This window comes from Idiotropiscis lumnitzeri, chromosome 1 (assembly GCF_059441095.1).
Source record: "Idiotropiscis lumnitzeri isolate Australia: NSW breed Sydney's pygmy pipehorse chromosome 1, RoL_Ilum_1.0, whole genome shotgun sequence".
Lineage (NCBI taxonomy): Eukaryota > Metazoa > Chordata > Actinopteri > Syngnathiformes > Syngnathidae > Idiotropiscis > Idiotropiscis lumnitzeri.
Window position 1 is genome coordinate 6,101,742 of NC_142391.1, and position 110,377 is coordinate 6,212,118.

General features: G+C 39.9%; 7 protein-coding genes across 8 annotated transcripts; all 7 read left to right on the top strand.

Annotated features, from left to right (window-relative positions):
• The first annotated feature begins 2,976 nt into the window (after positions 1 to 2,976).
• myo10l1 (myosin X, like 1) lies at positions 2,977 to 56,478 on the top strand. Its single transcript, XM_088313352.1, has 44 exons — positions 2,977 to 3,239; positions 16,231 to 16,329; positions 22,870 to 23,028; positions 24,072 to 24,259; positions 24,907 to 25,041; positions 33,146 to 33,270; positions 33,993 to 34,006; positions 34,083 to 34,167; positions 34,260 to 34,366; positions 34,616 to 34,745; positions 35,179 to 35,297; positions 35,372 to 35,518; positions 35,628 to 35,728; positions 35,942 to 36,008; positions 36,764 to 36,856; positions 36,930 to 36,998; positions 37,072 to 37,154; positions 38,088 to 38,190; positions 38,422 to 38,502; positions 38,749 to 38,873; positions 39,054 to 39,171; positions 40,208 to 40,314; positions 40,401 to 40,695; positions 41,516 to 41,791; positions 42,920 to 43,375; positions 44,553 to 44,676; positions 44,746 to 44,884; positions 45,720 to 45,824; positions 46,033 to 46,128; positions 46,812 to 46,905; positions 47,062 to 47,117; positions 47,926 to 48,062; positions 48,188 to 48,382; positions 48,683 to 48,840; positions 48,920 to 49,040; positions 49,128 to 49,276; positions 49,923 to 50,071; positions 50,148 to 50,355; positions 50,440 to 50,576; positions 51,025 to 51,148; positions 51,272 to 51,616; positions 52,335 to 52,511; positions 52,588 to 52,779; positions 52,849 to 56,478. The coding sequence occupies exons 1-44, from the start codon at positions 3,219 to 3,221 to the stop codon at positions 52,951 to 52,953; spliced, it is 6,114 nt and encodes a 2,037-aa protein (XP_088169478.1). The 5' UTR covers positions 2,977 to 3,218; the 3' UTR covers positions 52,954 to 56,478.
• Positions 56,479 to 57,663: 1,185 nt separating this feature from the next.
• Positions 57,664 to 63,927, top strand: pttg1ipa (PTTG1 interacting protein a). The gene is made up of 7 exons (XM_088313364.1): positions 57,664 to 57,951; positions 59,153 to 59,205; positions 59,437 to 59,545; positions 60,386 to 60,488; positions 62,315 to 62,380; positions 63,014 to 63,060; positions 63,162 to 63,927. Exons 1-7 carry the CDS (start codon positions 57,864 to 57,866, stop codon positions 63,197 to 63,199), a joined length of 504 nt encoding a protein of 167 aa, XP_088169490.1. The 5' UTR covers positions 57,664 to 57,863; the 3' UTR covers positions 63,200 to 63,927.
• Positions 63,928 to 65,217: 1,290 nt separating this feature from the next.
• On the top strand, positions 65,218 to 69,644 carry sumo3a (small ubiquitin like modifier 3a). The gene is made up of 4 exons (XM_088313376.1): positions 65,218 to 65,470; positions 67,424 to 67,552; positions 67,937 to 68,008; positions 68,467 to 69,644. The coding sequence occupies exons 1-4, from the start codon at positions 65,450 to 65,452 to the stop codon at positions 68,527 to 68,529; spliced, it is 285 nt and encodes a 94-aa protein (XP_088169502.1). The 5' UTR covers positions 65,218 to 65,449; the 3' UTR covers positions 68,530 to 69,644.
• Positions 69,645 to 70,297: 653 nt separating this feature from the next.
• Positions 70,298 to 88,563, top strand: tspeara (thrombospondin-type laminin G domain and EAR repeats a). Its single transcript, XM_088313402.1, has 14 exons — positions 70,298 to 70,529; positions 74,457 to 74,634; positions 76,122 to 76,327; positions 76,396 to 76,733; positions 78,498 to 78,588; positions 78,800 to 78,959; positions 79,253 to 79,384; positions 79,455 to 79,525; positions 80,929 to 81,093; positions 81,257 to 81,452; positions 82,578 to 82,810; positions 85,698 to 85,876; positions 87,467 to 87,568; positions 88,026 to 88,563. The coding sequence occupies exons 2-14, from the start codon at positions 74,547 to 74,549 to the stop codon at positions 88,177 to 88,179; spliced, it is 2,115 nt and encodes a 704-aa protein (XP_088169528.1). The 5' UTR covers positions 70,298 to 70,529; positions 74,457 to 74,546; the 3' UTR covers positions 88,180 to 88,563.
• LOC148342980 (U3 small nucleolar RNA-associated protein 14 homolog A) lies at positions 70,510 to 73,049 on the top strand. Its single transcript, XM_088313389.1, has one exon. The coding sequence runs from the start codon at positions 70,595 to 70,597 to the stop codon at positions 72,752 to 72,754; it is 2,160 nt and encodes a 719-aa protein (XP_088169515.1). The 5' UTR covers positions 70,510 to 70,594; the 3' UTR covers positions 72,755 to 73,049.
• A 539-nt stretch (positions 88,564 to 89,102) lies between the features above and the next one.
• usp40 (ubiquitin specific peptidase 40) lies at positions 89,103 to 106,066 on the top strand. 2 transcript variants are annotated; one of them, XM_088313413.1, is made up of 30 exons: positions 89,103 to 89,743; positions 89,808 to 89,875; positions 90,142 to 90,255; positions 91,798 to 91,962; positions 92,047 to 92,193; positions 92,266 to 92,409; positions 93,053 to 93,181; positions 93,253 to 93,372; positions 93,450 to 93,557; positions 94,560 to 94,727; positions 94,809 to 94,944; positions 95,009 to 95,090; positions 95,221 to 95,392; positions 95,465 to 95,549; positions 95,631 to 95,701; positions 97,324 to 97,718; positions 98,096 to 98,364; positions 99,068 to 99,121; positions 99,314 to 99,402; positions 99,529 to 99,612; positions 99,949 to 99,985; positions 100,057 to 100,121; positions 100,858 to 100,932; positions 101,013 to 101,216; positions 101,296 to 101,411; positions 101,505 to 101,570; positions 102,443 to 102,653; positions 103,210 to 103,305; positions 103,407 to 103,498; positions 104,454 to 106,066. In XM_088313413.1, exons 1-30 carry the CDS (start codon positions 89,530 to 89,532, stop codon positions 104,560 to 104,562), a joined length of 3,885 nt encoding a protein of 1,294 aa, XP_088169539.1. In that variant the 5' UTR covers positions 89,103 to 89,529; the 3' UTR covers positions 104,563 to 106,066. The 2 variants fall into 2 exon arrangements, with proteins under 2 accessions (XP_088169539.1, XP_088169544.1); XM_088313418.1 differs by lacking the exons at positions 89,103 to 89,743; positions 89,808 to 89,875; positions 90,142 to 90,255 and adding an exon at positions 90,290 to 91,233.
• Positions 106,067 to 107,350: 1,284 nt separating this feature from the next.
• fabp7a (fatty acid binding protein 7, brain, a) lies at positions 107,351 to 109,154 on the top strand. Its single transcript, XM_088313425.1, has 4 exons — positions 107,351 to 107,517; positions 108,362 to 108,534; positions 108,606 to 108,707; positions 108,975 to 109,154. Exons 1-4 carry the CDS (start codon positions 107,445 to 107,447, stop codon positions 109,023 to 109,025), a joined length of 399 nt encoding a protein of 132 aa, XP_088169551.1. The 5' UTR covers positions 107,351 to 107,444; the 3' UTR covers positions 109,026 to 109,154.
• The last annotated feature ends 1,223 nt before the right edge of the window (positions 109,155 to 110,377 follow it).

Genomic DNA, 110,377 nt, shown 5'->3' on the forward strand with positions numbered 1-110,377 from the left:
ACCCCCACCATCTTTTTGCACTGCAGGGATTTTCCCGGGAAAATCTCCCGAGCTGTGGCATTTAGAGAATCGACTTCCATGCAGACCTCCAGCGGAATATGTTGATTGCGTTTGATTTACACATCCGGGAGAACCAGTCGGAAGGGGCTTTCAAGGCTTGGTTAGATAGCAGGTCAGTGTAAGAGGAGATTTTTTTCACAGCTTTTCTCATTCAAATGCATTTTTGCCTCAAGTTTTCATGAACAAAAACGTTGTCACCTTTTTAAAATAATCAACTACTGTACGATGGGTTACTTGAATCCTGGAGGGGGCCAAAATTATTTCACCGGTGCCACTGGGAGGACCATGCACTTCCTGACCAAATGTATGACAAAAAAGCCATTTTCTTGGTACTGAGGGAATCTCTAAATACAAAACAAATAAAGTATTAAAAAACAAAAACAAGACTGAAAGGAACAAAGAAACACCAGGAAATAAAACACCAACAGAAACAACGACAAGACACGACAGCGACAACTTTCTGACAAATACTGAAAGAAATCAGGGAACTGATAAAGCGAGACAACAAGAAACACCTGGACAAGATAAAAATGGTTGGCGGGAGCTGATTGGTAAACACAAGGCAGCAGAATGACGAGAACAGGTTGATACAAAACCTAACAAGGAAAAAAAAGAACACATGAAGAAACAAGACTATGAGACATAACGAAATGTAACCGAAAACAGAATCATGACAACATTTCTCAATGAGCGAAGAAAGAAAATAATCACATATTGTTTTGTTTTGTTTTCTCCCTGTGCAAAGGGCTCCAATGCATTCAAGGATGGCACAAAACTGCTGTGCAGCAACCCAACATTAAGTGCGAGCAATCATTTTGTGCATTTTTTAAATAAAGATCAATCCACGAAAAGTATTACGGTACTATTTTTGTCCTGCATGTCAAATGTTCAACATTTTTACTACACGGCTGGAGCGCAACTAAGCCATGGATACCATCTAGTGGTAAATGATAATATTACAACTTAATACTACTGTTTGCAGATAGTAAAAATGAATGTGAAGTTGATGCCTATTGAAATGGATTGGGGAAAAAAAACATTGCCCCCCCCCCAAAAAAAAAAAAAAATCTGGGAAAAAAACTGAATTCATGGATGCTGAGCCGGATGTATTTGGGAGTCCGCTGCAGGAGAGGCAACATATTTATGGACCACCAGTTGCTCTGACCTGAAGTCACATTTTAATTTTTTTTTTGTGTCATAAAATCACTTAATAATGCTGACTATCTCTGCTAAAATCAGTAAATTTTGTGCTTGAAATGAAATGATCAATAAATATAAGTATTTGGTTCTTTTTTTTTTTTGTTTTCTGAAATAAGTTACTTCGGTCATTAGTTTCACAAGTTGATTATATTTTCAACAATGGAGTTATCATTTTGGGAAACAACGAGAAACTTGTTTGATATAGAGCAGGTGTGGGCAAACTACGGCCCGGGGGCCACATTTGGCCCATTAAATGTTTTAATCCGGCCCTCTAAACTTGAAAAAAAATGTAATGAATAAACCTTATTAATTTTTTATTTTCTAAATACTGTGGTCTGTCAAGACAGATATTTTGTTGTAATGCTTTTTTCATTTTCATTTAAATTGAAATAATTTTTTTTTCTCCGATGAGGTGAGATGACCAAAACACGCCATCCATCTGCTCCTGGTGCGGCTCCTCCGTCAAATTTTACCCCTAAAATAGAGGCATAATGTGTATCTCTGAGGAAAAAAACATCAGAAATTTATGAAGAACAAAAAAGCCCTAGTTGAGTATTTGAATCTTTCTAGCCTCCGGTTGACTTTCAATCGGTATACCTTCATATCCTGAGTTTATCTTCTCCACTGTGAAGACTGCGGGCTCATAATAAGCGTCGCAGGAGGGCCCCACTTTTACCTCCGGGGATCCAGAGGGGAGGAGGCTGAGCTCTCACAAAGCCGCACCCCGATGAGGCCTCACGTGGCTGGGCTGACTTAGGCCACTGCACCTGGCCCCCGCAGCCTCGGAGTTGGGGGGGGGGGGCGTGGAATCAAAAGCACACATTAACATTGTGCACATTAACCATCTGTCTGCTCCAAAACTGACAAAGTGATGTCTTTGGGGAACTAGCATGTTTTCCTTTTTGGCTGTTTTTACCCAGTCATTTTTGTCATATTCACCCTACGGGGTTGGGGGGGGGGCGTTGATTGTGTGGTCACCACTTGGATTTGGTGTAAAGTGGGCGGGGGGTGTTTTTCCTGAGAGAGCTTACAAAATGATTCACTGCTGACAGCTCACTCCATATGGCTAATTGAGAATTGAGACATCATTTCATGGTTGAAGCCGGTGCACATGCTAATGTTAGCTTGCCCTGTGGCAGCACTATTACGCTCCACAGTGTTCATTTGGCTGAAAAGTTCCATTTTCCATTCAAAGAGTGACAGCTCACTCTTCTCCTCTCAGGAAAAATGTATCTTTACCACTAATGTTTTTTTTTTTAATTAATGTAAACTTAGCTTTGTAACTGCAATATTATGCACCACAGTCTCCACTTGGCTGTTGGCCTCCGTTTTCTGGCTGCCCTCAATTTTGTCTTATGTGTCTCATTACCAGAAAAGGTGTTTTTGTAACCATCATTAGTTTATGCTCAAACTTAAGATTAATCTTATGCAACTTTATTAGATGGGCTCTTAAAATGTTGACTTTTTTGTTTAAACTCAAGACTCCCTTTTTTTTGCTTACCTCTTTTGCAATTGCCTAAATATGTACTTGATGTAAAAAGTTCGAAAACCACCAATCGTCAATTTAACATTTTTTTTTAACATTTTTATTTTTGACACGCGCGCGCGCAGACACACACACGCACGCGCCCGCACACGCGCACACAAGCCAACACACACGCACCCACAAACACGGGACCACAGAAAAAAATCTTAGTCAGTCGTGGACATTTTCCCCCCACATTCCCCCCTCCTGCCCCTCAACCTCCATCCGTGGATTTGTCACAGGAAGAAGAAGATGATGAAGATGAAGATGATGATGGTGGTGGTGATGATGTGAATGGGACACGGAGACATCGGTCCCCCCCCACCCTCATTTTGGAGCGAACACGCGGAGATTTGCGCACCGGCGAGCGGGGCCAGCGTGTGCGCGCTGCCCGGGCCCGGCACGCGTCGTCTGGGCGGACTGACGAAGCAGGATGGAGGCGTTTTTCACGGAGGTAAGAAAAATATCAGCGTTAGTCACACGTCAGGCGTCGTTTAGCCTGGATTTTGCTTTTTGACGCCAGGATGCTTGTGCACGCTTCCCCGCCTCACCCCGCGATGATAGCAGGTGTCGCGAGCTTGGAGATATGCTAAGAAAAAAGGGCCGCCGCCTTGCATCGCAAGAAAGCCGTACATGATGGTCAGTTTACGGCCACTGCAGAGCCGTCTTGGATGAAAGACAAATTGGCCCAAACGAGAGCTGACACTCTTTCGCCTCCATAAGGCGCAAGCCTGGATTAAAAGGCAAATCTGTTAACGTGTGCTCCGCTTTGCAAAAATAGCTTGGAAACCCTCCCATTTCTGTGTATATTAATGTTTTGTCCTCTACGTTTTTTTTTGGGGTGCACTTTGGGGTATAGGCGCATGCATCGGGGTGGTGCACAATTGAAGGAGGAAGGGGGGAGGTGGTGGATGAATGGAATAGGTGAGATTCTCCATACAAGTCGTTCTGGGATTTAATGTATTTTGCAAACTATTGATGCATTCTTGTTGAGTGTGCAGTGAACCCTCACTGAATAGCAACGATTTGCAAATAATTGATGCCGACCCACACCACCAAAATGTTTGTGGGTCACCTAAATTTTAAAAAAAAAATAATTTTGGGGTTGTCTTTTCCCCCCCAAAAATAGATCCAAGCCATCGCAGCTCAACCAACTAAGTTTTGCCTCAATACTACATGCTAGCTGTGCTAGCCGCTAACTGCGTAGAACAAGTTTAGCTTTAAAATAAATATAAAAACTTTGGTATTTTTTTTTCTGATAAAATGAATAACAGGTTCATGATGTTTGACACGCTGTGACAACTGAAAAAAAATTCATAATTATATTGCTCTGTCCATGATCAGAACAATTAGCTTAATGTCATTTTTGCTGAATCATGTTAAATGATCACTTTTTGTTTTATCCTTCTCTAGATTGTTAAAATGTTTTAGTGACATGGATGTTGACAAAATTTCATAGCATAATCACAACTTTTGAAAGGATGTCCGTTTAAAAAATTGCCCGGAAAACATCTCGACAAAGTGCGACCAATAAAAGTTGACTTGCAACTCATTTTAGCTGATTTTTTATATGTAAGTTGGTCGTCAAGAGGGAGGGATGAGAGAAATAAAAGATTTTTGGGGTTGCTCACGAGGTGTTGATAATATTTAGGAATCACTTTTAAAGCAGTTAATTTTTTTCTCAGGGAAATCTTAATTTTTCACAGCAAGTGAATATTTGTGGATATCAATTATTTTTTTTTTTTTTTTTTTTTTGCAACTTATTCCCCGATCTGTCCCTCCATACAATCATGTCTTGGAGGTCTATCAGTCTGCACAGACCTTGCTCTGACATGGACAGGCAGCCGTCGGACGTAATCTAAACAGGTGTGTGTGTTTCCAAATCACATCTAATCAACTGAACTCAACACAGGTGCACTCCAATTAATGTCCAGAAATGGAGGACGAGTGGATGTACCTGAGCTCTAACATGAAATGCACTGACCAAAAAGGCTTTGAACATGTGATTTTTTTAAATATATACTTTTTACAAATTCGCAAAAATCTTCCTAAACGTTTTTACATTGACATTATGGCATGTTGGGGCAAAAAAAATGAATTGGATCCATTTTTGAGTGAGGCTGTCACGCAGCAATATCTAAAAAAAATTTCTAGTTTGGGGGCAAATACGGAAAAATGGGAGGAGTAGGAATATTTCTCAAAACTGGATGACCAATTAAAATTGGATCTAAGTGATACCTGAAGACTAACCTGACTTTGGGCGTGAGGCTAGGTACACAAAGGACTGGTTTAGCTGATATAATTTTCTTTTAACAGTTTTCGTTTAACGTCAGGCGAACAAACTGAACTTTGTCACTGGATCATGCACATCCCACTGACTTTGTTCTTCATGCTTTGATATTGAAACAAAAGCAGTAGTTTGGCCAGGAGGCGGGTGACACCCTGAACTGGTTGCCAGCCAATCGCAGGGCACACATAGACGAACAAATATCCGCGTTCACACTCACACTATGTTTTTTTTGGAATGTGGGAGGAAACCGGAGTACCCGGAGAAAACCCACGCAGGCACGGAAAGAACATGCAAACACCACACAGGAGGGCCGGAGCTGGAATCGAACCCATGACCTCTGAACTCTGAGGCCATCCTGTTATCCAGTCTTCCACCGTGCCTCCAGTTTATAACATACAATACAAAAAAATAAATCCCTAAAAGTACCACGTCAACATTTGAGATTTGAACCTCCAGGCCAAATTTGACATCAATCTGAATGCTCCAACTTCCTGCGGATTATTTGACCTGTGGAATATTCCACATTTTTCAGTGCACGGGTCAATGTAACACAGCTGAAAACTCAGGAACACAATCAAAGTGTAAATCTAACGGTAACTTGTTCGTTGGAGTGACCCTTTTACAAAAGAGAACTCTGCGGAGAGCTTTCACACTGCACGTCTGGTTGTTTCATGCAAAGAAATTCAGAACGGCATTAAAATATTCATCAGATGGTTGAATTATGTGCAGGGAGGTGTAAAACCGCAATAGAAAGTACCAACAAACTATAAAAGCAGCTTGTTTGCACGCTGAACAGAACAGAACGTACGTGTGATACATATTTCAGCATCGCTTTTGCCCGTATAGATTGTGCTTGAAATTATGCAGGATTTCAGGCAGCACAGGCAAGAGGGGAGGGAAGAGTCGCTGGAGATGTGTGACCTATATTCCAACGCTCCCAACACATTTGTTCTGCTCAGGAAGCCGCTTCACTTTACTTTCCCTCTTTTCTTTTTTTTTTCCCTCTTCGGCTCGTCTCCGTCCTCCCTGAAGCTACAGCTCGGTGCTATGAGTCCTTCGCTGTAGCCTACTTTCATGCACTGGCGTGTAGGTGGGACACCACGACTGCCGTCAAATGGTATCAAGTCTGTGCTACTGTAAGGAAATTGCAACTAAATTAGTGCAGAATGTTTCCTTCCTGCTAAAAGGGGGCAAAGCTGACGTATGGCCAAATCGTGGCATTTTTCAATTGGTGCATGGATAATGGATTTAACATTTTAATATGCTCTCTTTAAAACGTAAAAAAAAACAGTGCTTTCTGTTTTTTTATGTTTTCTTATTATTTTGGGTCGTCTTTTTGAGTGCAACACTCTAGAAATAACATTTTAAATTATTCCATTAAGAGGTGCAAATCCCTCCAAAATAATAATGAAAGTAAATAAATAAATAATAATTAAAAAAAAAAATGAAACTGTGTTTTTTCATCTTTCGTGGGGGTTGTGGTTGCATTAGCTGCGATAAATGAGGGACTACTGTGTTCAATTATACTAGTAGACTGTTCTTGAGGCAACGGACTTTGGTTGTTTTAAATATATGACGTGTAATTCTCTTTATTTTATGTTTAATTTGACAGTAAACGTCAACTGGGAGTGGCGTGAAACAGCTGAAAGCCTCTTTCTTGATAAAATGTTCAGTATTTGCTAGACTGCTGCTTGAAACGAGTTGAATTCAGTTAGCTACCACCAAGCAGAACTTGTATCTCGTCAAAAAGTCAAAGCAATAAATCGGTCCAATGACAGCTCGTATCATAAAAAACGTATGAATCGGGTCACTTGTATCTCAAGGCACCACTGGACTTGTCGTTGTGTATTGGATGATTTAGTTTTCTTTGATATTTTGTTTTTAATCATTTTTATTGACCTTAATTTTTTCATTCTTTTGTTTATCATAATTATAATTATAATAATAATAATAAAAACAAAATTCAAGTTGAATAATAATAATAATTATAATAATAATAATAAATATTATTATTATTATTATTATATAATAATAATAATTATTATTATTATATATATTATACAATTATAATTATAATTATAATTAATAATTATATATAATAACAATAATATAATAATATATATAATTATAATTATAATTATATAATTATAATTATATAATTATATAATAATAAAATTATATAATTATATAATTATATAATTATATAATTATAATTATAATTATAATTATAATTATAATTATAATTATAATTATAATTATAATTATAATTATAATTATAATTATAATTATTATTATTATTCAACTTGAATTTTGTTTTTATTATTTTCTTGACAGGTCATTCAAATCTCTCATTGCATACAAAATGTTATTTTAAAAATACATTTTTAAACACAGATTAAATATTTTTTGAAAGTTTTTTTAAGTTTAAAATGCAATTTGATCATGATATTGCTTTTTTGTTTTTTTCCCATAACAACTAAAATCAGCCCAAATACCACATGCCTCACGCACTTTAAAATGGCAAACTCCATCTCCCAGCATCCATTTGACCCCAAAAGGAGGAGGCAGTTACCATGGCGCCCTGTTGCCGAGGATTCCTGTTGCCATGGTGTGTGCATGTGTGTGACAGAGTGAGAGACTGTCGTATAATCCAAGATGAGAGAGAATGGGATAATTAGCAGGCTGTTCATAACTGGCCTCTCAAAGAGGATTTAGTTCAACATTGCCTTGCCCATCCACATGATCTTATAAAAGCCCCAGCAGATGTTTTTGTTGTGTTTTCATACCTTCAGTGTTGAGTTTCAACTGTAATCCTGTTAAATGTGACTCCCACAGGACAGGTGACACCCGTATGCCCGCTCACACTCAAACTCACCCACACGAATATAAACGCAAACGTCCCAACCTCTTTGCCGCCGCTATAATCTGCTGAAAGCCCGTCTGTCCCGATTGCGTTATCACCTTTAATGGAATATTACTGACACACTTTTATGCCCGGGATGCTGCTCAGGGAGGGAACAGAGTGCTTTATGACAGCTCGGGATGACCCTTTTACACTAAATCGATACATACACAAATGTATTTCTTTTTTTGCTCTGCGGTACAGTGCTGTTAACTTTATTATATGTCTTTTTCTATTTTAATGTATTTTTTTGAATTTTTTGTATTTTTATTGTGATAGACACACAGGAGTGCAGCCACAATGTCGTGAGTTTCAAACAAGATTTTTTTTTAAAATCAACAATAAAGCGATCACCTTTAATACAAATCAATGTCAACCATGTAATGACACTGTACCACTTTAAATAATATAACATGGAATATGAGCATATCAACTTTGAGAAGGTTGAGTACTGAGCCCTGAGGAACTCCACTCAATGTACAATCTTTAAAAAAAAATAATTTTAATGCAAAAAAAAATGATCACCTTTAAGATAAAACAATGTACCACTTAAAAACAATTTCAACATAGGATAGGATATTGTCTAGAACAACAGAAAACTCGAGGGGCTGCACTCTCTGTACAAGCACATTTTTAATTCACTAAATTTATTACATTTAACATCACTCAATGTTGAAAAAAATAATTCCATGGTAGTACCTGAAAATAATATTGAAATAAGGGATGCAATCTTATCAACAATAACCGATAATGGTCAGAGTTATGAGCCTTGAGGTACTCCATTCCCTGTCATGCAAAAATGCCAATTTTTAAGCCTCTTTTACTCAGACAGGACCCCAAAATTGTTTTCATAGCTGTAACAGACCCAAGATAGCATTTTACACATAAGACATACAATATAAATCACTTGTTGGTTGGAAGTCTCAAATTGCTGTGGCAAAAGTCCAGTTGAGTCACCACTAAATTTCTAGAAAGCCTTTTCTCGGGATAAGCAAGTCATGACTGATTTCATACAATCTTACCCGATCACATTTTCAATGTGCACATTAGCCAGTAGTAGTTCGCACCTTAAAAGCTGGAAAACTAAACATGGTCCTTCCCCTATTCTGTGAAATGTTCTCACCAAACCTGCTCACAATTTGCGAGCATCCTTCCTCGTTTTGGGATCAGAAGTCCGACATGTCAGGGCGCTGTGATTTAACAATGAGCTTTAATGGAGCGTTTTGACAAGATAGAGGGTTTGTTTAGGTTTGGTTTACCGGGATTATATTTCACAGGAGAGGTCCTTCGAATAGAAACGAGTATATGGACGGAGAAACTATGCTTTGGTGTTTTTTTTTTCTCCTGCTAAAGGTTCGTTGTCATGCATGGCCATCCCTTCCTGTCTGGACCAGTCAGTCGTTCCCAAGAGGAGAGGGAAGAATGGGGGGGGGATGGGAGGAGGACATCAGAGTGATGTGCTCGGTCTTCAATTAAAAGGATCAATATGCGCACATGAGTTCATGTTGAATGTACGCATGGGATGAGGAGAGCCATCAAGAGACTGAGGTCACGTCATCGTCACGTCATGCTTTATGTGCCGGAATACAATAGACAGGAAGACGAGCAAGTCAAGTCAAGTCAAGTCAATTTTATTTGTATAGCCCTTAATCACAGACAGTCTCAAAGGGCTTTACATAGCCACAATCGACATCCCCGATCTTAACCCCCAGGAGGGCAAGGAAAAACTCACAAAACCTCATTAGGGGAAAAGTGAGAAACCTTGAGAAGGGACCACAGATGGGGGAATCCCCCTTCCAGGATGACCAGGCTGCAATGGATGCCAACTGGGCAACATTTGGCACATACAATGATGCTATGCAATAATAGATGAGATAATATAAGAGTCAATTGAATGAAGTGCTGCAGGAAGATGACTTCAGTGGAGTGGGTCCTCATCCAGGGCCGTAATATCCATGGCAGCATATCCGAAGATGAGCCTTCGATCTTGTACCGGTCAGTTGGTGTAAATTCAGTACAGCCACTTCCAAGTGAATCGCCATCACCTAATTCGGGGAATTGGGAACAGAAAAGAAAGAACAGAAATAGCAAACAGGCCAACAAGTAGTTCAATGAAGTGCTGAAATATAAGGAAATCAGAAAAGGCGCTGCATGAAGACGACTTCGGCAGAGCAGGTCCCTTCCCGGTTCGTCAGTGCCGTAATCTTCAAAGCATGTCCCCATCACCTAATTCCCAAGCAGGGGAAGGAGGGGGCAGAAAAGAGAAGAAGCGGCAGTAAACAGGCCAACAAATAATTAAATTAGATGCTAAAGTATATAAATAAATTGATCAAATGTCGCGCTGCAGGAAGACGACATCACTGGAACAGGTGCATGCCCAGTTGGTCAATGCCTTAAACTTCCTAGTGGGTCACCGTCACCTAATCCCCCAGCCGGGGGAAAAGGGGGCAGAAAAGAAAACAAAAGAAAAAAAAAAAAAAAAAAAAAGCGGCAGTAAACAGGCCAACAAATATTTCAGCTAAATGCACAAGAGTATAAATGCGTCTTTAATAGTGTTTTGAACATTTCTACTGAGGTGGCGCCTCTAATATCTGAGGGAAGTGCATTCCAAAGCATTGGTGCCCGAATAGAGAACGCTCTAGAACCTGCGGACTTCTTTTTGGCTCGCGGGATCACTAAAAGACCAGCATTTTGTGAGCGAAGGTTTCGGGACGGAACATATGGTACCACGAGGTCAACGAGATAAGAAGGTGCTAAGCCGTGCAATATTTTAAAAGTAAGTAGCAGAACTTTAAAATCACATCTCAAGTGGACCGGAAGCCAATGCAAATTGGCTAATATCGGGGTAATATGATCAAACTTTCTCGTCTTAGTTAAGAGTCTAGCTGCTGCATTTTGAACTAACTGCAGACTTTTAATACTCGACATGGGGAGACCCGAGAGCAAAGCGTTACAATAGTCGAGGCGAGATGTAACAAACGCATGGATTAAGATTTCCGCGTCACACGTTGATAGAATTGGGCGAATTTTAGCAATGTTACGCAGATGAAAAAACGCAGTTCGAGTAATATTTTTAATGTGCATTTGAAAAGACATAGTTGCGTCAAATATAACACCGAGATTTTTTGTTGAATCCTTTTGGATAATATTACATTTATCGATATTCAGAGTGGTGTCTTTGAAAAGGTACCGATGACGCGCTGGTCCAATGATGAGCATCTCGGTTTTATCTGAGTTAAGACGCAAAAAATTGAAAGACATCCATTGTTTAATTTCGGCAAGGCACGCCTCTAATTTATAGCAGTCGCGGGGATTCGTTATATCCAACGGCATGTATAATTGCGTATCATCAGCGTAACAGTGAAAACTAATGTTATATTTCCGTATAATATCACCAAGCGGTAGCATATAGATGCTAAACAATAGAGGTCCAAGTACCGATCCCTGCGGAACTCCACATATGATCTTACAAAGATCCGAAGTCGTATTGCCATGAATTACACGGTGCGTCCTCTCCGACAGATACGAATTAAACCAAGAAAGCGCTGAACCTGAAATGCCAACACACGTTTCAAGGCGTTTTAATAATATGTTATGATCAACGGTATCAAAAGCGGCACTAAGATCGAGTAAGAGTAATATTGATGAGGTGTCGGCGTCCATAGCTATGAGAAGATCATTAGTAACTTTAGCAAGGGCCGTCTCAGTAGAGTGGTCGGCTCTAAAACCCGATTGGAAAGGTTCAAATTGATTATTAACAGTCATATATTCATTAAGTTGTTGCGCTACGACTTTTTCAAGAATTTTTGCAATAAACGGAAGATTTGAAACCGGCCTATAGTTGATGAGACTCTCTGGGTCAAGGTTTGGTTGCTTAAGTAACGGTCGGATAACGGCGGTCCTAAAAGCTGCTGGTACTACACCCGTGGTAAGTGATAGATTAATTATATTTAAAACAGACGGTCCTAGGGTCGTAAACAGTTCTTTAATTAGTTTGCCAGGAAGCGGATCGAGCACACAAGTTGTCGGTTTTGCCGCACTAACCAATTTTGTTAGGCTCTCAAGAGATATTTTTTTTTAAATTGACATAAGGTTATCGGACAGTTATCAGCCCTAATGTCCCTATTAACACAATTTATCGCGGAATTCGACGGAATTTTAAGAACAGTGTCTTTAATCTCATCACGAATACATTCTATCTTCTGAGTAAAAAATTGCATAAAATCGTGAGCTGAATAGGAAGAGCTATCCGAGGTTGGTCGCTGTTGCGTTAGCATTGCTACGGTATCAAATAAATATTTAGGATTGTTTTTATGTAAGACAATTAATCTAGAATAATAATTAGTTTTGGCTAAATTAAGCGCTTCTTTGTATATTAGTAAACTATCGCACCATGCCTGACGGAAGACCTCAAGTTTGGTCGCACGCCATTTGCGCTCAAGCTTCCTACAAGATCGTTTCAGTACGCGCGTTTCCTCTGTAAACCACGGAGTAAGCCTCTTTGGACGAGTTTTAGTTTTTAAAGGCGCGACGGAGTCAAGCGCATTTAACAAAGCGACATTAAAGTTGTTTGTGAGATCATCAATCGTACCAATATAATTAGGAAACGAAGCAGTTGCTAAAGGGAGTAGCTCAGAGAGCGCAACGATGGTTGAGGAGCTAATGTTACGGCTGCTATAATTTTGATTATGGTCAGAACGATGACAGTGAGCCAAGACTTCAAATTTGATAAAGTAATGGTCAGATATAGCACTGGTATATGGTAATACAATTATTTTTGAAGATGCTAAGCCTCGGGTTAATACCAAATCTAGCGTATTGCCATTTATATGCGTTGCTTCATTTATTATTTGCGTGAAACCAAACATATCAATGATTGTCCGAAACGCTACCGTAAGTGGTTCCGACGGGAGATTCATATGAATGTTGAAGTCGCCCATGATAAGTATATTATCCGCATGAGTTACTAAATCAGCTACGAATTCAGAAAATTCATCTAAAAAGCCGGAGTAAGAGCCAGGTGGACGATAAAGAACGGCAAGATAAAACGGCAGCTCGGCTGAGGATCGCATAATGAGAACTTCAAATGTTTTAAAGGAATTGCTAAAACGAGGACTAAGTTTTAGGTTAGATTCGGAAATGAGGGCTACACCCCCGCCTTTCTTTTGAGGGCGCGCAACATGCGAGCTCACGAAGTTTGGAGGCGAAGCCTCATTTAGCGGTAAAAACTGATTTGGTTTTAACCAGGTCTCGCAAAGACCAATCATGTTAAGATTATGGTCTCTAATAAGGTCATTAACTAACAAGGCTTTCGATGAAAGCGATCTAATATTTAAAAAACCGAGTTTCAGTAAAATAGGTCTATCTAAGTTATTCCGCGCAACAGGACTCCTGGTCATAATATTAAGGAGATTGCCTTGCCTAGGTCCCGGATTGTACCTCGAGCGACTATAAACGCGGCGAGAAATTCTGACGGTCGGAATCCGATAGTTATTTACCAGCTTTCGAGTGCTATTATTTTGAGAGAACGGCTCGTCGTCAATAAAACCGACCGAGGAGGAATGCTTAAACCCATCATGTATTGCCACCTCAGTAGAAATTATATCAGTATGAGATCTACCAGCGTATGGTGTGTAGCGCTCAAATCTAGAAGAAAAGCTATGTGTGTTGTCTAAGTCTAGCATAGCGCTAGTTAGCTCTAGCCTTACAGACTCCATACCCTTCCTTACAGGCTCACTATTCGCCTGCAGCCCGACCTGCTCTAATATGAATAGTCATGGAAGGCTCAAACAATAATCTATGTTTCTAGAAAGAGTGATGGCGCCTTCCCAGTTAGGGTGAAGGCCGTCCATCCTCAGCAGGTCGGGTCGGCCCCAGAAAGAAGGCCAGTTATCTATAAACTGCAGTCCGTGCTCACTACAAAAACTAGCCAGCCACTTATTTAGCGAGAATAATCTACTAAACCTCTCATCATTGCCTCTCGCAGGCAAGGGGCCAGAGACAATTACTCGATGCCGACTCATCTTTCTGGCGAGATCACAAGTCCTTGCTATGTTTTTCTTTGTGATCTCTGATTGCTTCATCCTAGTGTCATTGGAGCCAACGTGTATCACTATATCTGAATAGCTAGCGTTGTTTGCACAGCGCTGGTGTATAGGTGTCTTGCGCGCTAGCTCCATAAGATTAGCTTCTATGTCGGGTGCTCTGGCCCCAGGAATACACATTACTGTGGCTGGATTTTCAAGCTTAATGTTGCGGGTAATGGAGTCACCTATCACTAAGGTGCGGGAGCCATGAGACCGAGGTGGAATGGAACTGCTATGTGTCTTAACAGGCTCACCGCGATTAGCAAGCCGTTTACGGCCAATGCTAAACAGACTAGCAGGTTGGCTACAACCCGTGCTAACAGTCGTGTCCGCCACGTTTACGCTTACCACATTACTCTGCTCTAGCTGGCGGACACGTCCCTCTAGCAGGGAGAGTCTTTCCATGAGAAAGGTGCAAGTGTTGCATGTGGTGGTGCACGAAACCATAGTTGCGTTTACTCGCCCGGTGGATAAAAGCGGAGGAAAAGATGTCGCGCCGAAAGTGACGTCCTGTCGCGCCGAAAGTGACGTCCTCTCCCTTTGTGGCCGCTGGATTCAGTCGCTCAGCTCGATCTCCAAATCAAGTGAACCGCGGGGCGCTTTTCCTGCCGGCGTGGACACAGACTGGCTTTGGTTTTCTCTTCAGTCCTTCCTTACGGCGGGAGAGAGTTCAGACGATTAATTTTATAACTGATCATTTTACCACATGGACTATGTTAATGTTACCATGTTTTAGCTTTAGTTGTTCTGTTTTTAAGTGAAATACGGGCATAAGAAGTATAGAGGTAGGTAAAATAACTAGTGCTGTCAAGCGATTAAATTTTTTAACTATTTAATCGCAAAAAAATAAGTAATTAATTGCGATTAATCGCATTTTTCCGACTACTATTTTTGTGAGGCTTTTAACATATATTTACTTGAATAATATATTGTAATTAATGTAAAATCACCAAATATGAAGTGTGTGATCCTTCAATACAATCTAAACTGAGTCATCTTTAGAGGAATTTTTTTTAGAAACAATTCTCAAAAATTATACAGTACATTTAGTTGTTAGCGCCACACTCGAGCAGTGTTGGTTTGCAAGTCCCAGTGGGAACTCAAGAGAGGTTTTTTGTTCCGAGATCATGTGCAAAATATGAACAGCTGATTTGGAATTTGGCTTTCCATGTTGTGCAAATTCATGTTTGAAAAAAGAATAAAACAGCGTTAACTGTGTTCAAATATTTAATCGCGTTAATTTAAAAAAAAATGTATCTTGAGTTTACGCTTTCATTTTGACAGCCCTAAAAATAACCCTCGCCTTGTTGATTCTTTTCCATCCTTTCCTATTTTGGTGCCTCCTGTCTCACTTCGCTGTAACCTTGCGGCCTCTTTGGGGGGATTTCTGGCTTAGATGTCCAAGACCGAGGTGAAAGAGACATTTGTTTCTGTAAAAAGATGGGTTACTAAAAGCATATTTCCCTTGACCACTCAATCAACCACACACACACGCACAGATTCCAAGTGCTTGTTGCATTTCAGACGTGGAAAGTCCAGATGTTGCAATCTTTATCTCTCATTAAACACATCTGTCTGTGCGCTCGGGCATGCCCGACTGGAATAATGCGTGACATGTTGAATCTCATTGTCTCTTTAAGAAAAAACAGCTGTTGTTATTTGCCAACACCGAATGCAAAGTTGTGCTGCCGACGGTGTCAGATTAGTTAACTGAGCAAAGGGCAAACGCACTTCAAACGAACTGTCATCGGTTCTTGTTGTTTGTGTACTTTTGAGATCCATGTTGCGGTGGTGACTTGAGTTGAAATCTTTCTGGTGGATACCATTTTCTTGACTTGGTTTTGTCTTGACTTTGCTTTTCACTCAATATATTCTCATCCAAGTCTAAGAGAGCATGCTAGTAAATGATGTCTGCCATCTAGTGGTGAACACTGTTATTACAAACCTGAAGAGATCTGCTACAGGAAACATTTGTATAATTTTAAAAAATGAATCAAGGGCCACTCCCTGCCTTGTCCTAAACAGAAGGGCGACGATGTCTCCTGCGGATTGTAGCAGGGCGTCAAAAATTCCTGATCATTTCTTGGATTCTCCTTTAAAAAAAAAGGAGGTACGAGGGCCCCGTTCATCTCCGCTCTCAGCTTTAACGAACCGTTATGTGTTCCAGGGGGCCCGCGTTTGGGTCAGGGAGAAGGAGCAGCTGGTTCCGGCCACCGTCAACTCCTGCGGAGATGGAACCCTAGTTGTCACGACTGACTATGGAGCGGTAAGAACACAGACTCGCACAAACATGGCATGACCCAAACATGTTGAACGGACAGATGTTAACCTTGGAACTCAGCATGGAGCGTTAGCGCCTCTGGCAATATGTTCTGCATTTAAGCTTAAGCATTGCCACGAAAGGCAGCTAAAGGCAGCTTCAACTACATTTCCATTCATTCTAAGAACAGCCATTAATCCCAAAGCAGAGCGCCAGTGAGGTCTGAGACTCATTTTAAAGCATCAGGAGCGCAATGCTGAGTCATGTTCCGTTTGAAGGTGACTCGGCGCTATATTAGAGTTTTGTACTGTCCTGTCCAGCTCCAAGCTGAGCATCAGCAATGTTCCGAAGCTGTCAGATTGATGTCTCAACCTTTGTCTTTGCCGCAGTGCTGCTAAATACAGTTGCAAGAAAAAATATGGGAATGACCTGGTCTTATAAATGCAATCTGATTTTCAGTTTTGAAAAATCAAAACAAGTGTGTGTGTGTGTGTGTGTGTGTGTGGTGATGAAGAGCGGGCATTTTAACCAATACCTCCACTCTCTTCATATTGATTAGATAAGACTCAAATTAACTCTGGCAGAAGATTATTATTAGAGGCCAGTGTGGGGTATTTGAATTTGGAAATGTGTCCGCTGCATGCGCCAACTGCATTGATCTGCACGCTAATTGACAAGGCGCGATTCGGTGGTTTAGTGATGAAGATGAAGTTCTCCCTCCATAAAGGAAAATTTAATCCATGCTCTCCGTGTGGAGCAACTGCCATTTTTTTCGTGATTTTTTTTTTAATATTAAATAAAGGTGCACATAATTTTTAAAAATATTTTCGCTATTCCCTATGGGGGTGTCCACTGTACCATTAGATCCGTTATTATTAAAAGATCTAAACTTACTTTTACACTTCTAACATAAGATTGATATTTTTATGACAATTAGAATGTCGAAATGCTACCTTTACAGTCCCACTTTGTTAAAAATAAACAAAGTATATTGACGGACAATTATTATAATTTTTACAAAGATAAAGTTGTAGTTTTACGATAAACATTTCTAATTTATGAAAAATTAAAGAACAAAAGGTGGAATATTCCAAATATGAAGTTGCAATATTAAAACCAAAAATTATGGTATATATATATATATATATATATATATATATATATATATATATATGTAAATATTTAAAAAATAACTTTGTAATATAGTAATGTGAATAAAAGTCATAATTTTTTGGAAGCTAAAGTTGCAATATTACAAAAACAAAAAGGAAAAAAAAAAACATAATTTTACAAAATTAAAATTTAAACATTCGGAGAAAAATAAAAAAAAATCATACAAAATAAAAATGAAATATTGCGACTAAAATCCAACTGACAAAAAAAACCCCTGCCTTTTGTATTACGAGAAAACTAGTTGAAACTATTCAAATAATGTTGCAGTATAACAAAGATTTAGTCGAATTGTCTCAATAATCTTCTGGCACACAATAATTGTGTGCTACGGTACGATTGCATGGTTTTAACCATCTTAAGCTCTCCATCGTGCAGATTCTCTATCAAATATTCAGCACCTCTAGCAAGGGTTGATGTTTAAAAGCGAACAGTGGGAGGAAGGACGGCATGGAGCTTCAATATGTGTGGGGGGGGGAATGTGGGGGTTGGGCAAATTAAGTACATTCATAATCCAGAAGAGTAATGAGGATGGCTGGTGCAATAAAAACACTTCTTGTTCCGGTCAGTCCCACCAGCGGTACAATCGGCTGCACAAAGAGGATGTTTTTGCACCAGTGGACGAACAGGAATTTATTGTTCAATTTGTTCACATGAGAGACAAAATATATGTGTTATGAGTGGATTGAGACTCTTGGCCACGGTCTATTATTAGCTGCCAACTGGAGCACATATGTGTGTGCTTGAATGTATGTGCGTGTGTTGGGTTCCAAAAAAACCTTAAATCCAAAGTGCAATGTGTGTGTGCGCCCTCGCTGGGATGTTCAGATTAAATAAACACGCGCACCTTCTTAATGAGATTCCAAACCTTCAATTACATTATTTTGGCAGAGGCCACGGCATTAAAAGGTTGCGGATACGGAACGAGGGGCCGATGGCAATATTTTGCGGGCATCCAATCATGGTCGAATTTAACGCTGCTTTGATTTTCTAGCGCTGGACTTTCTGAATAAAAATTGAAATTGAAATAACGAGTGGTGTTCCACAAGGCTCACTACTTGAACCAGTGTACTTTATTATTTGTATTTTTTTTTTAAGTAGTTTGGTAATTTGTTATTTTGACAGATGTTGCTCCATCAACGGAACAGTAAAATTCTTAGTTTCATCCTTTTGTGAGTCGTGTGTACTCTTAATGTAGCACTTGTCTGCGTCTTTCAGGAACAAATGAAAGTAAAAATCAGCGTTTCAAATGTTGAAGAATGAACACATTTTTTTGTCATTGTGATTTTTTTATATGATTTGAATGAATGAGTCATAGATGGACCGTATGCAAAATAGCTTGGACCGTCTGTGACAACTGATAACGTGATTAGCAGTTAGCTAGCAAATTATCAGTAAATTTAGCTCAGCAAACTGTTGCTTTTTATTTACATTTGTTCTTGTTTTTATTACGATTTTTGGACAATATTTTATCCAGCCCCTGGCATCTTTTCGTCTCTTAAAAACAAGACAAAATTTTCACTTTCTTAAAAGGAAAATGATTTAAGACGAAACATTATCAAGATGCGGGTGCTTCCTTGTACTTTTGAAAAAAACTTCCTCTTGATAGCAACTCTAAATTTGGCTCATCGGCATTTCTCATGAGGGGTTTCTCTCCTCGAGCAGCGGTATCGTGCAGAGGCGGTCGCCACGGTTACCATCACAGAATCGGCATCCTTTTTTAAGTATGCGTTTATTGTGACACAAGAAGAAGAGCGGCAAGAAACCACAGACAAAACGCACACCAGCACCTGTATGTCTATTTTTATTCCATACGCACACATCCGGACAGACGCGCAAACCCGGATTCAAACGCAGGTTATGTTAGCAATGATGCGTATGTTACGTGACCTGGATTTTTGGAGCGGAGGCGAGAGCTCACTCGAACATGCTGCGGGGATGCTTTACGAGCACACACACTCACATGCACATGGAAGAAATTGAAATGTGACTGTGCAAAAAAAAAAATACATAAAAAAATAAAATAAATGAAATAGTACACTTTTTTGGGGGGGGATGGGGGTTGGATAGTGCAAGTAAAATGACCCATATTCCTCCTCCCCATCAGTTTAATGTCACCAGGCCACAGAGGACACTCATGCATGTGCTTACTCCTGCTCTCTTCATTAATTTGACACAAAAACATACTTATGCAAATGCCACGCATTGCATGCTTAAAAAAGAAAAAAAAAGTGAGAGCAACCTGGCAGCAACCCCCGCCTTGGTAAGGGAATGTGGGCTGTTGCTACTCAAGGAGGCAACTGGATTACCCGGAGAAAAACCACGCAGGCCGGGGGAGGATATGCAAACTCCATAGAAGATGGCCACAGCGGGAATCGAACCCAGTACCTCTGTACTGCGAGTCACATGCTCTTACCAGTCGTCCACATTCTATCAGAATTCATGAAGAAATTATTTAAAAACCTAACAATTATCTTTCATTTTATTTACAATATTCAACGAGAGAGATAATTAAATGAAAATGAATTATACACAGTTTAATAAACGAACTTTTGCTTAGAAAAACTGCAAAGCAGCAACAAATATGCTACAAATATTACAGAACAGTTGCTAATATAAATGCTATGTGGGCCGGATTACAGAGCGGAGCATTTTCCCAATGGTGAAAGTGATTTAATAATCATAAAGCAGCTCCTGTACAGCAGCCAGGATGAGATTAAATGGTGAGCCGTGAAGGTCGTACATATCCGATGTGAGGTCAGTGCAGCCAGCTTGCAAGTATCTGACATTTCATCCTGAGTTAGTAGACAAAAAAAAACAAAAACAAAATGTATGATTATATTGGTCACTGTGCCAAGGGCTCTCCTCTCTCTCTCTCTCTCTCACTCTCTCTCTCACTCTCTGTCTCTCTCTCTCTCACTCTCTGTCTCTCTCTCTTTCTCTCTCTCTCTCTCTCTCTCACTCTCTGTCTCTCTCACTCTCTGTCTCTCTCTCTTTCTCTCTCTCTCTCACTCTCTGTCTCTCTCTCTTTCTCTCTCTCTCTCTCTCACTCTCTGTCTCTCTCTCTCTCTCTCGCTCTCTCCCTCACTCGCTAGCTCTCTCCGCGTCTGTCTTGGGCTATAATACGTCAAGTCGCATGAGGCGCTTCGCCTACTATCATGCAAAGCACATTCACACATCAGAGAGCTTCAGAAGGGAAAAAAACGGCACACACAAAAAAGGAGGCTTTCATTTTACATTACAGACACTCCGTCGTTCGGAGTTTTTGTGAACGTGAAAATATTCAAACAGACACAGCATTAGGTACACCTTAATTTGAATACAATGCAAAAATCATACCGTACAGAAACTAATAAAACACAATTTGATACGTTGTTCTGCCAAAATGTCCTACCCGTCCGAATCGTCCTCCTGGAGGCTGATTTGTCAGCAAAGTACTACCGTGTGCTTTCAGATTGTTTCGTTTACTTGCATATTATGTATTTGCCAGGATGGCCGAGTGGTCTAAGGCGCCGCGTTCCGGACCCAGTCTCCCCAGGAGGCCTGGGTTCGAATCTCGTGGCTGCCAGGATGGCCGAGTGGTCTAAGGTGCCGCGTTCAGGACCCAGTCTCCCCAGGAGGCCTGGGTTTGAATCTCGAATTTCCCCATTGTGGGACTAATAAAGGCATTATTATGGCTGCCAGGATGGCCGAGTGGTCTAAGGCGCCGCGTTCAGGACCCAGTCTACCCAGGAGGCCTGGGTTCGAATCTCGAATTTCCCCATTGTGGGACTAATAAAGGCATTATTATTATTATATTAGTAGATTTAAAAAATATATATTTTAGTCAAATGCACGTAGACGCAAGGAGGTAGGACCTCCTGACAGTTTAATTTATTTACGTATATGCATAGATATGTTTACAAACTTTTACTGGCGATATCAAACGAGTGTGGCATACATACCGCGTGAGAAATGTGTTCGACAGAAACACCCGTCAGTGTATTTTCAGGCAATGAAAATTTTAAATAATAATCAATGAAAATAAAAATAATAAGTACCTCCACTTTTAATCGAACAAACGACAGGTACAACAAAAAGCTCCAAAATTTCCACAAAATCACTATCGGCGTTGTGCGCATGCGCACTACTCATAGGTTGGACGTCTCGATGGGTATTCAGAGGAATTTCAAAACGACGTATGATAAGGTTTGAGGGCGGCAAATTTAAAAACGTAAACATTTTGATTTTGTTCGTTTAAATTAAAACTGATTTTCCGATTGTTTTTTTTGTTACAGCTCTAAGAATATGTACGTGTATATTGTGTATTTAAAATAACTACATACCTTTGCCATAGAAAAGTGCGCTTACCTTGATGCTAACAAGGCGAAATTGGCATGCTAACGTTTAGCATCGGTCTGCTTGTCTGTATCAGGAGTAGCACAAGTTGTATTGTTAAATCATGAAGCACAAACTGTTTATTTCTTTACTAGATGATTTTACACAATGTTTTTAGAAAATGCAATATAATACATGTATTTAATATTTTTCATTATTAAGAAGACAAATACAAAACATAAATATTTTTTTGGGGGGGGTGGTGGCTGAAATGGCTGATTAATGGCATTTTTCCATTAATTTCAAGCTTTCACATCTTAAATTAAAATGTAATTCTTCTCCATGGTCATCAGATGTTCTGTCCACTTCTTACACCCAATGTTGTCATTCTTTTACCATATTAGTGTGCAGTCATTCATTAAAACGCAACTCCCGGAAACTAAGAATATTGCATAAATACTGCAATAAACTGTTAAATGGAGTAATCAGGTCGATTTTTTTTTGAATGTATGCTATGTATGTATGTTTCTCCATGATAGTGATGGCAAAAACATAGCGTTTGATATAAACTGTATATTATTGATGAATTTGGAAATGACAAAATCCCCACTTTTGCGACGTTTCATTATATTTGCATTGACCCGGCTAAAATTGTTTAAAAAATTTTGAGGCGTACAAAAATGGCCAACAAATAGAGTACAGAGGGGGTCAACAACTTTTATCGCAACACGCACACACACAGCACGTAACACAAACACACGCCCACATGAGCTGTGACATTAAATGGACCCTTTTAAAAGGCCGTACTTTCTATTCTTGGACATTTGAAGCAATGAATGGATGACCTTAACGGCCATTATGTCCTATCAGGGAGTGTGCGCGTGTGTGCGTTTGAGCTCATTACACATTGTGCCACTCCTAGTAAAGAAGAGGCCTTCCATTTTAAAAAAAAAAAGTCTTCCACTTGCCTATACTCTTGATGTACATACACAAAGTAAAAGTATGTGTCAGGCTGTCAGTTATGATTTGACACGTTTGTCATGTTCTTTCGTGTGTCAGGTGTTGTACCTGCAGCAAGCGGAGGTCACCAGGGAGCGTGTATACGCCATGCACCAGTCCAGCGTGGACGGCGTGGAGGACATGTCGGCGCTGGCTGAGCTGCACGAGGCAGCCATCATGCACAACTTGTACCAGCGCTACCAGAAGGACAACATCTATGTGAGAACTTTTCCGTAACCCAGACTCCATCGTGGATTCCGGTTTACAGTCCAGCTGTTGAGCAATTTTTTTGGGGACAGTATATAATTTTGCAAAGTTGCTTTTGACGTATTTGTAATTGCTTCTCATTGCCACAAGATGGCAGTAGTTGATATGGATTATTTTTATTTACTATGATTTGTACACAAAGAATAATAGTGAAGCGTCAACACTATGCATCTAACGTGTACACAATCAGGAACTCGTGTTACTTGCATGACAGTATTCAGTAGTTCATTAATTCAACACAAACGTATCACCATCTTACCTGTATGAATTACTCGCTAGCACAAGCTGGATGCCTATTACCTTGAAAAAAAGCCAAACAAAAATATCATTTATCGTCATTGGCTCACTACACGTTCATAATAGTTTGGGATTTTTCACGATACTTATAGTTAGTTTTTTAATTTAAAAAAATTCAAGTATCCAATTTAGTTTCATTTTTATTCGTTTTACTATTAGTTTTAGTTTTTTTTTTTTTTTTTAATATTTCGATTTTTTTTGTTGAGTGGAAGCTAAAAAAAAAAAACAAATCAGGAAGTAATAAAGTGAAGTAAGCTATAATTCCAAAATGACTGTTCAGCCTTCCCGCTTGCGTACGGGCGCATACAGTAATACTAGATAATACTAAAAATTAAATGACTAATGTGAAAACGAAGGACATTGGAACAATAATTAAAGTGAATTTTAGTTTGTTGTAAAAATGTAAAATATCATTTTAGTTCATCTTTTTTCTCTTTTTTTTAAAATTTCATAACCAAAAATTCTTTCCATTTCAGTTTGAGCTATTTCGTTCATTTTCGTAAACTATAATAACTCACTTGAATGGTTCAAGTCATTTTTTTGACGCCGATTGTTTCTTTCAATCACTTTTAAGGTTAACACCGTCACCATGACGACTTCACATTAATGCCAGACATGAAATCCTCTCAGTTGCCATTGCGCTAATTCGCTAAATAGGCGAAAATGCAACCAGGTGAAATGGGGATGGCTGTTTTCAGACAAACATCGGCAGCATCCTGGCGGCCGTCAACCCGTACAAGCAGATCCCAGGTCTGTACGACCCGGAGCGGGTGGACGTGTACTCCAAGCACCAGCTGGGCGAGTTGCCGCCGCACATCTTTGCCGTGGCCAACGAATGCTACCGCTGCATCTGGAAGAGACACGACAGCCAGTGTGTGCTCATCAGGTCAGCTCTCGTGACACAGCTAGTGTTATTTGTTGTTCAGGTCGTTTCATTTTAACGTGCGCATCTTTTAGGAGGTTTACAGTAATCTTGAATTAAGGGACCACTGCGACATCTGGAACATTTGCACTGGTTTTGTTTCAACCTGTACTTTTCTTATTTTGACTTGCCCAACTTTTGTAGGATTTATGGTAGTCTAATTTCATCCTGCACAACCTTTCGTGGGTTTAGGTACCCTTATTTTAATCAATTCAATTTTTGGTCTTTTATCATAATCTATTTTTATTGTGCTCAATTTATGGGAGATTTAAAGAAGGCTTTCTTTTATCAAATTTTATCCTGGACAATTTATGGGGTTTGCACAGTTATAGTTTTATTTATGGTCGTCTTTATTTAATCTGCTTAATTTTGTTTTAGTTATTTTGCACAATTTTGGGGGAAATGATGGTTGTTTATTTACTTTCCCAAGTTTTGGGAGTTTTATTTTGTTATTTTTATTTTAGGAGTGCAATTTTTCAGGGAATTACGGTAATCTCATTTTCTCACCTGCGCAATTTAGAAATTAGAATTAGAAATCCCTTTATTGTCATTGTACTCAATTTCTTGGGCACTCAAAGTTTCAATATCAATTTGTGTGCGTGTCGTGTCAGTGGCGAGTCGGGAGCAGGCAAGACGGAAAGCACCAAGCTGTTGCTGCAGTTCCTGTCGGTGATGAGCCAAAACTCAGCTGGGACGCCGCCGTCGGAGAGAAGCACCCGCGTGGAGCAGGCCATTGTACAGAGCAGGTATGTTTAATGAATTCAAAGCCGTATGATCACATGAGAGAGTCGACTGTAAAGACTAATTTTTATTAAGAGTCGACAAAAACATTTGCACATGCTTTGCAAAGACGTTTTAATGGGTGTATAGGTTATACGCTGCTTTAGTGGTTTAGTAGGTGCTGCTGTTTTGGTTAGCAACATGGTTCAAATTACAATTGTGGATCAGACTCAGCTGGAAAGGGCAATCGTCTTTAAAGACGCCATCTCCACATACCATAAGATTGTCTTCAATGCTGCTTAAGTGGATCAGTTGGTGCTGCTGTTTTGGTTAGCCACATAGCTCAACTTACAATTATGGACGATTCACACAACATTGTGGAGTAATCACAAGTCCGAACATACTGGAACACAAATCACCTTTAAAGGCAAAATCTTCTCATAAATTAAGATTGTCGGTGACACTGTATTGATGTTTTAGTGGTGCTGCTGTTTTGGTCAGCAACACAGTCCACAAATTGACCTAAATGGTCAACTTCCACAACATTGTGGAGTCGACCAAAACACTAGTCGTCCTTAGAGAGGTTTTCGCCACATGAGATTAGCTATGATCCAGTTTTGTTGCTTTTTCTTGGTGCTTCTGTTTGTGTTAGTGTGAGAGTATGTAAATAGTTTGTGTATTTTTAATCATGTTTTTTATACACTATTTGTATCAATGATAATTACACACACACTCACAGACACGCACATCATTGCTTCAGCACACATGCGCACACCCACACGCTTGTTTTAAGTTTCACTTTCCATAGGTTTCGTTTTTCTTTGAATAAAGTCCAGAGGGATGGGCGAAGGAGCCAGTGAGAGTGCGGGAGAGTGAACTGGCAAGACGTCTACTTCACTTCCTGGCTTCTCCTCCCATCGCGATGGAGAAAAGACAAAACCTTCCCTGGTTATTCCTCTGGTTCTCTGCATTTAATTCAGTCTAATGAAGGCGTCAGGACCTTTTAAACCTGACATTTATTGGTGCCGGTCAACCCGGGAGCCACACCCGGACGGGCGAACGTCGCTGGATATTTCGGGGGCCAACGAATCTGACGTCAGCGCTTCACCATTTGAAAGCGGGTCCCTGAGCTGCGGCGCGGCCGTCCGCCCGGGTGTCGGTTCCCTGTCGGACCAGGCGGATCCGGAGGAAGCCAGGTATTGTTTTTCAAATTATTTTGTGCCACCATTTTAAAATTTAAAATATTAACACAATTCGTAAGGGGTGATTTATGTGAGTAAGGAAGCGCGCGCCGGCCGTTTTGCAGTAGTTCGGTCGAAAAGAAAAGAAACTGGATCGTGCTCGTCTAAGGAGTTATAGAAAAATTATTAGGTCATAACTCATTGCGCTGAAGAGAAACTGGGTTTCTCGGGAGACTAGATCTCCCCTACGGAGGGTACGGTAGCATAAAAGAACGTCCTGAGGTACGTCTAAACCACGATCGTGTTGTTTAGGGAGTTACAAAAAGAAGAAATTAGGTCGTAACTCGTTCAAACCGACAGCACGGTAGAGTCTATTAAAAGTTCCTCGGTGTCGATAAATAGAAATTATCGACGACTTAGAGGTCTACTCACAATTTCACATTGAAATTTAGGGAATAATAAGGCATTATTTTTGGTGGTTTTTATTATTTTTATTTGAATATTGTTTGTAGCTGCGCAGCTGTGTGTGTGTGTATGAGGACAAAGAGAAAAAAAAAAAGGTGGGGGTTTGCGTGCGTGAGGGGGCGTGCGTGCGTGTGTGTGTGTGTGTGTGTGTGGGTTTGGAGAAGTAGCTGACCAGACAACAGCAAAAGAGAAGAATTTGCAGAGAAGCTGAAGAAAAAAAAAAAAAAAAAAACCCGCACACACAACACCAGATGTGGAATGATCATTTTGCTGTATGCAAAGTGAGTGAATGGTGTGATTGGGGATTACAAATACCATTTGGTATTTTATCCCGTATAATGCAATAAGGGTTATAAACAGAAATAGTATTTGAGGATGACAGAGAGGGTTGTTGAAGAAGGTAAAGAAGGGGCGGGGTTGCAACTGCCCCCTGCATCCTGAATTACCCCCCCACCACCCACATTATCAGGTAACGCCACATAGAATGAGAACTAGATCAGACAGAACTGCATCGATAAGACAAAAAACCCCAATAAAAGATAGATAAACCAAAAAAGCGCTCACCTCAATGTGTTGCGTGTATAAGTGGCAGTGTGCATTTGTGGCAGAGGCTGCATTGGCCCTATAGGGCTGCACACACATAATTATGAGCGATATTAGTTGAATTAAAGGACTTATTATGGGCAAAAGATAAAGATGGATTGTGTTGCTGTTATTACTAACATGTTATTTTTGTTTGAAGTTGTTCAGTGTTGAGAACTGTGTGTGTCGTTTTGTGGGCCCGTGTATATGTCTGTGTGTCTGTCTGAGTGTCTGTCTGTGTGTCTAAATGTCAGGGAGAGTGATCAAAGTGGTTGGAATTATGCTAAAAGGATTGATGAAGTAGAGATAAAATGGAATCAAGGATTAGTAACCAACAAAAGGCTACTTATGAGTGACGAGATCTTATTGAGAAAAATAATTCCCAAATTTACAAAAGAAATTAATAAAGATGATTTGAGGAGATAAATTCATTTAAATTTGAAATTAAATAAAATAACTTATACAACGGGATAGGCTTAAAAGAAAAGAGAGAAATAGCCTGATGTGCGTTTTCTGAAAAATAAAGAAATTGAACCCAGACGCCTAGGCTGGTTTAAAAAGATGAGTGAAGATAAGGAAGTTCATCAAAAAACAGGATCTTGATAAAATTCAGTATTTAGACTCATGGAAAGCTGAACATGGTTTTAATGGTCAGTTAAAAACACGAAAAATAGCCGCATTGCAGAAATCAATCATAGCAAAGACAAAGAAAGACCACAAAAAGATGAAGAAAAATGGCTTTGAGGAAACAGAATATTGGATGAGGGTAGCCTTAAAAAGAGAAGAGGGTGACAAGAAACAGAAAAGATGAGACATTTGGGCAATACAAAGTGAGAATGACAGCTGTGTTTCAAAACCACAGCGGGCTGCAGGAAGATGGTGATGTGGATGGGGCATTTCAACAGCAGTTGAAGAATGCTTTACATGCAGGATCAAGAGAGGAAATTCATAAGTGGGTAAATAAACATTACATTTGCCTGCCAACAGGTACCCTGGAGGAGTATGTAAATCACGCCCTCCATGCTGAGAAGATAGAAAATAAAAAGAAACAGAGGTCTATAGACACTTTTTATCAGAATAAAGGTCAGAATGTCTTTTATCAAGGTGGAAGAGGCTGAGACAAGGACGCCTTCCCACCGGAGATGATATTTTTTACAGTTGTGGCAGATCAGGACACTTTGCCAGAAACTGCCGTCAACCACACAGGAAGACCACACTAAAAGAAGGCCAGATAGCAAGAAATTGCCTTGAGAAGAAGCAGCCTTCAGCATGACTAAGATAGAAAGATTAAAGAACAGATGAGTTTTTAAATGAAGAGGTTTTCCTAAATTTACAAAAGATATTGGCTTTTGATTAAATGATTGAGCTGAAATAACCGTATTGGTAATGGGACACCAATTACCCTTTTTATGTGACATTGGTGCAGATAGGATTGCTTATAATAAATCAATTTCAAATGATAGGGCAAGTGAGAAAGGGGCCATAGTCAGATTTGCAAGGGGAAAAATGGAACAGAGTAACAGAATTAGAACCTGTGTGGTTGAGGGACCCAGAAGGCCACTGAGTTGGTTGCATGAATTGAAATTAGTTTTATTTTTACAGAATAATGAGAGCCCAAGTTGTGGGGATGTGATTAATTTACAGAAAAAGTTTAGTGATGAGATAATTTATATTTACATGATTCAATTGACAAGATATATCATTTTGATGATGGTTTTTACTTAATTGTATACTTGCGTCACCTTCAGAAAGGGAGAAGTAGGTGTTATGAAATTTTAACAATTGGATGAAGCTTCTGAAAGTGAACATGAGGAATTTTTGCAAAAACATAGGTGTTTCTTGATTTTTTAAATTTTGATTCGAGACATTGGTAGGTTTGAGTGGTTGTGGAAAAACTACAGTGAATTTGGAAATTAGGAGCAGACTGTGGAGAGGCTCCTGTGAGGAGGAGGATAGAAATTAGATTTTGCTTTTTGGTGAATTGAAGAAATAAATATTTTAGATTTCATATTCCAGTTGATGATGTTTATATTAAAGTAGGCCAGAGATGCAATGAAATGCAGAAATATAAATGATACAGGAAAAATTTGGCAAGGGCTATAATTTTCATTAAAGCAGAGAAGAAATTAGAAATTGCAAATAACATTGATGTGTACTTGTCCACTTCGAAGTAGAATTAACATGTTCATTTTGTGATAAGAAATTTGTGATTATGTGAAAAGGGAAAAAGAGAATTACAGGCTTTTCAAATAAAACAACCTAATTTAAATTGGCCAACTTGTAAAATGGAAAAGAAGATTCTAAATTATGCACAAAAAGCTTGAACGTGTTGAGCAGAAGGAAGAAAAAGAGAAAACATTTGAAAAAAAGAAGGAAGCAGAGAGTCTTGTGATAAACAATAACTTTTCAGGACGAAGAGAGAAGCAACAGAGGATCACATGGCGAAAGGAAAAAAAACTAACATAAAAAGTGTGTGTAGAAGGACTTCTACATCAACATGCGTTTTGCTTATTAGGCCGTGATACACTGACAATTGGACTTTAATATCAGAATCAATAGGCAAGGGCGAATTTAAACAAGAGTCAAAACTTTAAAAGGACGCATTGTCAGTGATAAGCGGGAAGAAAAATAGTAATAAAACTTTGCCAGACCACTTTTGTGTAGACACCTTCCTTGGGACTTTCATGACCTCCATTAAGTCCCTGACCTTTCATAGATAAAGTTGGAGCCCAAAGTCTCTCAGGGCTGTAATTTATGCGGCAGAGAAAGAGCCCAACAGGCTTAGGGTGAGTTTAAAACAATAGTATCATGGCCATAAAATGGGTTGTGTATGTTGGAACTTGTGGAGATACACTGCAAGATTGTATTTACAAAGCATCTTAATGCACTACCAAATTATTATTATAAGCCATTTGGGCAAACAGTGACTGCAAAAAATGGCTTCATGGACTTGTGTTGCTGCAGAAACATAGGAAAGTGAATCCATTTGCATATTAGTCACAACAATTTGGATTTCGTGGCAGAGAACCACTTAAGAGTGTGATCAAGAGCTTTCACTGCTGCTTTAAGGAATGAAAAAAAAAAAAGACATTCCATCACACGACATTCACATTGCACGGCGATTTAATTGTAACATTACATTAATAAGGTGCGATGCATTTAAGCCCAGCGCCATTCTTTTTCCACGCACCATTTAGAAGGCGCCACACGACTGTGGAGCCGTCCAAATTTTCACCAAACCCATGACTTGACTTTTTGACATATTTTCCTCCCGACTGGAGGAGTTAAGACGTGTAGGACTTGAAGACCAGGTGCACCTTCCAGACTGATAAGAAAGTGTCTGAGAACCAAGGTTGTAGGAAGAAATCACGCTGACTTTTATGCGATGGGAGTATTAGTAGTGCGATACCAACAGATAACTTGTAAAAGAGAGAAATTGTTAGGATAAGCAGGAAGAGCGTAGGCGGTTGTGAGCTAATTAAAATTTGGAGTTTCCCATCTTGTATGAGCTGTATGGTTACAATGTGAACTCACAGTCAAGATAAAATGTTCTTGTGTTCTGTTGATTTTGGGCGAACGGGTGCTTTAAAAATCACAAAAGATAAAAGAAAAGTTGCACATAAAACACATCTAAGTAAGTATTTGTAAATAAAAAAAAATTTCTGAACAGAAAATGACACGATTATGATTGAATAAAGGCTGGAGCCAAGCCATAACCCCAGAGTCAACAAAGCACAAGAGGTTTCATGAAAGCACACACACACACACACACACACACACACCCCCACACACACACACACACACAGTAAATCAACTTGACAAGTTGATTTCAGGCCAGGAAAAAAGGCACCACTAATTGAACATGCACATTGGGTGGACAATGATGCAAACATTGAGTGAGACACGAGCAGACGTCGTGCCTCAACAGGGAGGAGATATCATATGGAATTGTTCCCACATACAGACTTTTCAACAAAAATTTTTTTTTGGACACTGTTATTTGTTTGGGTTGCAATATTGTTTGACTATGATTGATATGTTTTCAAAATGGATCAAGCTGTTTCCAACAACACATGCTGATGCTAAAAACGATTGGGAAAAGTGTTGTGTAATCAAATTATCCTGACATTTGGAATTTCAAGAAGTGATTTGAAGTGAAAATGATGCATTTTGTGAATGATGTTGTAACAAGTGGGACAGTTGTTAAAAATGGACTCAAAGCGTCACTGTGCATACAGTCTGCAGGACTTGTGGAACGCACTAATGAAAAAAAAAAAAAAAAAAAAAGGAGACAATGGCCAGACTGTGTTTCAATCACAGCAATGAGGACAATGCCAGCCGAAGGAAGGACACTATCCCCTATAGACTCTCAGGTTCATCAGAACCACCAACGAAAAACATGTTTGACCGAAAAAGATCCAAAAGACGCCAATACTGGTCAAGTGTTGTTCTGATTTACAGAAATTACGTCCGTGTGGAAGACCAACTCTTCTTCAAGGTGTTGAAACGACTCCGTTGGGGGGAAGTGAATGCTGAGATGGCCCTCGCCACATGATGGCGGTGACCCCGACGCTGCAAAGGTCGCGGGGCGTGGCAGCTGGATCCACCAGTTGCAGTACAAGCTTCACCGGTTTCCAGCTAAAGGCCTAGCAACGCGAATCCCTCCCCGAGTCACAATCTCGGACCACACGCACATCAGAACCACACCACCAGCCACAGATACGAATGTTGAAGCCACAGAATAAAAAGATTAGATATGGTTTGGAAATTAATGACGTACATAAAGAAATTTGAACCTTGATTGAAGAACATAATTGCATTTAAAGTTTTAAAAATGAAACAATTATTGATGTTATGACCACTATGAAGAATTTGAAAGACACAATATATATCGGGATAATTATGGTTTTCATTTTTTGTTATGTGTAGTCTGTTTTTGTTGCATTATTTTTATGACAAAAATGATGATTAATTGCATGTTTGTTGCCCAAAAGTAACATTACAATCTGATTGATGTTGAGTATGACAAACTCGAACTGGACAATGACGAACTCGAACTGGACACTGAAACGTAAAATGAATATGGACTTGTCGCCCAAGCCCCACACACGAAGATCCGGGAGGTAAAGACGGCTGTCTCCTCCTACAGCGAGGCAAGGGGCCTGCATCGAGTCCCCCAGAGACAAGCTCTGCGTGGAGACAGTTTTGTTATTTTTCACTAGGCACATTGAAATGTATTTTTATATGTTTTATTCCCTGATGACTCATCTTAAAGCCGTATGGACATGATTTAAATCCGACAAACAGGGGGGAAATGTGAGAGTATGTAAATAGTTTGTGTATTTTTAATCATGTTTTTTATACACTATTTGTATCAATGATAATTACACACACACTCACAGACACGCACATCATTGCTTCAGCACACATGCGCACACCCACACGCTTGTTTTAAGTTTCACTTTCCATAGGTTTCGTTTTTCTTTGAATAAAGTCCAGAGGGATGGGCGAAGGAGCCAGTGAGAGTGCGGGAGAGTGAACTGGCAAGACGTCTACTTCACTTCCTGGCTTCTCCTCCCATCGCGATGGAGAAAAGACAAAACCTTCCCTGGTTATTCCTCTGGTTCTCTGCATTTAATTCAGTCTAATGAAGGCGTCAGGACCTTTTAAACCTGACAGTTAGCAACTGCATTTATGAATGAATGTTAGGGACACTGCACAAAATATTGTGGCATGCCCACACCAATCTGCTTGAATACTAATTGTGATTAAAAACAGTCTCCTTTTAAGATCATATTTAGTGCTTAATTAACAAATCCAACACTTAAATTCTTTTTCAAATTACATTATCCTTGGAGATTTGTCCAGAGAGTTTTGAGCACCCCCCCACTTCTCTCCGCAGTCCTATCATGGAAGCGTTCGGGAACGCTAAAACTGTTTACAACAACAACTCCAGCCGCTTCGGAAAGTTCATCCAGCTTCACTTCTCGGAGAGTGGCAACATCCAGGGAGGCTGCGTCATCGATTGTATCCTTTTCTGCCCCCCCGAAAAATAACTAAGCTCTCAAACATGGATGAATATCACGAAGGTATGAAGTGTGTTTGGTGTCCTCATCAGAATCAGTCAGTCATGATGAAAATGGAGCATAGCAATGAAACTCTGGGGTCCTTTTTGAGGTTGATTCCGATTATGATTTGGCAGAATAAAATTCAGATAACCGATTAATTAAAAAAAAAAAAATTTAAACGATGAACAATGATTAGAATAACTTATTTTCGTGATCCTTTATTTTTTTCAATGATAAGGATACAACAGCAGGATATTTGCCTGTCTAACAATACTTTGTCCTATTGTCTTTGTTTTACTTTTTGTATTTTTATGTGCAACACACATAAAACAAAAATCTGCCATTTTATGGCTGATTTTTGGGGGGGGGCTTTTTTTAGGTTATTACCTTTGTCTTGTGTTATAATGTGTTCAAAACACAGTATGAAACAAACAATAATGTCTCAAAACAAACAATAAATGGCAAAAATCAGCCGATTTTTCGCCGATTTTAAAATAGCTAATATTGGTAAATTAAATCGACCGGGCTCTAGGTCTTATTATCAACATGCTTAACTAATCATGTATCTAAATGAAGAGCCAGTATTTTTTTAATTAAATGCGAACTTTAGCCAAAATTGTCCACCCTTTCTGCAAACTCGTATATTTTGCTGCTGCATTTCCTTGACTCGCATTCTGTCAGATTTACTGGAAAAGGTAACCAGCTTTGAATTATTCGAGACAAGTTTGTTCTGTTAGCGGGAATGTTGATGATTGGGTTGATTGGTGGCAGAACCGAGTGGTGCGACAGAATCCCGGAGAACGCAATTACCACATCTTCTACGCGCTGCTGGCGGGTGCCAACAAAGACCATAAAAGTAAGTTTGCTAGCGTGTCAAATATAATTGATCAACCCCCTGCCCCTGCCCCTGTCCTTCTTTCAAATTCATTTTAATTTTTATTTGGTCAGCTCTCTACTACCTGGAGGATCCAGCGGAATCTTTCCACTACCTCAGCCAGTCGGGTTGCTTGAAGGACAAGAGTCTGAATGACAAAGAGCTGTTCAACAGTGTTATGGTGAGTTTATAATATATAATCAAGTTGAATCAATACTGGCAGGCATATATTCTTTATCTTCTGGAAAAAAAACACTAATAATACTTACTGAGTCATTTTTCGTTTATTTATTTTTTAATATCTATTTATTATTTTTAATATTAATATTTTTGGGGGTTTATTATTTTATTTATTAACATTACTATTTTTTCCTGATTGGCTCGCAGAACTGTTGACACCTCAATTTTTCCTTCTCATTGTTGCGAGCAGGAGGCGTTGAAGGTGCTGGAGTTCTCCGAGGAGGAAATCAGGGACATGTTCAAGCTGCTCTCGGGCGTCCTGCAGCTCGGCAACGTGGAGTTCATGACGGCGGGAGGAGCTCAGATCACCACCAAGCAAGGTCGGTGGCAAGAGCTCAAAACAGAAAAAAGAAGAAAACAAAAGCGCTACTTAGTTTCTTTGTGTGTTCTCTTTTGCATCCAACTCCACAGTCTCTCGTTTGCTGTTGCAGCCTGTTTTTGTCTCTGCCCTGAGTCTCCTCTTGCTGCTCCTAACATTTTTAAATTTCCTGTTGGTTATTCTATTGTTGCAGTATTATACTGTCCTCCACAGTCTCAACTCTACTGCAGTACCTCAACTACTTGCTGCCCTCAATCTCCTATTTGATAACATTTGTCTCTTTACCACGTATGATGTCTTTAAAAAAAATATGATTAAATCAAAAGTAACTTCCTCTGTTGCTTTGACTTATCTGTGGATGCTGCAGTATTATTTTGCATTCATTTGTGCCCTCAGTCTCCTCTTGGATAAAGTGCGTTGTTGTTTTTTTCCAGTGGTGACCAACGCCAGCGAGCTGCTTGGCCTCGACGCCTTCCAGCTGTCCGAAGTGTTAACTCAGCGCTCCATCATCCTCCGAGGGGAAGAGATATGCTCGCCGCTCACCATCGAGCAGGTTGTGAAACGCTTGCCGATTCATTTTTCCCGGAGATTTATTTCCTCACAATACTAACCGCGGCATTGTCACAGGCCGTGGATTCCCGGGACTCTGTTGCCATGGCACTGTATTCCCAATGTTTCTCCTGGATTATCCTCAAGATCAATCAGAAGATCAAAGGGAAGGAAAATTTTAAATCAATCGGCATCCTGGACATCTTTGGCTTTGAGAACTTTGAGGTTTGTTTCAGCACAGCACACCCATATTGCACATTAAAATAAAAAAAAAAGTAGACGAATGCTCCGGCATCAAATATATGCAAATGAGGCCGTGTGTGTCTGCCTTTAGGTGAATCGCTTCGAGCAGTTTAATATCAACTATGCCAACGAGAAACTCCAGGAGTACTTCAACAAGCACATCTTCTCCCTGGAGCAGCTCGAGTACAACAGGTGCGCCACGCCGATTTTTATTTGACTCAATTCATTTGACTCTTTTGCTTGTTTTTTTTATTTATTTATTTTTTTTAATTCATTATTTATTTTTTCATGTTTCAATTCAATCTGTTTTAATTTTTATTGCTATTTTTTTATTTGCATTTTCAAAGGTTTTTATTTTTCAAATTTGTAATACTGGTCTTGTTGGTTATGTTGTCGTCCTCGCAGGGAAGGCGTCCAGTGGGACGCCATCGACTGGATGGACAATGCCGAGTGTCTTGACCTCATAGAGAAGGTATAGCGCATGAAGTCGCAAATTTATATTTAATGCAGAGAAGTTACTCAAGAGCAAAACTGGCGTGTACAAAGTTTGTCATTCAAACAGCCTAGTGGGTGTGATGCCCATATGTCATCGTTATTGAGCCCCTTGAAATCTGCCTAGCAACAAACATGATCAGGAAAAATAAGTTGTTTGCTCACCAGTCGAACAGAATCGTCATTTAAATTTTTGAAGATACATGGGTAGAAATGACAAAAACAAACAACCGTTAATGCAAGCCTACTCACTTACTGTAATTATACTCCACAATCTCCATTTTGCTGCAGCGCTCCATTTTCTTCACATTCTTCAGTCTCCTCTTCAGTCTGCTTCTGACGCTTTTCTTTAATCATTTTAGCTTACACTCTTGCTGCAGTAATATACGTAAGCCGCAGTCTCCACTTTGCTGCAGCGCTCCAGTTACGTACAGCCCTCAGTCTCTTTTTGTATCAAATGTGTCTCCATACGGCTACAGATGTTTTTTAAAATGATTGTCAACTTGCCCTGTTGCCGCAGTATTCTACATACTCCATAGTCTCCTCTTGGATTTTTTTTTTTTTTATGCTTACCCTGTTGCAGCAATATAATCCGCAGTCTCCACTTTGCTGCATGCGACTATTGTTCTTCGATATTTTTAACGTGGATTTCGTGGGATTCTTTTGTCTGAATTTTTATGTTTGTATTATTTTTCCTGGTATCTAACTAGCCAATGACTGTGCTTGGCCTTTCAGAAATTGGGCTTGTTAGCTCTGGTGAATGAAGAGAGTCGCTTCCCCAAAGGCACAGACTTCACACTTCTGGAGAAGCTTCATAGCAGACACTCTGTGAGTCTTTTTGTGGGTGGAGCGAACGCGCCATACAATCCAGGCGAAACTGACGTTGTCATTTTGTGTTCAGACCAACCCTTACTATGTGAAGCCCAGACTGGCCGACCACCAGTTTGGTATTAAACATTACGCCGGGGAGGTGAGTAGCACAAATGTTTGCCCCTTTATGCCATACTGCCGATGTGATGTCTTTTGTGTTTGGGCGGCGTCAGGTCCTGTATGACGTCAAAGGCATCCTGGAGAAAAACCGGGACACTTTCAGGGATGACATCCTCAACATGCTCAAAGACAGCAGGTAGGAAGTACAGTGCAGAGCCCATCCAAAAATATCCTATTGCATTAAACCCCGCAGCAGGATTATTTATTTTTTTATTGAAATTAAAAAAATATTATTATTGTTTTTTAATTTTCTTTATATGAAAATTATTGAAAAAAGATCAAATTTAAAACTCAAAAAATCATGTTCATTATTATTTAGTCATTAGTTTTATGTATAAATGTAAACAAATATTATACAGAATGCCCCCCCCCGTTTATCTTGTCGAAATCCATTTAAATTATAATGAGGAAAAAATATATTGAAACCTGCTAGGATGTTTTTTAGTTTTCATTTTAGCAGGATTTTGTGCTCAAATTTGCATTGTGGAAACTGACTACAATATGTTTTATTTTGAATATCATATATCCGCATTTCTAGGGATATTTATTTAGTATTTTATTTATTGAAATAAAAATACATAAGTTAGAAAAATATTCAATGCATGTATCTGTTATTATTTAATCATTTGCATTAACATAAACAATAAAAAAAACAATTTTAAGAGAGTTCACAAATATTTTACTTTCTTACTCGCAAAATGGAAATCCATATATTTGTTATTATTATGTTAATTGATCAAGCCAAACAAATACATTTAAATGAAAACTTTATATCATATCATGAATTTTCATTTCAGTTAGATTTTATATGGGGAACATGTACTATGGGGAATATGTTCAGAAATACTGTTTCAAAAAAACAAATGACAAAAATGACTTATGTGTTAATTGGAAACAGCAAAATGATGAATATGTAACTAGCTATAGAGATAACAAGATAGAAGAATATAATATATCATTCTTAGCATCTATTTAAAGTGACAGGGTTACATGATGCTTCCCCGTCCTATGTCCTTAAATAATGTTTATGTCTGCACATATTCATCCATAAACACAATTTTGTCTTTAGGTTGGACTTCATCTACGACCTTTTTGAGAAGGTGGGCAGCAGGAACAACGAGGAGAAAATGGGAACGGCCAGACGCAAGCCCACCGTCAGCTCCCAATTCAGGGTGTGCACACAAAACACTGAAAACACATAACCAAACCATAACGAGCAGCAGCAAATTTGAAAAAAAAATTGTTTTATTGGGAGTCTGGGTTGTATTATTTGCATTTCAATTCATTTCAACGGGGAAAGATGATTTGAGATATGAGTGTTTTGAGTTAAAAGCGCCGTCCCGGGAATGAAACTCATATCTCAAGGCATTACTTGACGCTGTAATTATTTTTCTCCCCTGCAGGACTCTCTGCATGCTCTCATGGCCACCCTGAGTGCATCCAATCCTTTCTTCATCCGCTGCATTAAGCCCAACATGGAAAAGGTCAGGCTGCTTCGACCTCATACCCATTTGATGAAATTAGTATATATTTTTTTAGCTCTTTAAATTAATTCAACATTCATTTTTCGAGCTCTGTCAATGAAATTAAAGTGCATTTTTAGTACTTCAAATTCAATCAATTATTGTTAAGTTTTTAATGCTTTTACTAATGAGCACTAGCATTCCTTTTTAGTGCTTGAAACAAAATTAGTGTTTATTTTCCACTCTTCACATTTTTTTTGTTGGCAGAATCCCAACGTTTTTGACCCTGAGGTGGTCCTCAACCAGCTGAGGTACTCGGGGATGCTGGAGACCGTCAAGATCCGACGCGCCGGGTTTCCTGTCCGAAGAACTTTCAAAGACTTCTTCTTACGGTGAATTATTCTAAATCCGAATTTGAATAGCTCCACCCACAAACAGCAAAAATGTTAGTAGTTAGCTACTAGTACATTATTTCCGCACAGACATACAGCTGATTTATTTGATTTTTGACAGATTCAAAAGACTACGCGGATGAGCGCGTAGCTTTATTGTGCTTTCATTATTCTTGCCAGATATAAGATCATTTCCAAGGAGAAAGCGCCTACAGCCGGTGATGACAAGAAGAGGAGCACGGATCTTCTGACTAAATATGACAAGACCAAGAAGGAGTGGCAGCTCGGAAAGACCAAGGTTAGATTTATTTCCGGTTAAACCAGGGGTGACCAAAGTACGGCCCGGGAGCAGCATTTGGCCCGCTCCATTCTTTAGTCGGGCCCGTATTTTAGGAGTATATCAGAATATCAGGAGTCCTGGACAATTTGTTGCATTCATTTTGCCATTTGATTAAATGGGTATTGAAAATGTATTTATATAAATGTATTATTTATTTTGCATTAATTAATTATTATAACATTAAAACTAAATAAAAATAGCAAAAACAATTATTTATGAAATTTTTTCATGAATGTTCTTCTATGGTTGGTTAATATTTCGATTGACTATTAATAATATATGAAAATTATAATTATTTTCTTTTATCAATATAATTAAACATATGTAATTCAACTAACTAACAATATTAGTATTATTAAAGAATTTATTAAAAAAAAGGAATTTTCTTCCATTTTCTGAATTTATAATGAATAACATTTTTGAGTCTCCACTAAAATGTGACGGCATGTTCGTTGTCTACATTATATGGCAAGGATTACTTCGTCTGGATACTACATTTTCAAATTGTGTTTTTTTTCCTATGATTTGGGGATTTTGCCAAATAAAAAAAATTTAATTCATGTAGTAAAATGTCTTTAATAAGTATTAATTTCATATTTACAATAAACAATATATGTAATTATGAACTATTATTTAAAAAAAAAAGTTTTGTGCAATAGTGGTCTAAGTCCATGGCGTCAAAGTCGAGGCTGCCTAACTCACTTATCACTTTGACTTTCTCGGATGTTTCGCAAGTGGAGAAGCCTGATTTCATGGAGTTGGCCATCTTGGGAAATGGAGTTGGCCCAGTGTTGCACTGTTCAATCAAAAAACGTGCTGAGTGCAAAAATGGACTTCCTGCATATCGGGCTGAACGATTTCGCTAACTTCCAACTTGCTAATTTTTTTCCCCTGCAGTATTTAATATGCAATCATTTTTAAAGGTCTTCCTCCTGTATATTTTGAAACAGAAATAAATTAATCAGCATGAGGCCTTTTGCTGTTTCCTGGCCAGGTGTTTATGAAAGAGTCTCTGGAGCAACGCTTGGAGAAAGACCGCGACGAAGTGCGACGCCAAGCGGCCATGATCATAAGAGCTCACCTTCTCACTTTCTCGGCCAAGTAATACCCCCGAATCACTTTATTGTTTTAATTCAAAATTTTTTAACCTGTGACAGACAACTGGACTAAAAAGGTGTGTCATTTAGGAAACACTTCAAGCGAGTGCGCGCCAGCACCGTCACCCTGCAGAAGCACCTGCGAAGGCACATCCAGCGAGGTCGCTTTGTCCGCCAGCGCAAAGCGGCGCTGGTGATCCAGAGGCACCAGAGAGGCCAAGTGGCCCGAGCCCACGTCCGCAAACTCCGGGAGGAGAGGAGGAAGGAGGAGGATGAAGAGGAGAACCAAGCAGAGGAGTCAGAAGAGGAGGACGACGAAGAGGAAGAGACGGAAGACAAAGTGGAGCAGGAGGGAGCCACTGAGGCGACCAATAAATCCTCTCAGGCAAGTTGGACATTATGATAGTTTATCAGGATGAGCGCTAGAGTGTAATAACATAAAATACAAAGATTAAATCAAATTGGAATGTTAAGAAAGAAAATATATGAAAAAAATGCATTGAATGAGGTACAAGCACCTTTTGGGGGGAGGAATTCAACTATGGAGAAGGGAAAACAAATTCAGATTTGATAAGACAACAATTGCAAACAGAAATCAATTGGAAAAAAAAAATAGAATATTGTTAGTTCTAAATTAAGAAAGTGAAGAAAATATATAGAAAATTGTGAATTGACAAAATATATTTTTTTTAAATTGAGAAAAATATTCAATGAATTAATTCTGATTAGAAAAAAATATGTACAATTATTGGATATTATTGAACAAAAGAATGGAGAAAAATGGTATATGGAACAAAAAAATGAAAACTCTACCAAAAAATGCAAAATATATTATTTCTGACCCTAAAAATTCAATTTAAAACATGCAAAAAAATACTAGTTCCAACCAGTTCTAACCAATTAGTTCCAGCCAAAAAATAAAATCTGACTCCGATTGCAGAAAATTTAAAAAAGGGGAAAACAAATTGTCATGACAAGAAAATGATGAAAAATTTAAATAAAAAATTAATTAAAATTAAATGAATGAAAATAAAATAAAACGTTTCATTATTTCTTTTTTTTTATATAATAAATATTAAAAAAATAAAATAAACTGAAAAAAAATGAAATTAAGGTCAAACTGTTTTATTTTACCATATGTTATGGTTTGACTGACTATTTTTATACAATATTTCCGCCCTAACACAGCGTAATCTCCTTTCCAGGATGAGGTGCGTCAAATGGAAGAGATCCTTCAGCTGGAGCGCGAAATTGAGCGTCTGCAGAAGAAGCGCGAGGATGAGGTGTCGCAACTGTGCGAGTCGTCCAAGCAGGAGCTGCAGCTGCGCCGTGACGCCGAGCTCAAGCGCATGAAGAAGGAGGCCTCGCGCAAGGCCACGAGCCTCATCGACCTGCTCAACTTCACCGGCGTGGATCCCGCTCTGGGCGAGGCGGCGCGAGCCGAGGCTGACGGTGAATCCGAACCTCCCAAGGCCGCCCGGGTGAGTTCGGCTGTCATCCTCGATAGTGCTTCTTTATTTCAATCACGCGTGAAAAGCATCGCGAGGTACAAGTGCACAAACGAATGGATGCCAATTCCGATATTTGGCAAAAAAAATAATAATAATTGTTGGCTCAATAAAGCTACTTCTTTTTTGGTCACTTAACTTTTACAGCAATAAAAATATGACTTATAAGTAGGACATTTGACTCTTTTACAATACTTTGTACTTTAATATTTATTTAAGTTGACAACACAGAGTGAAATATTCAAGAATTGGCCAATTTCTTTCTTTTTTTTTATGGGGCGGGGTGAATGTCATTATCTTTATCTTATGTTGTCATGTTGCAATGTGTAACTTTTGCAATAATTAGTTTCAGTTAAGTTTAGAAACTGTTCCAGTGAGATTGTTATGCTCATAACAAAAACAATTTTAATTTTCTTTAGTAGCCTTTGTTACGGGTTAGCACGATAGCCTCACAGTGCAGAGGTCGTGGGTTCGATTCCAGCTCCGGCCTTCCTGTGTGGAGTTTGCATGTTCTCCCCGTTGCCTGCGTGAGTTTCCTCCGGGTACTCCGGTTTCCTCCCACATTCCAAAAAACATGCATGGTAGGTTGATTGGACACTCTAAATCAGGGGTGGGCAAACTTTTTGATTGGTGGGCCACAATGAGTTCTAAAATTTGACAGAGGGGCCGGACCAAGAGCAGATTGATGGAGTGTTTTGGTCACCTTACCTAATAAAAAGGTTTATTCATTTAATTTTCTTCAAGTTTGGCGGGCCAGATCAAAACATTTAATGGGCCGCATATGGCCCCCGGGCCGTAGTTTGCCCACGCTTGCTCTAAATTGTCCCTTGGAATGAGTGTGAGCGCGGATGGTTGTTTGTCTATGAGTGCTCTGCTGGTAACCTGCTGCCCGAAGACAGTTGGGATAGGCTCCAGCACCGCCCCCCCGACCCTTGTGAGGAGAAGCGGAACGGATAATAGATGGATAACCTTGGTTACTACCCACTTCTCGTTAATACTTTACTATTATGTTTTTATACAGGACAGTACTCTAGATTGCTCTTTTTCTTAATTGAAAACCTGTCCCTATTTTTTTGTTTGTTTTTTCGGCGGTGGCCTTAGGCTGCCACGTCCATGCAGCCCGGCGTGTCCAAGGACGAGGAGGTGGACGAGGGTTTCCACGCCGAGGAGGAGTTCATCCCGCTTCCTGACTTCCCCCCTCCGGTGGAGACCGACACCCCCATGGATCAGGCCATATTCGCCCACCTGCCTCCGCCGCCGCCGGCGTTCGCCGAGGGCATGGTGCCCTCCGCTCCCCCTCCGCAGAAAGCCGAGCCGGAGAGGAAGGTGAGCATGGTGGACAGCCTTGTGGACGGAGAGGAGCCCATCTACAGCATGCCTGCCGACACCGAGTCCGACTACGATCAGGAGGAGGAGGAGGGCTCGGTGACGGCGGGCGACGACAGCTCGGTGTCGGGCAGCAACCGGGGCAGCGCCGCCGTCGCCGACGAAGAGCACCCGCGCAAGTCCACCTGCACGAGCGTCAGTGCCGACTCCTATCGGGAAAGCTCCGACTCTGTGAGCAAACACACTCACGCATGTGAATTTGAGGGGAAAATGATTCATTCTAAACAGCTAAAATGAAGAAAGAGTGAATGGGAAGAGAATAAAATTCGATTATTAAGAAATTGGGGAAAAAGGGAAAATAATAATGCCTAAGTCCAACCGGAGAAAATAATGGAAGCAAATCATCTGTTTAACCAGATGAAATGGGAACATTTAAAAAAGAATGAAGAATTACAAGAAGAATTCTAACCAGAAACATGTCAAAAATTGAAAAAAAAATGAAAGAAAAATAATAGGGGAGGAAAAAAAATAAAATTGCTCAGGTCAGAAAGAATGAATCATTTGAACACCCAGAGGACACACATTCACCAGTTTATCTATTGTATTCATTTAACCTTTATTTGTTTGGAATTTACTCTAAAGTCTACAAACATTATTATTCAGAGTAGAAATGTGCAAAAAAACAAATACGTAATTATATAAAGTTCTTGTCAGATAAAAGAGGGGGAAATGAATGGCAAAAAACTTGAAATTGTAAGAATTTTATCAAACGTAATTTTAAAAGGAGAATAATAATAAATTTGACTGAATAGGATAATAGAAAAAGATTTCAGCACGATAAATTGTAAAAAAAAATGCAAGAATATTTTGAATTATGAAAACAATATAGACTAAATAACAGTATGACCTGAAAAAAAAGAATAAATAAAACAAGGGAAATTAAAAGTCAAATCATGTAAAAAATTGCTAAATTTCAAGAATTCTTCTGAAAAAAGAAAGAATATATATTTGTCCCCACCTGAAAAAAGATCTTATTTCTGACGAGAAACGATCATTTGCAAGAGGTTTTGTATCGACTCAGATGACAAAAGTCAACTTTAAACACTTGAGTGTACACCCACTCCCACACCCTTAATAGAACAAATAATGGTGAAGAAAATAATTCAAGACAGATTAAATTGATTTTACCTAAAAAAAAAAAAAAAATTTAAAAAAAAATGAATGCCAAAGTATCAAGACAAGACCAATGATGGACTGCCCCCTGTAGGTCAAAATTGGAACTAGCCTTCTCTATTCATTTATGCACTTAAAAATGACAAAAGTGGAGTTAGACCACTCTAGTTCTCAGCGGCTCATACTCACATGCATACTTTCCCTCCATTCAGTCATGTGTCTATTTTGGCTTCAGTATGCGGGCAGCGACGACGAGCACGACGGCATGATGGACACAGACGAGGAAGTCACAAACGGACGAGTGACCTTGTTCAATGGCAACGGGCCGCCGTATTTCCATGGTTACCTCTACATGAAAGGTGAGCCTTTATCTGGCCTCGCCTCACGTCATCACGTTTTTTTCTGACTCGGTCTCTACCCCCGTGCAGCCGGCCTGATGATCCCCTGGCGGAGGCGCTGGTGCGTGTTGAAGGACGAGACCTTTATGTGGTTCCGCTCCAAGCAAGAGTCCCTCAAGTCGGGCTGGCTCTACAAAAAAGGAGGAGGACTCTCCACCCTCTCACGCAGGTTGTTGTAGTTGTTCTGATGTAGGCAAAAATATTTTAAAGATGTTTGATAATTTCATTAAGCAATAAATAGATCAATTTTACCAGAAAAAAAAAACAAAATTATTTGTTGAAGAGTCATGAAACTTTCAACTGCAAGAAGAATTTTTTTAAGCATAATTAAATAAAGTATAAAAAAAAAATATTGAAGTGTTTGTGAAAGCGTAATTATAAAACTCACAAAACTTCGGACCAAAAGGAAATGAAAAAAAATCTAATATATAATTTTCTTAAAACAAAATGAACAAAACGAGAAAAAAAATATGCCGTACCTTATTGAAGGGTTTATGAACGTGTTTTTACTTCTTCTGACCACACTTTTAAAAAATCGAATTAAAAATAAAAATAAAAAATGACCACAATATTAAAAAGGAAAAATTGTATATAAAAAAGAAAACAAAATCAAACTAATTTGAAACTTCCAATCAGGAAAAAAAATCCATACGATCACAGCAAAACTAAAAAAAATACATATTTTTTTAATGTTAAAATAAATGTTAGTTCCCCAAATATTTTTATTACTTACCTGAACTTACTATAAAAGGTTCAGATGAAAAGAAATAATTATATCATCTACAAAGCAAATTCCTCACTCTTTTTGTTATAAAACAAATTTCAAAAAAATGTTGCTTGAATTTCCTAAATCCAAAATGATAAAAATCTTTAAACACCCCCCCCCCCCCCCTTGGCACCAAAATTCAAGTGTTTTAATAGTTGCCTGAATTGTTTTTTTCTGTGGGCTGTAGAGAAGCTGTATAGTTCATGCACATGAAATCTAACATTCTGTCTTTGATCAGAAACTGGAAGATGCGCTGGTTTGTGCTGAGGGACAGCAAGCTGATGTACTACGACAACGACAGCGAAGAAAAGCTGAAGGGAACCATCGACATCCGGGCTGCAAAGTAAGACGCAAAAATAATTATAAAATCCAAAAACTTCCATTCTTCTATTTCTATCCGAGTTTGGCTCACCGGGAAAACATTTTCTTTCCCAAGCCGCTTCGTTTAGCTCGTCCTCTACGAGCACCACCGAGACGCACAAACATCTCCACCGTGACATTCAAGACTAAAAACAAATCACTTTCTTAACACGTCGCATTTGTGCGCTCAGAGAGATCGTCGACAACCACGAGAAGGAGAACGCACTGAACATCGTGACGGATGAGAGGACTTACCAAGTTTTCGCAGAGTCGCCGGAGGACGCCAGGTTGGTTGGTGCTTACAGTTATGTTCACTTATGACAAATAATATAATTTTGTTCATCTGCCAGTGATGTGTAGTGACAGGCAGAACAATTACCGTATTTTACGGACTATAAGCCGCTACTTTTTTCATAGGTTTGGAACCATGCGGCTAATACAACGGTGCGGCTTTTCTGTGGATTTTTCTTTCACCACTAGGGGCGCTCTATAGTTCAGAAAATACGATAAATAAATCTTGATTTTTCTCTCTTGGGTGTGTTCTGTTTTAGTTAATAAGTTGTTGCCGTGGTAAAAATCACTGATTTAACAATCTGTTTATGTACCTTTATCCGCATTTACAGTACAAAATCGTAATTTTTTTTCAACATAGAAAACTGCGGCTTATAGCCTGGTGCATCTTGTGTCGTTTATTTATTTATTTATTTATTTTTTTTTAGGGCTGCTGCGGCTTATATACTGGTGCTCCTTATAGCTCGGTAAAAACAGTAAATGCTACAATTAAACTTTGTCTCTACACAAGGAGTTGATAATGGCAACCAAGGGGTGTTAAAAGAATTTCTAAGGCTCCTCTCTGTGAAAAGATGTAGAAGCTTCTTATCTAACTTATTTAAATTACGCTCATTGTGAAACATTTGTCTTCAAGCCAGATTGATGCTGATTCTCACTCCCTCTCTCTGTTTCTGTGTAGCGGTTGGTTTAACGTGCTCAGCAAGGTGCGAGTATGCACGCCGGAGCAACTTCTGGAGATGTCTCACGAGCAGGCCAACCCCAAGAACGCTGTGGTCAGCCCCGACAAACATTTCTTTCTGTTAGCTCTATCCTCAACGCTACGAGGAGGCAGTAGACACGAACTGGTCACAACATTTCGTACAAGGTTGCATCACCTTTTTAAAATGACATCATAGGACTGTATGTGTTTTTAATTTTTTTGACCTCAGGGCACACTTGACGTGGGCCTCATCGACTCTGTCTGTGCATCGGACAATCCTGATCGGTGAGTTGCATTTTTGCCAAATGCAGTAGTTCAAATATATAAATATAGGCTACTATAATTTTTGTTTCTTTTTTTTTTTTTGCTGTATTATTTTTTTATTCATAACTCCTACTCTTTGGAATTTTACTTTTATTTTTTTCAATTTGATATTTTTAAATGTACAGTTACATATTTATTTTTGGAAATAATTCAAATACAAAAAAAATGTAAGATTTTTGATGGATTTATTACATTGCATTGTATTTATAAAATGATTGTACTCTCAAACATTTTTTTAAAAAAGAAAACGAATGAAAAATATATGTTCGAATTGTTGAAATGATATTTTACATTTTAAACATTTTTAAATTAAGATGTTATCAATGGTTATTCAATTAAACTATATTTTGAGAATATTTTGTATTATTATATATATTTTCTGTTATATTGTTGAACTTTTTTAATATGTAATTAGTTTTTATTTTATTATTCACTATTCAACTTATTCAACTTACGCGAAAGTTAAAAGATCTCAAAAGCATTTCCGGGCATGTTACATGATGAGGACACTTTTTCCAGATCAGGACTTTTTTTTCTTCATCTTTTTTATTAAATTAATGAAATAATTTAAAAAGGGGTCACCATTTGAAAGACAAATCTCATTAAATTACACAGATTTACCTAATACAGTGACAGGTGAGCCTAAAAAAAATAGCACGCGACCACGCAAAAAAATATTTTTGTAACTCAGCGGAAAAGCAAAGTTGGCCATGTAAGCCGATATTAAGTTGCGTTTTTTTTTTTTTTGTGCTTTCCTGCTTTTTTCCAGGCCCAACTCCTTTGTGATCATCACCGCCAACCGCGTGATCCACTGCAATAGCGACACGCCCGAGGAAATGCATCACTGGATCAGTCTGCTGCAAAAACCCAAAGGCGACGCCAGGATCGAAGAGTTCCTCGTTCGAGGTGACACAGCCATTGAATTACTTTTTTAATCATTTGAAAAGTATCAAAGTAATGAAGTACAAATAGTTGCTGGACTTACTTTGGTCCCGTCTGCTTCTTTTCGTCTTATTTGTTCACTTTTCAAGGTTGGCTCCAGAAGGAGGTGAAGACCAACGCCAAGAGCACCTCGCTGAAGCTCAAGAAGCGCTGGTTCGTCCTCACGCACAACTCGCTGGACTACTACAAGAGCTCCGAGCGCAACTCTTCCAAAATGGGCACCCTGGTGCTTAATTCGCTCTGCTCTGTCATCCAACCAGACGACCGAGTGCACAGGGAGACGGGTGAGTTGTTTTTCCCCAACAGTCAAAACAAGAACGAGAAGTAACTGCATTGACTGCAATTTATAGACGTTATCTTTGACATGGTACCATTATTTTTTTTTGGAGGATTTTATTTTATTTTATTTTTTTCATACAGTAATTCCCTTTCCATTGCTGGGGTTTAGTTCCAGACCTATAGGTGAAAATCCACAAAATAAAAATACCCCATTTAAATGCAGGCATGCTTTTAATATCAATTATGTAAATAATTTTTTTTTTATTATTCTAACATAATTAATTGTGGCCGTCTTTGTTGTACAGGATACTGGAACATCATCGTGTATGGCAGGAAACATTCCTACCGCCTCTACACCAAAATGTTGAACGAGGCCATGAGATGGACAGCCGCCATACAAGGCGTCATTGACAGCAAGACCCCCATCGAGACGCCGACTCTGCAGCTCATCAGAGACATCAAGGTAAAATCGTGATTGACACTGTTCGATCAGTAATTATTAAACAATGGGTTAATGCTGACGGCTGCGGTGATGCTAACAGGAGAACAGCGTGAATCCAGAAATCGTGGAGCAGATGTACAGGAGGAACCCTATCCTCAGATACACGCAGCATCCCCTACATTCGCCGCTTCTGCCCCTACCGTACGGCGAAGTCACCAGTCGTAAGTTTTGTCACACACTCCCTTCGAAAACAACTTCACGGTCTCGCAAATTATCCTTTTCATGGCAATTCTCCTATATCTGTGTAGTGCAAAGGCAGCAGGGCTATGCTAGCCTGCAGGACGAGGCGGTGCGGGTTTTCAACTCGCTGCAGGAGATGGAGACGCTGGCCGACACAGTGCCCATCATCCAGGGCATCCTGCAGACCTGTCAGGACCTGCGTCCTCTCAGGGATGAGGTTGGTACTTCTGAGTCAGACTCAACAACCCGGCCCAAACCAAGTCATGCAACATAACCCAAGCCAACCCGACCAACCTGACTGATTGATGTACCCAATCAATCAAAGTGCTTGACAGAATGACTGGGCACGAAACCATCCTCAGACCAAGCCAATCAACCATCCATCCATCCATTATCTAAACTGCTTCTCTTCACAAGGCGCCGCGAGGGGGGCTGTAGCCTATCCCAGCTATCTTCGGGCAGTAGGCGGGGGACACCCTGAACTGGTTGCCAGCCAATCGGAGGGCACACAGACTAACAACCATCTGCGCTCACACTCACACGTCGGGGCAATTTGGAGTGTCCAATCAACCTACCATGCATGTTTTTGGAATGTGGGAGGAAACCGGAGTACCCGGAGAAAAGCCACACAGGCCCGAGGAGAACATGCAAACTCCACACGTGAAGGCCGCAGCCGGAATCGAACCCACGACCGCTGCACTGTGAGGCCATCGTGCTAACCAGTCGCCCACCGTGCCGCCTGCCAATCAACCAACCACCCAAGATAGACACCAATTAAATCCAGTCCAACCCAGACATGTACCTATGCACCAACCTAAGCAACCAGCCATCCAACAACAAACACATTCTTTTGTTTCCCTCAGGTTTACTGTCAGGTGATCAAGCAGACCAATCATGTGCCTCAACCCAACAGCCCAGCCAATCGAGCGCACTGGCACCTCCTCACTTGCATGAGCTGTACTTTCCTCCCCAGTCGCGTCATCCTCCGATATCTCCGCTTCCACTTGAAGAGGTGTGTTATTTGACAGCCCTCAACAACTCGACTTCCCGTCAACTGTATTTCTAACGTGCATGTGTTTCTGCATCAGGGTCCGTGAACGTTACCCCAGCACAGAAATCGAGCGCTACGCCACTTTCATCGGGGAATCCTTGAAGAAGACCAAGACTCGTGAGTTTGTACCCTCTCAGGAGGAGATCGCCGCCTTGCTTGTGAGGCAGGAGATGAGCACCACCGTTTATTGCCACGGGGGAGGATCCTGCAAGATCTCCATCAACTCGCACACCACTGCTGGAGAGGTGCGCATACCCTTAATGCAAACTCCAAGATACGCTTGAGGGGTCTACAGAGAAAACGAATGCGTGAAAATGTTTCTGCTCAAGGTTGTGGAGAAGTTGATCCGAGGGTTGGCCATGGAGGACAGCAAGAACCTGTTCTCTCTTTTTGAGCATAATTCTGTGACGGATCGAGCTTTGGAGAGCAGAGTCATTGTGGCAGATGTTCTTGCTAAGTTTGAAAGGTATGTCATGTCCTATAAGCGTCAACAGTCGGCCAAATTTTTTATTATAACGAGACTCAACACAAGTGCTTTATAACAAACTGACCAAAAACTTGACACTATCAACTCAAGCCAATCACTGACTCTTCTAACCAACCAATCAGACTACCTGATCCAACCATGTAACCCATCCCTCCATCCATCATCCGTACCGCTTCTCCTCACTAGGGTCGCGGGCGGTGCTGGACCCTATCCCAGCTATCTTCGGGCAGTAGGGGGGGGTACACCCTGAACTGGTTGCCAGCCAATCGCAGCAACCAAAGAAAGAACTTGAGGAAACCAACCCCAATAAAAACCCAAAAGGCTCAATCCAAATGAACCAATGCTACTGACTGAACCAACCAACCAGCTAATCATCCAACTCAAACCAAACCAACTGACTGCGTCTATTTTGGTGTTTTGCTTTCAGGCTTGCTGGAAGCGAGGAAGAGGAGGAAGAAGGAGAATGGAAGCTATATTTCAAGCTCTACTGCTTCTTGGATGTGGAGAGCATGCACAAAGAAGGAGTGGAGTTTGCCTTCATGTTTGAGCAGGTGAGCTTCTCTTCACTAGCCAACTGTTCTCTAATTAAGAAGACTTTTGTCCAAGTAGTGTGTCTGTCATCAGATTTTGCGGTCTGCATGTGTCACCTCACTCTTCCTCTCTTTGCCTCCCAGGCCCACGAGTCTCTCATCAGCGGACACTTCCCCGCGTCCGAGGAGACTTTGCAGCACCTGGCCTCCTTACGTCTGCAGTATCTCCACGGCGACGGGGCGGGCCGGGCCGGCTGGAGTCTTGGGACTGTTTACCCCATTGGACGCCTCCGTAGTCGTATCATACACTCTACCAAACCGGGCGTGGGCTCCGCGAGCACGACGGTGGGAGGAGGGACGGCGGACAGTAAGGCAGCAGCGGGAGGAACTGGCGGCGTTGGTGGTGCTGTTGAAAAACGCAAAACGCCAAGCTTCCTGGACGGAACTCTGAGGAGGAGTTTCAAGACAGGTTCACTGAAGAAACAGAAGGTTAGTGTGCAGATGAAACGAGAGTGTCCAGACCTTCACCGAGTTTTAAATAAGTGAATGTTTGCAATTTCTTCAGTCTGTTTTCAATGGCTAGAGTTTGCTCTCCATGTCAGGTATGTCACAAGTAGAGGAGTTCAAGTATTTTGGGGTCTTGCTCACGAGTGAGGAAAGAATGGAGCAGGAGCTTGACAGGTGGATCGATGCGTCCGCAGTCACATGGACTTTGCATCGGTCTGCCATGGTAAAGACGCTGAGCAAAAAGATCAAACCAGTCGACTGAGTTTTCCACCCTCATCTATGGTCAGTAGCTGTGGGCCGTGACAGAAAGAACAAGAAACAAAATGAGTTTCCTTAGTAAGTTGTCTGGGCTCTTAGAGATAAAGAGCTTAGAGTGGAGTTGCTGTTCCTTTACATTGAAAGTAAGTTGAAGTGGCTCGGGTATGTGGTTAGGGTGCCTCCTCGACACTCTCCTTGGTGAGTTGGTCCCGGCGGAAGAAACCTCAGGCAAGACCCAGGCGAGACGTATCTTGTGAATCTGTCTCTCAGATTGACCAGGAACCCCTCGGTATTCCGTCTGTGAGAACAAGAAGAAGTGGCTGGGAAGAGGGAAGTCTGGCACTCAACCCCGGATACGCAGATAGGACGGATAGTTGGATGTCTGCAATTTAGAATCTTAAACGTTTGAAGGAGGTCTAGATCCATCGTAATGTCTGTGCAGGTGGAGGAGGAGCAGATGCTGGAGATGTGGGTGAAGGAAGAGACGTCGGCCACGCGTACCAGCGTGCTGGAGAAGTGGACGCGGTTGCAGGGCATGGCGCAGCACCAGGCCATGCTCAAATACATGAGCATCATCAAGGAGTGGCCCGGTTATGGATCTACTCTCTTCGATGTCGAGGTAAAGATAACTTCCGAATATTTCACACGCAATTTTATTTTACGTTTTATAGATTATGAGATCTCCTCTTCTACAGTGTAAGGAAGGCGGTTTCCCTCACGACCTGTGGCTGGGCGTGAGCGCAGATAACGTATCGGTATACAAGCGAGGCGAACCCAAACCGCTCGAGACGTTCCAGTATGAGCACATCACTTTCTTCGGTACCTCACAGCTCTGCACCTACAAAATCATCGTGGATGAGAGGGAGATGTTCTTTGAGACGCCACTGGTGAATTGAATTCATTTTCACTCCATCCTTTTAGTATTCAGTCCTCTAATGTTGAAATGTGTCCTTTAGGTTGGCGAGATAACCAAGATCATGAGGGCTTACATTAACATGATGGTGAAAAAACGCTGCAGCATCATGTCGGTCACCAGCGTCGCCAGCTCGTTCGTCAGGTGATTGCCATTGGCCAATCAGAGCCATTGGTTTTCCCGGATAACTGGACAGAGGCAGTCTCAACAGCCCCTGCCAAGCGTGGAGGAGTGGACGGTGAAGCCACAGGGATCAATCGAACTGGATTGAATACATTTTGGGATTTTTTTTTCATTATCATTCAAGCATGACACATGAACCTGGATTTTGGAGGACAGTCATTTCACATACAGGTCATTACCCCAGTTGAAGCCCTTGCATGTAGATGTTCAAGCACACTCCAAATGCTTAGATTTCTTTCCTTGTGGGTCTCAAGCACAAATCACCCATCAGCTGTCCAGTCCTTTTAATTTGACCAAGTACTCACAGCGGCTCCATCCAAGTACTGAGGACTCGAATGGGGTGGGGGCTACATTTGAATATTCTGGAACAAGCTCATACACAGGACCTAGGAGGTGTACCTCCTGGGACCACGTAGGAAGGCTTACTTCTATGAGTCCGTCCCCCGCAGAACCCTGAGGGCGACTTCCTAAGATCTGGTGGTGGGTGACTGTAGGCAAAATCTAGTTCGACACTCTAGAGCCCTCGAAGATCCATGGGGACTCTGGAGTCCCTCTCCCAAGAAGCCGCCGCAGAACCATGTTAGGGCTTCCTCCTACGATGCTTGTGGCATAGACCTCCCTCCAGGAAGGCAGGTGGCGCTGCTTCTGAGGCACCAGGGTATGGTTCCCTTTTAGGACTCCACCACCTCAGGACCAAGTTGGGCTACCTCTTGGGACATGTGGGGGTTCTCATCTTAAGACCCGGGATGTACCTGACTTCTAAGATCCAAAGGAAGCCATCTCACCCCCAAATATTCCCTGCACCAAGGGGGGCTACCTCCTAGGACCCAGAGGAGAGGGGGGTAACCCCCTTTGTTGCACTGCCAGACATTCTACTTCAACCTCTTTAGTATTTTTCTTTCTCTAGTCGTGCATTTTTCTTCACTCTCGTTGCATATTATTAAGTTACAGTGTTGAATTTTTGCTTGCTTTCGTCGCTCTGTCTTTTCTATGTGACATCACTTCTTTCGCCAATGTCGGTTGGATCTCTTTGTAGGCAATAGGGTACAAAAACAAGTCATTCACTCACCAGTGCCACTGTGTGGCCATGAGAAGAAACTACAGCCCAAAAAGAAAGCTGCTTGGAATGTTGCTGACCCATTTAAAGGAAGACCACCAATGTGGCGTATCGCTTTCCACTCACATGGCGTGTGCTTTGACTTTATATTCAAACACAAACTGAACCTGTTTTTATACTGTATATCACACGTAAAAAGAGTTATTGAATTTTGGCGGTCTCTGCACTGTGCAACCTATAGAGGATCTACGCTTAAGGCGATGTGACACCTCAAGTGTAAGATATGAGCAATTTAAAGGGGGTCATTCACTGGCAGTGCTGTTCATGTGACTCACAGAGAAACAATGTTCGCTTAAATTTATCAGAGTTTTTTTTCCCAACGCTGATCATGCTGACTGTTTTTTTTTTTATAGCAAAACTGACATATGTGCATCAATCTGTCTGTATGTGTGTTTCCATGTGACTTCACTTTCTGGTACTGCTATTATTACCGTACAACAACTTCTCTGCTAAAAGTGCTGTGTGTATACGTGTGTGTAGGGGTGTGTGCGTGTGTGTGTGTGTCCATCACATTGTAATCCAAACCGCATTATATTGAAAAAGAAACAAAGAGAAGTCACAAGTGTATAACTCGGAAATGAGATGTATTTATATGACTAAGCAAACGATGGTGTTGTGATCGTGTGTTAATGGGAAGAAAGAGCATGGGGACTTTTAAAGGGAGGGTGGGATGAGGTTATGTATTTATTAAGATACTGTATTGAAGAGTGTGTCGATGGAGGAAGGCTGTGTTGTGTTTTGTTTTTTTTAATTGCTGATTCAAAAGGTGGATACCATATTTCCTCAAAACGGCGGCATCAGCATGTATAATGTTGCTGTCATCCACTTAAGACAAACAAATGCCTCCCTCAATGAGAAGGGTCCGGCTGAAGCCGAGGCGTTACTGATAGGACACAAGAACGCCCACTGGGCGTTCCTATCAGCGTTTAGTCGGCCAATGAGAAGCATCCAGTTAGAACCGGGGCGTTCCCAATACGACAGTGTAGCGCAGTGTGCCTTGGTGATTCGATCGACCTATTTTATGGCGTTAGATTTATGCCACAACAACGTTAGCATAATGTCAAATACTGGGTACAAAAACATGTTTTGTGCGTACAAAAACGTGTTTCGTTAGTAAAAGACCCTCCAAGTGGTTTTACGCTTACGGCTTCTGTCTACGCATACAAAACACTGATTCACACTCGCGATGCAGACGTGACAATTGTGCCACAATTCTTAACCAATCAGGAGTCGGGCACTGACTGGTGCTGTTTCTGATTGGCTGTTACAGTCCAATCGTAACTCAGAGGTAGGGTAAAAAAAATACAACTTTATTTATAAAGCGCATTTCACAACAGCTGGAGCTGTAACAAAGCGCTTTCCATATGGTGTAATCTAAATAGGACTAGAATGGCGTGGTGCTATTGCAAAACAACTACCATGGCGAATCGTCACGCAAATGCACAACTCTGAAAGGTGATTTTTGATTATGAAAAAAATTAATTAATAATTAATAAAACGAACAGAAAAAGCATTTATAGAAGCACATAGAACTAAAGGGACAATAACCTTAAGCCAATCAAAGATATTTGAAAAATATATTTTTCAATTATTACTAAAATAATAAGAACAGCGTGTTAGAATGCGACTGTTTGTGTTTGAGATATTTGACATTACGCTTACGAAATTGTGGAATAAATCTAACGCCATAGAGCCAACACCGACCGACCATGGTGTGAGGGGGCGTTCTCGTTGTCAGAACGGGGCGTACCCGTTAAAAAAATGGGAACGCCCAATTGTGGCTGCAGCTGGACCATACTATTGACGGGTTTTAACGCCTTCCAGTAAACTGGCGTGTATCCATTCTCCAATGTTGTTTTTGGGAGCTATGCGCCTCCTTACATCTGCAGTTGAGTAAATTAACCCCCCCCCCCTGGCCACGACTTGGGGAAATACATCAAACTGTGAAGGGACAGAAATGTGGATTTTTGCATCAAATAAGTGCTGGTGTGCGTGAATGTTAGCACTGAAAGTTATTTCATTGCATCATGTGACACTGGTCGAGGCCATTTCTGCCATTTATCTGCCGGTTGGTTATCACTTTGACTTGAGAAATGCTGAGGTCAAAACTTTCGATTGACCATTATCTTCTTTCACTCTCCCCATTGAAACTGAGTACACCTGCAGTAGATGCAGGAAATAAACCCACTCATTTTAAAATCAGTTTTACTGCTGTGGAACAATGAGGCCCTGTTGGATGCTTTAAAAAAATTTTTTTTCAATTTCAAATTATAATTTGTATATTTCAGTTGAGATTTTAAAAAATATATATACTTGTGCACACTCCCCTTCATTTTACCACCAGTATGATTTCGGTCTGGTCTTTGGCACTCCTCTTAAAAACACAAGAGGCCACTTTCGTTGCAAGTGGGAAAAGGTGGATTTGGCGCATCTTCTCTTCTTCCACTGCAGATGACCTTACCTCAATGTGTTTTAGTGATTGCGATAGGTCACGATGCATTGCACACTGTCTAATAAAATAACGGTTCCATCCAGCTTGAACTTTTGGCAATAAATGATCGCAAAACTGAAGAAGCCATAACATAAAAAAGTACCCTGGAGCTGCCTGTTCTATGTGTTCTTGCTCTACGCTTCTGTCTGTCATTCATGCTTAGCCCAACAGAAACTTAAGCAGTATGCGATTCTGGGTAGGACGACGGATTAAAAAAAATTGTCCTGCCATCAGCCGCAGGCGGCCAGCGTGGGTCTTTTTATTTATTATGTTTTCATGTTACGCTTACTATCATCTTTAAACATTGTGCTTGTTGAGACAAAAAAATGAGAGAAAGAGAGAAATATGTGTGTTATTTTTTATTTCAAACTGAATTAAAAAAAACATGCTTTAATAAATTATTGGAATTGTTCTCGGATGTAAGTGGATTTCTTGTGACAGCTATTAATCACATTCAAGCCATATAAACGAGTCAAATAATTTGTACTCAAGCTTTTTTTAAGGCTTTCTTTTTAAATAATTTCCTTTTGTGTTGTTTTCCCATTTGATGTAAGGTGATTTTCAAAGTTCTGACACTTGAAACGGCCGAATGTTAGACTTGTGTAAATGTAGTACAAACCTTAATAAAAACACATACAGTACTTCATATTTGTTATACACTGCAAGCATTCTCGGTTTAAATGCACTTCTCTTTTAATTAAATGCAGTTTTCCTCCCTCTGGTGCCCCCCTGCCCACCCCTCTGCACGCCCCTGCTCGACAATAGATTTGCCTCGTTTCAATTTTTTTTAACAATTTATTTTTAAGAGGAAGCAATTGCAATAAAGACAGCATTCTCTGATTCAAATTTAAACGCCAAATATTTTCCGTTTTAAATTACATTCATTGCATTTTTATTTGATCGTAATCAGTACAACAATTTAAAAATTACGAAAAAAAATACATGCTTTTGTTATCTAAAATATATTGTTAACCTCAATTTTTTTTAAAAAAGTAGTTCTCCATATTTTTGATTGGGATGACGGATCATGACGCATTAAAAATGTCTTGAGCAATTCCTCACTGGAAAGTTATCGCTACAACACGCCTCCTTGCTTGTGCGCGTGCCAGAATTTTACCTTCTAAACAGGTTCTTCTCCGCAGATTCGCGTGAAGAAACCGAAGGAGACGGTCAGCGTCAGCCTTCCTTCTCCAAACTCATTGGAACTATTAAACGGCGTCTACACACAGCTGACGAAGGAATATAAAAATTCGTAAATCAACCCGAGATGGATTTAAGGAGTTTCGCCCCAGTCGGCTTTTTTGTTGCGCTGTTTTCGACGACAATTTTAGCACAAAGTGCCGCACCTGGTGCAGGTAAGAAGAAGCCGCCCTCCCATCTTGTTCGCTAACATTTTTGCGACGTTAACCTGTTAGTAAAATTATGAAGACATTTTGCGTTAATGTTCTTACTAATATGGACAGGAAAACAAATAACGATGTCTTGATTGGTTTTTGGTGTTATTTTGTCGAAAATGTCCAAAGGTGAACCATCAAACGCACGCCATGTTAGGTTATGTCAAATTTGTTCGGTACACCAAATTTTTATTTTCAATTCCCTTTTTTTATTTCCCACTTTTTAAGAAAGGAAATATAAACGTTGTTACGTTTTTATGCATTTTTAAAAAAAAAATTTTTTGGGTGTGTGTGTCAGGTGCAAAAGTTGATTAAAAAATTCCTTGTTATGAGAAATTACACATCTAAGTAAATTTTGGGGAGACTTTCAATGTCAAAAATATGGTCTTGAAGCAAGCTGTTGGCTACAAGTATGTCTCTTTGACGACAACAAAAATTGTTACTCCACCCTTTGCATCCATGGTGAAATTCCCAGGAGAATGAGCAGAACTCAACAAATACTCGATAGGCCTCATTTTGTCCTCATGACATTTGGTAGGAAATAGCAAAGAGTACAAATAATTTGTTACTCTACTTAAGTAGTTTTGAAAACAGATATTTGTACATTGTTTTTTTCCCCCCAACTTGGGCATGATGTAAATGTAGAGAGGTAAATTCAACAGCAGTTGGGTACTTGATTGAGCGATTGATTGCGATTTTATAGGGCAGAAAAAAGCTGCGTAAGGGAGTATTAATGACGACGGCAACGGATACGGAGAAGCAAGATATTCCCCATCCGTGGATTTATTTAAAAGAATCGTTTGATGTTGTCGGGCACCACAATGATTTGTGGCGAATGTCAAAACCACAAGCTTCTGGGATTTAAAAAAAAAAGATAGATAGATAGATAGTCTGGAAAAATTGTAAAGTTAAAGTGGATTTAGCAAAAGAACAAACATTCATTACTTTAATACTGAAATTAATAGTCTGTACTCTTTACTTAAGGGAGTATTTATTTATTTACTTATTCTTACAAAAGTATCTGTACCTTTTACTTAGAACAATGTGTGTGCTAGTGTACTTTTGCCCCCTCTGCCTCTCAGTATTTATTTAATATTTTTTGTTTGGTTAAGTGAAAAATGTCAACACTGTATTTGTTTGTGTTAATCTTCCCCCGACACAGTTTGCGAATCCATGAACGGGACCAGCTGCGAGCGATGTCTGAGCAATGTGACGGTAAGCCTTTGTTTTATTTCGTGTGTTTGTGTCATGTAATGGAAGTCGAAAGAGGCCAGGGAAAAACTCCACCGTGTCTGCACCTGTCCAACCGGTTTGAGCAGTAACTGATCTCATTCCGTCTCTCACTCCTCCTCTTCCTCCTTCTTTATCGTCAATCTTCTAAATTCCTCAGGAGTCATGAATCATTTTCTATGAATAATTCTTTTTTTTTTTTTTTCTCCCACACAGTGTTTGTGGTGTATCAAAACCAAGACGTGTGTGACGTATCCAGTGAGGACCATCTTGCCACCGCATTCACTTTGTCCTCTCAACGACGCACGCTGGGGCCTGTGTTGGAGTAAGACGCTATACTCACAGATTATACACGTTACCCACACAGAATACATAGAAAAATATGTGTGGAAAAAAAAAGGGGGGAGTTCTTGACGGCTAAAATTTTGACAGGACATGGCATTGTTAGTTTTAATAGTCTATAAGGTAAATAAAATTTGAATATGAGGCTAGGGGTGTTCTGACTGCGAGATGCACACCAATCCCCCCCCATCATGCACCCCCCACCGCCCCAAGGGTTTTTACCCATTTACGTCAATTTAATATTTTTTTCAAAGATCTATACTGTTGCTCCGGCTAACCTATATCCTATATTATAGTTTTTACACATTGACCAATCCAAAATGTTGAAATCGACTTGCTCTCTTTCATAATGCAATGCTAATGGTTGAACAAACCTGAGAAGGGACTATTTTGGAGTTTTTTTTTTTTTTACTATTTTGGCCCCACGCCAGGGATATATAAAATATCAATTTGATTAATTGGTAAGAGCACTAGCATTAAAGTAGCGCAAAAAAGAAGAATTACTCTGACCTAAATGATTAATCAGATGGATGTTGGTGCTTTTCAACGTGCAAAAATCGTGTTGTTTTTTTTTTCTTTTGCATATTTTTTTTTTCTCTTTCCGCATCAAAATCTTCAACAGCCTTAAAAAAAAAAAAAAAAAAAAAAAAAAAATCCATATTAGTCAAGCTTTACTAATATCTTTGTAAGCTTTGGATCAAGTGTGTAAACTTGTTGAAACGAATGAGTTGTTATTAAAAAGGACCATTGTTGCTTTGTTGTTTTTTCATTGCGGTTAAAAAAAATGGGACTCATGTGTGTTCCCGCTTTCTCTTTGGCTCAGTGAACTTCCAGCACTTGATCATCACTCTTGCGGTACTGGGTGGCGTTATCATCATCGCCCTTCTGATTTGTATGTTCTGCTGCTGCAAGTGTGAAAATATCGGGTAAGTCTGCGAACCTACACTTGGCTAGTGATTGTCATTTGTCTGCCAACTGGAGTCAATTTCATCAATATGGCGCCAATTCTGAACAGTATCTCAAAGCGGATTACACATTGAGGAGATCAAGAACCACACACCTCATACATTATATCTACACGGTGGTGCTTTGAGATATGAACAGCCTTTGAGATACAAGCCGTTGATCTGACAATATTTTTGTCTTGATTTCCAAGCATAAACTTAACAACAAGCGCCAGTTTGGCCGATAAAATTTGCAAATATCTGTCAACAAAAGAGCCTTCAATTTGTTTATTGCCACTCTCAGATGAAGCTTGCTATCAAAGTAAACATCAAACAACGAGAATTATATATTGCGTCTTCAAAACAACCACATAGCCTCCTCTACCTTAACGCTAATACACAATAGGGAAACGAGGTGCATGGGCGAACAATTAATAACGATTTGGCGGTGTTGTGACTGGGGTTGATCAATTTTGAAAAATAATTTAAATTGTATTTTTTTTTCTCTCTCCCCTCAATTTTGTGATTGCGATTCAACATGCAATTATTTTTCGAAGGCCCTATTCCCATGTATTCTTTTTTTTTTTTAACAAACGCAGGCAAAAAAAATATTTTATTACAGTAAAAAAAAAAAATCTGATTTATTATACCTAAATGTTTTGGTCTTATAGGTTCGGCCAATCAACCATGAATTTATCTTAAAGATGTTTATCTACTTCAATTAGAGTTGTTAACTTACTAAACACTTTGACTTTCAATTTTTCATTACGCTAACTTGACAGTTTTATCAAACAAGTGTGCAATAAACAAAATTCAAGAAATCATAAATTACAACAATAATGCCAACTAATCTTCGACTTTATCACTTTATTAACTTCTCACGTTTCATAAAACTGGGATATGTAAAACACATGGACTGCACTTTTGAAGCATTGAACTCACCGAGACACGCAAACAAATAAATAGAATATACGTAAATATTAGGGGCAAAACAGTTCACTATGAAAAATGCTATATAAATAAAATTTGATTTGATTTGAAATGTTGGGTTCAGTGTTTTTATTTTTTTTAATTTTCCTTTTTTTTAAATTTATTTTATTTTTTTTTTTTTACAATAAAAATCCAAATGTATATTTATACTTTAAATTGGGGACAAAAGCAAATAAAAACCGCAGTCTCAGGAAGAAATCTTGAACATAACCTAGGCTCTGGCGTGACCGTCTGTCTTGACCAGTTGAGATGAGATGAAGAGTCAAACAGTTGGCGGAGAGAGAAAACAGAACAGAGAGGTGGAGCGACTTGGGGGGGGGAGCGACCTTGGGGGCTGACTGGAGAACAACAACGGTGATCATCCCACGATGACGGCAAGATCAACATTGCAAGAGCAGACTTGACGCCTGACGTGACCTCCGAGGAACAAATCTGTGCAGTCATTTCAAACACTGTTAGCTAGGTCAAGAAAATGACATCGCATGACTTCCATCCTATTTATGTTTCTCGCCACGTCACATTCATGACGTTGCGATCTTATCTTGCTGCAGATCGGCATTGCTGTCACGAAAGCGAGACATTCTGTACATTATGTGATTATGACTTTAGGGCTTCGTTTCACATCTGTCGGGTATTTGTGACTCCTTTAAATGTCTATCTTTGGATTTTCCAGAATTGAACACGTACGATATCTTTTACAAATGTCATTTAATCATAAAATCCAAGGTTCAAAGATGAAATTACTTGCTAGCTTTGGAATTTTTTGCAAAGTATTTGATGACGTCATTGTAATCTAATTCTGTTTTTCTCTGTACCAGATCATCAAGATTCATGGCCAAGATGGACAGGCAGGTAAACAGGTCGAGAACAAAACAGGAGGAGAGGTAATGAAAACTTTTTTTTTTTTTTAAATCACGATATATACTTTTCAGTAGTGTGTTCTATGCGACCCCACCAGTCTATTATGATAAATATTATGTTTGCGGAATTAAGCAGCAAAATTCACCCATTTTTATCCATCCCAGTGGGCAGCCATTTTGCCACTTGATGTTTGTCTGAAAATGACATCACAGTTGCTCAGGGCTCAGGTAACGACCAATCACGGCTCACCGTTCCGAGTTTGGTCACGTGGCCGTTCACAAGCTGAGCCGTGATTGGTTGGCCTGATGCCTGCGATATGATCATGTGAAATAATCATGTCTAGAACATGGTATCAAATATGTCATCGAGAGAAACTGAAACAGAAAAACTAAATAGAAATAATATATTATAGAATTTTCAGTATTGCATCATAGGTCGTTTTGTGATTCTGGGAATGGACACGAATCTGAGGTAATTAATAACTGAGGTTAATTTGCATTAAATTCAGACCTGGATTCAAGATGGGCAAAAAAAGCATTCGCGTATACCGTATGTTAAAATGTTCCTGGCAACTTTATTTTTGGTCATGATCATCAAGTGTGTGCACGTCACGCATAACTAATTTGCGGTCATAATTTGTGCTTTTGCCTTGGCAGGCGGGCCGAGATGAAACAGAGACACGATGATATCAGGAAGAAATATGGTGAGGCTTCCTTCTTGGTTGATGGATGTTTGTTTTGGTTTTTTTTGTGTTTTTTTATAATTAACAATAATAACATCCTAACTTTGTGCGTTTGCCACTAGGCCTGAATGGACCAAATCCTTACTCCCGATTTGCATGAAAGGATTCCTACACCAGGACTTTATTTAACAAAACGCCTGTTCATTCACCCAGCAATGAATGAATGTATTCTTTCTTTTTTTCATAATTTAATGATTATAGATGCCTGTGACGTCATTCAGCCAATGAACAGGAATGTTGTGTAACCAGCCAAGAGGCTGTAAAGGAACGCTACTGCCGCTTTTTCCACCACACGCCACGGTACCATTTGCCGCTTTAACATCCTCATAAGCAGATCCGATTTCTCGAGCTCGACGTAAGCCACTGCTCGACCATTGTGACGTCTGCGAATACGTGCTTGAAATTCATCTTTAGTGATTTCCTAGAAATCCATTTAGTTTTCAAATTGTTTCACAGCCAACGTTGTCACAATTGGTTTTCTATGAGCTCTATATTATTTTAACGTTTTCGGAGCGTATGCGATGTCTGCTGGCCAATATGCAATCTTCATTTGTTTGTGTTTTTATATTGTATTGTTTTATTTGGCTTCTGAACAACCATGTCGTGAAGGAAATTTGTTACACTTACTTTCCAAGCGTCCTTGAACGTATTTAAGCAGCTGCTGAGTTTCGAATTGTAAACGTTAGGAACCTTTTTTTTGTGCACTTTTTTTCTGGTTTTAAAGCGTTTCTTAATTTAAGGTGAATGCGTGTCATTCATTCACCGATACGTCTTGTGAATTTACACGTTCTGTAGGAATTTAGAAAATAAAAACTGTCACCAACCACACTTTGTGTTGTGTTTGTGGGCGCTGAACAAGATGGGAAAATAATCAAATAGTGATGAATGTCACCTTCTTCACCTTTAATCGTCTCCGATTTCTGTCGGCGTCCACAAAAGCGGATTTACCTTTGTGTTGAATCAAAATAAAACACGTGTTTTTACTTTGGAAATTTTTGTCACTTTTCTGTCCTTTTAGTCATAGAATCTGAAATTCTTTACGTATCTTTGGCACTGTTTGAAATAGTGTCCTGCTTTTTAACAACAGGATGGAATTACATCTTTCTTATCTGATTCATCCCTTAATGACAAATCATCAGATTACGGCATCCACCCATTATCTAAACCGTGTATCCTCACTGGATTATTAAAATTAGTAGTTGCAGTCCTACTCTAAAGTTCTCTTTGTGACTCACTTCACAATTAGCTCATTCAGTGTGACGCCCATAGATCATTGTTACTGTGTTCTCAGTTGCTCTTAATGTCACGGTAAAAAGAGTATATTTTATTAGTAGTTTATAAGTAATACATCCGTCAAATTTGGGCAATACTCTTAAGAGGGGTGTGCTGAATTTACAGGACATTTATTTTTATGGAAAAAAAACAAAAGAATGAAAAAAAGGTACATTTCCAGAAAGCTTCTGGAAAAACGGGTCAACAGCAAAATTTTATGTTAATTTATATTTTTGATGCAGACCCCCCCCCCCCCATCACATCACGATTTTGAGATATTTGCTCCTTTGGTTTTTAGGTTTGACCTGTAAAAGAGAATCAGCATACAAGAAAATCATCACTCTACAAAAGTTTACTTGCATCTCTGATTTAGAAAAAAATTTTAAGTCCATGGGTAGTTAGAATGGTGACCTTTGGAAATATAAGTTGGATATTGCATGCGAATCATGAGAAAAACTGGATTCACCTTATAGTTGAGTGTCATTTAATGGAAAGATATACAAGGATAAATCAAAACATGTTTTGTCATGCATAAGGGTGTGGGGGCTGAGAAAGTAATTTATAAATATATTTTAGAATACCAAGTCAAATTCTGGAAGGGCTAAACTGGGGCTACACAGATTTCTGACAGGAGGGATGGGGCGCCATAGCCCCCCTAGCCCAGGTGTTTCGCTATCCCTGCCTGATGGAGAAAATGTTGGGGTTTTTTTCACTCATCAAAATCTAGCTTCTATCTCCAGTTTTGCTTGCAACACAAAGAAAAATAAATAAATACCGTTTTCACTACTTTGAAACGTCAATCAAATTTCAACTCAAATGTGAGTCGTCCCTGTGCGCGTGGCCGAGGATTTGAGAGCAGCAGCGCGCTCCCGCGACTTAACGCGCACGTGTCTCCGAGCGTCCAATCATCTCCTCGCGAGAGCGGTTCGACGCGCGCTCCCGTCACCGGAGGAGAAACGAGGACTGAAGGCGGCAGGAGGACAAAAATAAAAGACAAACACGCAGTCACCCGGCGTTTTATTATTTTTTTAAAATCCTCTTTTCTTTCTGTAAAATCGCGCCACGAAATCGGACAGCCATGTCAGAGGAAAAGCCAAAGGTAAGATTAAAAAAAAAAAAAAAAAGTGATGTCTTGTCGAAGCGTTTTTGTGCAATGGGAAAATGGCCTGGCTTCTGCACGTTTCTCTCATTTGGCGCAGTGTTTGTTCCGCAAATGAATGAGCGTTTGCGCTTATTTCTGTTTAAATCCGCCAATGTTCTTGAGTATTGGAACATCTGTGTTTTTTTAAATAAGTTATTTTCTTTTGGGGATTTTTTTCCCTATCTATTTTCTTGTCTTTGTCGAAACGGCACCACGCGATGTGCGCAATTGTCGCAAACCTTCGCCGTCACAATAGGTTTTACGGCTAGCACATACCTTAAATGAAATCAAGATTTCACGCGACGCTGCTGCAATGTTATGCCTTTTATTCGACATGGGGCTTTTTGTGCCACTGTAGGATAAAACGCACCTACTCGCGTGGCTCGCCGAGGCCCAAATAGCATCGTTTGTGAACGGCTGAGTTCTCCACCTGCTAGCCTCGGAGCTAACATGCTAACGTTAGCGCCATTGCTGCTGTGAGGCTGTCGTTTGAGGCCTTCGCTATTTTTTTAATATAATTTTTAGGTTTTCCCCAAGGGACGTTTTCTTCTTCACCTTTACCTCTTAACCCTTAAATCCTTTCATTTTTTTCCTGTATGCTCAGCCAAGAATATCTTCCTAGTAATTGCCTGGATTCCATCATGAACTTAATGTTTTCGAAATATTTCAGAATGCCCTTTAATGTCATCCTACTCGGTGTACAGCGAGATTGGAGAGAGCTCACCTCTCCAGTGCAATCTTACAAATAATTAAATATATCAATTAAGTTAATTAGCCATAATTATTAGGTGAAGTGTTTTTACTTGGTTGCATTGCAGGTTCTTGTTATTTCTGGTGCATATCCTACGCCTCTGGTGCCAAGAGACCGCCTGACCTCTGTTTGACTTCCACTGCTTATGTTTAGTTTTTATGATCTTTCTTAAGCAATGTTATTCTTTCACCATTTCCTCTATGGCCTTTCATAGACCAATAGGTAAATGTTTCTGCGGGAGCAGCTCCCTTATGGACCCAATTGCCACTATACCACAAACACAACAGTATATTTTTTTTGATTTGGCACATACTGATGCATCTAAATTCAATTTATTAAGCGTGGCTGTAATTTGACCTGGAACATTCTTAGTAGTGATTAATCAGCCACCAATTGTCATCTGCCATTTTCCATGCAAAACTGTGATCGGCATATGTGGGTCATTGCCTTTTTATTTCACCCCAAAAAAAAAAACGATCACCCTATGCCCACACTTTGCATCCCAGAGCCTGTGCACACATTCTGTGAAGAGTGCCTCCTTTCCTTAGCGTCGCACGTTATAATATCAGCTTTCTGCACTGTCAATTTATAATAAAATCCTGTTTTTTTTATAATAATGGGATGGCTATGTGGATAGAATTATATGTTGTATCAATCAATCCAAAAAAAATAATTTTACAATCGCCCAAAAATATTGACAGGTTAATCAAGTATTAAAATAATCGTTAGTGAGCCCTGAGCAGTTGAAAAATGTAAATGTGTAGCTAACCCATGTGATCAGGATCAGAATCGATATCAGCTGCTGTCACTCATGGATGATCGTAATTGGCAGCATAAAACCCTGATCGTGCCCCTTACTTCTTAGTCTTCGCAAATAGGAATGACCTTTTAAATATTTTCATTATTGTATATTATGAGAACGTTGGGAAAAGTCATCAAGTTTTAGGGTGAAGAAATCATATGAATGGTATTTTTTTCATTGCTGTCATTTGTAAACAGTCCTTAATACAATACAATTATATTTTTATAGTGCATTTCACAACACTAAAACTTAAATGGAATTTTGAAATAGCGCTTAATTTCCGTGCTGTGCGTCTCCTCTGAAGCCGAATAATGTTTTGAATTTAACAAAATGTCCACCTCACCTTGGACGTGCGCAGGAGGGCGTCAAGACCGAGAACGACCACATCAACCTCAAGGTGGCGGGGCAGGATGGCTCTGTGGTCCAGTTCAAAATCAAAAGGCACACACCCCTCAGTAAACTCATGAAGGCGTACTGCGAACGACAGGTGAGATTCCACTTCTTTTGGTGGTGTTTAAACCACAAATGGTCAGAATACAGTTTGGGCCAAAAGTCTGTACTGTGTACGCTTTATAAATGAACCTATTTAAGAAGGATGGAGGAAAGGACGATGAAAGGAAGCATATAAGGATGAAGTGAGGAAACAAAACTAGTATGAAAGTAGAGTTGAAATGAAGTCGGCATGAAGGATGCAAGAATCTATGAACTGGTGCAAAGGTTGTGTGAAATGAATGGAATGAAAAGCAAGAGTGCGGTGAAATAAAAGGATGGAAGGGAACACGAGTTTTCCTTTCCTTCATACTAGATGTCTTCTTTTTCTATGCCGCCCAAATCCTTACAGTGCAATTGGGTTCTTGTCTCGTACATACAGGGACTCTCAATAAGGCAAATCAGGTTCAGGTTTGACGGGCAGCCCATCAACGAGACTGATACACCTTCGCAGGTAGGCAAGCCCGTCACTTTTTTTTCCTTTGATAAATACAAAAAAAAGCAAATGACATTTAAGTGAATGTAAAAAAATAAATAAATAAATTAAGTACATTTTTTCTTTCAGAATTTTTTTCGTCGTAGGAAAAAAATTCAATAATTAAAGACAAATGAATTTAGGTCATTGAAAAGCAAAATGTGTGCCATACAAGCTCTAATCTAACATTTCCATTGCAACAAGATGACGCCAAATGACTGTGCTTGTCTAAATGAAGCTCCTCAACTCAAACATAGTTTTGTGGCAATGAGATGTCACAAGATGGCGCCCAAGCACAAAAATCAGCAAATGTTTTTTTTTTTCATTGAATTGCCCCTACTAAAAAAACGCAAATGGCAAACTGCGAGCGTGTTGAAGTTGACCGTCTGAAGAACTATTTCCGCAAAAGCTAATCCAGCATGTATGTTTTCCTCCAGCTGGAGATGGAAGATGAAGACACCATAGACGTTTTCCAGCAACAGACGGGCGGCCGCTGCTAAACTCGCTTCAACCCTGTTGACAGACCCGACACGCTCAATTCCTCTGACATCACCCATTTCCATCGCTCCTCTCAGCTATCATTATTATAATTATTATTATTATTAATATTATTATTCACTTAAGCTACGTCCGATGTGATGTGATTATTTTTTTTTTTTTAATTCTTTTTGGGTGGGTTATTAAAGAATTTTTCTGACACTTTCTGGGCATCGGCTCGGACCAACAATGCAACAAGTTTGTCGCCAGTGAGTATTTTTGGAAACAGATAGTTTTTAGGCTGGCAGGTGTGAGCTTGCCACCATCTAAGTATCTTGATTTTTAGCTGCTTTTGCTAAATGGTTTTGTTTTTTTTAAGATCCAACTTTGTACAGACGGTTCAGATTGGATGTGAGTACCACAACTTCAAAATGACCAAACGAGGCGTTCAAAGAAAATCTGTATTTTTTGCTTGGACACTTCTTTGGTTTCTGCATGTTCAGGGGGAGAGAGACAGCTTCTGTACCACCAAGTATTTATTTACACAGTAAGAGGAGGATATGGATGAATAGAGTCCTTATATTATTGTGAACATCTCCACCTCACTTTAGGTTTTTTACATTTATTATTATTATTTTTTTTTTTGCGTCTGTGAAATGGCCGACGATGAAGAACATTTAGTGGAAACGCAACAATAGTCGACATGGTGGGAGGGTGTTTTGTGGTCATCTCATTAGGTCTTCAGAGCTGAAGTTAAGTTAGATATGCTGTAAAATGGGCATAAAAATACACTCGGCTTTAAACCATGCTGATATAAATCGTTTTTAAGACGACAACCTTTTAATGTAAATATCCCCTTTATCAGTAGAAATAGATGGCATCCCCCCCAATGTGTTTTGTGTGTTCAGTACATCTACAATAGAAAGGATATCGTTCATATTCGTTTTATTTTTCCTTGTTAAAACGAGAGCACAGTTTATCCTGCCCAACAACAACAACAAATAAGCCCCTATCTGAGCTGGATTAGCTAAAAAGAGTTACGAGGGTTCTTTTGACATGTTATTTGTTTCTCTACTGAATTGTACATTATTTGTGGTCTTTTACTACTGTATACAATAAATATAGTTTGGTACTCAGATTTGTTGGTGTACGCTTCACTTTTGTTAGTCTGTAAAATTTATGTATACTTTTTTTTTTTTAAATAAAAAAAATAATGCAAGGCGACTTTGTCTGCATACCCTTAAACAGCCCAGGCTCCCTCTAGTGTTCATTTGCTCTGCAGGCTACAACGTCCACAAATGTGTAGAAAATGTGCCAGAGCGCTGTAGCTGCGAGGCGGCTCGACGTGCCTACGTGACGGCCATGTTGGAAGGGACAACATTCCTATCAAAAGCAATGCGTTGAAATTAAAATTGATGCGTAACTTGCTCGGTTCTCAACTGATAATTCTGAGGTTTACATTTTTGTTGAAGCCAAGACGTGTGTTAACAATACATGATGTAAGAAGGTGAAAACAAAATCAAAATAATTTACAAGTGTAAAGTTACCACCAGTTACCTTGTAGCAATTTTACGACGTTGTGCGCTACCATTTGCAGAACTATATGCCAGCATTGTTTTCTTGCCGTCCCCTTACGTATAATGCACTAAAGCTTTTGCCCCTTCTAATGCAGTGTCCCCGTAGGCAACGTTAAGCAACGGGGCGTGTCCAAACTATTTACATTTTAATTTTATCTATGATGCTGCCTCTTCACGAGCTGGCCTATCGGTGCGTTATCTATAGATGTCTATGTTTGCGTAATTGTATCGTAACGTAACTTTGTCCGGGTGAGACTTGCGTTTTGATTATTGAACAAATAAATAGATGACAATAACATTACAGTATTTTAAGCCAACCATAATGTGTAAAAAATGGCGAATTAACTACTGAAAAAGTCTTTATTTTGTAGTACAATGGCGAGAGAGTGATTTTGTCATCAGCCGAAGAAGAGGACGACCACGAAGAAGACGAGGAGGCGGAAGTAGTAAGTACTGCGAGACGTCGCACGTGTGTTGTTGAGACAACCGAGTTAGTGTTGTTAACCGCAACATGGCAAAAGTTTTGACGAAAAAGCGGAATATGAAGGGTCGCAAGAAGAGTCCGAGCGTTGCCGCTGACAACCCAGACATAAGTTATGATTTCGTCGATGATGGCTCCACTAAAGCTAATGAGCCTACCCCGAGCGACTCGGAGCAAGACAGCGATGATGAACGCAAAAGACAAAAACTGGTGGAGGCTATCAGCGCCATCGGAGGAGCGAAACGGAAGATAAAACTCGGGGAGCGGTCGGAGCCTGCCGTCCAGAAGTCGGAATTTACGGTCAATGCAGTGGGTGAGGGCGACAAAATCAATTTGAGCGACCTAATGAAGTCGATGAACAAAATCCCGGCTGTCTCGATCCGGGGTAAGAAGCAGCTGAAAAACCTGCAGCAAAGTAAAAAAACAATTCAATGTCCTCTTAGCAAGCAGGAAAGTGAGAGAATCCAAAGAGATGTGTCATTTCAGAAAGTAGCAACAGAGGTCTCCCAATGGCAAAGTGTGATACAACAGAACCGCCGGGCCGAACAACTTATTTTCCCTTTGAATCAGGAGCCATCCGGCCCTAAACCTATGGAGAGAGTTGTCACTGGCTGGAAGGCGCAAACTCCTCTTGAGCAGGAAATATTTGCTCTCCTGTCTGCCAACAACCAACCAATCCATGACCCCATTTTAACCCCTGTTGAGGAGGCTTCCATGAAGGCAATGAGTCTCCTAGAGGTGAAGATGCGCCGTGCTGAGCTTCAGAAAGCCAGGGCTATGCAGACCTACTATGAGGCCAAAGCCCGTCGCGAGCGGAAGATCAAGAGCAAGAAATACCACAGAGTGCTCAACAAAGCAAAGCGCAAAGAATTCCTCAAGCGATTTGACGAGATGGCGAAAAATGACCCGGCGGCTGCTTTAGAGGAGATGAACAAAATTGAGTTGGCCAGGATGCAAGAAAGGATGTCGTTAAAACACCAGAACAGCGGCAAGTGGGCCAAGTGCAAGGCCATCATGGCAAAATATGATGAAGGCGCTCGCAAAGCAATGCAGCAGCAGCTGGAGGTCAACAAAGAGTTGACGCAGAAACTCACAATCACTTTGAATGATGATGACGAGGAAGACGAAACTCCAGAAAACTTGCCTGATTTTGTAAACGAAGCACCGCTGGGAACGGATTCAAATCCCTGGATGAAAGGAAAGCTGTCTGAAGATCCTTCAGAGAAAGGGAAAAAGACGCGTGATCTCACCTTGACCGCAGAGTCGACCGCAACTGCAACAAATGTGGAAGAGGAGGAAAGTGACATTGAGGAAACTGAAGAAGAATCCCTGCTGCGTGAATTTGATAATCGTCGGAAAATGAGGCAGGAGGACAGGCAAATGTCAGCGGTTGGTGAAAAAGCGACCACCCCTGAGGAGTCTGAAGATGCATCTGTTCAGCTGGTGGAAACACAGGTGGACCAAATGCCGGATTTAGAGTTCATGGAGCTCCTCAATCAAGTGGATTCAGTTCAACCCGATAAACCACGTGTTGAGCCGCCTCCGCCGCCCGCGGACAAAGAGCAGAAAAAACAGGACAAAGGAATATCACTGAAAGACGTTCTCACTAAAGACGCAAATCCCATTCTTATCCCGCTCGCGCCGACCGCCGTGGCCGCGGAGGACTCGGATGAAACTTTTGCTCAGACGGGCCTTATTCAAGAAGCCTTCGCCGGAGACGACGTCGTCGCCGACTTTATCAAGGACAAAAAGAATCAGGAGGCTGCGGACAAGCCTACCGTGGTGGACATGACGCTGCCTGGCTGGGGGGAGTGGGGAGGGGGTGGCCTCAAGCCCTCCCGCCAGAAGCGCAGGAGGTTCCGCTTGAAAATGGCCCCGCCTCCACCCAGGAAGGATAAAAAACTACCCACCGTCATCCTCTCCGAGAAGAGGAACAGCTCGCTCAGCCTTCACCAGGTGAACACGCAGCCGTTTCCTTTCACCAGTCCCGCTCAGTTCGAGAGCACCCTGCGCACACCCCTGGGACGCACCTGGAACACCGAACGCACGGTTAAAAAGCTCACCAAACCCAAGGTGCTCACCCGGCTGGGTACCATCATTGAGCCGATGTCTCGGGAGCAGCTGATGAAGGACAAGAAAATGTGCGCAAGGGATGCGACTGGTAACAATCTGAAACGGAGCCATTCCTGAAAAGTAGGGGTGGAACATTTCTGGGAAGTCTTCTGTGAATTTCCATGCAAATTTAAGATGGGGAATAACATCATAGCACACTTTTGAACATTTGAATTTAAAAAAATCTTTTGTCTTGACACACATTCATTCAGTCTATATATTTAGTATGAAATGCACTGTCGCCTTGATTGTTTAATGAAAATGCATAATGATGTGGTTTGATGTCTTCTTTCTATTTGTCACCCAATCATGGAGAAAACACATTTGAGCTGTTCGTTGTGGCTTAATTTTGGAATAAAGTCAATTGGAGTGACTTATTTTCTTTCTTTGTCCACACGGGGGCGCTCATGACCCAGTAATGTGGTTGGCAACTTTCAAGACCTCCGAAAAAAACAAACTCAAGCAAAAATCAGCAAAATAGCTTTTTTTAACCCTCATGAGCGTAGACATCACACATATACAATGCATAGATCCATTTTTAAGTGTTTTAGCCCACGGATGCAATCCGTGTGCCATATTGGATGTGCAGGACGTCTTCCTGATAATCATACTTGATACTGTAAATGAGGTGAAATTATATTTACAGTTATGTTTTTGTACAGTGTTGACTTTTTAAAAATATATTTTTAACAATATAAAATGAAAGAAAATAACCAGTAATTATAAATTATGAATTATTTTTTAAAGATAATTTCAAGAATTTACGGGAGAGTAAGGCCCACTACACATGTAATCTTATACAACTCAGCTCTATTATAAAAACATACTATATAATATACGGGATGTTTTTATTATCTATAGTGCCTGTGGTATGCGACAGAATTGCATAATTATAAAATATATATATAAAAGATGGACTATACTGCATTCTCTAGCGTATTACAATGAGGCTTGTAGCTCTGCTTATAGCGTGTTTAACATTTATTTTAATACAGTAGAGTACTTAAAGTACAGTACATTTTCTGCACAAGGTATATATTTTAAGTATAGTAAGTTCAACTACAGTTCTCATTTGTATACTGTGCAACTTTTAAGTGTTAATCTTTAACAACTGTAAACATTAATCAAGCAAAACTTTTAATGTTTGTGACATAATTGAAGCATTAAGCAATTAAAAAAATATATATCTTTTTTTGGTCAAAGTATCGGTAAAGTCAATGTGTTTTCTTTCTATATTCATTAAACGTGTTTTTCACCTTCTCAGTTGTCTGGATTTTTTAGCCTGGCCCTACAAAAAAAAAAGATTTTGTTTTTTGCTAGTGGGGCGAAGCTAGAGTACATTCATGGCATTTTCAATTCGTTCAGTGGGGGAAAAAAATATCCCCCTCTTTGCATTTTTTTCCAGAAAGATTAAAAAGCACATTTCAAGTAACAGAATAGTTACATGCCTTTAAAGTAAGTGCTTTATCATTGTTTTCCCCTTCCGAGTCCACTTTAAAAATGTCCCCTGAAAGACTGGTGAACGTGTACGTGTGTTTCGGAACAAGGCAGTAAAAGCCAGTAAAAAAAAAAAAAAGCAGTCGGACGAGTGACAGGCTCATTTGCATGGCGGGGGCCTCTTAAAAGGGGGCCGTGCAGGTGCACGGCTTCTCCACACACGTCAGTGGATTCCTCTCCAGACATACACACACACACTCACGGATCATCTGGAACATCCTGTTTTGTTCTTTTCTCAACTTTGGACTTTATGTTTTCTCTTTCAATAATTTTGCATTTTTAGATGCTGTGAAAGATGCTTTTGTCAAGGGAGCATCCCGCATGGAGACACTTTGCCAGGGAGACCGAGTGAACTTCAGAGGCTTCCGGGGTGATGATGTCATTGCTGCTACTCTCCCAGCTGCTTCTGCTCAGCCTCAGGGTCGCTCCCATGACGGCTGACCTCGGAGGACAATGTCCAGGTAAAAAAAAACTTTCCTGTCACAGCTAATAATGATTATCCACATAAAAATTTCCTGGAAACCCCCTCCAGCCACAAATTCCTCTGGATAGCATATCCACAAATTGGTTTGCCAAGGTAGGGATGCCGGTTTTGTGCTTTTAATTTAATTTCTGCTTTTAATTTAATTTCATTTTCATCCCTCCCTGCCTCTAAACAAGTACAGACGTGGAACGAGGTTGGGATTCCACATGTTCTTGGGATGTCTCATCCGTTTTGTGAGCAATTCCCATTTGCTGGAAAACACTAAAAGCCACCCCTCCCGCCACCCAGGGCTATTCCGCACACGGCAGGAATTCCGGCATGCTACGACGCTTTTTTAAAATTACTTAATAGCAGGAATTCCCACTCAGGGGTGGGAAGCCCTTTTCGAGGTGGGTGCTCCCTTTAAATCAAAGAAGCCTTTCAACTGACGTTTTGTTGTCAAAAACAGGAGTGGAACCTCCAAAATGGAGTCGATCACTAAGCTACGTTAGTGTAACGCAATGATTTAAAGTTTCTGTAAATTGCAGCATGATTTGAAAATGGCTAAAATGAGCTCAAAATGATTATTGCACACCAAAATATCTTCTTTGCAGTCTTGGGCTCAAGACTTTTTTTGTGGGTCTTACTGAAGAGGTAAATAAATGTCTACCAAATTTCATGTTGCTAAGTGAGACTGGCTGCATTTTCAAAACAGGATGAGCACTTGTTTGTTGTATGATAAATGGTGTTTTATTGGCCTCAACAATACAAAAAGGCAAACTTTGTGTCATTTCAGATATGGGCCCTTGAGACTTTTTTGTGGGTCCACTCACGATAGACATGTCTGCCAAATTTGATGTTGCTAGGTGAAAATGGCTTCCATGTCTAAATTTTCAAAAAATTATAACTGACTATGGTAAATTGCCCCCAACCCAAAAAAAAGTGTTTTACTGGCCTCAACATACAAAAAAGGCACACTTCATGAATTTCTTTCAGATACGGGTTCCTGACATTTTGTGGGTCTACTCATGATTGGCGAAATGCATATTGAATTTAACGTGGGGCAAATGAAACTTTTTTTTTTTCAAAAGGGGAAGTCTACCAAGAGCCAGCCGAGAGCCCGGAGCAACTAATTACATTATCCGAATACTGTGTTTGGACTAGTGGGGCTGCGTAGAATATTTTTGGTAAAGCAAAATAATTGGGTTGACGTCCCCTTGAATTAAAAAAAAAATGTACTGGATGAAAACTTGTTTTTCAGTCTGGGAGAATCCTCAAAGTGTTTTTTTTTTTTTGTATTCAACAAACAGTACCTGACAACAAAATTTTTTTTGCAAGCGTGTGTATCCTGGTGGTAAATGTTCGTATTTTCGGATTTCTCGGGCAGGATGCCCTGAAACTACCTCAGTAGAAGCCCCTGGAAAGTTAAAAATACGTCAGTTTCACCGATGACTGCATCATCGATAATGTGTCAACAACCTGCAGATTTGGCTCCTGTGGATCTTCTATCTGCTGTCCTCATGAAGGCCTCCGGACTCAAAGAGGGGGTGCACGTGAGGTCATCCGGAGGGGTGCGCGGCGTCCATTTCTCTGGGCCTCAAGCTCCCGTTAGCTTGCTTTCCAACTGCGACCATTCCCCGAATGACTTCTCCATCGTGGTCACGCTGAACGTGGCTCGCATCACACACAAGGTGAGTAACCCTCATGCCTCAATGAATGTTGGACTTTGATGGAAGACATTTTTTTTTTCACCTTCCAGAAAAGTGAATACATCTTCACCATGATGGAGCCGAAAAGAGCCGAGCAGGGACCCCCGGAGGAGAAGGAGGATGAAAAAGTGCGGGAAGAGGGAAATAATCAGCAAATGGACACCAGTGGAAGAAGAGCGAGGAACAACGCAGAACACCGCCGTCTGCTCTTGGGACTGAGGCTCTCCGGGAAGCGGCTGCACTTGCTCTTCAGGGGACAGCAAGGAGTCATGGAGCAGTGGGTGTTCCAGGGCGTCCATCTCGCAGACGACCGCTGGCACACCCTGGTTTTGTCCGTCGAGGGTCGTCACGGCAGGCTGATGGTGGATTGTGGCTCGCCGAGGGAAAGGTAAGCAGACAAACACCAAATCATCATTTGAGCCTCTGAAAACTGGAATGGGCTAACTCAATTTTTGATTGAAAGCTATCGGGCTCGGTAATTTATATGGGAAATGGCGACTTCTTCAGCATATTTTATTTTTTAAACAGAAATGTTGAGTTTCCCCAGAATTTGATATTTTGCCATATTTAATGATTTTTATTGTCATAGAGACATTGTATTCCACAACTGAGGTACTGTCATCATTTTCAGAAATAACGTGCTAACGTTAAATTATTTTTTTTTCGTACAATATACCACTTGTGCTAAGTCCACACAATGTCTGACTCTTCTATCAATCACTAAACCTCAATTTATGTTATTTTGACCAAATGTTGCACTGACGAATCAGAAAACGTAAAAAATGCAATAATAAGCAGCTGCTGTTTTGTAAAAATTGGAACGAAACCTTGATTTAGACCGGGAAAAAAGTCTGCACTTCACTTAACTCATACAATCCATGAGACATACATATAGGTTTTCAAAAATGTAGTCCCCGCCTCCCAAAGACGTATTTATACGTCTTGTCCTTTTTTTTTTTTTTGCGTCATAGCTCCCTGTGTTTATAGCATTAGAACACAATATTCTGTTGGCCTCACAAAATCAGTTAAAATCCAGAAAAACGCTGGAATTGAGGGGTTTCCTCGAGTGAACATTTCTGGGATTAAATGAGTTAAAAAAACAGAGAAAGCCTCCTCTCATTCTCAGAAGCGTCATTCTAAAACAGGGGTGGGCAAACTTTTTGATTGGCGGGCCACTATGGGTTCTAAAATTTGACAGAGGGTCCGGACCAGGAGCAGATGGATGGAGTGTTTTGGTAACCTCACCTCATCGGAGAAAAAAAAAATACATTTAATTTTAAATGAAAGTGAACAAAAACATTAACAACAGTATATTTGTCTTTGAAAACCCACAGTATTTAGAAAAAAAATCATTAACAAGGTTTATACATTTAATTTTTTTCAAGTTCGGTGGGCCGCATTAAAACATTTATCGGGCCGTAGTTTGCCTACGCCTGTTTTAAACATACTTGTAACACCAAAAGCAATGAAGAAATGCCGATTGTTGTAACATACAAATCTCTAGTCACGGTGTTTAATTCAGTTTAGTTCAGTCCTTTTCCATCTGCGATACTATTTTATCCATTTTTTTCATCCGTTTTTCATTGAAAGCTTTTCTACAAAATATCTGTCACTTATATGTGTTGCGAGTGAAAACAAAACTGCATTTGCCAGCATGTGCTCCAAGATGATCACAGTCAAAGAAGCGAGACCTGAGTTCATATCAGGACAAACAGGTGGCTGGGAAAAAAAAAGCCACAAAATTTATCAGCCAAAAAGATAATTTCCCGTGTCCCATTTTCTGTTTACCGTTTTGAGCACATCTTCAATGACCTTGTCCTACGAAGCGTTTGTTGAGGTCGTATGTTCACTTGGAACTTGAAGTTGGAGAAGAATTGCCCACACCGGGATCAATAAAGTTGTGTGAATCCCGAGTCCCTTTTCCATCCCCTTGAATGCGCCCCACAGGGATAATAGATCATTCATCACAATACATCAGCGGCACTGAAAATATGCTTCCAGCCCGCTGCCTGACAGTCGCAGCCGCCTGACATCATTTGATAGATGGCTTTGAGTACAAACTCGCCTCAGACGGGAATATTGGTCGCCAATAATAGTTATTTTTATTGTTGGGAGAATACTTCATGAAAATTGTATCTTTTCTGGCCAACAGTTTTTCTGCTAGGCCTTTCCCCTCGGACCTCAGCTTTCACGTGTCCAGATTTCACATCGGCAGTCGGGGCAGATGGAAAGGATTGTTTACGGTAAGGCGCTCACACGATCTCTTTTCGTGCTTACGTGTCATTGACTGTGCAGTTCTGTTTAGCTTGTTAACGAGGCAGGATGGAACTCTTCATCTCGTGTGATCTGCTGCCGCCTGCTTTTCCATTTGTAAAAATTTGAATTGTTAAATCCAACATCGACCTATCTGCAGACTAGAGAATGTGTCCCTCTGATCCCGTGCTCCTTTTACAGGGCCTGTTGCGACAGTTGGTTCTGGTGCCGGGTTCGGATGCCTCCCGTCAGATATGCCCATCTACTCAAGCGCAACTCGCGACTCTATCAGTTCCAACAATGTTGCTGTCGGATGTTGCTGTCACTCGGAAGAATACTGCAAGTCACCCGTTCCCTTACGGTACAGTTGTTGCATTATTTTAAAGTAGGCCTGCACGATATGCCGTTTGAACATTGCGATTGCGATGTGCGCATGCGCAATAGTCACATCGTGGGACGTGCGATGTTTCTACCTTTTTTTTAATTTTTTGACAGTCAACAAAGTCTTATCAAACAGAGCTATTTGAGTCATCTGGCGAAAAGTTTTCTAGTTTCAATATCGCAATGTACATCGCAGCCTCCCCAAAAATCGCAATGTCGTGCAGCCCTAATGACAAGCCTCAACGTTGATTCTAAATCTTTGTGAACGCCCAGAAACGGAAGCGAGAGTGACGGTGGGTCTACAGCAGATGTGCTCAGAGACACTCCGAGGCCAGTTGTGGTTCAATCTGCTCAGGAAAACGCTCTACCTTTGCGATGGTACCTCGTGGATCACCGTGCTGGAGGGTGAGGCGCCAACATCATCTTCATGAGAATGTCTCTGTTTGGAAATGAACAAACGTTTTCTTCTGCGCAGATCGTAAAAGACTGGACTATGTTGAGGAAGAGCAGGTTCTCAGTACCAGCTCAGAGACACACGACATTGAGGTAAAACACAATTGTTAAGTTCTACATGTCAGTCTTGTCATTTTATGTTGGAGTCAAAAGCACCTCATTTGCGCTAATGTCAAGACCAAATCAAGATCTTTAAGACTTGAGTCCTAGTCAAGACCAACAATTTTTGGAGTTGCGAATAATTTAACAAAAAGATTTTGAGGAGTTGAGACCAGATCAAAACCAAGACACTAAGGAATTGCGTACCACTCAAAATAAAGACTTTGATGCTTCGAGACAGAACTGGGACAAATATTTTGAACGGTTACGGCAAAGTTAAGACCAAGACTTTGAGGGGTTGAAATGAAAGCCATGACCAAGACTTTGACAGGCTATAAGGCCAAGTATATACTGACCAAGACAAGTTGTGACTAAGCCAAGATGAAGAATTGGATGGAGTGAATTGAGTTGAGACCAAAGTGAAGACCAACACTTTGAAGGGAAGAGAGAGTATAACTAACCATATTCGTATTTTTTGGAACAGCAGTAGTGATTTTATTTCCATTTGAAATTTGCATTGAAAGGTGCTACTTCCGGTTTAAGCTATATGCTTTTATTTTGAATGCGAACTTCCTGTTTAGTATAGTTCACACGTACGGTAACTTAACAAAGAGTGCGGCAAAGAGTTTTATATTAAGCGTCAGAAAAACGAACATCTTTTTTACTAGCACCCCTTCCAAAGAGGCAAAAGGTGTGTAAATTTTAGTATTTTGTGTTTGTAAATATTGAGTGTTGAATGTAAAATATCTCAGCTAATTGTTTGCATGTGTTTTGAAATGTGTTTCAGCTCTTACGGTGATTAGGTTTGAAGGTTACACGTTTATGGATAAATGTTGCTAAAAAAAACGCAAAATCATCAGTAAAGTCTCATCCTTTGTCGGAGGCCACGACCAACACTTTGCCAATTTTAGACCAAGTTAAGGATTTGACTAGCTGAGACCAAGTCAAGACCAAGACTTTTGCAATTTAAGTTCAATAACTACAAGTGCTTGAGACCAAAGTTAAGATAATGACCAAGGCAGAGTTGGTATAAACTGCAGCGGTGTCAAACTCATTTTTGTGGACGGGCCATCATCGTAGTTGTGGTTTCCCTCAGAGGGCCGGTATGACTGTGAACCCATATAAATTGATTGGAAAGCCAATTTTGAAATCAGGAGCTAGTAAGTAATTGTTCAACAATTTTTCAATTTATTTTAAAAGGGGAGGATTGGTAACAAATAAATGGCAATATCTCATTTGTCAATGTTGTTAAAAGTGAAGAAAATATGCTTGAAACAGGAAGTTAGCAGATGATTCGCCCTTTGCGGGCCACATAAAATGAGGTTGCGGGCCTTGAGTTTGACACCTGTGGTATAAAGTGAAGACCAAAACTCTGAATTGTTTGGTGTCATCTTCAGGTCTTCCAGGTCCAGGGCGTGGGTCTGATGGCTGCCATGGCTCACCGCTCCACAACTTCTGGCTCTGCGTTGTATCGGTGGAGCCAACAGAACGGCTTCCAGCTACACCAGAATATTAGCACCAATGGAGCGCTGGCATTGAGGCATTTTAACATGGGAAAGAAGGTAAGACGGCAATGAAAGCGGGCAAATGAGATTCCCGGGAGATCAGTTGGAATTCGTACGGACTATACATGCCTGTTTGCCTCCTGACCAGACAAACAAAAAAAAACTAATGTAAGATGAAAATTGTCGCGGTTGTTACTAAATTCCTGTTATTTTGTTCCAGACATTTCTGGTGGTGTCCAACTCTAATATAGGCGCCGGTGTGGGAAGGGAAGTCGATGTCTCTGTCATTTACAAGTGGAACCGAAGAAGCCAACAGTTTGTGCAGTTTCAGACTTTGGAGACTCACTGTGCACGTGACTGGGAAGCCTTCAAAATCCATCGACACACATATCTCGTAGTCGCCAATCACAGGATAGGTAAGAAATTAAAAAGGGCGTGAGTGCCCTCAAACATGGTGTAAAACGACTTGTAGGACTTTAGGGCGGAGGTCCAAGGGGTTGAAGACTAAAACTTTGGCTTGTTGAGAGCAACTTAAGATCAAAACTTTGAGGGTTCGAACGTAACTTATTGTTATGTTATGTCGCTGTCTCTCATATTGGTAAAGACAGCGAGTCTTTGACAATTTTACATGAAGTCAGGATCAAGACTCTGAGTAGATGGGACTGATTTGAAATCACTACAAGTTGAAATCAAATCAAGACCAAGTCCAGACCAATATGTTTAGAGGTTCAGATCAAGTCAAGATCAGGATTTTAAAGCAGGGGTGGGCAAAGTTTTTGATTGGCGGAACACAATGGGTTCTAAAATTTGACAGAGGGGCCGGACCAGGAGCAGATGGATGGAAAAACAAAATGCATATCATTTTAAATGAAAATAAACAAAAGAATTACAACAAAATATCTGCGTTTGACACACCAGAGTATTTAGAAAATATAACATTAACAAGCTTTGTTTATTTAATTTTTTCCAAATTTGGCGGACCGGATTAAAACGTTTAATGGGCCAGATGTGGCCCCCGGGCCGTAGTTTGACCACACCTGTTTTCAAGGGTTGAGACCAAACCAAGTCCTCGACTTTATGTACTTGAGGCAGTGTCATGACCAAGTGTGCCGAGGCTGTAACGTCTCCCCCGGCCCAAAATCTTCTACCCACCCTCACGTGTGCAAGTATTTACATTTTTGTTATTATGCATTTTATTCATCTGTTGAGTTTTTTTTTCCCAGAAGCTCACACTGTGCCCCATAAGTGCATAGTTTGGGGTTCTCCTCCTACCTTCTTTCTCTTTCATTTAATAATATCGGGCACTGACCTGTCTGCCCTCTCGTTCTGCCTCCCTCTGTTGCTTTAATTGTTTTTACACTTCTTGTACAGGTCGAAACTGTCAAATGAATTTCGTTGCTCTGTATTCGTGACAATGACAGTAAAATTTGATTTCCATTTCTATTTTCCCATTTCAATTTAAATAGTATAGAGCAAATCAAGATCAACACTTTGCGGAGTTGAAACTAACTTATTATTGTGCGTCACTGTCTCTCCTACAGGGAACAACAACCACACCATCGAGAGCGTAGTGTACAAATGGAACAGGCCAACAAAGTCCTTCGAGGTACACCAGAGGTTGAGAACGTCAGGGGCTTACGACTGGGAGTTCTTCAAAGTGGGACCTTACCATTTTCTGGTGGTGGCAAACGCCTTTGACGGAGTGACCACCTCAGTAGACTCTGTGATCTACGTTTGGGTCGACGGGAACTTTAAAGTCTTCCAAACCATTAAGGTACACACGTTGCGATGGAGATGTTATTCATCTGTTCATGGCCACTTTAAAACATTTATTAACTGTAAAAACATTGCAGTTATGAAAGTCTTAAGTGTCTTCCCTGGAGTCACTCTAGTAGTCTGGGAAAAAAAGGCACTTTTACAAAATTTACATTTATGACTTTGTCAAAAGATTTTTTTTAAAGAGGAAGCATTTCTTCTTAAAAAAAAAAAAGGACTGCCGGGAAATAAAATATGGACGAGAAGGAGAAGGAGAAATGAAGCAAAAAAAAATATAAGGAAAAAAAACCTAAGCTAAACTTATTTAATAATTTCATTCTTTTTTTTTTCTTCTTTAGGCGAAGGTGGGTGGAGAAAACAAAATTGAAAACTGTTAATCTTTATTTCAATCTATATCACCCAACCCTACGAGCCAGGCTCATAATTTCTCTTGCTGAGATTTATGCGATGGCGTGCCGAAAGCGTCCTGTCATTGCACTCGGATGCAGGAAACAAACACAAACAAGGCGAGATGAAAACAAAGTAATGACAAGGACCGCGAGGAAAGCATCAGGCGTGTCCTCGCTGCCAAAAATAGTGCATGCGGTCTGTAGCCCACAGCGAGTGTCATACTTGCACTGTAACCGCACTTACAGTGAAACGTGTGTTGACACATTGATAGGTCTATAAGGAGAGGAGAGTGATTTAGGGGAATTCCACAGCTGGATGTGAGGAATAGCCAGAGAGCACCCCCAGGGCAGATTAATTAATCACCTCAACTCATCCAGAACACTCTGACATATACTCGTTACACTTCCACGACTGTTTAAGATGGTTGTTTTTTCTTTCGATACACCTTTTCAACCGTGATGTCACACGTACTTCTGGGTGGCAAAAAAAAAAAAATTAATAATGATTAAATTTTTCTGTTGCTGAAATTATAGAGGGCTTTTGTCTCATAGCACGGTGGTCCCCAACAACTGGTCCCCGGGCCACTTTGGGCTGTATTTATTATTCGACGGCGAAAAATATTTTGTTTTGATAAGTGATCGACTTCTCCGCGTTACATCGGACTATTGACGTATGTCGAAATGATAATTGTCTCGGTCGCATTGCGCTAATATTAAACCCTCAAGCTAGCAAAATGATTACGGCCACGTTCGAAGCCTGCTCTGCACAATATGCGACGAGCGCGACCCTGTTGGCTGTCCGCAAAATTTAGGGACTTGCATGAACCGGTCCGCGGCCAAAAAAAGGTTGGGGACCACTGATCTAGCCCTTATGTTTCGTTAAATTACTCAAAAACTACCCAGTCAAACATTTTGAAGGTAGACAAATGACAGCAGTTTGTTTAACAGCCTGTAGATTTTGAGGTGGCTTCTTCACCTGAAGTAATTTTTACTTTTGAAGTAAAAAAAAAAAAAAAGACCTGTTGCGCTAAATCTGTTAGCATAACTGAGCACAACAAGCTTTGTCCGTTTTTCTTGCAGTCCAAGTCAGCAGTAGTCAAAGAAATATTCTGTCGCTCTGTGTTTACAAACATTGCGAAAATGTCCATTCAAGAGAGAAGAAATAATCGTGTCGCTGGTTACACGAGAGTCGGAAATCCACTGTTGAATGATGGGGAAATATTTCTGCCTCAAAAGTTAAACAAGACATGGAGGTCTGCAAATTTCTTGAGACCTCAGCGTTGACCTGGGCCTACAATAGCCAATAGTCTTAATTGTCAAAGTATGAACTACAGATCTTTACAAAATATAATAATAGTCTGTCTGACATTGGCAAATGGATGATTAACTCATTCACTACCAGCCGAGTAAGAAAAAAAAAAATGGATCTTTGACGTCTTTAGCCGTCAATGGCAGTAAATGAGTTAATTATTTACAAAGATACAAATTTCCGTCCATCCATCCATTATCTGAGGTGCTTTTCCTTACAAGGGTGGCAGGGGTGTTGGAGTCTATCCCAGCTGGGCAGTAGGCGGGGTCCAACCTGAACTGGTTGCCAGCCAATCGCAGGACACACATAGACAAACAACCACTCGCGCTCACAATCACAGCTCCAATTTAAAGTGTCCCGTTAACCTACCAAGCATGTCTATGGAATGTGGGAGGAAACCAGAGTACCCGGAGAAAACCCACAGAGCCACAAGGAAAACATGCAAAATCCACACAGGAAGGCCGGAGCCGGAATCGAACCCACAACCTCTGCACTGTGAGGCCATCGTGCTAACCTTTATCAGTATTTTTAAAAAAAAATGGAAAATGTATTTTTTTTTCAACTTGTTTTTGCAAGTTTTCACTCTTTCATTGCATATTTTGGCGGGAACCTGTGCATTTGTGGTGGGAACACAAAGTTCTCAGGTCTGAAAGAACGTGCCGTAAAGACACACAGATACATGACTTGGATCATTTTACTGTTTTGAGATTCCCCCATGACGGTTCAACGACTCAACAGGTGCATGTTTCTGCAGGTACCTGTACCAGACTACTGTCCCATTCAAAAATACAAACATTTATGGCTCAGTTTCAGGCTTACCACCATTTTTTCCTCACCGCGCTGCCACTTTGGAGGTTCTGTTGCATAGAATTCCCTTCAAAAGGCTACAAGTTTTTTTTTGTCTTTTTTTTTTGTTTTGTTTTTTTAATAATGACATGGGTGTTTGCTTCCCTTGCGTGTAAGCCAACACAACCGCTAATCGCCATGCCTAATTTGCAAGTTGTCCCAACACGATTCAAAATAATAGTCTCCCATTAACTGGGACTGTTAGCTTTTTTTCTACTCATCCAGCGGCTTGTCGACGAGGATCCGGTTGAGTCAGCGCACTTTCAGCCTTAATTACACATTTGCCCATACATGTCTTTCAATGTTTTTTTTGTTTGTTTTTATTTTTACATTTAACACAGACATTTTGCGCCACTGACTGGGAGATGTTCCAGATAGGCACACGGGTCTTCCTGGTGGTCGCCAACGGACACCGGCTCCACGGCAACGGGCCCGGCGAATATGCCATCAACTCCACTGTCTACGAGCTGGACATGACCGAGCGGGTGTTTGTCCGCTTCCAGGACATTGTCACATACAGGTATCGTGAAAAGTGGCCAAAGTATTCACCCACTGTGCTGCAGTTGTTGTGAAACGCTATATAAATAAAGATGTATTGGAAAAAAAAAAGTAAAAGTTGAAGCACTGATTCAGCGGCTTTATTAGAGTAAACATTAAAAAAAAAAAAAAGTACAGACTGAAATGTGCTCAAGTCCAAAATAAAAATATTTAAAAAAAACTCGACTTCATCTCTCCAGGTTTCAACCATGGTTTTCATCCATAGAAGTTGGAAAAAAAAGTAATTAGATGTCAAGTATTTTGACACAGTAAGGATTTGAAAGTAATTTTTTACAAAAATCAAAAAAACAAATTGCTTAAAAGTGAGCGTTTGCTCTTTTTAAAACCATCTGAATGTCACCACACTTTGCTAATCGCCTCCTTGTCTAGAGTCTCTGACCAAAGTTGAGTTTGATTCGCAAACTTTCAAAGTTTCATGCGGTTATGAAAGTACGTGCAAGTCAAGCTAGCATTAGCGCTGTAAACAAGCCGACGTTAGCCGCAGCTGCTACGTCGTTAGCGTGACATTGGAGTGTGACTAACACAAATTAATCTCTCTTATAAGTTTTATTTTATTTTTCGGACGGACATACAATCAATTAAAACTCTTGTTAAACTTTCCAGTCGAGCAGAAATATTGCTAATTCCACGTTGCTTCTGAATCCCCCTCAGTTGCCCGAGGGCCGTTTGCTGTGCTTCTCTTTGCTAGTCTTCTTCCTAGTTGTTGGTAAATGATAGGTTGGCATTTTTATTATTTCTAGTAAGTCGAGTTGATTTTTTTATAACCCTTAATTACAAAAGAATCTCAGAGGGTTACGAGCCCCAGTGGATCTGACATCTCCTGATCTAAGCCCCCCAATCAGGCGAGGAAAAACTCAAAAGGACACAAAACAATCGGCTTTTAAGACTCAATTTAATCTGATGAAGAACAGCAGATTTTAGTAAACATTTAGTAAATGTTCAGGAAAGTGGTTCTTCCTCAAGACCTGACCTAGTCAGTTGATGTAAAATCCTCCATACAAAAGCACGCAAAATGTGGTCCTCCCTCTCTAAGCAGTAAAAATACGGCAGCAAAACACAAATTCCACATGTCAGGGAGTAAATCAGGGCAGAATTTGCATACGGCGTGCGCCTGCTATTGCATGTGCTCGCGAGTGCACGGCAAAATGATTGATACCTCGTCACTCACAACCTCTTTCGCTGGATGGCTTATTCTTTCCGATGTGTGGTGGTTTCTGAAAAATCTAATTAGAAGTACAAGATGGGGCCTGAGAGGGATGATTTTCTTCACAGACCATTTCACTCATGTACTACTGTCAGCTTATACAAATATGACAAATATCCCCCATTTGAATACATTAGCAAAGTATTTTTTTTCATTACTTCCCACTACTGGATATAATGTGGTGGTGGACAATCGGTGGCACATGGGCCATGCACGGCCCGTTAGAGTCTTTGATTTGGCACCAAATTAATAAGAACTCAGAGGAATTCTTTTTTTTTTTTTTTTTTTAAAAGGCTCATAAATATTCATAATAAAAATTTCAATGTAACTTTCGCTTTCTTCCGGCAGTGCGGTGGACTGGGAGTTCTTCACTCTCGGCGAGGAATATTTCCTGGTCGTCGCCAACTCCTTCAACGGCGAGTCGTACTCTCTCAACAGTGTTCTCTACAGGTACTCGCCTCGTCATTGGCCGCTGATAAGCATTAGTTGTACGCTTGACATACGAAGGATTTTGTGGCCAGCATTTTTAACTGAAAGTGGATTTAAAGCGTCTCCTGTATTTACTTGATGCCCATTTTTTTTTTCCCGAGAGAAGTCAAGAAAACGAGCCGCTGCGGAAAAGTGTTATCCCTTGCCATATCGCTGTTATTGCACATCGCAATAGAATGATTTTATATTTTAAATTTTTTTTCATACGTATTTTTCAAATGAATTTACATTTATTTACTATTTTCTCCTCATTTTTTTCCTTTCTTTTCAATTTTTTAAATATTTATTATTAGTGTTACTGTATTAATATTTTTCAATTGTTTTGTATTTTACTTTAAATTGTATTTAATTATATTTGATATCATGTTATTATTGGTAAAACTCCACAAATGTGGGTTCTTGCATCCCCCGCGTCCAGGTGGCAGGGCTATGAGGGCTTCGTTCCCGTCCACTGGCTCCCGACCATTGGATGCAGCGACTGGGAGTTCTTCAGTGCTGGCGGAGACTCTTATCTGATCTACTCAAGTGCCAAAGTGCCTCTCGCCAAAGTGTTCAAGCTGAAAATGTACTGAGCTCATTCACTACCATATTTATGCATGTGGATGCATGCCCTGTCCACGACCCCCCCCCCTCTCCCCAAGAGTCGGCCCACCATGCAAAAACCTCAAAGGAACTCTTATAAAAAGAGGACCACAAGTGCTCATGAAATCAAAAACAAGCACCTGTATGATCGTTGCATCATATTATTCAGGAATTTAATATAGCCCCCAGAGGTCTTTTACAGAAAAAAAAACTTAAATACATGCAGTGTGTGTGTTAAAGTGCCTGTCTGCAGCATGAGAATACTACAGAATGACTGTAAATTATTAAACAAATAAGCTACTCATCATTTTCTAAAAAGGTCACTTCTGTTGACTCTGATATTTTGCACACTATTAAATGTCATTTGTTCACAATACTGTTCCTGTTTCAGGATTATTCAGTTATATCCGGACCGATGAATCGGCCTGACAATTAACCCGACCCACTATAGCCCCTCCTAACCTGGTAACAATATTTGCTGATTGTTTTTCCCTTCAAATACTTCAATCATTTAAAATGTTATACACAGAAAATGATCATCTCGTAATTTAGCACACAAAACCGTATATTCAAACTTGACGTTAAATAGTCATTGAATAGATATGGAATTCCTAATCTTTGGCACTTTCGGCTGTTGTACGTGTTTAATCCATTGTATCCGGGCCAAAGTCACCTCTATGGCTAAAATATTCCCTTTCAGAAATTAAATAGTTAATCTTTTATAGTCATTGAAACAGTGGAGCCAAGTGCAAGGGCCTTGGAGGTTTCAAATTTGCCCTAATTGAAAATACGAATCCATGCGAATCATAACCCGAAAGGAGTCTACCATAATTGCACGCAGCGGATATGACGTCACTGTGTTATCCACAAAAAACGGGATGAAACTACAGGACCCATAATGCTTCACGGCGAAGTGGCGAAGTTCCTGTCGAAAACAAGATGGCTGCCCGCTGTCCACCGTCGGCATTTGTATTTACATTCGCTGCTTTAAGACCTAAACTAGAAAAGAAGGACGGTGTAGACACAGTCGAATAGATAAACAGTTGCACACTGTATCATTATATCGACACTCTTGCTTTCCGTATTTTACTTGACGTTGTACGTTACCGACACACGGACTTTTTGTTTCCTTTTCGCAGTGCAGTCGAGCCAGGTGAACTTGTTAGTTAGCATTGGACGCATTTACACATTCCCGCCGGTCGCTATGTTCATCCCCGTCAAGTCGTCTTATTTCCGCGTCATTCCGGCAATTGTCAACCGTGAACTGGGCAAGACCAAGATGAGATAGCGAGAGGCAGCGTGGCGCGTTTACAAAGCAACATAAAACCCAACGAAACGACATGTTTGGGAATCTATTTGAGGAGGATGGCGACGAGGGTGATGGGGGCTTCTCCTCTATCTCCTCGTCCTCCGGAGGCGGGAGAGTTGCCAAGGCTGGAAACGAGCCTCCGGCTCCCCGAGGAAGAAGCCAGCTGTGCGGTATTAGGAACCAGGGAGGGACGTGCTACCTCAACTCCCTGCTCCAGACTCTCCTGTTCACTCCCGAGTTCAGAGGTGAGGCTGCAGGTGTGAAAACAAAGATCTTGTCGACTTGTTAATTTTTGTTGTATGTCCGCAGAGGAGCTGTTTGCGTTAGGGACTGAGGAATTGGGATGTCTTGAAGATAAAGACAAACCAGGGGCCAAAGTAAGTGCTGGAAAGTACAACAGTGCCTTTAGGTACACTTACAAGATCCACTGCGACGTATGATCGCTCATGATACAGAATTTATTCGTATTCAGCCACCATCCATTGAAGCAAAATAAGATGTTGCATGACCAAAACGTGAGAACACCTGTGACTGAGGTTATAGCTCTCTCAGAAAAACTTTTGTATTACTTCTCTTTCGTTCACTTGTGTATGCTTTTTTTCCCTGTAAGGTGTCAGGTCACAATTTGGGCTTATTCCTGCAGGTCCGTGTCATCCCTCTGGAGCTCCAGAGACTCTTCGCCCGTCTTTTGCTGGTGGATCAGCAGAGCGCCTCTACGGCTGACCTCACTGACAGCTTTGGCTGGAACACCAATGAGGTATGTGTTCATAGACAAGACGCAGAGTGACAGACTTATACAGGTTCAGGTTAATCAATCAACCACTTCTTTTTTTTCTCCAGAGGGATGACTTAATTCTGGCAAAATTAAAAGGAATTTGTTGGAAAAGTTTTCTCGTAGTACTGTATTAAAACATTGGGCAAAGGCTTTATTCTGACAAGTTTTAAGATTTTTTTTCGCTAAAAATTATACTTTATTTTGGTGATATGAATACTTAAAAATCTGGCAGAATCCTGGCAATGTTAAAACTTTTTTTGTCTAAAAAAAACAATGAATCTTTATTCTTGCAGTATTAAGATGTATTTCTCCAAAAATATGACATAATCCTAAAACTATTGGGCCTTTTTTCTGTCATATTTGAGACTTTATTCTGGCAATAATAAGAAAACTTTTCTTTCCCCCATTTCCGTAACAGCTTAATCGAGGCTGATAAATCAAGAAACAAAAAAAAAGTCAACCTCTATTTTGTGAAAGTTCACCTATTTTGGGCGGGGCGGAGGGGGATCATGGAACGTATCATCACCCTTAAGTGAGAGAACTCTGTATTAAGACGTAAAATAATTCGGTCACTTTTGTTCTCCTAGAAATGTTCATAATCCTCACAAGATAAGATTTTTTTCACTTCAAAATAGGACTTTTTTCCTGTGTATATTCTTGAGGAAAAAAAGGACTCTTTTTCTGCTTTTCCCTGAGATAACAACCTAAAAAAATTTTTATTTGGGCTGCTTAAAAAATGTCCGTTTGACAGAGAGAAAATACAGACTGAAACAGGTCGGTGTTCATGGACAAAACCCGTAGAGGCTCAAGTTACTTGGTTGATAAACCATCATAAATCAATCACTGGCGCTCGCCATGTGGAGCAAGCCATGCTGGATGCCGCAAAGAGGTCATCCTTGCTGTGTGGAAGAATTCCATTTTGTCCAGAGGCAGTCCAGCTGCGTTGATTGTGTAACCCAGGTAAGCGCTAACATGGGTGGTGGTGGGGGGTCGCCGTCGAACACCAGACTTACAGTTCAAGGCTCTGTTTTGACACGCTTGTTGTGAAAATGAAAATACAAAAGGTGGGAGGTTGTAGAAGCTCAATGGGGAAATATATAGCAGGGTGACGTTTGAAAAGATAATCTCCTTTTGTGTGGGGATTTCCAAGGTCACGAAGTTCATTTGGTTTACTGAGCAGTATTTCTATTTTAAAAATTTGTGGTTTTCCATTTTATTCTGATGATCCATACTGTGAAATAAAATAATTCATATTTTTTTTCTTTCCTTTTTTTTTTTTTTTTTTTTTAATTATTCTCCTAAATATATGACATCTGGGAAAAATATTTTGTGATTCTCCTCAAAATAAAGAAGAAACAACTTTGTTTGGGCAGTATGGAGTTGCAATGAAAATGTCAGTTTGTGAATGAGAAAATAAAGTTGTCATCGGGACTCTTAATATTTAAGGGACAGTGGAATGCGGCACCTGTCGTAGCGACAGTTGAATTCTTAAGTTAAACTTTTGTTCTACTGTGAAATCTACAGAGAACAAACCAGCACGACGTGCAGGAACTCAACCGGATTCTCTTTAGTGCTCTGGAGAAATCCCTCGTGGGCACCTCTGGCAGCACGCTCATCCGCCGCCTGTACCACGGCACCATCGTCAACAGCATCGCCTGCAAGGAGTGTGGCAACGTCAGCCAGCGACAGGTCCTCAACACTCAATGACTTGCCGCGTTTGTAAAAAGGATTTTCTTTGTATGGGAACTAATATGTCGGAACCTTCTACACCAGGAGGACTTCCTGGATCTGACGGCCTGCGTCTGCGGCATGTCCAGCCTTGAGGAAGCTTTGTGTAGCATGTTTGTGGAGGAGGAGTTGTTCGAAGGCAATAATCTGTACAGCTGTGCAATGTGTGACAGACTGGTCACTGCATCCAAGGTAAAAACTACTTTACTGTCAACAATACATATCAAAGAATTTTCTTTTTTCAATTGTTGTTCCTTCCCTCAGTCTGCCAAGTTGAAGAAGCTTCCCCCGTTCATGACCATGTCCTTGCTGAGGTTCAGCTTTGACTGCTTTAAGTGTGAGCGCTACAAGGAGACGGGCCGCTACAGCTTTCCCCTCACCATCAACCTACGGCCATTTTGTGAACAGGTACAAATCCTAAACGCTGAGTCCTCGCAGATTTTGTAGTTTAGCAGCCTCAATTTAGCCGAACCTGTCCTGTGCTTTTCATTGAAAAACTCAAATGTTCAGTGTTTTTGTGCTTAGTCCGAAGAAGTGTCTAATATGGAAATATTGTTTCCAAATCTGTTGGAGTGAGGGGTGAAGCATTTTGGCAGACATAGTCTTGTCGAATGGAAAAAAAAAAGTTTTGGCGCCATTTTGTTGCATCTATTGGCAACTATTAACTTTTTGAGTTGGGCATCCATTACGAGGCAGATTTCTGCTATCTCTGAACTTTTTCTCTTTGTGACTTAGACCTGATGCGATTAGTGAAAATTCTAACCGTTTTTTCTTTTTCATGTTCTTTCTATAATGCTTCAAGAAGCCACAAGGTGGCATTAGAAAGTCCTGTCCTGTCTAAATAGGAATTGGTCTCAAAGAAGTATGCTTACACATCTTAACTGAGTGATATTTGCGATTAATGCATCACAAATATTTGAAAATGTAAATTTCTATGCATTACTGAGCCAAAAAGATAATTAATTGTCTGGTAGGAAAGTAGTAATTGCACTTGTGCTCCATGTTTTTTTTTTTTCTCTTTTTGATTCACAATCCTTTTGCACCATTCCAGACCGACGGAGATGACGCCGACTACTCCTACGAGCTGTTCTCCGTGATTATCCACAAGGGCGGCTGCTACGGCGGCCATTACCACGTTCACATCAAGGACATTGAGTGCCTTGGTTGCTGGGAACCGGTGGTAAGAGGAAAAACTACTAAATGGAGGTTTAGATCCAAGAATGAAGCTAATCTCCTTTGTGTTTTTGTCAGGACGAAGAGAACAACAAAAAAAAGACTCTTCCAAAGGCCAAGCAGGAAGTGAAGGATGTGTGCGGGCCTAAACTCAATGAAAATGACCCTTTGTGTGTCCTCACTGCTATTATTGAGCAGGTATAACAACAACAAAAAAAAAATAATAATGTTTTGCGTGTTTCAATGGTGGTTTTTTTTCTGTATTTATTTTCTAGGAACCATCGAAGAGCATCCGGTTGGACCAATTGGGTCAGAAACTCATGGAGAAGGTCGGATCCTCCTGGAGCAAAGCATTTAGGAAAGACTATGGCCCCATTGGCAAGGTGTGTGTTTTTAATTACCTCTTCAGAATGTGGAAAGAGTGAGGGAAAAGATAGGTTAGCAAGATTCCTCACGCAGCCAGGATTGTAGTATATGGACAAAAAATAAATCCACAAAAATGTCCACAAAAATCCAATTTCTGTGTGTGTTTTTTTTTTTTTTTTGTAACAATGCTTTCCCGCTTTGCTTATTAACAGCTGATGGCAGTGACAGTATTTCAACCCAGTTTTGTGTCTTTATTCCCCCCCCCCTTTCTGCAATTAGCTTTATTTCTCATAACCATGTTAAACAAACAAATACATCCCCCCTCCCCAACAGTGTTTTTCCCATAATGAATAGAACACATTTTAAATATTCTACTAATTTAAATATATTAAAATAAACCGCCAAACTGCATTGCTCGGCGTGATGTCTTTGGCAACGTTCAGTGCGACTGAAACGGTGATTGCCCTTCACCCGGTTCCTTCCGTGTCATACGGAAAACAATGCAAAAGTGATTCTGCTCTGGTGTTTTTTTTTCGCAGGAATTAAAGACGCTTGTCATTATTTGGAAAAATCGACATTTGAGGGGTCTGAAAATGAGCTAAATATCACATCCAAATTGCCAAATTACCAACACAGTGTTTTTGTAAATTAGCAATGTGCTTTGAACAATAGAAGCCCATAAAAAAAATTACATAAATTTGACTTAATCAATAGAATCCATCAGATTTGACCAATTTATATAATTAAAAATTCATTTAGCTAGCTGTTTACCTAAATGATTTTATGTAAAAATACAAAAATAAATTACAAAATGAGCCTTAGGTGTGTAAACTATGGCTGCCACCAAGTCGGGCAGCTGTCACCAGACGGTGAACTACCGCCACCTACAGGAATGGAAGGGAACTGTATTGCTTATTTTGGAGGAAGCCATTCTAGTTTCATGATTCTTTTTTTTTTTGCAAGAATGATTGTTGTGCAGTCAAGCTGACTTGTTCCTTATTTCTTCTCCTATCAAACAGTTCCTGCAGTCAAACAATGATGTTTTTATCTTGGTGTCCAATGGTACCCAAGTAGCACTAAAGGCAGAAACACCCGGCCCCGTGAGCGAACCCCCTGATCCTGCTGACCCCCCCACTCCTGCAAACCAAGATGGTGACACTGTTGCCGGCCTGGAGCGCCAACAAGAGGTCCACTTGAACCATAATAAAATATGTAAAAAAGGCCCTCCTGGTGGATATTACGTGGTGACATTTTTCTCGTGTCTGCAGACTTGCCACTGGTTTGACCTGAACGACTCCTCGGTTACCTCTATCCGGGAGTCGGACATAGAGAAGCAGTTTCAGGGCAAAGAGAGCGCGTACATGCTGTTCTACAGAAAGAGTCAGCTGCAGCGGCCCACTGAAGGTAACAAAACCAAGAGAACCTGATTAAGACCACCAAAGAAACTGATAATGATCTTGCTTTGTAGCTCGGAACAGTCCTCACTATAAAGTTCCTCATCATCTCCTCCAGATGGCTCGGGAGGAGAACATCAAGCTGCAGCACATGCGGTACAGAAGCTCGTTTTACAACCTCTATAAAATTAAAAAGGGCAGATTAAAAAAAAAAGGTTTGCATGTGCCCTTCACAAGACCTCCATGATGTGAGTCTGATCAACGTCGTCTTTGTTTCCGATCACAGGGAGGAATATGAGGCCAGTAATAACCACATGGAGCTGCGTGTCCACCTGGCGTCTTCTTATAGGCTGATCAACGGAACGCTGCAGCCAATCAGCAATGAGCCCAATGCCAGCACTGCCCTTGTTTTCGACAGCAGAAAGACCGTTGGAGACCTGCGATTAGCTCTTTATCAGGTTTTTATTCACATAATGCATTTGAATCTGATGACTGGCAGCAGAAACAAACAATGTCTTTGTTTTTATTAGCAACAAGAAAAATGGGAGGGCGACATGGTTCTGACGTTGGCCAAGATGCTTCCCGCGGGTCTCCACCTGTACAACACTCTCACAGGTTCGACACTTTAGCATAAAAGAACGCCTTGGCGTCTCAATCGAGCGCGTCTCTTGATTTGGGCTTGTTTACTTGTCACAGATGACGACGTCTCACTGTGCAGCGCAGGCATCGATACAAACCCTGACCTGTTTGTTTGGAACGGACGAGAGGTGAGAAACGAGTCCAAAATATTAACAAAAGAATTACTTTTACAAAATAACTTTCAGTTGTAAGTATATGGGCTGGAGCATTTTGAAATAATAAGAAATTTTATTAGCGGTGTATTATAAGTTGTCATGTAAAAAAAAAAAAAAATAAAGTAAACCTGACTTTCGAAAAACAAATGATGCACTCTGGACTGGACAAAGCGAATAAGTCTCCTAGTTACCTGGAACATTGTTGAGCAATGTCAAAACACAAAATCATGTTTGGATTTTAAACTTTAATGAAACGTAGAAACTGGTTAGGCGCAGCTGTTTTGGTTAGCAACAGAGTACAAAAGGGCTCAAGTAACTAGTCAGTGCCTGTGTGTGTGTGTGAACGATATAAATGGAGATGATTGCACTAATTGCTCTTTTCTACGTGCTGTGGCATGAAATAATTGGCCATGAAATCACTTGATCTTTGCTTTATTGTCATTCAATATACACACCGTCGGTCTACATATGAAACCAAATTTCAGTGCCTTTATTCCCCCTATCGTTGCGTTAGAATGAGTAAGTGTGAGCTGTTTTCCCATTAGTGACTATAAACTACCGTAATTCAATTCCAGCCTTTTGCCGTGATCACAACCCGAGAGTGGCAGCGATTTTAAAGTGTTTTGGCAGATTTTTCAGGACCCACACATTATTTGGACTTTATATTTTTATATTGAAGCTACCAAATGAATGTGCTGCCCTCTGGTGGCGCTTTCTCTTTACTCCTCAAAGTGCTTGCATGTCAAAATCTGACTTGTATAAACCCCTCCCATTGAAAACAAAAACGACACAACTCACCATGGCACTGAATGTTTTGATTCTAATGGAGTCATTCTTGGCATTTAATGAGTTCATAAACACCGTCTTTTACCATCAAAACTCAAAAGTCACCTCTTTAAGATCGCATACTCACTCTAGCACCGCGCCATTTTAATTCCCCTTCTCTATTCTCTATTTTATTTATCCATTTATCCTTTATTTTATATTTATTTTCTTAGATTGAAAATTTTGGTTTTAATTGCTTTTTTCGATGTACAGTGTCCTTGAGGGTCTTGAAAGGCGCTTGCAAATTGAATGTATTATTATTATTATGATTAAGTAACCATACATAGGCCAATGATAAGTCAATAAATGAATAAATATTGCATTAAGTGATGAAATTGATACATTAAAAAAATAAGAGTGTCATTACATGTCATTGATTACTAATTCAATTACATGATCGGAAATGCCAATAAAAATGCGTCAAATAAACCTTGCCTGACTATTACATTTTTGTCAATAAATAAATTTTGTTTGAATAGAAAGTAAATATATAATATTTCACTAGATAAACAACCATTCCATAAATGAAAAAAAAAAGAATTGCCTAAATGCCATTAAATGACTAAATGTTATGAAATTTTTTAATGGGTACTGAAATGAATTATGGAATGAAATATTTGTGTGTATAATTATACGGATTGTTTTTTACAATTTAATTAATAAATGTTCAATTTAAGAGAAGACGACAATCTTGGGCCTCATTAAGGAAATTTGCAATTATTTCACATGTGAAATATTTTTTATTAAATAATTAAAACTATGATCTTCAGGTATGCGGCGTAGGTGTCCTAACCGGAGTCGAGTGGGAACCGGTGCTGCTCACCGTCGTCCGACCCTCCTTAGAGACGCACGACGAACCGGAGGGGGCGGCGATCAACGAGACCGGCGACAGCACGGACAGCGGGGGTCTCAAAAAGGAGGCGAGGGCGTTCGCCGGCGGCGCCACTCTCAGCGAAGTGCGGGAAGCCCTGGGCGAGTCCGCCGGCAGTCTTCTGTGCCAGGAGCAGACGGGAGCCGAAGGAGGAGAGCATGGCACGGGTGAGGGCGGAGGCGCCAGTGGCTGGCGGGTGTTTTCATCCGACGACATGTTCCGGACCCTCAAGGAGCTGTCGCTTAAAGATGGAGACGCCATGCTGGTGCTCGAACCACAGTCTTTTGATAACAGGTAAATCACAGATTTTTTTTTTTTTCTTCCAAAAGAGACATGCAATATATTCACAAATTTAAGTTCCCAGGTTTTTTTGTCAAAACTCTCTGACATTTTTTCATTCAGCAGTAGTGTTCAAACTACTGTACACCATGTCTACAAAAACAAAATGAGGGTAAAATGACAAAAATTAGTTGATGCAGTTGTAGTTGTCAACAGGTAGAGTTTAATTTGAGTGTTTTTGAACAAAGTGTTTTTTTTCTTGTTTTTTTTTAATAATAATAATTTTTTTGTTCAACAGCTCACTGTTCCCAATTATTATCCACAACCATTTTTAAGACATTTTCTAAGTAGCAAAAAAAACAAACAATTTTTGTACCATTTTTTTTTTTCAGCATGTACACCATAAATGGAGACGTGATCACTGTGATGACGCCGTCGGAATGTCGCTGGCTCCAAGTGGAGTTTCAACCGCAGGGTTGCGCCTTTGGAGGCGGCGACGAAGACGGGAGCCGGAGAGTCAAGGTTCCCGCTGCAGGAGATGTGGTCAGTCGATTTGTTTGCTTTCTAATCAGTTTTTACTGCTTTAAATCAAACACTTTACATTGTCTACAGCTGCTGGGTGAAGTGAAGCTGAGGGCCATGAAGGAGCTGCAACTTGCAGGCAAGACGTTCGACATTTAGAAATGTTGTATACTTGGATTTCTGTTGCTACGGTGGGGTCCTAACTTGAATTTTGGGGGCCGTTGGTCATCACTGATTAACTCCAACATAGTAAAATCACTACTACGGTAGATTTTTGCTTCATTTTAGATTGGGCCTGCTACTTGACAATATTTTCATGTTTGTCAAGTATTTATTATTATTTTTTTTTAATGCGGCCCTTGTTATCAAAAGTTTTAGAACAGGTGTGGGCAAACTATGGCACGGGGGCCACATGCGGCCCGTTAAACGTTTTAATCCGGCCCGCCGTACTTGAAAAAAATGAAATGAATAAACCTTGTTAATGTTTTATTTTCTAAATACTGTGGTGTGTCAAAGACATGTTTTGTTGTCATGCTTTTGTTCACTTTCATTTAAAATTAAATATATATATTTTTTTCTCCGATGAGCTGAGGTCACCAAAACACTCCATCCATCTGCTCCTGGTCCGACCCCTGTGTCAAATTTTAGAACCCATCGTGGTTCGCCAATCAAAAAGTTTGCACTCCGCTGTTTTAGAACCACTGAGTTTTGAGTTTTGCCATCTCAGCTCAGCCACCTTCCACACTTTCTAAGGGAGTTCAAATTAAATGAGGCTGTATAGTGACCATTCATTTAGACTTTGTGAGTCTGTGCTGGTAAATTTCCATTCTTCTTTTCACCAGGTGCAGAATACTGCCTGAGACAGATGGACACCACTGGGAAACTCCTTCCTCCAGGTAGTCTGTTTGATGCGTGTTGTTTCATGGCTGCACACGAGCTGGAAACTCCCCCATCATTTAGAAAACACATCTTATGCTCTGTCATTGTCGGCCCTCATTAAATTCTTAAAAGCTACGGCTACCTTGTAATTTTCTACCTTTTGAACGTGGGCGGAGTTGTGACGCCGCCCCTTCTGGTTCTGTGAACAGTAAGCGAGGATCTGTGCGTGCGGGACGCCGGCGTGCGGCTCATGACCACAATGATGCTCTGTGTGGGCCGTGCCCCCAAGGCTTCGCAGGTTTGTTTGTTTTTGTTTTTTTTTTATGTCAACTCCATTAGTCCAGGTGCAGAACCCTCCCACCTTCTAAAAAATAAGCATGTACTCGTACTTTATGAATGGCGTTTCTCTTTATGTCCATTGTAGCTCTTCCTGCACTTCTCTGTACCGTCACCCAATGGAATGGAGGAGATGGACATTAACATCGAGAAGACTTGCACTGTTAAAGAGGTAATAAAAATAAAAATTGAGGTGTTAGGAGTTTAATTTATTGCATCAATATGATGGTAACGCCAGACAATTGAATATCATATCTTTCCCTATTGAAATGAATGGACATAGTGATAAATCCATTCCAAGGGAGCCAGTATAAATCAAAGCGAAAAAATGTATCATGAACAATAAAATAATTCACTTCAGTTTTAAGTGAAGTTACAACACTTCTTTAAAGTACGACAGTTAAACTGTTGAGTTGTCCTTAAAGGGTGAGTGTTCAAACTGCTCGTAAGATTTGAACATTACGTCACTCCTTCTATCTCTCTCTTTTTTTTTTTTTAAATCTTGCAGTGTCTACAGACAGTGCTGAATGCTGCCGGAATTGACGGTAAACTACTCTCCCGGTTTCTTTAACCATATAAGTAATATTTTCTGATTGTGAAGGTGTCATGCTTGCAGGCAACCGTTGGCACTTGAGAAGGCTGGACTGGTGTGAGGAGGTGGGAGAGGCACTGAACGATGAGGTCAGTGTTTAAAAACTGTTATTATTTTTTTTCCCTCCTGCTCTACTTAATACAGTCAATCCATAAAACATACAGTCCCCGCCTCCCAAAGACGTATTTATACGTCCTAGCCTTTTTTTTTTTCTTTTTTTTTTTGGGGTGTCATAGCTCCGTGTTTTTATAGCATTAGAACACAATATTCTGTTGGCCACGCCAAATCAGTCAAAATCCAGAAAAAAACGCTGGAATTGAGGGGTTTCCTTTAGTGAACATTTCTGGGATGAAATGAGTTAATACTCCTCATTCGGGCTGAATGATGGTCTTCCGATCAAAATCCTGATCTCAGACAACCTAATTTTGTGATTGTCAGAAGTTATTTTTTTTTTAGCTTCAACTCACCAATCAGAAGTAACATGCTTCTTTAGTGTCCCTGCATTTTTAGAATAGTAGCTTTTAATGCTCTGAGGGTATGATGTATCGTAATTTTCTGTCATGTTCGGAAATGGTGTTGTACATACTTGATTTGAAGAAAATCTTGAATTGAATCGAAATTGTTGGAAAACCTACAAGAAAAATCACAAATCGATCTTTCTCCTAAAATCATTCAGCTCTAATCCTCAAACTTTGAGAGTGCACTAATTATTCATTAAAATGATTAGTAATAAAGACAAAAATGACATCGTCCAATTTGGATAGAGTGAATTCCTTTCTGGAAGATTTACTGGGAAAAAAGTTTTCCTGGCTAATTTCTCCTCAGGATGCGTCTCTGTCAGAAATGAAGATAAACAATGGAGAGACACTCGTCATCTCAGAGGGAAGACTTCCTCCAAAGGTAATTTCATCTTCTCGTATTTGTAATTCGTGAAGGTTTGTCCCTCATTGTATTGTCATCTTTTTTTTTTCCCCAATCAGGGTTTTCTCGAGCTGTCTGTATGGCTGTATCAGGATCCTGTTTCCATAGCAACAAATGTGAACCACACTGACAACGGCCACGCTGAGGAGCAAATGGCGGAAGATCACGTCGCAGATCAAACTAATTCTTACCCATTGCATCTTCCAAGTGTCGGCCGGGTGGAGATATCATTAGAAGTCAGCCTGGCGGAGCTCAAGACTCAGGTGACTGTGGACATCTCAGATTAAGTTCCGCTAAACATAAAGAAGATTTTAAAACTATTCGTCTGTATTTGTGAACCAGGTGTTGACGCTTCCAGCTTTACAGAATGTGTGCTTGCCCGCCACTTTTTTGCGTGTGTGGGAGATGGAGGGACACCGGCTGGCTCGCATCCTCAGAGGAAACCAAATCACACTCAGGCACGGACACAAACCCGATTTAACTCATCCGAAAGTATTCGCAATGCTGCATTATTCTGAATTGTAACTTAACTATGTCTCCGGACTCCTCAGGAAGCTTAAGATAACCAGTGGCACAAATATTTGTGTGCAACAGCTGTTAAAAGAGGAGGATCTCGGGTAAGATGAATTTCCTTTTTTACTGAATGCGTATTGCTTTTAAATTTATGTTGTCCTTTTGAGTTCAAAAAGACCTTCAGTTATGGAGAAACTGGAGCAAAATTTATCAAAAAACATTTTGTTTTTTGTCAGTTTAATCTGAATAATTTCATTTTATAGCTTGCTTGTGTTATTGTAGTCTACACTCTTAAAAAGATAATAATAATTAGCTTTCAAAATGTATCACTATTTTAATGTCAACCAGACCATGCAATGAATGGCATTTGTTCGTTTATAAAATATATTTAAATATTAACAATAATCATAAAAACAATAGTAATTCTGCAACTAATAAAAGTTAAGCTAAATAAAGGTTACGTGAGACCAAACGGCAATTGGCAAAACAGCAGTTTCAATTTTTTTTTTTTTTTTTTCTGGTCACTTGGGTAGCCCGACAAGTGCTACAAACGATGACCATACTGTATACAATTTAAAACGGGTGTCACCAACATGGTGCACACGGCCACCAGGTGGCCCCCAAGGACCACCTCAGTGTCCCACGCCCCGTTATAAAAAAAAAAAAAAAAAGCTCATCAGTGAGGTGTCTAATTTTTTGCAATGTAGTCATGTGACTGTTTTCTGCAGCAATGCTATTTTGAAATCATACAACAATGGTTAACCATCAAAGCAGTAATCAGCCTGTGCATCATGATGATAATAGTAATAAAAAAAGTATAATTATGAATGACCTTTTTTTGTTAATTGCAAAACATGTATAAAAGACTCCCCTATGCAAATATCATTGTGCATAAATACAAAGCCACTGAAGTCATGCATTTCTGTTTCATTTCTAATTGCATAGTTTGACTAATACAGATTTTCTTGCTTTGAAGTCCGAAGGAAATAGTGCTGAATATTAAGATGGGAGTATCGGGGAAGAGCTGCTACCAGCCGACAGAGGAGCTCATCTGGGATGCATCGTGGGACTCGTCGCCTGCCGGCTTGCGCGCCTTCGTGGCCGAGAGCTACGGCTTGCCTGCTGCCTCTCTTCTGCTGGCCAAACAGCAGCCACACAAACACACCTGGGAGGAAATCGGCAGCTGGGTGAGATGTTTGGCTATTTGAGTTCTCTTGCTTTTTGCAGGGACGTAGGGACCAAGTTCTGAGTGATTAACATCCTCTCGATTCTCGCTTTGGCACTTTAAGTCCACTAGATGGCACCAAAGAAATACTTTTATTATAATTATTTTTTGTGAGGCTTTGGCCTAACCTCTGTAGGGTTGAAACACATCTTGGAGTAATTCTGGTACCTTGATTTAAAAATAAATAAATAATCATCTTTTTGACACATTTTAATATGTTGACTTGTAAGTTAAACCTTATAAGCTTGCACAATACAAATGTCACCCTATGTTGTAATAGCTATAACGTTTTCGAAACAAATTCCACCTATTGCTGAACCTAATTCCTAAAGAACAGGAAGCACTAGTTCGGATTTGAAATCAGTGTTAAAAAAAAAAAAATCTTGTAGAAAAGTTCATTTGCTTCTCAGATTAAAAAAAAAAATGTAAAAATGTGTCGCCCACTGTCATAGAATGCTCCTTATTCCCGTACGAATAGTCAAGTGTACTCAACTTATTTTGTTTTATTCTGATTACAGAACAGCCATCTGTCCAAGAAGAAAAAGAAGAAAAAGGCAGATTCACTATTAGGTGCACCATTTCATCTGAAAGATGGCGATGTCATAGGTGTCAGGGTAAAAACAAATTAATCACAAGAAACTCAATTTAAAAAAATAATAAAATAAAGAAATGCATACATTATTTTTGAATAGTGATATTTGGTTCCACTTTGCAGAACCTTTTGTTTGACAGCAAGGACTTTTACACTCAGGAGAATGAACAAGACCAGCAGAGGCTCCGAGAACAGGCGGAGCAACAACGCAAAGGGTAACCTATCTTTTTTTTACATTTATTTTTTTTGTTTCTTTGTTCTAACTGCATGAATTAGTGCATACTATTTTTTATTGCAGTCCACAAATGTACGTATTAGCCATTTTGTTGCATTTTAGACTTTAGATACTTCTTTTTTTTTTAATTTATTTTTTTAATACATATATTGTAAGCAACTCTATCTTCAGTTGTGCACTTGCTGCTACTGTAACCTCGGGCAGAAAGTGCTGGGCTTTTTTGTGCTGTGGGGGTTGGAGGGGCCTGTAAAAATTGACTATAAATTGCCCGATATTCATTTTAAAAATTTTTATTCAACAGTTCAGCAAAAGCAGAACAATATAAAAAAGTGTGGCCGTCCCAACTGTGTAAAAAAAAAAAAAAAAAAATGGAGTGCCAGAGGGATCCTGTCTCTCACCCTTGCTCTTTAACGTAAAGAAAGAAGCACTTCCAGCCCATACGGTCGGAATACTTGATAACGTGGAGACTCAAACTGAGTTTGGGCAAGACCTCTCATAAAATAGGGTTTTCATAATCAAGGTTCTAGAACAGGGCTGGGCAAACCTTTTGATTGGCGGGCCACAATGGGTTCTAAAATTTGACAGAGGGAGCGGATAGATGGAGTGTTTTGATAACCTCACATTCTCTGAGGAAAAAAAACCATTTGATTTTAAATGAAAGTGAACAAAAGCATTACAACAATATATATGTCTTTGAAAAACCACAGTATTTAGAAACTAAAACATTAACAAGGTTTATTCATTTCATTTTTTTCAAGTTCGGCGGGCCGGATTAAAACGTTTAACGGACCGAATGTGGCCCCCGGGCCGTAGTTTGCCCACGCCTGTTCTAGAAGATAAATCGTGATTTAAAGGGATTTGCTGTAGGTACATCTGCGGATAGTGATGTCATACATGCTTAATAATGAATATTAATTTTATTTTATTTTTTTCAGAGTGCAAGGGGGAGGTTCAAACTGCGCTGGCTCACAAGCAAAGGCAACCAAGAGGCCTGAGGTGTCGCTGTCCATCAATGTCGGTATCTTCAGTAGCCATTGCCACTAGTGCACGATGGATGTGTCATAGTCGCCCACACACGCCATGTGGCATTCAGGACAATCCTCTACTAATAACGGGAAAGATCAGGGTTCATTGACCAGCCACTTAGGAATTGTGCATAAAGTGCTTTTGTCATTTTTGTTTAATATAGGATGATGATGACAGATGACGTAATGCTCTAAAAGAGAGAGCGAGGGGGAGAAGAGGCCTTTATTGTACAGTGACGAGCATTGGCGCCAGTTACCCTCCCTACCTCACTCTTGTTTGCCTTGCAGTACTACCTCTGCTACCCTTTCCCTGATATTTTTTTAATCACATCAAACTGCCAATGAAACCTAAAATATTAAAGGTTCCATGCAACTATATTTATTTATCTTATAAATAGTTTTTAAGATGCTTTTCTCAGATTTGCAAGACAATTTGCAAATGAACAAGGTTGTCATTTTTAAAAGATCATTTTTGTTGGTCAGGAATGCTGTAATTTTTTTTAATGGTCATTTTTTTATTATTATTATTCAGAAATATATGTTTTTTTTTCTCTGATTGGGTCTCTGTTCTACTTAATTTGATATGGAGAACAGCTTCCCTCTGACTGGTTAGTTCCAGATATGTGGGAGTCTTGCGGCCACAGTCCCTTCATTTGTGTTGATGCCATTGGAATTCAGCGTGCCGTTGGTGCAATTGAGTGCTCTGATGTGACCACGGGAGGGTGGTAAAATTCTTCCCACCTCCATGGTGATGCATCGTGGTCACAAAAAAATAAAGAAGTTTATTCCTTAACTCCTCTGATATTGGCAGCTGCTGCATCGTTTTCGCTTTGCACCAGAAACTGGTGCATTGTTGCCGTTAGACATTTTTCCTGACGCCCGTGAGTGTGTCGCAACCATGAAGTGGGCACACGCTTGAATATTGAGTCACACGACCCTATGTCGCAACAGCGCAGAATTAATTCAAATCAGCTCATTCCTTCATGCAAATGACAAAACTGCATAGGTGTCAAATTTAGATCATGTCATACTCGGTTTTACCGAAATTAAATATGAAATGGTGTAAAAATATTAGGGTGGCATGGGACCTTTATTAATTTTTTGGGGGTTTTTCAAGTATTGTATTAAACATTTCAAAAATAAATAAAATTGTCATTCGATAAACGGTTTAAACAAGTTGAAAAAACATTTTGCAGGGGCACCTATATTTTTTTTATTTACTTGGAGCTGCAAAAGTAAACATTTATATAATTATCTTGGAAAAAAAACTTGCATGCACTGTGTGAACTTGTAATTAATATCACTTTTCTGGATGAGAAAGGTGTTTTTTTTTCTTCTTTTTTCCCCCCCTTTTTTTTTGTTGCTGTAATATCGCCCTGAGCAGTGCCAAGAATTTACGCATCGTAATTTGTCTTTTGCCTGATAAGAAAATAAACAGTTCATATTTTATTTTAGAGGATTTTCTCTCACATTTTACTGTAAAATGCATTATCTAAAACAGAATAATAAAAGTTTCTACTATTTTTTGTTGCCCTTTGTTCTATGGTATTTTTTTTTCTTTGTACTTTGCTAGTTTTACACGTAGTTATACAATGGCTTTCTAAAATTGTAGTCCGCTTCCTCAAAGGTCAAAATTGAAGGCGGCATGCGTTCTGGTGTCCTAATTAAAGTGTGCTTCAAATCTGGCCTTTGTCTCCATGGAGACGAGGCTGGCGCAAACATCCTTCACTAAACCTACCGACGTTGGTCTGCTCTTCTTCTACATGTGAACACTTTGTGTCTTCTACCAGCCGAGCGCACTACCGCCATCTTGCGGTGCTACGGAAGAAAGTCAAGTGCGAGTTGCATGCCCTTTCCAAATTGACCACGGTTTATGTGGTCCACTTTGTCTACATGGGGAGAAACCTTGGAAGGACCCACGCTGCTAAAGGGTACTTCGAAGGACGCACTTTTTGAATTTGGACAGAGCTTGTGTTTTATGTGTATGGGCATGGGGGGCCAATTTAACGTGGCACCGATAAAAAAAAATATTTCCCCCAATATCTAATTCCTCGTCGATAATTTCTTTTAGCCAACCTTAATTACAAATTACTGTTCAACAAAAACAGGATGGCTGAAAATTGTTAAGTGCGCTTGACTGGAGTGGTGCTGTGTCTAACTAAATCCGCAGGCTGCGACATTTTTATACGCCATCGGATTATTCTTGAGTGATCACCAAAGCAGCGAACAACCTCTAATTGCATCGGATAAATCGAAACAAATGTGCTGGATTACTCCACGTGAAAATGGATGTTATTAGCACGGACTATTATTTTGCTGAAAATAATTCATCCACTTTAATACTACATTTAAGGGGGGGAGCAAGAGATGGAGTTAATTTTATAATGTGCTTGCATCTTGGTCTTGATTATTGTTTTATATTGTGCGAAAATTGTGAGTTTTGGTAAAAAACGGGATGGTGGAAAATATACTACAGAATATTTATATTATAATATTATACAAAATATTGTACAGCGCAACAAATCTGTTGAACTGTACAATATTTACGTGTAATTGCTCTGTATCCTTCGCGTTACAATGTGGTGGTATTAATATCAGCCGAGTGGTTTTAGTTTATTAGTGTAAATGCTATAAAAAGACGACTACAGTACTATCATCCAACCAGCCCTTTCGACACGAATCTGCCATTTACGGCAATTTCTTTATTTGGACCAATCGGAAGCCACGTCACACCGTCGGCCGTCCAATCGTTTTTCTCCATTCACCTCAAGCGCCCGCCTCCCAGCCCAAGTACTTATTTGATGGGTTCTCCGCACCGCTTACATTTATAACGCTGACCACTGAGTCTAATCTGTGACCCGTTCATGTTTTGTCTCAATTTTTGAGTGAAAAGCTGCAAACATGGTGGATGCCTTCTGCGCTACGTGGAAACTGTTGGACAGCCAGAACTTTGACGACTACATGAAGGCGCTCGGTGAGGAGAGTTTATTATATTGAAAGTGTGTGCGGCATTCTTGCATCTGCAAAGGCATAAAAAGAAATTAAATTCGTCCTAATAGCAAACACACGCACGGGGACTGACCAATAGCAACGATTCGTGAGAAATTATTAACTGGACCAAATTTAGTTTTAGGCTTGATGTCAACCAAGTGGGGCATCTGATGTCAAGTCAACATCAATATGACATCATTTGAATTATTTTGATGTTGAATTGACATCAGATGTCCATATATGCAATATGTCACTTGAAGATTTAAGATTTTAAGTATTAAAAATTATCTAGTGAGTTCAACGCTTTATTACGAGAGAATGTGCATCTATGAAATGTGTGCACAATGACAAAAATAACAATGAGTGCTATGTCAACGTCACAAAATTAATTAATGAATTAGGTTATTCATTTATTAATTGGTGGGAAAACATGCCGTATGGGTGTTCAATGTTGCCATATCGATATTACTGTGATATTTGAACATATGACATTTTCATCAGCAAGGTGAAAGGAATATTTTTTTCATATATATATATATATATATATATATTTACATATATATATACATTTATTTATATATTTACATATTATATAGATATATATATTTATTTATTTATTTTAAATGCTTTTTCATTTTAAAAATGCTGCATTGAGTGACTTGTTTTATATAGATGTCAAATGCTATTTAAAAATATTCGAGATTTTATATATTATATTCTATAGACTTTTACACGGCAATGCATAGAAATTTGAAGATATGTTTACAATTTTACACATATAATCAATCATTGTATGTTTAAAAGAATATATAAAAAAATCACGCTAGGTGTCGGGTTTGCCACAAGGCAAGTGGGCAACGTGACCAAACCCACGGTGGTGATCAGCCAGGATGGCGACAAAGTGGTGGTGAAGACCTTGAGCACCTTCCGCAACACAGAGCTCAGCGCCAAACTGGGCGAAGAGTTTGACGAGGTCACGCCTGACGACCGAAAAGTCAAAGTAATGTCAATCCCCAAATGCAATATTCTAATAGCTCGATCGTTGTGACTAACACCAATTTTTCCTTTTAGTCCACCTTCACCATGGAAGGCGACAAATTTGTTCAAGTGCAAAAGTGGGACGGCAAAGAAACCAAGTTTGTCCGAGAGCTCAAGGATGGGAAGATGGTGATGGTGAGATGATGGCATGGATACAGTGGTGCCTTGACTTATGAGTTTAAGTCTTAACTCAAAACACTTGTATCTCAAATCATCTTTCACCTCTGATATAAATGGAATTGCCATTAAAAAAACCTTAACATATTTTTCAATAAAAAATAATATAAAATATATTAAAATTATCCAATTTTTGCGCAAACTTCTAAGTTGAGGTACCACTGTATGTACGACAAAATGCATATGATGATCAATAAAATTTTATTTTATTTTATTTTTTTCCAGACATTGACGTTTGAGGGCATCCAGGCCGTGCGCACATATGAGAAAGCTTAAATTTCCGACCGTCACAAAGAATGCTTTGCACTTCTCATGTTCTTTTAACCTGTCAGGCAGGTCTGTGGAAAAAAAATGTATAGCTTTCAAAATGCAAATGTTTAATAAAGCAAAATGTTGATTGTTGAATATTTTTGGGGTTAATTTAATTTTGACCCTCTCTTGCTCCAGATTTACCTTTGAGAGATCCTTGTGGCATTTTGTAACATGTGACAAAAACTTTTGTTCCAAGTTACACTCGGTAACAAGTGCTCTATTTTTTTGGGTAGAGATATGAAAAAATATATTTAAAAAATAGTACACATTATAACCTGGTTTACATTTCTTTAGAGTTGTGATTCATCTAATTTCATTTATTTTCCTTCAAAGTGGACTGCTATAGAATTTGATTTGTGGGCGGTTGTTTTAAAAAAGAATCTTTGTTGAGTTTTGACTACAAAATACTTAGTGCAATTTCTTTGTAATCTTGTACTCAATACACAATATGTTTAATAAAAAACTAAAATTACAGCAAAGCATTCCCCCCCACCCCAAAAAAAAAACAACAATCTGAACTCAATTTAAAAATCAAAACCAAACAAAATCAAACTACAAATGCAAAATGAACATTCCAAAAAAACTTTTTGTAATGTGTTAAAGTCCCCTAAAATATGATCAAATCAATATTTGACGTGTATATTTCTGGCTGTAGTCGTTTTTGGAGATTTTCTCGCTAAGGGGGAAAAAATAGTAGCTTTAAAATCTTGAAATGTCATTTTTGCAACTCAGTTTTATTTTTCCATAAACTAGTCAAATCATTGATTTAAGATTTCAATTTAAACTATTTTTTTCACCAGATGGCACCTTTAAAGCATTCTGCATAATTTTAAACCTTCCAAACTCTGGCCCTAGAATGTTTTTAACACATAGACAGTTTTAAAAAAGTAAATCTTACTGACTAATTGAAATGAAGTCGTTTTTATTTTTCAAATTCCAGCTTTTGCGATTTGTAAATTGCATTCTACTGCCTTGCAATGTCGATTTGAATTTGATGAATTGATGAATTATCCAAGCCTACTTTTTATCCATTCAAAGCATGCAGCAAAACGTTCACTCCAAAAATGCTCATTTTGTTCCAATATTTCTCACAGAATAAAGTTTTAAATACAAATACAAACAAAATGTTCACCACTTTTTTTTTTTTTTTTGCAATATTTGCACATTTCATTTTTCAGCAAGAGCCTCACTACTGAGTGCGAATTCACATATTGTGACACAGACGCTTGTCAGGGTTAATATGGTCTGACTCAGCCTAATAAAAGCCTCGTTGTGTCTGTCGTAGAAAAAGGGTGAAAGAAACAACATCTCAGTCA

What these genes read in the sequence shown, in the direction of transcription:
- myo10l1 (XM_088313352.1), top strand. Translation starts at nt 3,219, where the DNA reads ATGGAGGCGTTTTTCACGGAG. An exon ending in GAGCAGCTCGAGTACAACAG is followed by an intron (nt 35,729 to 35,941) that starts GTGCGCCACGCC and finishes TCGTCCTCGCAG; the next exon opens with GGAAGGCGTCCAGTGGGACG. An exon ending in CGAAGAGTTCCTCGTTCGAG is followed by an intron (nt 48,063 to 48,187) that starts GTGACACAGCCA and finishes TCACTTTTCAAG; the next exon opens with GTTGGCTCCAGAAGGAGGTG.
- pttg1ipa (XM_088313364.1), top strand. Translation starts at nt 57,864, where the DNA reads ATGGATTTAAGGAGTTTCGCCCCAGTCGGCTTTTTTGTTGCGCTGTTT. An exon ending in AAGTGCCGCACCTGGTGCAG is followed by an intron (nt 57,952 to 59,152) that starts GTAAGAAGAAGC and finishes CCCCCGACACAG; the next exon opens with TTTGCGAATCCATGAACGGG. An exon ending in TGATATCAGGAAGAAATATG is followed by an intron (nt 63,061 to 63,161) that starts GTGAGGCTTCCT and finishes GTTTGCCACTAG; the next exon opens with GCCTGAATGGACCAAATCCT.
- sumo3a (XM_088313376.1), top strand. Translation starts at nt 65,450, where the DNA reads ATGTCAGAGGAAAAGCCAAAG. An exon ending in TGTCAGAGGAAAAGCCAAAG is followed by an intron (nt 65,471 to 67,423) that starts GTAAGATTAAAA and finishes GGACGTGCGCAG; the next exon opens with GAGGGCGTCAAGACCGAGAA. An exon ending in AGACTGATACACCTTCGCAG is followed by an intron (nt 68,009 to 68,466) that starts GTAGGCAAGCCC and finishes GTTTTCCTCCAG; the next exon opens with CTGGAGATGGAAGATGAAGA.
- LOC148342980 (XM_088313389.1), top strand. Translation starts at nt 70,595, where the DNA reads ATGGCAAAAGTTTTGACGAAAAAGCGGAATATGAAGGGTCGCAAGAAG.
- tspeara (XM_088313402.1), top strand. Translation starts at nt 74,547, where the DNA reads ATGATGTCATTGCTGCTACTCTCCCAGCTGCTTCTGCTCAGCCTCAGG. An exon ending in GATGGAAAGGATTGTTTACG is followed by an intron (nt 78,589 to 78,799) that starts GTAAGGCGCTCA and finishes CTCCTTTTACAG; the next exon opens with GGCCTGTTGCGACAGTTGGT. An exon ending in AAGTCACCCGTTCCCTTACG is followed by an intron (nt 78,960 to 79,252) that starts GTACAGTTGTTG and finishes GTGAACGCCCAG; the next exon opens with AAACGGAAGCGAGAGTGACG.
- usp40 (XM_088313413.1), top strand. Translation starts at nt 89,530, where the DNA reads ATGTTTGGGAATCTATTTGAGGAGGATGGCGACGAGGGTGATGGGGGC. An exon ending in GTGCCCCCAAGGCTTCGCAG is followed by an intron (nt 99,403 to 99,528) that starts GTTTGTTTGTTT and finishes TGTCCATTGTAG; the next exon opens with CTCTTCCTGCACTTCTCTGT. An exon ending in GGGAGGAAATCGGCAGCTGG is followed by an intron (nt 102,654 to 103,209) that starts GTGAGATGTTTG and finishes TTCTGATTACAG; the next exon opens with AACAGCCATCTGTCCAAGAA.
- fabp7a (XM_088313425.1), top strand. Translation starts at nt 107,445, where the DNA reads ATGGTGGATGCCTTCTGCGCTACGTGGAAACTGTTGGACAGCCAGAAC. An exon ending in CGACTACATGAAGGCGCTCG is followed by an intron (nt 107,518 to 108,361) that starts GTGAGGAGAGTT and finishes AAATCACGCTAG; the next exon opens with GTGTCGGGTTTGCCACAAGG. An exon ending in CTGACGACCGAAAAGTCAAA is followed by an intron (nt 108,535 to 108,605) that starts GTAATGTCAATC and finishes TTTTCCTTTTAG; the next exon opens with TCCACCTTCACCATGGAAGG.